This window comes from Hyla sarda, chromosome 1 (genome assembly GCF_029499605.1).
Source record: "Hyla sarda isolate aHylSar1 chromosome 1, aHylSar1.hap1, whole genome shotgun sequence".
NCBI classification, from domain to species: domain Eukaryota; kingdom Metazoa; phylum Chordata; class Amphibia; order Anura; family Hylidae; genus Hyla; species Hyla sarda.
In genome coordinates this window covers 495391018-495513592 of record NC_079189.1, presented here as the reverse complement: position 1 = coordinate 495513592, position 122575 = coordinate 495391018, and the positions used below count along the sequence as shown (strand labels likewise).

At 44.3% G+C, this 122575-nt stretch overlaps 2 protein-coding genes and 1 long non-coding RNA gene across 7 annotated transcripts; 1 reads left to right on the top strand and 2 right to left on the bottom strand.

Annotated features, from left to right (window-relative positions):
* Window positions 1-15840: 15840 nt before the first annotated feature.
* LOC130288475 (uncharacterized) lies at window positions 15841-20471 on the top strand. Its single transcript, XR_008847451.1, has 3 exons — window positions 15841-15923; window positions 17899-17951; window positions 20096-20471. It is a non-coding gene; the product is annotated as an uncharacterized LOC130288475 (long non-coding RNA).
* A 6154-nt stretch (window positions 20472-26625) lies between these two features.
* TICAM2 (TIR domain containing adaptor molecule 2) lies at window positions 26626-67310 on the bottom strand. Of its 4 annotated transcripts, none has more exons than XM_056537431.1 (3): window positions 52206-52267; window positions 32502-32562; window positions 26626-27626 (listed from the first exon to the last, which is right to left on the bottom strand). In XM_056537431.1, exon 3 carries the CDS (start codon window positions 27606-27608, stop codon window positions 26949-26951), a length of 660 nt encoding a protein of 219 aa, XP_056393406.1. In that variant the 5' UTR covers window positions 27609-27626; window positions 32502-32562; window positions 52206-52267; the 3' UTR covers window positions 26626-26948. The 4 variants fall into 4 exon arrangements, with proteins under 4 accessions (XP_056393406.1, XP_056393408.1, XP_056393407.1 ...); XM_056537433.1 differs by lacking the exon at window positions 52206-52267 and adding an exon at window positions 48906-48990; XM_056537432.1 differs by lacking the exons at window positions 32502-32562; window positions 52206-52267 and adding an exon at window positions 67222-67310.
* Window positions 67311-71492: 4182 nt separating this feature from the next.
* Window positions 71493-89097, bottom strand: TMED7 (transmembrane p24 trafficking protein 7). Of its 2 annotated transcripts, XR_008847450.1 has the most exons (5): window positions 88943-89097; window positions 86468-86681; window positions 77012-77257; window positions 72097-72746; window positions 71493-71979 (listed from the first exon to the last, which is right to left on the bottom strand). XR_008847450.1 is itself a non-coding variant. In XM_056537434.1 (4 exons), the coding sequence occupies exons 2-4, from the start codon at window positions 86636-86638 to the stop codon at window positions 72510-72512; spliced, it is 654 nt and encodes a 217-aa protein (XP_056393409.1). In that variant the 5' UTR covers window positions 86639-86681; window positions 88943-89097; the 3' UTR covers window positions 71493-72509. The 2 variants fall into 2 exon arrangements, 1 of the variants encoding a protein (XP_056393409.1); XM_056537434.1 differs by having other exon boundaries at window positions 71493-72746.
* Between the last annotated feature and the right edge of the window lie 33478 nt (window positions 89098-122575).

The window sequence follows — 122575 nt, the reverse complement described above, 5'->3', positions numbered from 1 at the left end:
GCGCTGTTCTTATTAAACTTAAAGGGGTACTCCGCACCCCTAGACATCTTATCCCCTATCCAAAGGATGCTGGGGACCCCTGGATCTCGGCTGCAGCACCCAACTGTACGGCTTCCACCTCACACCGGCAACGCTGAAGGCTTCGGATGCCAACCACAATGGCAGACGAGCTTGACGTCACGACTCCGCCCCGTGTGATGTCAAGCCCCACCCCCTCAATGCAAGTCTATGGGAGGGGGCGTGGCAGACCTCCCATAGACTTGCATTGAGGGGGCGGGCGTGACATCACACGGGGCGGAGTCGTGACGTCACGCTCATCCGCCATTGTGGTCGGGATCCGAAGCCTCCAGCGTTGACGGTGTAAGATGGAAGCCATACAGGGGGTTGCTGCAGCCGAGATCCCGGGGGTTCCCAGCAGCGGGACCTCGGCGATCTGACATCTTATCCCCTATCCTTTGGATAGGGGATAAGATGTCTAGGGGTGCGGAGTACCCCTTTAAGACTGCCGCTACACAATTGGGAGACGGCTGTGTCTCCACCAGCGAGCCCTCTGCATAGAGGATCCAGATTTGTTACATTCTAAAGTCAATTGATACAATTGCCACTAACTAACTTTGCACAAATCACTGCATTCTTTATTCAAGACATTTAGTATTTATTCTAACTGGTTACCAAATAATTATAATTATAATAAGGAAATAGCAAACCAAGACTATCAGAGAAATCACTGCATTTTTACAAATCGCTAAACCATTGTTCTTCATTCATATAGATGTGTGGACACTTATTTAAAGGATTATTTTATGTGTTTTAAAAGCCAAATTTTATTGTAATAACCCTTTTTATTTGCCATGATTTAAATTTTATTGTATTAACCATTGAACAACCATTTTGTGCTTCTGTTGATTCATAAGGGCCCTGTGATTTACAGTTTACAAGTATACTAACTTTATACATTATATACTGAAATAAACATACGTTATCCTAATATTCACGACTCTGAGCCCCAATTTCTGTATTCTATATCCTTGTAACCGCATGGAACCACAGAAAAATATATATTAGGTATAATTTTACCAAAAAATCCACTGCGTAGAAACGGAAGCCACTAAAAGTTAAAAAATATAATTATTTATTTAACCCCACAAATAAGTTTTTTTGTTTTGTCATTACAAAGTACAAAAAACAAGCCCTTATATGGGTCTGTAGGTACAAAATTGAAAGTGTTCAGATTTTTAGAAGGGAAGGAGGAAAAAATGAAAATTGTCCGGGTCCTTAAGGTCAAAATGGGCAAAGTACTTAAGGTTGCTACAGCAAGAGTGGTCCCGGTTAAGTGACAGTGGCGCCAGACATACAGGCAGGAACGGCAAGCTGACGCTATAGATAGTATAAGCCCAGCAAACAGAGCCTGATGAAGCTGAACTTACTTAGGCCTCTGTTCACACAATGTACTTTTCATGCGGAAAAGAAGAAGTGAACCAAGTACTGACCCCTGCGGTACCCCATTTGTAACTGTGACCAAACCAGTGTAACTTCATTGATACCTACCCTCTGCTTCCTATCACTGCTAACCTATTTACATAAATCCTCCCCTAGTCCTAGAATTCTTATTTTATGTACTAACCTCACAGTGGGGCAAAAAACTATTTAGTCAGCCACCAATTGTGCAGGTTCTCTTAAAAAGATGAGAGAGGCCTGTAATTTTAAGCATAGGTATACCTCGACTATGCGAGACATAATGAGAAAAAAAATCCATAAAATCACATGGTCTGATTTTTAAAGAATTCATTTGCAAATTAGGGTGGAAAACAAGTATTTGGTCAATAACAAAAGTTCATCTCAATACTTTGTTATATACCCTTTGTTGGCCATGACAGAGGTCAAATGTTTTCAGTAAGTCTTCACAAGGTTTTCACACACTGTTGCTGGTACTTTGGCCAATTCCTCCATGGAGATTTCCTCTAGAGCAGTGATGTTTTGGGGCTGTCGCTGGGCAACACAGACTTTTAACTCCCTCCAAAGGTTTTTTGTGGGGTTGAGATCTGGAGACTGGCTAGGCCACTCCAGGACCTTGCTCTCTAGCAAACTTCAGATGGGCCCGGACATGTACTAGCTTAAGCAGGGGACATGTCTGGCACTGCATGATTTGAGTCACTGCATGATTTGAGTCCCTGGTGGCGTAGTGAGTTACTGATGGTAGCCTTTGTTATTTTGGTCCCAGCTCTCTACAGATCATTCACTAGGGCCCCCCGTGTGGTTATGGGATTTTTGCTCACTGTTCGTGTGATCATTTTGACACCACAGTCTTGTATGTCTTTCATTTTCTAATAATTGCTCCCACAGTTGATTTCTTCACTCCATGCTGCTTGCTTATTGCAGATTCAGTATTCCCAGCCTGGTGCAGGTCTACAATTTTGTTTCTGGTGTCCTTCGCCAGCTCTTTGGTCTTGGCCATAGTGGAGTTTGAAGTGTGACTGTTTGAGGTTGTAGACAGGTATCTTTTATGCTGATAACAAGTTCAAACAGGTGCCATTAATACAGGTAATGAGTGGAGGACAGAGGAGACTCTTAAAGGGGTACTCCACTGGAAAAAAAATAATCAACTGGTGGCAGAAAGTTAAACAGATTTGTAAATTACTTCTATTTAAAAATCTTAACCCTTCCAGTACTTATCAGCTTCTGTATGTTCCAGAGGAATTTATTTTCTTTTTGTCTGACCACAGTGCTCTCTGCTGACACCTCTGTCCATTTTAGGAACTTTCTAGAGTAGGAATCAATCCCCATAGCAAATCTATCCTGCTCTGGACAGTTCCTAAAATGCACAAAGGTGTCAGAAGAGAGCACTGTGGTCAGACAGAAAGGAAATTCAAAAAGAAAAGAACTTCCTGTGGAGCATATAGCAGCTGATAAGTTGTGGAAGGATTAAGATTTTTAAATAGAAGTAACTTACAAATCTGATTAACTTTCTGGCACCAGTTGATAAAAATAAAAAAAATGTTTTCCAGGGGAGCACCCCTTCAGGACTCAGGTTTCTCAGTTTTTGCACTTTCGTTTTTTCCTCCTCACCACCAATTCTACTTTGTAATGACATCAGTCATTTTACCCCAAAATCTACGGGGAAACAGAAAAAATCATTGTGTGACAAAATTGAAGAAAAAACACAATTTTGTAAATTTTGGAAGCTTCCGCTTCTATGCAGTACATTCTTTGGTAAAAATGACACCTTTTCTTTATTCTGTACGTCCATACGATTAAAATGATACTCTACTTATATAGGTTTGATTTTGTTGTACTTCTGGAAAAAAATCACAACTACATGTACGAAAATGTATATGTTTAAAATTGTCATCTTCTGAAGTTTTTAGTGGTATCATTTTTGTATTGATCTGACTTTTTGATCGCTTTTTATTCATTTTTTCATTATATAAAAAGTGACCAAAAATACGCTATTTTGGACCTTGGAATTTTTTTACGCATACGCCATTGACAATGTAGTTTAACCCCTTAAGGACACAGGGTATTTCCGATTTAGCATTTTCATTTTCTCCTCATCACCTTCTAAAAATCATAACGCTTTAAATTTTGCACATAAAATTCCATATGATGGCTTATTTTTTGCGACATTAGTCATTTTACCAAAAAATCCACAGTGAAACGAAAAAAAAAATCATTGTGACACAAAATTGAAAACAAAACTCCATTTTGTACCTTTTGGTTGCTTCCGTTTCTACACAGTACATTTTTCGGTAAAAATGACACCTTCTCTTTATTTTGTAGGTCCATACAATTAAAATGATACCCTACTTACATAGGTTTGATTTTGTCGTACTTATGGAAACTACATGCAGGAACATTTTTACGTTTACATTTGTCATCTTCTGACCCCTATAACTTTTTATTTTTCCGCATAAAGGGGAGTATGAGGGCTCATTTTTTGCGCCGTAATCTGAAGTTTTTAGCGGTACAATTTTTGTATTGATTGGACTTATTTTTTCATGATATAAAAAGTGACCAAAAATACACTATTTTGGACTTTGGAATTTTTTTGCGCGTACGCCATTGACAGTGCGGTTTAATTAAGGATATATTTTTATAATTCGGACATTTCCACATATGTTCATGTTTATTTACACAGTTTTTTTTATGGGAAAAGGGGGGGGGGGTGATTCAAACTTTTTTTTAGGTAAGGGGGTAAATGACCTTTATTAACTTTTTTTTTTTCCACTTTTTTTTTGCAGTGTTATAGCTCCCAAAGGGAGCTATAACACTGCACACACTGATCTTTTACACTGAACCCTGCAAAGCCATAGCTTTGCATTGATCAGTGTTTTAGATGGTCGATTGCTCAAGCTTGTATCTCAGGCTTGGAGCAATCAATCGCCAATCGGACGCGACGGAGACAAGTGAGGGGACCTCCACTCGCGTGCTAGCTGATTGGGACATCACGATGGTCCCGATCAGCCCGACTGAGCTGCCGGGAAGCTTTCACTTTCACTTTAGACAAAGCGATCAAAGTTGTTAATAGGGTTAATAGCGCACGGCACATGTTAATGGGTTAATAGCGCGCTGCACTATGATCGGTGCTGCACGCTATTAGCCCAGGGTCCTGGCTATCATTGGCCGCCGGGACGTACCTGGTATGACGCCCTGCCCTCCTTAAGAGGTTAATTAATGATATATTTTTCTAATTCGGACATTTCCACAGGCGGCGATACTACATGTTTATAGGAGATACGTTCCAGACAGCAGCGGGTCCGATTCCCCATACGGCCCCCCCCCCCCCCCCCCCCCCCCGGTTCTTTGCTGAAATAGCACGTTTCAACCACCACATGACGTGGCGGATGACGCCCCCTTAAATACATCTCTATAGCAGAGCCGGAGACTGCTGAATATAGCTCTCCGGCTCTCCCATAGAGATGTATTGAGGGGGCGTGTCAGCTGCCGCGTCATGCGGTGGTTGGACACGTTCCCTTGTTGCTGACTGCCGGGGCCCCATACGGGAGATCGTGGGGGCCTCAGTGGTCGGACTACCCGTGATCTGAAACTTATCCCCTATCCATAGGATAGGGGGATAAGTTTTCACATCCCGGAGTACTCCTTTAAGGAAGCAGCAATTTTTCATTTTTGCATATTTTTTTTTTCATTCTTCTGCTTTAAATCTTCTACCTACAGACCCATATATGGGCTTGTTTTTGAATGTCACCAATTGTACTTTGCAATGACATCACTTATTTTAACACCAAATCTATGATGAAACAAATAAAAAATGATTAGTGGGGCAAAATTGAAAAAAAATGCCATTGTGGTGGCCCAGTACGGGAGATGTTACCCCCGTACCCTTGCTGCCCTGTGAGGCAGCCTCTTTCAGTGCCCCCAGGTCCCCTTGCACCTGTTTCCCCCCCTGTACATATGTTCTGCAGTGTACTGTTTTGTAAAATGTGTTGTATCTTTAAGAGTTATGTCATGTGATTGTTACCCAGGAGGTACCAGTGACCAGGTGATCCCAAGAGGGATCTATGGGCTCCCTTCTAATCTCCCCCATATAAGCCCCGGGTGGAGCTAGCCTCTCTTTCTCCTTGCTCTCTTTTCCTTACAAGTCTTTGCTGAGGCCCAGTGCAGTCGTGCCTAGTGTGTGTGTCCAGAGTGTTGGAGGCCTCAAAGTCAAGTCCTGCAGCCACCATCATTTCAAGTAAGCTAAAGTTACAGCTTTATGAGTCAAGTTAAGTGAGTCCCTGTCATCTGTCAAGTCAGCGTGGTTTGCATTTGTGGTGTCCCGGTACCGTACGTTGTACCGTACCTTGTGTGGTAAGTCCCCAAAGAGTTCCTGCGTACCGGTAGGATCCTCCTAGTGGGATAACCCCTTGTCACCTCTTCTTTCTTTAATTTTATGTGTTTGATGTATATAATTTGTATATAATTTATATATATGTATAGTACTTCCAGGACCTTAGGTCACATGACTACTAAGCCTACTGTTAGGTTAAGCTTAAAGGGGTACTCCAACCCTAGACATCTCATCCCCTATCCAAATGGGATAAGGAGTGTACGACCGCACTCGCCCCCTCTGCCTAAGTGGGTACTTGGGGACGAACCGGGGCTTATCAAGTTTATGCATGAGACTGTCCTCCCTGACCCTGGGAAGCCACTCCCACAAGTCCCTTCAGCACAAAGGGAGAGGGCCCACAGGGAGGCCGATATGGCTAAGCTTATGGAACAGCTCCAAGCTCGACATAGGGCACTCTATGCTCCTAAATCCATCCATCTGCCTTATGAACAGAGAGTCCGTCAACAGCAAAACACCAAGGACCTGGAGGCCCTCTACATTCGTATGTGGGACTACCCCCGAGAAGGGGAAATACCGTTAGAGCGCCGCCGCGCTATGGTGGCCAAATTTGACAAGGCCAGGGGATACGGTACTCTTCTTCATTGCAGGATGGGGAGTACCATCCTGGTGAACAAACGGGCCGTCCAAAGGGAGTATCTTCACAAAAAATACCACTCCCTGGCAGTTGGAGAGATTGTCGAATATACACCGGTCCAGAGCTTAAGGGGTGAGTGGGCTGCAGTGGTCACGAGGCCAAAGAACCCCACGCAGAACCCCTTCAAGTATTTTCCCTCCGATGACTAGGAGGCGGATCCACATGGACTGAGGCCGAAGAGGTCCATCCATATTTCCTCCAACAAAAGAGATTTCTTTCCACAACACCCGGATGTCTCCATGCCTTGTAATGTGCCCAGGCCTACTCCTACTGAGGAGGTTTGGCCTAAACTGCGGGCACCAACCACAGTGCCACGGCCTACTCCTACTGAGGAGGTTTGGCCGGACCAACCGGCACCAACGGGAACAGCAGCCATCAATTTTACGGTGAATGTAAACCCCACGGTGTCTCAGTCCACCCTATCTAATGTGGCTTGGGACACCTTCAAGGGGTCCTCATCTCATCCTGACTCCCAGAGGTGCAAGAGTGTCACCCAGAGAGGAGGTCGTGTCAGGAAGGCGTTTATGTAAAGTCTGACCTAATGTCTTCTGTTCAGCTTTGTCCCTCAAGACTGCAATGTTGAAGAAGCACCTAGCAGGACTATGCTAAGACAGTTCCAGTTACTTATGCAACCACCAAGCTTGTGCCTGGCCCTTGGCCAAGAGACTCCTGGTCATTAGGAGATTTGTAAATGTGTGCCCGGCTAAATGTGGTAGCCGTGTTTTATTGGACTCCTAGCACAGGTGTTAATCCTTGTGCGTCTGTTTATATGTACATAACTCAAAAGTAATATATTATTTTCTTACATTGCTCCTTTGCACTTCTATCAGGTGAATGCACCTGGAAATTGTTGTACTTGCTAATAAATGTGTGTCCAAAGTTTAAACCAATGTAAATGGTTGTTGTACAGGGATTTCAACTCTGTATAGGTGTACACAAAATTTTAAGGGTGTTGTAGTAGCTGTATTCAGGTGACTCTCTCAGCTCCACTGAGAGTAACCTTAACGTCACTCATCGCTAACACCTACTCAGGATAAACCACCCCTCAGATATCAAGACTGACTTCCAAATAATTTCATGTACACATAGTACATATCATCATTTCTTTAGTGTACTTACCTCATGCTCATTGCAGTACACAAATCTAATATCTCATACTCTAAACAAACTCTAAAAAAAAAACTTTAGGGACTGTCACATGTCATCACCCAGTCCATACCACTGTTTGTACACTAATTTGTTCTCTGTTCTCTCTACGTCTTCAGGATGCTCTTCCTGGCCTGAAGGAGCTCCTGTAAACCTAAGTGTGCACACGTATTCAATAAAGGTAACCAAGGTAAGGTTTACCTAAAAGGATTTCTAGGGATAAGTGTGTGTAGCCAATGGACCCTAGTAGCTTGGTATTGGTCAAACAGCCTCAGGCAAGCCAGTACATTATCAGTGTATGTAACAGGTAACTAATGTGGTATAAATAAACATATAATGTGAGATTTCTAATGTCTTAGCATGTAGTCGCTCTCAGTTTGTCATACATACTTATAACAGTTCTAGTCAGTCAGAAAAAAAGAAAAAGAAAGAAAGAAAAATAAAGTAAATAGATTCTAGGATCTTTTTACTACATTCTTTTTCATGAGTTTACCAGTACTTATGTCTGTACATTAAAGTTTAAGTAATCCTGTTGGTATAAAAAGGAAAAAAATAATACGTTTATTCAGAGCTTGCAGGGACATTTTCCTGCGCAAAGACTCTCTTATTGTGTATTAATACAGCCTGACAAAATTACATTTGGAAATGATGCCCAGGGCTGTTTCAGAACTTTCACTACTTCGTCCCTCTGCCTTAGGGGACGTTCGTCAAGCTCGACTTATCTCAAGTAATGCGGTTTGTGGTGTCCCGGTACCATACATTGTACCGTACCTTGCGTGGTAAGTGTAACGCCGAGCGCTCCGGGTCCCTCTCTTCCCCCGGAGTGCTCGCGGCATTCATCTCCTGTTTGCAGTGCCCCGGTGAGACTCGCTGACCGGGAGCGCTGCTCTGATTCCCCCGGCGGGGATGTGATCCGCGCAGGGGGACATGCCTGCCCGCGGGTTGCATCCCATTCTGTTCACCTGCCCCGTCCTCCGCCTTCTCAGTCCTGGCATGAGCGGTCCCGCTCTCTAGGGCGCGCGCGCCTGGTCTCTCAGATTTAAAGGGCCAGTGCACCATTAATTGGTGCCTGGCCCAATCTGTTCCAATCACTCCCTAAACACATATTTACACACTTCCCCTTCCTCTCCTTGCCAGATCTTGTTGCCCTTGTGCCCTGAGAAAGCGTTTAGTGTGTATCCCTAGCCTGTGTATCCAGACCCTTTGCTGTTGCCCCTGACTACGAACCTTGCCGCCTGCCTTGACCTTTTGCTACGTCTGACCTTGCCTTAGCCTTGTCCTTGTCCACCGCGCCAGTCTCAGCTGTCAGTAAGGTCGAGTCACTATCAGGGGATATGACCAGGGAGTTACCGCCACAGCAAATCCATCCCGCCTTGCGGCGGGCTCTGGTGAAAACCAGTAACTCCTTAGAACCGGTCCCCCGGTACGGCCCACGTCATCGCCTCACTGACACAGAGGATCCACTACCCGTATCCTCCCCGCATACCAGTCCGGATCCTGACAGTAGATCCGGCCATGGATTCCGCTGAGCTGCCGCTGCCAAGTCTCGCTGACCTCACCTCCGTGGTTGCCCAGCAGTCGCAGCAGATCGCCCAACAAGGACAACAGCTGTTGCAGTTGACCACCATGCTCCAGCAGATTCTGCCTCCACAGCGTCAACCATCTCCTCCGCCAGCTCCAGCTTCTCCACTGCGTGCTACCTCCAGAGTCCTGTCTCTTCCTGAGAAATTTGATGGGGACTCTAAGCTGTGCCGTGGGTTCCTGTCCCAATGTTCCCTGCACCTCGAGATGATGTCAGACCAGTTCCCCACAGAACGATCTAAGGTTGCTTTCGTGGTCAGTTTGTTATCTGGAAAGGCCTTGTCCTGGGCCACACCGCTTTGGGACCGCAACGATCCTGCCACTGCTTCCATCCAGTCCTTCTTCTCCGAAGTAAGCAGTGTCTTTGAGGAGCCAGCCCGGGCTTCCTCAGCCGAGACGGCTCTTCTGAATCTCGTTCAGGGGAGCTCTTCAGTGGGCGAATATGCCATACAGTTCCGACCCTCGCCTCTGAGCTCGCCTGGAACAATGAGGCCCTCTGTGCGACCTTCAAGAAAGGTTTATCCAGCCACATCAAAGATGTTCTGGCCGCACGAGACAGTCTGAACTTATCCAGTTGGCCACCTGCATTGATATGCGTTTCTCTGAAAGACGTCAGGAGAAAAGGATCTTGTTCGCACCAAGCGATTTCCTCGCTTGGCACCTCTCTTCCAGTGTCCTTTGCAATCTGTTCCTGTGCCTTCCGCCGAGGAGGCTATGCAAGTGGATCGGTCTCGCCTGACCCAACAAGAGAGGACTCGCCGCAGAAATGAAAATTTGTGCCTGTACTGTGCTAGTACCGAACATTTCCTAAAGGACTGCCCTATTCGTCCTCCGCGTCAGGGAAACGCATGCACCTAGTTAACGTGGAAGAGGCGTTGCTAGGTGTGAATTCTTCCTCTCCACGACTGACTGTACCTGTGCAGATTGCTCTACCCGCTAATACGAACACTTCCTTCTCCGCTGCGGCCTTTCTGGACTCAGGTTCTGCTGGAAATTTCATTGAAGCCTCTCTCATCAACAGATTCAATATTCCTGTTACCCGTCTCGTCAAACCTCTCTTCATTTCCATTGGAGTTCACCATCATGAAAATATTGAATTTTTTGTATTGCCCAACAGTACCTGAGAAATTCTTCTTGGCTTGCCATGGCTCCAGCATCACACACCTATCCTCGACTGGGCCACTGGGGACATTAAGAGTTGGGGACCTTCCTGCCTCAAGCGATGTCTCAAGTCGGTTCCTACCAGTCAAGTATCCATCGCTCCACCATTGCCAGGCCTTCAGGACTATTCTGACGTCAGGCCAGGCCTTCAGGACTATTCTGACGTCTTTTGTAAAAAGAAAGCAGAGGTCTTACCACCACATAGACCCTACGACTGCCCTATCGACTTGCTTCCTGGTACCACACCACCCTGTGGTAGGATTTACCCACTCTCCGCTCCAGAAACACAAGCCATGACTGAATACATTCAGGAAAACCTAAAAAGAGGTTTTATCCGGAAATCTTCTTCTACAGCCGGAGCTGGATTCTTCTTTGTTGCCAAAAAAGACGGATCTCTACGCCCCTGTATAGACTACTGCGGTCTTAATAAAATCACAGTGAAGAACCACTATCCTCTGCCACTCATCTCTGAACTCTTTGACCGACTGCGTGGAGCAAAAATTTTCACCATACTTGATCTAAGGGGCGCATATAACCTCATCCGTATTAGAGAAGGTGATGAATGGAAAACCACCTTCAACACTAGAGATGGACACTTTGAATACCTTGTCATGCCCTTTGGACTTTGACAAAGTCCTGAAAGACTGCAGGGGCATTGCAATGAGATTTTTCGGGACATGCTGTATTCCTGTGTGGTAGTCTATCTTGATGACATCCTAATTTTTTCCTTCAACCTAGAGGAACATCGTTTCCATGTCCGTCAAGTGCTTCAGCGCCTACGCAAAAATCATCTTTATGCCAAAATTGAGAAATGTCTTTTTGAGCGCAGCAGTCTACCCTTCCTGGGATACATAGTGCCCGGTCAAGGCCTTCAAATGGACCCTGACAAGCTATCTGCGGTAATAGATTGGCCACGCCCCACTGGTCTGCGGGCTATCCAACGATTTCTTGGATTTGCAAATTATTATCGTCAATTCATTCCCCCCCCACTTCTCCACCATCGTTGCTCCTATTGTAACATTGACCAAGAAAAATGCTAATCCGAAATCCTGGCCACCGCAGGCGGAGGAAGCCTTTTACCACCTCAAAGACGCCTTCACCTCTGCACCAGTCTTGTTCAGGCCAGATCCTCTGAAGCCCTTCTTCCTTGAGGTTGACGCCTCCTCAGTTGGAGCCGGAGCTGTCCTTCTTTAAAAAACCGCTAAGGGAAAAAACATCACTTGCGGATTTTTCTCCAAAACTTTTTCTCCTCCTGAAAAAAACTATTCTATAGGAGACTGTGAACTATTGGCCATTAAGTTGGCACTTGAGGAGTGGAGACATCTTCTGGAAGGATCCCTTCATCCCATCACCATCTACACAGACCACAAAAATTTGTCTTATCTTCAATCCGCCCAGTGGTTAAATCCTCGCCAGGCTAGATGGTCGTTATTTTTTGCCCGTTTCAATTTTCAAATTCATTTTCATCCTGCGGACAAGAATGTCAGGGCTGATGCCCTATCACGTTCCACCCATGCCTCAGAATCCAAAGCTCTTCCTCAGCACATCATACCTCCTGAGTGTCTGATCTTCTCTGCTCCTGCTTCTCTGGTGCCAATTCCACCGGGAAAAACTTATGTTCCTCAACGTCTTCGCCTCCAGACTCTCAAATGGGGTCATTCCTCCCACCTGGCTGGTCATACTGGAATCAAAAAGTCCATGCAATTAATTGCCAGACACTATTGGTGGTCTTCCCTGGAGAAAGATGTGACCGATTTCGTACAGGCCTGTACAGTGTGTGCACGTGACAAAACTCCACGCCAGAAGCCTGCTGGTCTTCTCCTTCCTCTGCCTGTGCCTGAACAGCCATGGTCCCATATAGCTATGGACTTTATCACTGACCTCCCTTCATCTTATGGCAACACTGTCATTTGGGTGGTCGTTGATCGCTTTTCCAAAATGGTTCATCTTGTCCCACTTCCGCGTCTTCCTTCTGCGCCACAATCTCTATTTTCGGGTCTTCCTCCAAATCTCCATTTTTTGTGGTGTACGGCCGTCATCCGCTTCCCCCCCTCCTCATTCCCACTTCATCTGGAGTTCCTGCCGTAGATGAATTGACACAGGACTTCTCCTCTATCTGGAAGGAAACTCGAAAGTCGCTCCTACTGGCCTCATCTCGCATGAAGAGACATGCTGATAAAAAGAGAATAATTCCTCCTGTCTTTGCCCCCATTGACAAAGTGTAGCTCTCTGCCAAATACATCCGTTTCCGTGTCCCTAGCTACAAGCTCGGTCCTCGGTACCTCGGGCCATTTAAAATCAAAAATCAATTCTGGCTCCTACAAGCTTCATCTTCTCCCTTCTCTTCGTATTCCCAACTCTTTCCATGTTTCTCTCCTTAAACCTCTCATACTTAACTGTTATTCTCCCAAGGTCACTGTTCCCGCTCCTGTTTCTGGCTCCACTGATGTCTTCTCTGTCAAGGAAATCCTCGCCTCCAAGGTCGTCCGAGGTAAAAGATTTTTTTTAATTGATTGGGAGAATTGTGGTCCTGAGGAGAGGTCCTGCGAGCCGGAGGCCAATATTTTGGACAAGGAGCTTATCCACAAATTCCTTGGTTCCAAAAAGAGGGGGAGACCTAAGGGGGGGGTACTGTAACGCTGAGCGCTCCGGATCCCTCTCCTCCCCCGGAGGGCTCGTGGCGTTCATCTCCTGTTTGCAGCGCCACGGTCAGACTTGCTGACCGGGAGCGCTGCTCTGATTCCCCCGGCGGGGATGCGATCCGCGCGGCGGGACGTGTCTGCCCGCGGGTGGCATCCCGTTCTGTTCACCTTCTCCGTCCTCCATCTGCTCAGTCCCGGCGCACGCGGTCCTGCTCTCTAGGGCACGCGCGCGCCGGGTCTCTCAGATTTAAACGTCCAGTGCACCATTAATTGGTGCCTGGCCCAATCTGTTCCAATCACTCCCTAAACACATATATACCCACTTCCCTTTCCTGTCCTCGCCGGATCTTGTTGCCCTTGTGCCCTGAGAAAGCGTTTAGTGTGTATCCCTAGCCTGTGTATCCAGACCCTTTGCTGTTGCCCCTGACTACGAACCTTGCTGCCTGCCTTGACCTTTTGCTACGCCTGACCTTGCCTTAGCCTTGTCCTTGTGTACCGCACCAGTCTCAGTTGTCAGTAAGGTCGAGTCACTATCTGGGATACGACCTGGGAGTTACCGCCGCAGCAAGTCCATCCCGCCGGGCTCTGGTGAAAACCAGTAACTCCTTAGAACCGGTCCCCCGGTACAGCCCATGTCATCGCCTCACTGACACAGAGGATCCACTACCCATATCCTCCCCGCATACCAGTCCGGATCCTGACATAAGTCCCCAAAGTCAGAGTTCCTGCATACCAGTAGGATCCTCCTAGTGGGATAACCCCTTGTCACCTATTTTTTCTTTAATTTTATGTGTTTGATGTATATAATTTGTATATAATTTATATATATATATATATATATATATATATATATATATATATATAGCAACAGAAGAATGCAGCAGCACACTGCCAGCACAAGGATATAGGTGCAACATGAATATGCAGTTAAAACATGGAGAGCTATACAGCTATGGTGTAATAGATGCAAATGTGAAACTATGAAATAATATATATATATATATATATATATATATATATATATACAAAAAAGGTGATGCTTTAGGAACAGACAAAACTTGAAATGGATCGCGGAAGGCGATTGTAAATCCCGACCTGGAATCATTTTAACACATTTAGCCATTTGTGTTAAAATGATTCCAGGTCGGGATTTACTAGTGTATAATCGCCTTCCGCGATCCATTTCAAGTTTTGTCTGTTCCTAAAGCATCACCTTTGCCATATCAATTTGATTGTGACCGGATAACTATATAAGGGACTTATAGCTTCAGAAACCATATGTGCCTACTGAGGAAAAGGCCGTTCTGATAAACCAGTGCCCTGAAAGGCTTCTAGGTTTCACAAAAAGTTTTTATACCGCATCACCGATATCCATTGAGCACGCACTTACCTGAGGACCCCATACCAACTTCAAATTGCAGCCAAAGATCTTCGCCAAGCCAGCCGTGCTATCCTGATCCAGCTTCCAGACAATCTTGCCGATTGCCTGTGGCGTCACACGCCATAGGACACCACGAGGTCTGCATCCAGAGGCCACCTAATACCATCTAACAGCGAGCATTTTGGGAGCGGCATCAATTCCAACTTGGTCTGTGGCAGGCAGACCGCAGCGGTAATGCACGCCAGCGTTGTATAGCATCCAAGCATTGCGGACCTCACTATCTGTCCATAGGCGACTACTGCTGAGGATATCAGGCTGGTAACTATACTCTTATTATACCATCTTTAATTTGCTACATCGGAGCCCTATCATTTAGCCATTTGTGTTAAAATGATTCCAGGTCGGGAATTACTAGTGTATAATCACTTCCGCGATCCATTTCAAGTTTTGTCTGTTCCTAAAGCATCACCTTTGCCATATCAATTTGATTGTGACCGGATAACTATATAAGGGACTTATAGCTTCAGAAACCATATGTGCCTACTGAGGAAAAGGCCGTTCTGATAAACCAGTGCCCTGAAAGGCTTCTAGGTTTCACAAAAAGTTTTTATACCGCATCACCGATATCCATTGAGCACGCACTTACCTGAGGACCCCATACCAACTTCAAATTGCAGCCAAAGATCTTCGCCAAGCCAGCCGTGCTATCCTGATCCAGCTTCCAGACAATCTTGCCGATTGCCTGTGGCGTCACACGCCATAGGACACCACGAGGTCTGCATCCAGAGGCCACCTAATACCATCTAACAGCGAGCATTTTGGGAGCGGCATCAATTCCAACTTGGTCTGTGGCAGGCAGACCGCAGCGGTAATGCACGCCAGCGTTGTATAGCATCCAAGCATTGCGGACCTCACTATCTGTCCATAGGCGACTACTGCTGAGGATATCAGGCTGGTAACTATACTCTTATTATACCATCTTTAATTTGCTACATCGGAGCCCTATCTTATCTACGGGACATTACAATACTGTCTGGACTATCAGATACTGGATTATCAAAAAATCCACTAATTTAACTTTCTATAGCAGTGCAAGTTATCAGTGTATAGTATTATGATATAACATATGCTCTTAGTATATTACCTCTGCACAAGGGCCCTGTGCTATGAGGTTTATTTGCAGTTATTGAATTTAAATAACATTTTATATAATTTTTTATCATATAATTGAAGCACGGTCTTAATTTATATTAATTCAGTTTTTTCATTCATGTATCAGGTACCTGATACTAGTCTTGAGGGGTTGTTTTTTTTATACATTTATTTTCCTAATTTATATATATGTATAGTACTTCCAGGACCTTAGGTCACATGACTACTAAGTCTACTGTTAGGTTAAGCTTAAGGACCTTTCAGGTCACGTGAGTGGGTCACATGATGTACCACAATGCTTTGTGAAAGGACTGACAGTTGGTGGGAGCAGAGCTCTGTGCATACCTTCAAGACCAATCTAGGCCTGAAGCCTGCTAAACCGTGAGTTCAACTAAACTCAATCCTAAATCTACGTGACTACTGAACCTATAACCAAACCCTAAATTCAGTGGAACAGCGTAAAGCAAGCCTCAGAGCTTATTCCCTAAAAGGTCCCAACCAACTGTGAGGAACTTAAAGTCTGATCCTCTGTAAAGACTGTTACTACTGTTAACCTACATAAAAGTTGCAGTAAAGTTATTTCCAGTTTACTAAACCTTCGGTTGTGGACAATCCTTTATTCCTCACTATCGTTCCTGGGATGGGTGGCGGTAGGATATATATATATATATATATACATATATTTTATATATATATATATATATATATATATATATATATATATATAGAGGAAGAACCTGCACCCTGGCATCACGACAGTTAAGGGTTAATCCAACACCCTTTCATCGCTGCACAGCTACACCCTTCCTACCCTACATCCCCACAAGCTCACCACACATTCAATTGTCCAGTCCTACAACAAGTCCCAGCAAGCCCTTACGGTCTCTGCATCACTGGTCACCTCCTTGGGTCCTGGCTGAACTGTATAGACCAGTGATGGCGAACCTTTTTGAGCCCGAGTGCCCAAACCCTAATGCATGCCAACTTTTGCCAGCACAGAAATTAAATCAGAATACTGAGGTTTAAGTTTAGATAAAACAACTTAGGTAGGCAGTATGTTCCCCCACATTAAGTTGCAGTTCCCCCACATTAGGTTGTAGTTCCCCCACATTAGGTAGGCAGTATATTCCCCCACATTAGGTAGGCAGTATAGTTCCCCCACATTAGGTAGGCAGTATAGTTCCCCCACATTAGGTTGTAGTTCCCCCACATTAGGTTGGCAGTATAGTTCCCCCACATTAGGTTGTAGTTCCCCCACATTAGGTTGGCAGTATTTTCCCCCACATTAGGTTGCAGTTCCCCCACATTAGGTTGTAGTTCCTCCACATTAGGTAGGCAGTATAGTTCCCCCATATTAGGTTGTAGTTCCCCCACATTAGGTTGGCAGTATAGTTCCCCCACATTAGGTTGTAGTTTCCCCACATTAGGTTGGCAGTATTTTCCCCCACATTAGGTTGCAGTTCCCCCACATTAGATTGTAGTTCCCCCACATTAGGTAGGCAGTATAGTTCCCCCACATTAGGTGGTAGTTCCCGCACATTAGGTTGGAAGTATGTCCCCCACATTAGGTTGTAGTCCCCCCTCATTAGGTGCAGTATAGTTCCCCCACAGACATACAGCATTCAAACATATACAGTGTATGGCTGGAGGCTGGATGTCTGTGTACTGCCTCACAGTGCTCCGTCCACTGCTCCTCCGTTCAGGGGCACGGTGTACTGTCCCGGGACCAGAGTCCTGATGTCCTGGTTTGCCCCGCCTGGCGCACTATGGCTGCGTGCCCACAGAGGGGGCTCGGTGTGCCATAGGTTTGCCATCACTTGTATAGACTTTACCAACTCTCTACCCTCAGTAAAGCTACCATTGTCACTAACTTGGAGTCGGAGTCTTTATTGCCCCCGTGCCTAGCCCAGGATACAGCATTATACCTTTGGGTGGTTTTAGACTAAACCACGCCCTGGCGTCACGAATACAAAGGGTTAATGCCATCTGCCCCTAGGGTAACAACATCTAACCTCATCACACCCCGCTACCACACCATTTAGCAACTTTTTGGGGGCTTCAAGTTCAACACAGTGCACTGTAGGTCCATACGATTAAATGATGCCCAATTTATATAGGTTATGGTTTATTTTACTACAATTTTTTGTACGAAAATTAGTATGCTCAAAATTGTCCTTTTCTGACTCCCAATAGCTCTTATATTTTTATTTACACAGGGATATATAAGGGCTCATTTTTTGCGCCGTGATCTGTAGTTTTTATTGGTACCAAACATGGGACATTTTGATTACATTTTATCATTTTTTTAGCACATAGCACAGCATTGATCAGTTTTATCGGTGCTCTTTTGCTCCAGGCTGCCATGGCTTCCTGGACCATAGGAGTGCTAATCGGATGGCGAGGAGCCAGGTAAGGGGCCTTTCGCCATTCTCCCAGCTGATCGGGAAGACTATTATGAGTTATTTTTACTTTCTGTGACAATGTTTCTCTCTGTTGTAATTTTGTCTAATTTTTGTTTTTGCGTTTTTTGTGCCTCCCCACTACCTTCTTGTTTCAGTAGTCTAAATGCTTTCCCAACTATTTTGGTTAACCACAGTGGTTTTCTCATATTTCTAACACACTTATTCCTACAGGGTATGTGTCATTCACAAAATCTATTCAGGATGCTCTTTAACCCCTTAAGGACACAGCCCATTTTGGCCTTAAAGGAGAACTCTAGTGAAAGTAAACTTATAAATAGCTAATTGCGGTGGGTCCAACCACTGGGACCACCCTGCGATCTCCGGGACGGGACCCGGGCTCTCTCAGTGAGAAGGGTGTGTTGTCTACTGGTAGACGGCACACCCTGCATTCATTTCTATGAGAGCGCCAATGATTCCTGAGTGCTGTACTCGGGTGTTTTCAGCACTCCCATAGAAATGAATGGAGATTTTTACTGAGCTCTGGGTCCCATCCTTGAAAAATAAGCTTATTCCCAATACACAGTATAGGAGATAAGTAACTGATCGCGGGGGGGTCCGAGCGCTTGGCCCCCCGCGATTTGTTACTTATCTCATACCAGATAGGGATAAGTTTATTTTTGATGAATTTCTCCTTTAGCAAAATGGCATTTTTGTTTTTTCCTCCTCACCAAGTCACCATCTAAGAGGCATAACTTTATCATTTTTTTTATACACATACCCACTTGTTTTTTTGTGGTGTGACCAATTGTACTTTATAATGGCACCTTTAATTTTACCATAAAATTAGTACACAACCAAAAAATATTATTTGTGTGGGGAAATAATATGTATTGTTTGTGTGATAAAAAAACAACCATGCAATTTTGCAAATTTGAAGGGTTTTGTTTTTACTCAGTGCACTTAATGGTAAAACTGACATGTTTTCCTTATTCTGTGATTCAATATGATTAAAACGATATTCACAGTTGAATGCTTTTATATTATTGTACAACTTTTAAAAAAACTTAAAGGGGTACTCCGCCGCACACATCTTATCCCCTATCCAAAGGATAGGGGAAAAGATGTTAGATCGCGGGGGTCCCCCCTGTGATCTCCGAGTCGGCAGCTGCGGTGTCCAGAACACGGAAGCTTGCAGCTTCTGCGTTTGGGACATCCTCCATGCCACACCCCCTCCATTCATGTCAAAGCGAGGGGGGCGTGGTGGCTAGTACAAAGCCGTCACGCCTCCTTCCATAGACTTGAATGATGGGGGCATGGCCAGTCATCGGGCACGGAGCGGAGTTCCCGAATGACAGGGGTGCTGTCCTTTGGATAGGGGATAAGATGTGTGCGGCGGAGTACCCCTTTAATTTTTTTTAAACAAAATTAGTATGTTTAAAATCGCTTTATTCTGACCCCCTTTAAAGGGGTTATCCAGGAATATATATATATATATCAACTGGCTCCAGAAAGTTAAACAGGTTTGTAATTTACTTCTATTAAAAAATCTTAATCCTTTCAGTACTTATGCGCTTCTGAATTTAAGGTTGTTCTTTTCTGTCTAAGTCCTCTCTTATGACACATGTCTCGGGAACCGCCCAGTTTAGAAGAGGTTTGCTATGGGTATTTGCTTCTAAACTGGGTGGTTCCCCAGACACGTGTGATCAGAGAGCACTTAGACAGAAAAGAACAACCTTAACTTCAGAAGCTCATAAGTACTGAAAGGATTAAGATTTTTTAATAGAAGTTATTTACAAATCTGTTTAACTGGAGCCAGTTGATATATATAAAAAAAGTTTTTTTCCTGGATAACCCCTTTAAAGCTCTGACAACCTAGACAACACCAAAGGCCTGGAAGTAAAGTGAACCTAGCCAAACCAGCACCCTTAAGGAGTATCATAGTCTATAGTCGAGCCATGGTTAAAAATCTAAATACAGGAGGTTAACCATTGGTAACATTCAAGAACAGAAAGGCCAGTTAAACTTTACCAGAAAACATAAAAAAATTGCCCAGTTCAAGAACAAGATTCTTTTACAGATGATGCCAAGATTAACTTTCATCCTTTATCTTTTCCATGTATTCATTTTTCCGTCACATATCCTTTCCAACAGTCATGATTTTGGTGGGACTCTCCTCCAATTCAGAAGAAAAAAAAGGTGACATTTATGCAAATTATATACAAAAGAGGCTGTTTTCAGGTGTTCACAAGGTGGGGCTTTAATGCCACTGTTTTGACAATGGCAATTATGCGCATGACCTGTCAAACATGACGTTATGGCATGCCCATGTATGGCTGCCAATGGAACCAGGTCACTGATGTTTGTTAATGATGTCATATTAAAAAAATGATAGAACACCGCTTCATAATACAGTCAATACAATACGATGGCTTAGTTAGTCATCTGGTTTCAATCTGATTCCTAAAGACAGAAAGCAGAAAAACTCACAAACAAACAGCAAATAAACAGCTGCCCACATTTAGGAGGATCTGTGAATGTTGTAACTACTGCTCGACTGGTTCTTTCCTTTTTTCTTCTTGTTGCTCTTCCCCGTTCCCCAGCAATTAATGCCATTAGTTTTGGCCCTGATATGCTATCTAGGGCAAAGTCATTGGGGGAGTCATTACTGCTCAGTTGTCAACAGGGAGAAAGCTCAAGTTCACACTCCATTGACAATAGAGCAATGGTGACCATAAAAATCTGTAGACTTATTGCGTAGACCATCACTGGGGCAGTCACTACAGCTCAAATGTCAATGGGGTTTGTACCTGAGCACTCTTTCCATTGAGAAGTGGTGACTACCCAGTTGACAGTCCATGGACTAATTACCATATTTATTATCAAAGCTAACAGCACAGATCACTGGGGAAGGTATAGTGGTGTCTACACATGGGCCCAGACTGCAGCGTCCTTTTTAAGATGCAGCGTTTCTCTGTCCTTCCGAGTATATGTCATAAAGCTCTCTTTCATATTAAGTGTATTATTCATAAGTTAAAGGTCGCTATAAGGCCATTCCACATACTGTTGAAGAGGGAAGCTGTACAATATTTTTAGCTGTCCAGAAATAGTCATAGGCTCCAGCTTGGGCTGGGTACACCTAGTGCAAGCCTGGTGAGCAAAGCAGAAAAACAAAACACTAACTGCCAAGCAACCAGATGAACATGAGCTGAATGTTTGGAACAGTGACAAACATAGCAGATTAACCAGGGTAGATATTGCCAAGATTCTACAGACATTGTAGGTTACAGTTTCAATAATGAACAAATAGGCAATGAAATTACACAGTTCTTATCTAATGCTATCATATTCAGTTCTGTTGTAAATTAATCACAAAGAAGAAATAAAAAGAGGAAGTCTGCCTGTTTATTTGTACAAATTTGCTTTACTAAGTTTTGAAAAGGGTTCTCAATTTTTAAAAAGTGATCAGCTGTAATTTTTGGGAAACCTAGCAGTAAGGTTCTAGTTCTCTGCTGTGCCTCTACAGGTAAAAAGGAACCTAACTAATTCATTTATTTTGGTGGTGATTTAGTAACATAGTTTTAGGTTGATCTTCATCGAGTTCAACCGAAAACTCTACTGTGTTGATCCAGAGGAAGGCAAAAAAAAACATGAGGCTGATGCCAATTGCCCCATGACAGAGGAAAAATTCCTTTCCAACTGCAATATGGCGATCAGAACAAGTCCCTGGATCAGAATAAATCCCTGGATACCTGCAGCTATTGGACATCACATGTGGTGATGTTTCACTCACATGTGAGGATCGTGATTTGGACTGGCCCCTCTAGTCTCAGAAGGTATCATTTCAAGTGCTGGCGAAAGTGGAGAATAGGGGAGCAGAAGAGACAACCTGGGCAACCACTTTAACCTTCTAGTGTGTAGTCATCAAATTTGGAGCTCCGGGGGATCAGGATAGTTAAGTATTGCTTCTTTTTTTTAACACACCCCCAGCAAAATATAAGATAAAATTCCCATTGCCAGACAACCCTTTTAATCAGGGGTCTCAAACTCAAATCATCTGGGGGCCACTGGAGGTAGCAGCTAGGTGAGGCTGGGCCGCATGTGCCCCTCACATATAATGCCCCCATCATGCTTCCCTCATCATACACCAGCAACACCCCCACCAGCAGTAGCACCCCCATCATCCACCAACAACACCCCCCCCCACCATTCCCCCTACCCCTTGTGGTAATAGAATGAGCTGACGGATGGTGGGGGTGCTACTGCTGGGGGGGGGGGGAAGCATTAGGTAGGCAGCAGTTTCCCCACACTAGGTAGCATAGATTCCCCACATTAGGTAGCAGCATGTACCCCACATTAGGTAGCAGCACATTCCCCACATTAGGTAGCATTGTGTAGGCCCCCCCCCCCCCCCCGACAGTCAGACACACACACAGACACACACACATAGACACACTTACCTGTCCAGCGCAGCGCTTCTCCTCTCCGGCGGGGGTCTGACAAGTGACGTCACTGACTCATCAGACTCGGCCGGCTGATTGGAGACGGGGGGGAGGGGGGGAAGGGGGTAGTGGAGTAAGTGAAGATAATGGGCTCTATTGGACGGGGCGGGGGAGGTTTTGATCGCAGATGCAGATAAAGACCGAGGGAAGGGGTGTGTGTACTGGTCGCAGCGCGGATGCAGATAAAGACCGGCCAGACACACAGACACACAGGGGAGCTAAATGCCTGAAGCAGGGCTAAATGCCTGAAGAAACCACCTGACCGATGCCCGGAACTGTATGTCCCGGGCGTCGGTCGATACAAAATTACACATCCCTGGTGCGGGCCTCAAAATTTCGTTCCACGGGCCAGGAGTTTGAGACCCCTGCTTTAAATCATGGCATAAATGTTAGTTGCTAAAATATGCTAATTTATATGGTAAGATGTGTCTCTATTTGCATAGAAGCAAGTATGGTCCAGACATGAGAACAAATACAAACTGCATTCTAGGTTCTAGGTTCACAAGGAATGAACTATTATTCTACAATAAACGCAGGAATAAAACACATACGGAACGTTTCTTTTTTTTCCGTCACTAATAGCCAAATGCACAGATTAATAGAGCTAGCGGGAAAAACTGGTTTATCCTGGAAAAATACTCTGATATATCTAAGACAGCTAAGAATTATCCCATCATAATAAAAAAAAAAAAAATAGGAGATTACATTAAGAAGAGAAAGAAAGATTATACTGATAGGAAACATGAAAATTGGCTAAATAATTTCCCAAAGGGAATAAAAAATGTGGTTATTGTTCATACTGTAAATATAATGCTTCTTCTAATATTTGCAATCTATGAGGAAAGATTTGATTACTTGTAGTTGCGATAGATTTTACAGAGGGAAGACGAAATGTCAATTATGTATAAGATTTTGCGGGCATCTTTTCTCCATAAAGACAGGCCATGGTTCATCCCGCTTTATAGCACATATACAAGAGCAACATAATGGAAATACTGATGGTCTCAAGTTCGTCAGCCTGGAAAGGGTTAACGTACCTAAAGGAGGCAGAGATCGTGATCGTTTGCTTCTGCGCAAGGAAGCTTTATGGATAATCCGCCAGCTGGACTTAACGATAGAGTGGATCTATCACCGTTTTTGTAATCTCTGCTATTTCTATGTTTTTAGATAGCTTATGGTACCGCTAATATTAATACACAGTTTTGACTAAGTTTTCACTTTTTTCATTTGCACATGCACCTGATCATGTGGATGCCATTTTATCCCATAAAACCATAGGTTGCAGTGACAAAAGCAGAGGCCGGAAGAAGTGCACCTGCACAAAATGACCGCTTGTAGCCTCTGAGCCTCCCATTATACTCCCTCATCTCCAAGCCGGTCTTCATATGCTGCAGCACAGACATCAGGATCATCTACCTTTATTCTTCACTTTTGGATTGCTTTTTGTCCCTAGCACCGTCGCACATTGCTAGCTCATTATTTGGATGGTAATTTTCTTTGACGTGCGTTGTTGCATATATGGTGCATTTAGGGTATTTTTTGTCAGGTGCCTCCCCTTTACTTTTTCTGTTTTATTTATGCATTGTAGGTTCTTCCTACATTCCAAAACCAGTCTGGTTGTTATTATTTAGCAATGAATGCATTGAAGTATTTCGAAAATTATATCTCAAGAACAATCTGTAACATGTCCAGGAAACAGCATAGAAAACATACAGTATGGGTAGCTAATTATACATTATTAGATATACATTATCAGATATTGTATGAAAATTAGGCCCTGAACAACCTGGTAATGTTATCTTGGATGGGTTCTGGGGTTGTTTTACTGAAAGCATTCATAACATGTCACAAGAACCTTGTGACTCTGCCTATTGCTGGGAGCAAGTGCCAGGGGTGCTAGTATACAGCTTTTCTTGTTTGGAGATCCATTTATGGAGGGTTAATTCAATTCTTAAATCCTATAGCCCACCTATTGGTGGGCCAAAAATACCCTAAATTTACCACAAACAATACTATTATGTCTCTATCAATAGTTATTATTTCTAAAATAAAGTGCTCATACCCACTTGCTAATTAGCAATGTTGAAGTCAGTATTTGGCTTAATTGTCCTTATTCCACATTATGTACTGATTAGTACTGCGGATGCAGTCTGTAGTTTATAACTTGGTGGGATATGCACTGTTTTAAAACTTCCTCTCTGTCCCCTCAACATGTTTCATCACGGCCCCGTGGCTTTGTCAAGAGGGGGCGGGCAGTAATTAGAATGCTAGTCTACTGCTTTATCACCTTCTCTCCACTCTACATATTTTCCCAAATTGGTAAGGTATAATAAAAGGCTGCTAAAACAGATATTTACACAAGTTTTTCTAGCTTTTTTAATTTAGTTTATAGAAGTTTAGGGTATAACCCGCACCCTCCCCTCAAAAAAAAAAAAAGGAAGTGCAAAAACGCCAAAGCATGTTCAAAAAACTGTCAGGGACCCAAAAAAGGAAAAATTAAAATGTGCTTAATATTCTGGTAAAATTTAAGAGAGTCTATACTTACCCTTCAGTCACTTCCACATTCAATGCCGCTTTTCTGGTCCTCCCTCTGGACCAGCCCTTGTTCACATGACTGCAGTGATGTATTTGTATGCCCACATCACCACCACTGCCAATCACTGGCCTCAGTTGTCTCGCTCTGTATACCACTGCTGAACAGAATTAGCAGCACTGAATGCTGTGGGGATTAAAGCATGAGCACAGCCTCTTTTTTTAAATGTTACCATGATCCGGAGTACTTAGCGAATTTCACAAGTTGGACAACCCCTTTAATATACCAGTATATTTGTATGTAGGTCAGGTACTATTTTGAACTGGTAGCAATGCTAGATTAGGATGAAATAAGTATAACACTGTTGGTAAAATATTAATCTTTATTACATTGAGTCTGGTTTATTTAAGAAAATCTAGTCTTGGCATATTGAAAGAAATAAATTCTTACTATTTCCCCTAAAATGTTGAAATAATGATTTTCCTTAGGCCCCATTCAAATAATGTTTTCATGGTACCTTGCTGTGATATGTCATGTTACTGGCAGAAAAGTATTCCGAGGTATACCAAGACATACCCACCCACTGACTTTAATAGGCTGGACATAGTCTACTAGTGATTACAGTCAGTCTGTTCCCTAAATGTTTTTTTTTTTTTAACCTTTTTTTGAATCTTGTAGACTATGTTTAGTGAATTAAGTCAGTAAGTATATTGCTGTATAGGTTGAGATAACTTTTTGACAGTATCCCATGTATGCCAGGAATGTACCCCGAAATAAGGCCTTACATATGTATAGTATGTCTGCATATACAGTACAGACCAAAAGTTTGGACACACCTTCTCATTCAAAGTTTTCTTTATTTTCATGACTATGAAAATTGTAGATTCACACTGAAGGCATCAAAACTATGAATTAACACATGTTGAATTATAGACATAACAAAAAAGTGTGAAAATATGTCATATTCTAGGTTCTAGCCACCTTTTGCTTTGATTACTGCTTTGCACACTCTTTGCATTCTCTTGATGAGCTTCAAGAGGTAGTCACCTGAAATGGTCTTCCAACAGTCTTGAAGGAGTTCCCAGAGATGCTTAGCACTTGTTGGTCCTTTTTGCCTTCACTCTGCGGTCCAGCTCACCCCCAAACCATCTCGATCGGGTTCAGGTCTGGTGACTGTGGAGGCCAGGTCATCTGGCGCAGCACCCCAACACACTCCTTCTTGGTCAAATAGCCCTTACACCACCTGGAGGTGTGTTTGGTGTCATTGTTCTGTTGAAAAATAAATGATGGTCCAACTAAACACAAACCGGATGGAATAGCATGCCGCTACAAGATGCTTTGGCTAGTCATGCTGGTTCAGTATGCCTTCAATTTTGAATAAATCCCCAACAGTGTCACCAGCAAAGCACCCCCACACCATCGCACCTCCTCCACACCAGCACACCTGTGAAGTGAAAACGATTTCAGGTGACTACCTCTTGAAGCTCAACAAGAGAATGCCAAGAGTGTGCAAAGCAGTAATCAAAGCAAAAGGTGGCTACTTTGAAGAATCTAGAATATGACATATTTTCAGTTGTTTCACACTTTTTTGTTATGTCCATAATTCCACATGTGTTAATTCATAGTTTTGATGCCTTCAATGTGAATGTACAATTTTCATAGTCATGAAAATAACGAGAAGGTGTGTCCAAACTTTTGGTCTGTACTGTACATCACACCATACACTTACGGCTCTGTTTACACTTATGATATGGCTTTAGTTTTTGTAGGAGCAATAATGAACATGATTAATTCATTATCTGTTTTGTTACCGATCCCAGTGGATTCTATAAACTTACTGTATAATGTCTCCATCAAAGTTTGAGGCTAGAAAAATAGTAGTAAGTCTCTAAGCATCACCTTAAAGACTAGTTTTAGAACAGGGTTGACATACTCCCATAATATCGAACTACTTATGTGGGTCTGGTTGTATTCAGTGGCTTTGATTTCCCATGCCTTCCTTCTCAGCCTTCCATATGTCATACTGCTTCTTATACAAGCTATCATGGAAGGTTTTCTTCACTTGCTTTGAGAACTCAGGATTCCTTTCTTCTAATGCATTAATGAGCTTTAGCGCAAATGGTGTTTTCTCTCTCGGAAGGTAATTGTCTTTTGGTCTCACAGGAATCACAGAGTTATATTTATGGCACATGTGAATGGAATTGATTAACGTTGCGTGGGACTGAAACTCACACCAGGTTTCTCTGAGAAAGTTTTCAGTCAGTAATAGTATAGTCCAAGCTGAACCATTAACGGCATTATCAAGGTTTTTAAGAATGTTTTGTCCTGCGGGCATTTCTGCGAATATTAAGCCTGGTTTGATATTAAATTTATCTTGTAACATGTCCTTTACTCGTATTGCCTCTAATTCATCGGTCTCTGCGTGTAAGATGACAAATTTATAAAATATATCCCCATCTTCAGTGTCATCGATCTCTTTGGTGGAAGTTGAATCGCCATCTAAAGGACAGTTCTCGCAAAATGAATTGGAGTCATTAGATTCTTCTGTGATGTCTAGCTTTTCATCATTGTTAATGTCTGATATCTGATTTCCACATTTGCTGATTCCCGTTGTGGCATACATTATCAGCATCGATATTGAAGTTCAACCCTGAAGGAAAAACAGAAGGCTGAATAGTATTCACGTGATGTTTTATTTGTAAATTGACAAAAACTTTGCTTTTATATATGCTTCTGTGCTATTTTAGCTAATTTAGTACAAAAAAATTGCCCTACACTGGATGCCAAGGTGGGGAAAGCCTTACAACTCTTGTAACAATGCTTGTTATTTTTGTATCGTTATTTAGTGTATTAAAAGTATGCCTGCATTATTAACTGCTTCTGCTAAATAACTCAGTAGTGCCATAGACAAAGAAGGCTATAAAAAGAGCTGCAGAAAGGAAGTGAATCAGAGTGTATCTTAGCTACTTGCCAGGGAAGTGTTCCCTCAATTGGGAAGAGAAAAGAAATAGGCTGGAGGCATAAAGTGATTCCCAAAGAAAGGTCTTGACCTTTTATTATTAAACATCTAAAAGATAAACATCAATGACCCGTGGTGATATGAGAAAATCCTTAGGTCTTAGACCATGAAAATTCATGGAACGCAAGAAAACCAAGATAAATCTTATGCCTATATTGCCATAGTCAGAGAGGCACATGTACCCAGTTAATTTGATAATACAAAATACATGTGAGAACTGTATTAACAATGGCACAGGTATAACCAAAATTATTCATAATAATCACAGTATAACAGCAACCCGATGCGTTTCCCCGCAAACATTAGTGGGGTTCTTCAGGAGTATGTATAAAGGGGATCAACAAAATATCCCAACAATTCTTGCTTCCAATCCCATAAAAGAAGATAGTAAAGAAATACTGGTCCACCAGGGACCACTCACTCAGATATTTTGTATTATGAAATTAGCTTGGTACATGTGCCTCCCTAACTATGACAATTTAGGTATAAGATTTCTCTTGGTTTTCTTGCATTCCATGACTTTGCATGGTCTATGACCTAAGGATTTTCTCATATCACCACAGGTCATTGATGTTCATCTTTTAGATGTTTATTAATAAAGGTTAAGTCTTAGGTGATAATTTTTTTCTGTCTGTGATGTAACAAAAGGACAGTAGCCATCAGAGCAGGGAGCTGCCAAACGTTAGAATGTTTATTACGCTTTCTTTTCTGAAGACCTTGCATCCAAACAGAGTGTCTCTACTAAGTGAAGAGACTGCCTAAAAGCTCAGGCTCAGCCTGTGTGTAATGAGACAGTTGTGGAGTGAAACAGACATACTGAAGAACATGTTGCTGTTCAATGTTGTTAGTTAATGACACCAGGAACTAGGATGCCATTCTGCAGAAGGTGTAGGTGTCATTTAGAAGCAGACATTTTACTGGGAGCCCTGTGCTAATGAGACCTAGCATTTATAAGGTTTCTGGAAGGCATTTTATTCAAAAGGTTGGTGCAACACTACAATATAAGCCTAGGTGGGGCAAACTATGGTAGTAGACAGCCCTCAGGAGACCTATAGCTAAAACGAACTTATCCTCTATCTTGAGAGTACTCTGGCATCTCCGGGGCTCCAAAAGAAATGAATGGAGCATGTGTGTCCATAATACACACTCCTCACTGAGAGACAGGGTCCCAATCTGGAGATCACAGGTAACAGCAATCGATTTAGCTACCTATCCCCGATGCCCCTTTAAGACCCTGGTAGGAGACCTTTAAAGAAAACAAAGTAGAGTTGGTGTTCGTCTATTTTAGGAGTACTTGAGAGACACTACTAGACATGTTGTAACACATGCGACTGTAACAAAGCTTTCACTCATATTTGCGAACAAAGAACTATAAAAATTATTTTTTTTTTTTCATTCCAAAAGGTTTTTATTTTGAAATATTTCAAAGAACAACACAATTATCATCATTGTGAAAGTAAACAGGGAGAAGCACAAGGAAAAGTACATAAAAGTAATGTACATCAACATCACTACATAATGACAGTAGTGCCCAATGTAAACACACTCAAAGAACATACAGGTAGAGAAGTAGTAACATATCTCAGAACTCTCAAACAGGTCCAGCTCTAGGCCCTAGAGGGCAATGAGGGCTGGACAACCAAACTTCCCATTGTCTCTGATATTTATGAACAGTGTTGTGTGCAAACACGAACGTTCTCTCATAGTCACAGGTAAGGTTTACTAAGTTGATAACTTCACACAGGGAAGGAATGCGGTCAGATTTCCATTGTCTAGCCAGCAACAACTTTGTAGACATGAACAGCTGATAAAGGGGCATTCGGACGTCAGGAGAGAACACATCTAAATCTATCAGTAATAGAGCCGTTTAAGGGTTCAGGGAGTGTTTAACCTGTGTCAGCCTTTCGACAAGCAACTCTATACCTCTCCACAAATGTTTAATTTTTGGACAACTCCAAAACAAATGAAAGAGACTTCCAACCTCTCCACAGTCTCTCCAGCACAAATTAGAACAGGACAGTGTTATTAAGTGTAGTCTTGATGGGGTAAAGTACCATCTGTAAATAGTTTTAGCGACCGTCTCTTGGTGGTTGGTGGCTCTAATGAAGGTGTGTTTGTAACTAAAGGTATTTGCCCACTGTGCTAAGGTGAATTCCCGGCCAATGTCCTTCTCCCATTTAACCATATAGTGTTGCTTAACAACAGTCCTCTTGTCGTGTAGTAAGTTGTAAAAAAAAGTGATTCCTCTCTCTGTGTGCGAGTCGCTATTCAAGTATCTACGACAGGTAGCAGGCATTTTGTGTGCAGCTGCAAAACTAGGGGTTACCAAACTCCTAATTTGTAGAGTTTTAAAGAATTCTTTATGCGGTAGATGGTAAATCTCACGCAGGTAGGGAAAGTTAACGTCGCACATAAGACTGATCAAGTCTTTAGCAGTGTATATACCATGTGTGCCCCATAATTTGAGATCCAGATCAGGAATAAGGTGTTCTATGTAGTCTAAAGGTAGGTCAGAGAGGGAGCAAGCTGTGTCAGATTTAAATGTTTTAAGGGCATACTTCCAGGCATTATCTGTGGACATAAGTGCTGTAATATGTGAGGTAGGCGGGTTGAGGTTCCGTGTCAGTAACAGTATGCAGGATTTGAGGGAGCAGGGGTGGGAGAAGGCAGTCTCCATATCAATCTACAACTTGTCTGGATTCAGGGACCACCAGTGTTGTGCTTGGTCTAGTAGGCTGGCAATGTAATAGTCTTCTACGTGGGGGAGGCCGAGGCCTCCTAGTCTGTGCGATGTCATCACATGTTTAGGAATCCTAGGTTTTCGTAAGGCCCACACAAATCGTGATACCTGTCGCTGCAACAAACAAAGATAGGACCTGGGGACAATTATGGGAATGGTACGGAATAGGTATAGTAGCTTTGGGAGTAGCATCATTTTAAACGCAGCTATACGGCCGAACCACGATGTGATGTTTTTGGAGTATTCAGTCATCGATGTGGAGAGTGTGCTAGCCATCGGTAAGAAATTAGCTTTAAAAAGATGGGAGGTGGGATTGGTAAGCTGTATACCCAGATAGGTGACTTTGTGTTCTTGCCAATCTAGGGGGTAGTTAGATTTGAGGGTATGGAGTGCATCAGCAGGTAAGTTAAAAGGTAAAAGTTGTAATTTGGAGGCATTTAATTTATAGTACGAGACAGAACTGAATGCAGCTATTACTTTAAATAGATTGGGCAAGGACGTTTCAACTTCTGATAGAGACAGCAGAACATCGTCTGCAAATAAAGCTAATTTGTGTTCGTGGGATCCGATATGGATACCCTTGATTTCTGGGTGAAGTCTAATCGCCTGGGCTAGGGGTTCAATAGATAGATTAAAAAGAAGGGGAGAGAAGGGGCAGCCCTGTCTCGTGCCGTTTGACAGGGTGAACTGGTCAGATAATACCCCATTCGTAAATACTCGAGCAGCAGGGTTGGAATAAAGAGCTTTGATCGCCTTGACAATGGGACCAGCGAATCCAAAGGCCTCAAGGGCTGAGAATGCGTACTGCCAGTTCACCCTGTCAAAGGCTTTTTCCGCGTCTAAGGTAAGGAATGCTGTGGGGAGTTTGCGGTGTTCTGAGTGTTGTAGCAAGGAGAGCACTCTTCTAGTGTTATCAGGAGCTTGCCTCCCATAGGTAAAGCCTACTTGATCTGCGTGTAGAAGCCGGGGCATCAAGGGGCCAAGACGGGAGGAAAGGATTTTGGCGTATATTTTTACGTCACCATTTAATAAGGATATGGGACGAAAGTGGGCCGCTTGACTAGTTGACTTTCCGGGTTTAGGGATGGTGGTGATTAATGCCGAGAGCATTTCTTGTGGGAAGCTACCTGACTCCATAGCACCCCCGAACACTCTCAACAAATGTGGCACAAATAGAGCGCCAAATTTAGAATAGTATTCATTAGGCAGACCATCAGGGCCTGGCCTTTTGTTGTTTGGGAGCGATGTAATCGCATCCAAAATTTCCTGAGGTGTGATCGGACGGTTCAGGGAGTCTAGGGCTGCTTCGGAAAGTTTTGGCAGGTTTAGGGGGGCCAAGAAGTCCTCAATTTGGGGAGCTGCCAGTTGAGTAACGTTGGTGTCTCTGTTAAGATTGTACAGTGCATCATAATAATCCCTAAAAGCATTCGCAATTGCTCTCGGTGCTAACTCCGTTCTGCCAGTAAACGGGTGGGTCATAGCAGGGATCCTCTGTTTAATATAAGCAGGTTTTAGTTTTTTAGCCAACAGAGCAGTGGTTTTGTTATCTTGGGAATAGTATTTCAATCTAGATTTTTTGAAGCTCTTTTCACACTGATAAAGCAATAGTTTGCGCAACTGGATTCGTTCTCTCAATAGGTCTGAGGCCGTCTCCGGTGAGGGTCTGCGCTTTTGGATGGCTTCCAAAGTGGCTATACGTGCTAATGCTTCATCAATGTGCAAAGTGCGTTGTTTTTTAAGATAGGCCCCTAGTTGGATAAATTTACCTCTTATGACCGCTTTGTGAGCTAGCCAGATTGTCGTAGAGTCCACATCAGGAGTGCAGTTCTGTTGGAAGTAATCAGAGAGGGTGTTAGCGAGCGTCTGTGAGTGTACGGAATGTGCAATAATATGAGTGTTTGCTCTCCATACAAAATCGCTATGCTTGGGCAGTTGGTCAGAGATAGTCAAAGAGACAGGAGCGTGGTCGCTCCATGTGATTTCCCCGATAGCAGTGGATTCAATCCTGTCTACAAGTGGCCTGCTAGTTAGGATCATGTCAATCCTAGAATACATTTGAAATCTCGGAGAGAAGTAGGAATAGTCTCGTTCTGTGGCATGCTGCAGTCTCCATACGTCAAAAAGGTTGTTGTCTCTTAATATGTCTGTCAGTGAGGGACGTCGCCTGACGGTGGGTTGGGAGAGATCAAGCATCTGGTCTGAGATTGTATTAAAGTCTCCACATATTAACAGTTCCTCCTTCTTGTGCTTATTGATTACTCGCAATACCTTCCTAAAAAATCTGATTTGGTAGGAGTTTGGAGCATACAAGTTGACAATGGTGTAATCAACTCCATCAATGGAGCAAATCAATATCAAATACCTGCTATTAGGATCAACAATCTGATCTGAGACATGGAAGTTAATATTATTACTAACTGCAATTAAAACGCCCCTCTTTTTTGACCGATAGGTGGAGTAAACTACGTGAGGGAATTTTCTGTGGTGGAGAGACGGAGTGTTAGTGGTCGATATAAAAATTCTTCTTGTTTGCATCAAAAAATATCGCTCAAATTCCAGCAGGCTGGTATACCCTTACAATCTCATCCCCAAGTGGGTGGGGCTAAAATACAATACTGGACACAACTCATTGACAAAAGCTGCATTGTTTCTGGACATAAAAGTGGATGCTTTTTCCTGATCTTGGAAACCCATTATGACTCCATAATATTCAACTACAAATCCTCTTTCTTGTGCTCTCTGATTTAATCACTAAGGAATGCAACCAATGTAGGGCTTAAAAACTAGAATTTTATATTGTCTCTACACATTCGAATAACCATAAGCTTTCAATTTTTACCCCATCATATGAGTTTCTGGCCTATGTCAAGGGAGTTGGCTTTTTGGCACCATAGCATATTTAATTTATAATACTTAATATTTATTTTTTATGGGCAGGTTTCGTAAACATAGTTACATTTAATAGTATAATATTTTTACCTGTTTCATGGATCACCATAAGTAATGCATTATCTTCATCATACAAGTTTTTACACTTATGGGAATACCATTATATATGTCATGTACATTTATTTCTAGTAAATTGCCTATATAATTTGGTCTGTGTGTGTGCAAAAGTGAAAAAAAAACTAGAAGGGCTTTATGTGTAAGCATTGAAGTAATGGTGGTTGGGGACTGTAATGGATTATTTTAGTACAAATGAGAACCTGGAAAAGGCTATTTTAATAATATTCAACAGGAGAGAAATTTCCTATAATAAAGTAAGGGAATTGGGTTTTGTGCAATTTTCTACTATATCTTTATTTATATAACTGGGTTGGGTATGCATTTAGTTGTAAGCGTACAGTGCTGGAGCCACAAGATAATGGATTTGTGTGGGTCACATAACTTCCTGACATAACATCACCAAGGGTCTATTTCCATGGTGCCTCAAATCCTAGTTTACTGCAAAACAGTGGCAAGATTCCACAATGTTGTCAGGATTCCATAGTAATCATAGCAATAAACTGCAAGCACTGTTTCTATCTTTGCAGATGACACCAAGCTCGGTACAGTCTATAGAAGACGTGCATAAGTTACAAGCTGACTTGGACACACAAAGTGTTTGGGCATTCACTTTGCAAATTCGGTTCATTGTGAATTTAATGAGGATACATGTAAAGTTATGCATCTGGGTATTAATAATCTGCATGCATCATATGCCCTAGAGGGAGTAGAACTAAATGAGTCACTTCTAGAGAAGGATCTGGATGTACTTAAACGGGCACTGTCATTAAAACTAAATTTTGCTATTGCACTCCCTATGGTAAATAAAAAATCTTTCTAATGTACTCTGTTTTAAAAAATGAAGTTTTCTATGTTTTATTTGTGTTTAAAAAAGCTGCCACTAGGTGTCGTCCTACTAATACAGAGCACATTTCCCCCTATGTCTCGCACAGACTTTGGACTCCTGCTGGCCTGGCAGAAGTCCAAAATCAGGAAATGCAGTCTGGAGTGCTGAGGGGTTTGTGTGTGTGCAGCCTTAGCCAATCATAGCTCATCTCACACTGAACTGCTCTGGGCTATGTGTAGCAGAGTGAGGGAGGAAGCTCTCCCCTGTATGGCTTCAGATGATGTCACGCCTGCTGGGGAAAACCCCTTCCCAGTCTGTGAATCTGACTGAGACTGAGCAGAAAATACAGAGCAATATTAAGGTAGAAAACTAAAAAATAATAAAAAATAAATAAAGGCAGGGGGTGGTTTATCATGATGGGGGCAGTGAACTGGGAGGATTATAAAATGTAATAAGATCATGACAGATACTCTTTAAAGATCATAGACTGCAGAACCGCATGCAATGTCAAGCAAGGATATTGTCTTGTATTAAAACAGACATGCACTTGCTGGACAGGGACATAATATTTTTACTTCATAAAGTATTGGTATGGCCTCAACTCGAATACACTGTTCAGTTTTGGCCACCAATTCATACAAAGGATGTCCTGGAACTGGAAAAGGTACAGAGACAACTAAACTAATAGGGGCATGGAACATCTTAGTTATCTGGAAAGATTGAAGAATTAAATTAGTTTAGTCTAGAGAAGAGACATTTAAGGGGATATGATCAACTTATGTAAGTATATAAATGTCCCATGCAAAAAAATATGGGGGAAAATGTTCCAGGTAGAACACCCTCAAAAGACTAGGGGCACTCACTCCACCTGGAGAAAAAAAAGGTAGTCTCCAAGGGGACAAGCCTTCTTTACCATAAGAACTGTGTATGGAACAGACTGCCTCAGGAACTGGTTACAGCTGAAACAGTTGGGAGCTTTGAAAAAGGCTTTGATTTATTCTTAAAGAGAAACTGACAGCTAGTTCACCCATTTAAACCCAATATACTAGGTTATAGTGCAGGTAGATAGCTGTATAAAGAGGGGTTACTCACATATTTAGGTGCAGTATTTCCTGAGTTATGCCTGTTTCTAATACCATAGCTATTGCACTTCTGTGCGCAATGGAGGCGGGGAGCCGACTCGCCGAGGCTCCCCTGCCTTCCCCTTTTTCACTATCTAGCCAGCCCCTCTTCCTGAAAATGCTAATATCTTCCCTTTCACATCCGTGATGTGAGAGACTACAGGAGGGGGCGCTCTGCTTCTCGCTGCCCTGCACTCTACTCTGAGAGAAGAGCGCTCATAACCCCCTCCGTGACATGAGAGTGAAGATATTAGAATATTCAGGTAAGGGGCAGCCCGGGCAGTGAATATGGAGGAGGCAGGGTCCTTCGCACAGGAGCGTAATAGCTACGGTTTTAGAAACAGGCACAACTCAGGAAATACTGCACCTAAATATGTAAGTAGCTCCTCTTTTTTTTCCAGCTATTCACGTGCACTATAACCCAGTGTATAGAATTTAGCATGGGTGAACTAGCTGTGAGTTTCTCTTTAAAACTAAATAACATGTAGAAATATAGTATCACATCCCCTACTTTTACCCACCATTACATTACTCCTCATACATCTTCTCCCCTTCTTGGTTGAGAATGATGGATTATTTTTTTTTAACTGTACAAACTATTTATGTGTACAAAAAATAAAATCCATAATGATTTTTGATATGTATTTCCAGAAAATACTGATTTTGCTGGATTCTGTGAATTACTTCCTGGTTAATTGTTTGTAAGTACTTTGCAATGCACGGTTGTTTTTGTTTTTAATGCATTTGTAACTATGGACATACCATTTGTCTGTACTTGCTGTGCTAAAACAATACACCCAAACCCTAACTACTGTATAGGTGGCACACCCCAGAGTTCATGTGCTTTCTTGGTGTGACATCTGACCCAAAATATTCTTAGGACATAAACCTTTTTATTTGAAAACCTATTGAGACTTTTCATTGTTTGAGGGAAAAGCTGAATTTTAATCCTTTTCCTTCAACCTCTGACGGCAATGTATGGAGCTAAAATTGCGATGCAAAGAGTGCATGCCTGCTAAAGCTGCAAGTCTCCCTATGGGGGAGATTCATCAAAACCTGGGCAGAGCAAAAGTTGTCCAGTTGCCCGTAGCAACCGATCAGATTGCTTTGCTGAGAAACGCATTGCATGATGGGTGAATAAACTTTTGGATCTTTCTACACGGCTTGTCCAGCGCCTTTATCCCGTTCCCCTGTCGGAGGTACTTCTTTTACATTTATTTTAAAGAGGCCTTTTCAAAAATGAAAGAAGCGATCTGATTGGTTGCCATGGGCAACTGGTCAATTTTTCCTCTGCACAGGTTTTGATGAATCTCCCCCTATGTGTTTACGGCCAGTCTCTTCTAATGCGGGCTGCAGGACTTCAGTACATAGACTATGACCTGTAGGTGTCACACCACGCCTCTCCATTCATGTCTATGGGAGGGGGCGTGACGGCCGTCACGCCCCCTCCCATAGACATGAATGGAGAGGGCGTGGCGTGACATCATGAGGGGGCATGGCGTGACGTCACGTCTCCAGTCCCGGAAACAAAGAGGTTTCCGAGCCTGGAGACACAGCCCCGCATAAAATGCGGGTGCTGATCCTTTGCATAGGGAATAAGATGTATTTGGCCGGAATACCCCTTTAAAGTTGAATCTAACAAATTGTGTTTTGCACTTTCCAAGTTTTTTATCCTATCATTATTCCTTCATGTCCACCTTGGTTCTGTAAAATATATTTTCCAGTGACCTTGAAACAGACTGTTCTCCTACTGATGAATACACTGGTTATGTAACAGTCAATAAATGTAAAAATATTTACAGTTCTCGAATATAATCTATACTTTATATGCTAATTAGAATGTTCAATTGACTCCTACTGCTTGATTAGTTGCGCCTGCTTGTAAACCTTACAATTATGTAATCTTGTGGTTACATAATATATCAGTTAAATAAAGTTGCTGTTTTTTGGCACTTGTATAGTACATTCCCACAGTATCTGTTTATGTATTATATAATAATTGCAATTACAATATTTCCATATTACATATGCAGAACATCCTATATTATTACCACAAAAAATGTTTTTTATCTTTAACCCCTTCAAGGGGTACTCTGCTGGAAAACATTTTTTATTTTCTGATGCTAGAAAGTTAAACAGATTTGTAAATTACTTCTAGTAATCCAGTACTTATCAGCTGCTTTATACTACAGAGGAAGTTCTTCTCTTTTTGAATTTCCTTTCTGTCTGACCACAGTGCTGGCACCTCTGTCCATGTCAGGATAGGGTTTGCTATGGGGATTTGCTCCTACTCTGGACAGTTCCTAAAATGGACAGAGGTGTCAGCAGAGAGCACTGTGGTCAGAAAGAAAAGAACTTCCTGAGGAGCATATAGCAACTGCTTTGTACTGGAAGGATTAATATTTTTAAATAGAAGTAATTTACAAATCTCCAATAATATAAATGTCACGATGCCGGCTGGCAGGAGGTGGATCCTCTGTGCCAGAGAGGGATTGGCGTGGACCGTGCTAGTGGACCGGTTCTAAGTCACTACTGGTTTTCACCAGAGCCCGCCGCAAAGCGGGATGGTCTTGCTGCGGCGGTAGTGACCAGGTCGTATCCACTAGCAACGGCTCAACCTCTCTGACTGCTGAAGATAGGCGCGGTACAAGGGAGTAGACAGAAGCAAGGTCGGACGTAGCAGAAGGTCGGGGCAGGCAGCAAGGATCGTAGTCAGGGGCAACGGCAGGAGGTCTGGAACACAGGCTAGGAACACACAAGGAAACGCTTTCACTGGCACAATGGCAACAAGATCCGGCGAGGGAGTGCAGGGGAAGTGAGGTATACATAGGGAGTGCACAGGTGAACACACTAATTAGAACCACTTGCGCCAATCAGCGGCGCAGTGGCCCTTTAAATCGCAGAGACCCGGCGCGCGCGCGCCCTAGGGAGCAGGGCCGCGCGCGCCGGGACAGGACCGACGGAGAGCGAGTCCGGTACGGGAGCCGGGGTGCGCATCGCGAGCGGGCGCCACCCGCATCGCGAATCGCATCCCGGCTGGAGGCGGTATCGCAGCGCACCGGGTCAGTGGATCTGACCGGAGCGCTGCAGTAGCGAGAGTGTAGCGAGCGCTCCGGGGAGGAGCGGGGACTCGGAGCGCTCGGCGTAACAGTACCCCCCCCCTTGGGTCTCCCCCTCTTCTTAGAGCCTGAGAACCTGAGGAGCAGACTTTTGTCTAGGATATTGTCCTCAGGTTCCCAGGATCTCTCTTCAGGACCACAACCCTCCCAATCGACCAAAAAAAAAGTTTTCCCTCTGACCTTCTTGGAGGCCAGTATCTCCTTTACGGAGAAGATGTCCGAGGAGCCGGAAACAGGAGTGGGAGAAACAAGTTTGGGAGAGAAACGGTTGATGATGAGTGGTTTAAGAAGAGAAACGTGAAAGGCATTAGGAATACGAAGAGAAGGAGGAAGAAGAAGTTTGTAAGAGACAGGATTAATCTGGCACAAAATTTTGAAAGGACCAAGATAGCGTGGTCCCAATTTGTAGCTAGGGACACGGAAGCGGACATATTTAGCGGAGAGCCATACCTTGTCTCCAGGAGAAAAAATGGGGGGAGCTCTTCTTTTCTTATCAGCAAACTTCTTGATGCGTGATGAAGCCTGTAAGAGAGAATTTTGGGTCTCTTTCCATATGGTGGAAAGATCACGAGATATTTCATCCACAGCGGGCAAACCAGAGGGCAAGGGAGTAGGGAGGGGAGGAAGAGGGTGACGGCCGTACACCACGAAAAATGGGGATTTGGAGGAAGATTCAGAGACTCTGAAGTTATACGAGAATTCGGCCCATGGTAGAAGATCTGCCCAGTCATCCTGGCGGGAGGAAACAAAATGCCGTAAATAATCACCCAGGACCTGGTTAATTCTTTCTACTTGCCCATTGGATTGAGGATGATAGGCAGAAGAAAAGTTTAATTTAATCTTGAGTTGTTTACAGAGAGCCCTCCAGAATTTTGACACGAATTGGACGCCTCTGTCCGAGACGATCTGCGTGGGCAACCCGTGAAGACGAAAAATGTGTACAAAAAATTGTTTTGCCAACTGAGGCGCTGAAGGGAGACCAGGAAGAGAGATGAAATGTGCCATCTTGGAGAATCGATCAACGACCACCCAAACAACAGTGTTGCCACGGGATGGGGGTAAGTCTGTAATAAAGTCCATACCAATCAGAGACCAAGGCTGTTCGGGGACAGGCAGAGGATGAAGAAGACCAGCGGGCTTCTGGCGAGGAGTCTTATCCCGGGCACAGACAGTGCAGGCTCGCACAAAATCCACAACATCCGTCTCCAGAGTCGGCCACCAATAGAAACGAGAGATGAGTTGCACGGATTTCTTGATGCCCGCATGACCTGCGAGATGGGAGGAGTGACCCCATTTGAGGATTCCGAGGCGTTGGCGTGGAGAGACGAAGGTCTTCCCTGGAGGAGTTTGCCTGATGGAGGCTGGAGAAGTGGAGATCAGGCAGTCAGGAGGAATGATGTGTTGCGGAGAGAGCTCTACTTCCGAGGCATCCGAGGAACGAGAGAGAGCATCGGCCCTAATGTTCTTATCGGCAGGCCGAAAGTGAATTTCAAAATTAAATCGGGCAAAGAACAGAGACCACCTGGCCTGGCGAGGATTCAGCCGTTGGGCAGACTGGAGATAGGAGAGGTTCTTGTGATCGGTGTAAATAATAACTGGAAATCTTGATCCCTCCAGCAGATGCCTCCATTCCTCAAGTGCTAATTTAATGGCTAGTAGCTCTCGATCCCCGATGGAGTAGTTCCTCTTCGCCGGAGAGAAGGTCCTAGAAAAAAACCCCACAAGTAACAGCATGCCCGGAAGAATTTTTTTGTAGAAGGACCGCTCCAGCTCCTACTGAGGAGGCATCAACCTCCAATAGGAAGGGTTTAGATGGGTCAGGTCTGGAGAGCCCGGGAGCCGAAGAAAAGGCAGACTTGAGCTGTTTAAAGGCGTCTTCCGCTTGAGGAGGCCATGACTTAGGATTGGCATTCTTTTTGGTTAAAGCCACGATAGGAGCCACAATGGTAGAAAAATGTGGAATAAATTGTCTGTAATAATTGGCGAACCCCAAAAAACGTTGGATAGCACGGAGTCCGGAGGGGCGTGGCCAATCTAAGACGGCAGAGAGTTTGTCTGGATCCATTTGTAGTCCCTGGCCAGAGACCAAGTATCCTAGGAAAGGAAGAGATTGACATTCAAACAGACATTTCTCCATTTTGGCATAAAGTTGATTGTCACGAAGTCTCTGAAGAACCATGCGGACATGCTGGCGGTGTTCTTCTAGGTTGGCAGAAAAAATCAGGATATCGTCCAGATACACAACAACACAGGAATATAAGAGATCACGAAAAATTTCATTAACAAAGTCTTGGAAGACGGCAGGGGCGTTGCACAGGCCAAAGGGCATGACCAGATACTCAAAGTGTCCATCTCTAGTGTTAAATGCCGTTTTCCATTCATCCCCCTCTCTGATGCGGATGAGATTATAAGCACCTCTTAAGTCCAGTTTGGTAAAGATGTGGGCACCTTGGAGGCGATCAAAGAGTTCAGAGATGAGAGGTAGGGGGTAGCGGTTCTTTACCGTGATTTTATTAAGACCGCGGTAGTCAATGCAAGGACGTAGGGAGCCATCTTTTTTGGACACAAAGAAAAATCCGGCTCCGGCAGGAGAGGAGGATTTGCGGATAAAGCCCTTTTTTAAATTTTCCTGGATGTACTCAGACATAGCAAGAGTCTCTGGGGCAGAGAGAGGATAAATTCTGCCCCGGGGTGGAGTAGTGCCCGGGAGGAGGTCAATAGGACAGTCATAAGGCCTGTGAGGAGGTAGAGTCTCAGCTTGTTTTTTGCAAAAAACATCCGCAAAGTCCATATAGGCCTTAGGGAGACCGGTTACAGGGGGAACCACAGGGTCACGGCAAGGAGAACTGGGAACCGGTTTAAGGCAGTCCTTGAAACAAGAGGAACCCCAACTCTTGATCTCCCCAGTGGACCAATCCAGGGTTGGGGAATGATGTTGAAGCCAGGGTAGTCCGAGGAGAATTTCGGAAGTGCAATTGGGGAGGACCAAAAACTCAATTTTCTCGTGATGAGGTCCGATGCACATTAGGAGGGGCTCCGTGCGGAAACGTATGGTACAGTCCAATCTTTCATTGTTAACACAATTGATGTAGAGGGGTCTGGCGAGACTGGTCACCGGGATGTTGAACCTGTTGATGAGAGAGGCCAAAATAAAATTTCCTGCAGATCCGGAATCCAAGAAGGCCATAGTAGAGAAGGAGAAGGTAGAGGCAGATATCCGCACAGGCACAGTAAGACGTGGAGAAGCAGAGTTGACATCAAGGACTGTCTCACCCTTGTGCGGAGTCAGCGTACGTCTTTCCAGGCGGGGAGGACGGATAGGACAATCCTTCAGGAAGTGTTCGGTACCGGCACAGTACAGGCAGAGATTCTCCATGCGGCGTTGTGTCCTCTCTTGAGGTGTCAGGCGAGACCGGTCGACCTGCATAGCCTCCACGGCGGGAGGCACAGGAACGGATTGCAGGGGACCAGAGGAGAGAGGAGCCGGGGAGAAAAAACGCCTCGTGCGAACAAAGTCCATATCCTGGCGGAGCTCCTGATGCCTTTCGGAAAAACGCATGTCAATGCGAGTGGCTAGATGAATGAGTTCATGTAGGTTAGCAGGGATTTCTCGTGCGGCCAGAACATCTTTAATGTTGCTGGATAGGCCTTTTTTAAAGGTCGCACAGAGGGCCTCATTATTCCAGGATAGTTCAGAAGCAAGAGTACGGAATTGTACGGCGTACTCGCCAACGGAAGAATTACCCTGGACCAGGTTCAACAGGGCAGTCTCAGCAGAAGAGGCTCGGGCAGGTTCCTCAAAGACACTTCGAATTTCCGAGAAGAAGGAGTGTACAGAGGCAGTGACGGGGTCATTGCGGTCCCGGAGCGGTGTGGCCCATGACAGAGCTTTTCCAGACAGAAGGCTGACTACGAAAGCCACCTTAGACCTTTCAGTAGGAAACTGGTCCGACATCATCTCCAAGTGCAGGGAACATTGAGAAAGAAAGCCACGGCAAAATTTAGAGTCCCCATCAAATTTATCCGGCAAGGATAGTCGTAGGCCTGAAGCGGCCACTCGCTGCGGAGGAGGTGCAGGAGCTGGGGGAGGAGATGATTGCTGAAGCTGTGGTAGTAGCTGCTGTAGCATCACGGTCAGTTGAGACAGCTGGTGGCCTTGTTGCGCTATCTGTTGTGACTGCTGGGCGACCACCGTGGTGAGGTCGGCGACAACTGGCAGAGGGACTTCAGCGGGATCCATGGCCGGATCTACTGTCACGATGCCGGCTGGCAGGAGGTGGATCCTCTGTGCCAGAGAGGGATTGGCGTGGACCGTGCTAGTGGACCGGTTCTAAGTCACTACTGGTTTTCACCAGAGCCCGCCGCAAAGCGGGATGGTCTTGCTGCGGCGGTAGTGACCAGGTCGTATCCACTAGCAACGGCTCAACCTCTCTGACTGCTGAAGATAGGCGCGGTACAAGGGAGTAGACAGAAGCAAGGTCGGACGTAGCAGAAGGTCGGGGCAGGCAGCAAGGATCGTAGTCAGGGGCAACGGCAGGAGGTCTGGAACACAGGCTAGGAACACACAAGGAAACGCTTTCACTGGCACAATGGCAACAAGATCCGGCGAGGGAGTGCAGGGGAAGTGAGGTATACATAGGGAGTGCACAGGTGAACACACTAATTAGAACCACTTGCGCCAATCAGCGGCGCAGTGGCCCTTTAAATCGCAGAGACCCGGCGCGCGCGCGCCCTAGGGAGCAGGGCCGCGCGCGCCGGGACAGGACCGACGGAGAGCGAGTCCGGTACGGGAGCCGGGGTGCGCATCGCGAGCGGGCGCCACCCGCATCGCGAATCGCATCCCGGCTGGAGGCGGTATCGCAGCGCACCGGGTCAGTGGATCTGACCGGAGCGCTGCAGTAGCGAGAGTGTAGCGAGCGCTCCGGGGAGGAGCGGGGACTCGGAGCGCTCGGCGTAACAGTACCCCCCCCCTTGGGTCTCCCCCTCTTCTTAGAGCCTGAGAACCTGAGGAGCAGACTTTTGTCTAGGATATTGTCCTCAGGTTCCCAGGATCTCTCTTCAGGACCACAACCCTCCCAATCGACCAAAAAAAAAGTTTTCCCTCTGACCTTCTTGGAGGCCAGTATCTCCTTTACGGAGAAGATGTCCGAGGAGCCGGAAACAGGAGTGGGAGAAACAAGTTTGGGAGAGAAACGGTTGATGATGAGTGGTTTAAGAAGAGAAACGTGAAAGGCATTAGGAATACGAAGAGAAGGAGGAAGAAGAAGTTTGTAAGAGACAGGATTAATCTGGCACAAAATTTTGAAAGGACCAAGATAGCGTGGTCCCAATTTGTAGCTAGGGACACGGAAGCGGACATATTTAGCGGAGAGCCATACCTTGTCTCCAGGAGAAAAAATGGGGGGAGCTCTTCTTTTCTTATCAGCAAACTTCTTGATGCGTGATGAAGCCTGTAAGAGAGAATTTTGGGTCTCTTTCCATATGGTGGAAAGATCACGAGATATTTCATCCACAGCGGGCAAACCAGAGGGCAAGGGAGTAGGGAGGGGAGGAAGAGGGTGACGGCCGTACACCACGAAAAATGGGGATTTGGAGGAAGATTCAGAGACTCTGAAGTTATACGAGAATTCGGCCCATGGTAGAAGATCTGCCCAGTCATCCTGGCGGGAGGAAACAAAATGCCGTAAATAATCACCCAGGACCTGGTTAATTCTTTCTACTTGCCCATTGGATTGAGGATGATAGGCAGAAGAAAAGTTTAATTTAATCTTGAGTTGTTTACAGAGAGCCCTCCAGAATTTTGACACGAATTGGACGCCTCTGTCCGAGACGATCTGCGTGGGCAACCCGTGAAGACGAAAAATGTGTACAAAAAATTGTTTTGCCAACTGAGGCGCTGAAGGGAGACCAGGAAGAGAGATGAAATGTGCCATCTTGGAGAATCGATCAACGACCACCCAAACAACAGTGTTGCCACGGGATGGGGGTAAGTCTGTAATAAAGTCCATACCAATCAGAGACCAAGGCTGTTCGGGGACAGGCAGAGGATGAAGAAGACCAGCGGGCTTCTGGCGAGGAGTCTTATCCCGGGCACAGACAGTGCAGGCTCGCACAAAATCCACAACATCCGTCTCCAGAGTCGGCCACCAATAGAAACGAGAGATGAGTTGCACGGATTTCTTGATGCCCGCATGACCTGCGAGATGGGAGGAGTGACCCCATTTGAGGATTCCGAGGCGTTGGCGTGGAGAGACGAAGGTCTTCCCTGGAGGAGTTTGCCTGATGGAGGCTGGAGAAGTGGAGATCAGGCAGTCAGGAGGAATGATGTGTTGCGGAGAGAGCTCTACTTCCGAGGCATCCGAGGAACGAGAGAGAGCATCGGCCCTAATGTTCTTATCGGCAGGCCGAAAGTGAATTTCAAAATTAAATCGGGCAAAGAACAGAGACCACCTGGCCTGGCGAGGATTCAGCCGTTGGGCAGACTGGAGATAGGAGAGGTTCTTGTGATCGGTGTAAATAATAACTGGAAATCTTGATCCCTCCAGCAGATGCCTCCATTCCTCAAGTGCTAATTTAATGGCTAGTAGCTCTCGATCCCCGATGGAGTAGTTCCTCTTCGCCGGAGAGAAGGTCCTAGAAAAAAACCCCACAAGTAACAGCATGCCCGGAAGAATTTTTTTGTAGAAGGACCGCTCCAGCTCCTACTGAGGAGGCATCAACCTCCAATAGGAAGGGTTTAGATGGGTCAGGTCTGGAGAGCACGGGAGCCGAAGAAAAGGCAGACTTGAGCTGTTTAAAGGCGTCTTCCGCTTGAGGAGGCCATGACTTAGGATTGGCATTCTTTTTGGTTAAAGCCACGATAGGAGCCACAATGGTAGAAAAATGTGGAATAAATTGTCTGTAATAATTGGCGAACCCCAAAAAACGTTGGATAGCACGGAGTCCGGAGGGGCGTGGCCAATCTAAGACGGCAGAGAGTTTGTCTGGATCCATTTGTAGTCCCTGGCCAGAGACCAAGTATCCTAGGAAAGGAAGAGATTGACATTCAAACAGACATTTCTCCATTTTGGCATAAAGTTGATTGTCACGAAGTCTCTGAAGAACCATGCGGACATGCTGGCGGTGTTCTTCTAGGTTGGCAGAAAAAATCAGGATATCGTCCAGATACACAACAACACAGGAATATAAGAGATCACGAAAAATTTCATTAACAAAGTCTTGGAAGACGGCAGGGGCGTTGCACAGGCCAAAGGGCATGACCAGATACTCAAAGTGTCCATCTCTAGTGTTAAATGCCGTTTTCCATTCATCCCCCTCTCTGATGCGGATGAGATTATAAGCACCTCTTAAGTCCAGTTTGGTAAAGATGTGGGCACCTTGGAGGCGATCAAAGAGTTCAGAGATGAGAGGTAGGGGGTAGCGGTTCTTTACCGTGATTTTATTAAGACCGCGGTAGTCAATGCAAGGACGTAGGGAGCCATCTTTTTTGGACACAAAGAAAAATCCGGCTCCGGCAGGAGAGGAGGATTTGCGGATAAAGCCCTTTTTTAAATTTTCCTGGATGTACTCAGACATAGCAAGAGTCTCTGGGGCAGAGAGAGGATAAATTCTGCCCCGGGGTGGAGTAGTGCCCGGGAGGAGGTCAATAGGACAGTCATAAGGCCTGTGAGGAGGTAGAGTCTCAGCTTGTTTTTTGCAAAAAACATCCGCAAAGTCCATATAGGCCTTAGGGAGACCGGTTACAGGGGGAACCACAGGGTCACGGCAAGGAGAACTGGGAACCGGTTTAAGGCAGTCCTTGAAACAAGAGGAACCCCAACTCTTGATCTCCCCAGTGGACCAATCCAGGGTTGGGGAATGATGTTGAAGCCAGGGTAGTCCGAGGAGAATTTCGGAAGTGCAATTGGGGAGGACCAAAAACTCAATTTTCTCGTGATGAGGTCCGATGCACATTAGGAGGGGCTCCGTGCGGAAACGTATGGTACAGTCCAATCTTTCATTGTTAACACAATTGATGTAGAGGGGTCTGGCGAGACTGGTCACCGGGATGTTGAACCTGTTGATGAGAGAGGCCAAAATAAAATTTCCTGCAGATCCGGAATCCAAGAAGGCCATAGTAGAGAAGGAGAAGGTAGAGGCAGATATCCGCACAGGCACAGTAAGACGTGGAGAAGCAGAGTTGACATCAAGGACTGTCTCACCCTTGTGCGGAGTCAGCGTACGTCTTTCCAGGCGGGGAGGACGGATAGGACAATCCTTCAGGAAGTGTTCGGTACCGGCACAGTACAGGCAGAGATTCTCCATGCGGCGTTGTGTCCTCTCTTGAGGTGTCAGGCGAGACCGGTCGACCTGCATAGCCTCCACGGCGGGAGGCACAGGAACGGATTGCAGGGGACCAGAGGAGAGAGGAGCCGGGGAGAAAAAACGCCTCGTGCGAACAAAGTCCATATCCTGGCGGAGCTCCTGATGCCTTTCGGAAAAACGCATGTCAATGCGAGTGGCTAGATGAATGAGTTCATGTAGGTTAGCAGGGATTTCTCGTGCGGCCAGAACATCTTTAATGTTGCTGGATAGGCCTTTTTTAAAGGTCGCACAGAGGGCCTCATTATTCCAGGATAGTTCAGAAGCAAGAGTACGGAATTGTACGGCGTACTCGCCAACGGAAGAATTACCCTGGACCAGGTTCAACAGGGCAGTCTCAGCAGAAGAGGCTCGGGCAGGTTCCTCAAAGACACTTCGAATTTCCGAGAAGAAGGAGTGTACAGAGGCAGTGACGGGGTCATTGCGGTCCCAGAGCGGTGTGGCCCATGACAGAGCTTTTCCAGACAGAAGGCTGACTACGAAAGCCACCTTAGACCTTTCAGTAGGAAACTGGTCCGACATCATCTCCAAGTGCAGGGAACATTGAGAAAGAAAGCCACGGCAAAATTTAGAGTCCCCATCAAATTTATCCGGCAAGGATAGTCGTAGGCCTGAAGCGGCCACTCGCTGCGGAGGAGGTGCAGGAGCTGGGGGAGGAGATGATTGCTGAAGCTGTGGTAGTAGCTGCTGTAGCATCACGGTCAGTTGAGACAGCTGGTGGCCTTGTTGCGCTATCTGTTGTGACTGCTGGGCGACCACCGTGGTGAGGTCGGCGACAACTGGCAGAGGGACTTCAGCGGGATCCATGGCCGGATCTACTGTCACGATGCCGGCTGGCAGGAGGTGGATCCTCTGTGCCAGAGAGGGATTGGCGTGGACCGTGCTAGTGGACCGGTTCTAAGTCACTACTGGTTTTCACCAGAGCCCGCCGCAAAGCGGGATGGTCTTGCTGCGGCGGTAGTGACCAGGTCGTATCCACTAGCAACGGCTCAACCTCTCTGACTGCTGAAGATAGGCGCGGTACAAGGGAGTAGACAGAAGCAAGGTCGGACGTAGCAGAAGGTCGGGGCAGGCAGCAAGGATCGTAGTCAGGGGCAACGGCAGGAGGTCTGGAACACAGGCTAGGAACACACAAGGAAACGCTTTCACTGGCACAATGGCAACAAGATCCGGCGAGGGAGTGCAGGGGAAGTGAGGTATACATAGGGAGTGCACAGGTGAACACACTAATTAGAACCACTTGCGCCAATCAGCGGCGCAGTGGCCCTTTAAATCGCAGAGACCCGGCGCGCGCGCGCCCTAGGGAGCGGGGCCGCGCGCGCCGGGACAGGACCGACGGAGAGCGAGTCAGGTACGGGAGCCGGGGTGCGCATCGCGAGCGGGCGCCACCCGCATCGCGAATCGCATCCCGGCTGGAGGCGGTATCGCAGCGCACCGGGTCAGTGGATCTGACCGGAGCGCTGCAGTAGCGAGAGTGTAGCGAGCGCTCCGGGGAGGAGCGGGGACCCGGAGCGCTCGGCGTAACAATAAAGTAGAAAAAAGATGGTGGCTATGGCACCTAACGGTCTATTAAAAAAATGCAATGAATAGAACTGTAAGAGGTCCCACAATTATCCAAGAAAATGTATAGTGGTAGTCTGTATACATGAAAAATGTCCTGCGTAACAGTGGTGCCTGGACAGAATAAATGCTGTTCAAAAAATACCAGTAATAAAGAAAAGGGGTCCGGCAACTCACAGTAAGACGCTAGCTGCTAATCGACACGAGGTCCGTCCATGGGGCAGGAGAAAGTGAGGGAAGCTCAGGACGCGATTAACCGGTTGATTTCGTGCACATGCACTTCATCCGGCCGGATGAAGTGCATGTGCACGAAATCAACCGGTTAATCGCCTCCTGAGCTTCCCTCACTTTCTCCTGCCCCATGGACGGACCTCGTGTCGATTAGCAGCTAGCGTCTTACTGTGAGTTGCCGGACCCCTTTTCTTTATTACTGGTGTAATTTACAAATCTGTTTAACCAGTTGATATAAAGAAAAAAAACATTTCCCACAGAGTACCCCTTTAAGGACATGGCCCAATTTGGCCTTAAAGGTGTACTGATGCAAAGGATAGGGTTAAGATGTTAGATCGCAAGGGTGCCACCGATGAGGACCCCCGTGATCTCCGGGCCGGCTTGCAGCTTGCGCGTTTGTGACATCACCTCCTCAATTCATGCACCTCCAAAATACATGAATTGAGGGGGCTTGGCGGCTGGTATCGCCAGTCATTGGGCATGGAGAGGAGTTCGCTCTGTGCCCCGAATGACAGGGGTGCCGCAACAGAGAAAGCGGGCGTCCCCAGCAGCGGCACCCCCTCGATTAGACATCTTATCCCCTATCCTTTGGATAGGGGTTAAGATGTTTTCAGCAGAGTACCCCTTTAAGGGGGAGGCCAATTTTCATTTTAGCATTTTTGTTTTTTCCTCCTCTCCTTTTAAAATCCATAACTCTTTTATTTTTTCACCTACAGACCCATATGAGGGCTTGTTTTTTGCCTGACCAATTGAACTTTATGATGACATCTTTCATTTTACCATAAGATGTTCCCAGAAACCCAAAAATGTATATTTGTGAAAATAAATTTATAAGAAAAATGATACATCATTTTTATTCCGTAGGTCAATATGATTAAAACAATATCCAATTTATATATTTTTACTATTGTTGTAATACTTTAAAAAAATGCTAACTTTTTTATAACAAAATTCATATGCAAATCGTCCTTTTCTGACCCCTAACTTTTTTATTTTTCTGTATATGGGGATGCATGAGGTAACATTTTTTGCGCCTTGATCGGTAGTTTTTATCTGTACCATTTTTGCTTTGATGGGACTTTTGATCCCTTTTTATAATTTTTTTTCTGATGTATGTGATTGAAAATAGCTGTTTACGTTTTTAATATGCGGGATCATAAACATTATATTTTAATAGTTTGGACATTTATGCATGTGGCGATACCAAGTATGTTATTTTTTAACATTATTTAATATCATTTTAGAAACTAAATTTTTACTTTTTAAGTCCCCATAGGAGACTTTTATATGCAATCGTTAGATTGCATTTACTGTAAAATGCTATGCCTATGGCACAGCATTATACAGTATAATTGGCTATCCACTGATCTAGCCTGGTTAAGCCAGGCTACATCAGTGAATCGGCGGCAGGAGGTAGGTAAGAGGGGAGGGTTTCTGTGAGCCCTTCTGAGTTACCAGAGATGTTTCACTTTCACTTTAGATGCTAAGGGTTAATGACCACAGAGTCTAAAGGGTTAATGACCAGCAGCAGCGGGATCGCCGCTGCCTGTCAGTGAGTGTCCGGCTACTGAAAGTAGCCGAAACTCACTGTTCTGAAGCAAGCGCAGCTCCTGCGCTCGCTTCAAAGCTGCTTAAAGGGGTACTCTGCCCCTAGCATCTTATCCCATATCCAAAGGATAGGGGATAAGATGTCAGATCACCGGGGTCCTGCTGCTGGGGACCCCCGGGATCTCCGCTGCGGCACCCCGCGATAATTACTGCACAGAGCAAATTCACTCTGTCCGTAATGTCGGGCAATACAGGGGTCAGAGCAGTGTGACATCACGGCTCAGCCCCTCGTGACGTCACGGCCTGCGCCCTCAATACAAGTCTATGGGAGGGGGCGTGGTGGCCCCTCCCATAGACTTGCATTAAGGGGGCGGGCCGTGATGTCACGATGCCCCGGCCCCTGTATCACCAGTCATTACGCACAGAGCGAGTGTGCTCTGTGCAGTAATGATAGCGAGGTGCCGCAGCGGAGATCCCTGGGGTCCCCAGCAGCGGGACCCCGGCGATCTGACATCTTATCCCCTATCCTTTGGATAGGGGATAAGATGTCTAGGGGTGGAGTACCCCTTTAAGGAGTCAGGGCATACAAGTAATGGACCTCAAGTACCAGGACGCAAGGGCATACCTGTACGACTTTTGTCCTTAACAGGTTAAAGGTGTTTTAGGGCAGACATTTGTGACTTATGTCACTTATGTCTATTTGGAATGTTGTGACTGCTGTGACCCCAACAATTACTAAAATTAAGTGGCAGAGAAACAAGCTACACTTTGCTTCTTGTTGTTGTCCTGTGTGGCTAAATTAGCAGATATATGGTACTGGCTGCAGAACAATGGGCCTGGACCTGTATTGGTATATTGCATCTGCAACTAGTGGCTATGAGTAGTGTCTCATGTAGACATCAGACACGATACAGTTGAAACTGAGCCTTTTTCAGGGGGACTGACTGATTATAGCAGACATCAGCGATCATGGACTCCCATGGGCTCATTGGACTCCCACAGTGCACTTGCAAGGGCTCGATGAGTGCATATGACTGATGGACAAACCTCCGGCGGCCATTTGCACTCAATGGACCCCCACAATTGCACTGCCGGGTAACCAATCTCCTTGTGCAGCCTGCATAGGCAGATAGTACTATACTCATAGAGGAAGATCACCATTAGTACTGATCAGCACTATATTATAATATAGTACTGAACAGTACATAGCAATCTAATGATATATTCTGATAGTCTCCAATGTGTAAAATAAATATTAACAAAATGTTTAGAAAAAGATATATAAAAACCCTTTCCCATATAAAAATAAAATTAAAAAAGCACAAATATTGTGTATCACTGCGTGCAGAAATGTCCAAAGTATTAAACTATGGCATAAACATAGAAAAAAAATACTAAACACCAGAATTGCTGATTTTGGTTAATATCAGAAATATCAGGAAAAAAAATGAATAAAAAGCGATCAAAAGGTCCCATCAAAACAGTACTGATAAAATGGGCCATAAATAAAACAGTATTTGAATGTCTACCATCGGCACATGCAAACAAATAAAAGTCACACATTTAGCTATACGTGTATATATGTTCATTTCTCTGTGCAAATGCCAGCAGGGGCTCCTTAAAAGTAATGCAATATGTATAAACAAGACTGTATTCCTACCACAATACAAGTAAGTCACATAGTCTTCCCTCACTCACCTCTTCTATTGTTCCCCGCTGATAAAGCAGTTTAGCTTGCTTATAGGAAGAGTGGTCTAACTCCTACATAACACACATTCACAGGAAGCCGGAAGAATATTTCAACTACCCACGTGTGAGGAAGTTTGTGTAGAAATAAGTGCAAACTTGGAACACTGACATTTTCACTTCACGCAACCACAAAGAGTAAATCCCCACTTAAAGATACAAAGTTTAGACTGCAATGTTAGCAAAGTGATCTGAAGTCTAATAAATAGTTTCTATTAATGTGGCCGGAGCTCAAATTACAGGAAATGTTTGGTTTTCTATTCATTAATTTCTCATAACAGCTACCTCTACACTCTACAATACTATTTCATTCCTGGACAACCATTGCAACGTCAACACAATTCTATGAAAAACTATAAGGAAGTTTGAAACCTCCAAAATATCAACCCAAGATAAGAGAAAATGAAGATTAATTTATTAATTTATTTTTGCATTTTTATTTTTTTTCCCTCCTCCCCTAATAGCTATATCGCTTTCGGTTTACCGCCTACTGACCCATATGAGGGCTTGTTTTTTTGCGCCACTTTGAAATGACATCACTAATTTTAACACAAAATCTACAGTAAAATCAAAAGAAATATTCTTTGCTTTAAAGAAAAAATTAAAAACACGCCATTTTGCTACTTTTGGGGGCTTCCGCTTCCACGAAGTGCACTTTTTGGGAAAAAAATGAATCTGTAGGTTCATATGATTAACCTCTTCAGGACATAGGGCGTATGGATACGCCCTGCATTCCGAGTCCTTAAGGACCGAGGGCGTATCCATACGCCCGTGGGAATTCCGGTTAGGGACCGGAGCCGGATGCCTGCTGAAATCGTACAGCAGGCATCCCGGCATATCGCCTAGGGGGGTCATTATGCACCCCCATGTCGGCGATGGCCGCAGATCGCTGGACAATTCAGTCCAGCGATCTGCGGCGATTCCGGGTCAATCGGGTCTCCAGTGACCCGATGACCCGGAATTACTGGCTGATCGGGGCCGTCTCTGACAGCCACGAACAGCCATAGCCTGCAGGGGTGAGGTGGCACTGGTGCCACCTCACGATCGCCCTGATTCGTCAGCCGGATTACCGACCGACCAATCAGGGCACCTGCTGCGGGTGTCACTCCCGCAACCCGCTCCGCCCCTCTTCCGGAGGACGTGAGCGCGTGCGGGACATGCACCCCGGGTGCTGGGGACCCCGATCCCCGGCATCAATGTTGGGATCGGGGCCCCAGGAGCAGCGGCGGCGGCGGCGACGACGACGAGGGACTGACTTTCCGGCGTGGATCATTGGAGGTGAGTGACAGCCTCCTGCTGTTGCTTAGCAGCAGCTCCCAGCATGCAAAAAGGGCATGCTGGGAGCTGTAGTTATGCAACAGCAGGAGGCAGACCACCACAACTCCCAGCATTCCCTTATGGGCATGCTGGGACTTATGGTTTTGCAACAGCTGGAGGCACATTTTTGTACCTTCAGCTGTTGTATAACTACAACTCCCAGCTTGCACAAACAGCTAAAGTGCATGCTGGGAGTTGTAGTGGTGCATCTGCTGGTTGCATAACTACAACTCCCAGCATGCCCGTTGGCTGTCGGTGACTGCTGAGAGTTGTAGTTTTGCAACAGCTGAAGGCACACTGGTTGTGAAACTTAGAGTTTTTTTTTTTTTTACCTAACTCAGTGTTTCATGACCGGTGTGCCTCCAGCTGTTGCAAACTCCAACTCTAAGCAGTCAATGTACACCATGCACCGTACATGCTGGGAGTTGTAGTTTTGCAACAGCTGGAGGCAAACTGGTTGTGAAACACTGAGTTAGGTCGCAAACTCAGTAATACATAACCAGTGTGCCTACAGCTGTTGCAAAACTAAAACTCTCAGCATGTACAGTCTGTCAGCGCATGCTGGGAGTTGTAGTTTTGCAACAGCTGGATGTCCCCCCTCCCCCCAATGTGAACGTACAGGGTACACTCACATGGGCGGAATTTTACAGCAAGTATCTGGCTGCAAGTTTGAGCTGCGGCAAATTTTCTGCGGCACCTCAAACTGCCAGCGAGAAACTACTGTGAACCCCCCGCCCAGGCGACTGTACCCTAAAAACACTACACTACACTAACACAAAATAAAATAAAAAGTAAAAAACACTACATATACACATACCCCTATACAACCCCCCTCCCCTCCCCAATAAAAATGAAAAACGTCTGGTACTCCACTGTTTCCAAAACGGAGCCTCCAGCTGTTGCAAAACAACAACTCCCAGTATTGCCAGATAGCCGTTGACTGTCCAGGCATGCTGGGAGTTTTGCAACAGCTGGAGGCACCCTGTTTGGGAATCATTGGCGTAGAAGGGTTAAAACGCTGACTGAATGTCATTTTGAATACTTTGGGGGGTGTAGTTTTTATAATGGGGTGATTTATGGGGTATTTCTAATATGAAGACCCTTCAAATCCACTTCAAACCTGAACTGGTCCCTGAAAAATACCGAGTCTGGTCCCTGAAAAATCGGAAAATTGCTGCTGAACTTTGAAGCCCTCTGGTGTCTTCCAAAAGTAAAAATACGTAAATTTTATGATGCAAACATAAAGTAGACATATTGTATATGTTCACCAAAAAAAAAAATGTATTCGTAATATCCATTTTCCTTACAAACAGAAAGCTTCAAAGTTAGAAAAATGCTAAATTTTCAAATTTTTCAGCAAATTTACGGATTTTTCACCAAGAAAGGATGCAAGTATCGACAAAAATTTACCACTATGTTAAAGTAGAATATGTCACGAAAAAACTATCTCGGAATCAGAATGATAACTAAAAGAATTCCAGAGTTATTAATGTTTAAAGTGACAGTGGTCAGATGTGCAAAAAATGCTCCGGTCCTTAAGGCCAAAATGGGCTTTGTCCTGAAGGGGTTAAAGTGATACCTAATGTATATGTTTTGTTTTATTTTACTACTAAAAAAAACAAACAAAAAAAACACCATAGAACTGCATTGATCGGTGTTCTCAGTGCTCCATTAGTACAAACTGCTCAGGCTGCCTACACTGTTGGAGCACCGATCAGACAGAGGAAAGCAGGTAAGGCCCTACTGTTGCCCTTTCAACTGACCAGCTCACTAAGCTATCCGGGATGAGGTTTTTCCAGTTTTAAACACCTTTGAGCACGATCTAAAGGGTTAAAGCTCAACATTGGCCCAATTGGCTCCTGAGTGCCCTTCATTTTCATTTTAATTGTACGGCGTGAAAACGAAACCTTCCAAAATTAGCAAGATTGCGTTTTTTTTTTAATTTCCCCACACAAATAGTATTTTTTTGTTTGCACCATACATTTTATGGTAAAGTGAGTGATGGCAGACAACTGGTCGTGCAAAAAACAAGCCCTCATACGAATCTGTGGATGAAAATATAAAAGAGTTATGATTTTTTCAAGGCGAGGAGGAAAAAATGAAAACGTAAAAATAAAATTGTCTGAGTCCTTAGCCCCTTAAGGACCAAGCCCATTTTCACCTTAAGGACCAGAGCGTTTTTTGCACATCTGACCACTGTCACTTTAAGCATTAATAACTCAGGGATGCTTTTACTTATGAATTTGATTCCGAGACTGTTTTTTCGTGACATATTCTACTTTAACATAGGAGTAAAATTTCAACGATACTTGCATCATTTCTTGGTGAAAAATTCCAAAATTTCATAAAAAATTTGAAAATTTAGCAATTTTCGAACTTTGAAACTCTCTGCTTGTAAGGAACATAGACATACCAAATAAATGATATACTGATTCACATACACAATATGTCTACTTTATATTTGCATCATAAAGTTGACATGATTTTACTTTTGGAAGACATCAGAGGACGTCAAAGTTCAGCAGCAATTTTCCAATTTTTCACAAAATTTTCTAAATCTGAATTTTTCAGGGACCAGTTCAGTTTTGAAGTGAATTTGAAGGGCCTTCTTATTAGAAATACCCCACAAATGACCCCATTATAAAAACTGCACCCCCCAAAGTATTCAAAATGACATTCAGTAAGTCTGTTAACCCTTTAGGTGTTTCACAGGAATAGTAGGAAAGTGAAGGAGAAAATTCAAAATCTTCATTTTTTACACTCGCATGTTCTTCTCCTGAGTACGTAAATACCCCATATGTGGCCCTACGAAATACGACAGGGCTCTGAAGTGAGAGAGCGCCATGCGCATTTGAGGACTAATTAAGGGATTTGCATAAGGACGGAACCGGATGCAAGAATGACACTTGCCTCCGATACCAAAAATACCCTATGGTAGTGTTTTCCAAACAGGGTGCCTCCAGCTGTTGCAAAACTTCCAGCATGCCTGGAAAGTCAATCGCTGTCCGGCAATACTGGGAGTTGTCTTGCAACAGGTGGAGGCTCCGTTTTGAAAACAGTGTCATACGAGAAATATTTTATTAGGGGGGGGGGGGAGGAGGTAACTGTGTAGGGGTATGTGTGTATGTAGCGTTTTACTTTTTATTTTGTGTAATGTAGTATAGTGTAGTGTTTTTAGGGTACACTCACATGACCGGGGTCTACAGCGAGCTTCCCGCTGGGAGTTTGAGCTTCGACAGAAAACTTGCTGCATCTCAAACTTGTAGCAAGAAGCTCGCTGTAGACCCCGGCCGTGTGAATGTACCCTGTACATTCACATGGGGGGGGGGGGGGGGGGCGCAAACCTCCAGCTGTTGCAAAACTACCACTACCAGCATGCCCTTTGGCTGTCCGTGCATGCTGGGGTTTGAAGTTATGCAACAGCTGGAGGCACACTGGTTGCAAAACACAGAGTTTGTTACTTAACTCAGTGTTTCGCAACCAGTGTGCCTCCAGCTGTTGCAAAACTACAACTCCCTGCATGTACGGTCTATCAGTGCATGCTGGGAGTTGTAGTTTGCAACAGCTGGAGGCACACTGGTTGTGAAACACTGTGTTGGGTAACAAACTTCACAACCAGTGTGCCTTCAGCCGTTGCAAAAACTACAACTCTCAGCATGCAGTGACAACTGAGGGCATGCTGGGACTTGTAGTTATGCAACAGCTGGAGGCATACTACTAGCATGCCCTTTGGCTGTCCGTGCATGCTGGGGGTTGTACTAATGCAACAGATGGAGGCACACTGGTTGCAAAACACTGAGTTTGTAACTTAACTCAGTGTTTCCCAAAAAGGGTGCCTCCAGCTGTTGAAAAACTACAACTCCCTGCATGCCCAGAACGCCGAAAGACATGTTGGGAGTTAGTTTTACAATATCTGGAGGGTCACAGTTTGGTGACCACTGTGCAGTGGTGTTCAAGCTGTAGCCCTCCAGATGTTGCAAAACTTCAACTCCAAACATGCCCAGACTGTCCAGGCATGCTTGGAGTTGTAGTTCTGCAACATCTGAAGGGCCACATGTTACAGAACTACAACTCCCAGCATGCCTGGACTGTCTGGGCATGCTGGGAGTTGTAGTTTTGCAACATCTGTAAGAGCACAGTTTGGACACCACTGCACAGTAGTCTCTAAACTGTGGGCCTCCAGATGTTGCAAAACTACAACTCCCAGCATGGCCAGAAAGCCTTTGGCTGTCTGGGCTTGCTGGGAGTTGTAGTTTGGCAACTCCTGGAACGCAGCAGTGAAGATCACTTACCGCTGATCTTCACTGCTGCGTCCGCCGCTGCCTCCGCCGTTTCTGCGCTGTCTGTCCGGATACCGCCACGGGTCCTGAAACGATCGCCGATCCAGGGACATGATCGCTGGTCTCGGGACCATCCGCCATCTTCCCCCCGCTCTGCCCCAACATACAGGGGCGGGCAGAGCGGGGATTTCACCTCTAATCTCCCGCCCCCCTCCTGCCATTGGTCGCTAGTCCTAACGACCAATGACAGGGGTTTAGGAGCGAGGGGGCAGCTGCCACCTCGCTCCTATCACTCAGGATAGATCGGAGCGGTCTCTGACTGCTCCGATCATCCCAATTTCCCGGGCGATCGGGTCACCAGAGACCCGATCAGCCCGGAACCCCGCAAGTCCTTGTCATTAGTCAGTGACTAACTGACTGACTAATGACAATGATCTGCAGCAGGGGACCAGTCTGATTGGTCCCCTGCTGCATAGTGTCATCGGTCAGCTGTCCAGAACAGCTGAGATGGCATTTCTATCACCATTCCAATGGACATGGTGATAGGAAATGTATTGGACGTGTATACACGTCCATTTGCGTTGTCACAGAAAAAATGGACGTGTATACACGTCCATTTGCGGGAAGGGGTTAAAGGGGTACTCCTGTGGAAAACTTTTTTTTTTTAAATCAACTGGTGCCAGAAAGTTAAACAGATTTGTAAATCACTTCTATTAAAAAATCTTAATCCTTCCAGTACTTTTTAGGGGCTATATACTAAAGAGAAATCCAAAAAGAAATGCATTTCCTGTGATGTCCTGACCACAGTGCTCTCTGCTGACCTCTGCTGTCCATTTTAGGAACTGGCCAGAGAAGAAGAAAATTCCCATAGCAAACATATGCTTCTTTGGACAGTTCCTAAAATGGACAGCAGAGGTCAGCAGAGAGCACTGTGGTCAGGACATCACAGGAAATGCATTCCTTTTTGGATTTCTCTGTAGTATACAGCCCCTAAAAAGTACTGGAAGGATTAAGATTTTTGAATAGAAGTGATTTACAAAAAAATAAAAAAGTTTTCCACGGGAGTACCCCTTTAAGGCCCATGGGCCTTTTTTTTTTTTTTTTAAATAAACTGGTGCCAGAAAGTTTAACAGATTTGCAAATTACTTCTATTAAAAAATCTTAATCCTTCCAGTATTCTTTTTTTTTTTTTGAACACAGAGCTCTCTGCTGACATCTCTGTCCATTTTAGGAACTGTCCAGAGCAGCATATGTTTACTATGGGGATTTTCTCCTACTCTTCGCAGTTCTTAAAATGGACAGAGATGTCAGCAGAGAGAACTGTGCTCATGATTCAGCAGAGAGTTCTGTGTTACAAAAAGAAAAGAATTTCCTCTGTAGTATTCAGCAGCTAATAAGTACTGGAAGGATTAAGATTTTTTAATAGAAGTAATTTACAAATCCGTTTAACTTTCTGGCACCAGTTGGTATAATAACAAAAAAAAAGTTTGCCACCGGAGTACCCCTTTAAATGGGCACTGTCAGATTCAAAAACATTTTATATCTTATACATCTTGGTAAAATATTAACCTTTCTAATAAACTTCATAAGAAAATTTTATTTCCTTTTTATAGAAATCATGGCTTACATAATCATGGCTTTGTCCAAGCTGAAGCACAGGCATGGACCAAGTCCACTAAGTGAGGGTGGGCTAGTACTCCTCTGTGCTCTCTCCTGTCTGATAGTACTCCTCTGTGCTCTCTCCTGTCTAATAGTACTCCTGTCAGGATCCGGGTACTGTGAGGATACTGGTGGTGGATCCTCTGTGTCAGTGGGGTGATGACGTGGGCCGTACCAGGGGAACGGAGTCTAAGGGGTTACTGGTTTTCACCAGAGCCCGCCGCAAAGCGGGATGGACTTGCTGCGGCAGGTAACCCCCAGGTCGTTCCACCCAATAGCGACGCAACCCCAACTGACGGCTGAGATAGGCGCGGTACAAGGGATTAGGCAAGAGCAAGGTCGGACGTAGCAGAAGGTCAGGGCAGGCAGCAAGGATCGTAGTCAGGGGCAACGGCAGAAGGTCTGGAACACTGGCTTGGGACATACAAGGAACCCTTTCACTGGCACAATGGCAACAAGATCCGGCGATGCTGGGAAGGGGAAGTGAGGTAATATAGGATAGGGCACAGGTGTATGCACTAATTGGGCCAGGCGCCAATCAGAGGCGCACTGGCCCTTTAAATCGCAGAGAGCCGGCGCGCCCGCCCTAGGGAGCGGGGCCGCGCGCACCGGGACTGAACAGACGGAGGACAGGTCGGGTAAGAAGACTGGGATGCGAACCGCGAGCGGACGCGTCCCGCATCGCGGGTCGCATCCCCGCCAGAGACACTAACGCAGCGCTCCTGGTCAGCGGGTCTGACCGGGGCGCTGCGACAAGGTAAACGCTGCGAGCGCTCCGGGGAGGAGCGGGGACCCGGAGCGCTCGGCGTAACAACTCCCCTGTGCTCTCTTCTTCCTGATAGTACTCCCCTGTGCTCTCTTCTGTCTGATAATACTCCTCTGTGCTCTCTCCTGTCTGATAGGACTCCTCTGTGTTCTCTCCTCTCTGATAGTACTCCCCTGTGCTCTCTCCTTCCTGATAGTACTCCTCTGTGCTCTCTCCTGTCTGATAGCACTCCCCTGTGCTCTCTCCTGTCTGATAGTACTCCTCTGTGCTCTCTCCTATCTGATAATACACCTTTGTGCTCTCTCCTGTCTGATAATACTCCTCTGTGTTCTCTCCTCTCTGAAAGCACTCCTCTGTGCTCTCTCCTGTCTGATAGTACTCCTCTGTGCTCTCTCCTGTCTGATAGTACACCTTTGTGCTCTCTCCTGTCTGATAATACTCCTCTGTGCTCTCTCCTGTCTGATAGGACTCCTCTGTGTTCTCTCCTCTCTGATAGTATTCCCCTGTGCTCTCTCCTGTCTGATAGTACTCCTCTGTGCTCTCTCCTGTCTGATAGTACTCCTATGTGCTCTCTCCTGTCTGATAGCACTCCTCTGTGCTCTCTCCTGTCTGATAGTACTCTCATGTGCTCTCTCCTGTCTGATAGTACACCCCTGTGCTCTCTCCTGTCTGATAGTACTCCTCTGTGCTCTCTTCTGTCTGATAGTACTCCTCTGTGCACTCTCCTGTCTGCTAGTACTCCTCTGTGCTCTCTCCTGTTTGATAGTACTCCTCTGTGCTCTCTCCTGCCGGTTAGGATTTTGGCCATGCCGGTGCTCCAGCTTGGACAAAACAATGATTTTATAAGCCATGATTTCTATAGTAACCACATATAGGTGGCAAATGGGATTCCACCTTCTAACACCAGGCTGTAGTGGATACACGCACTTCTTCAGATTAGGCGCTGCTGTATTTCTCTTTATATTTCCCTATACTGTTGGTGTCTGGATATTTTACTGATCTTGGCACCTACAGACAGATACAGCCAGGATCAGCACTTTCTCAGCTAGTTCAGGAGCATAGCAGTCAAGCTGAGATGTGATCCCATGGGTGGAGAAAGACAATTTCAGTGCTGTATTAAATGTACTGTACTAAGAATTAGATTTCTTCCCAAATCTTACATATTGCAATGTACCAATGCTTCCTCAGAATGTTCTTAATAGCTTGTGATGATGAGCTGTAGGTTGTAATAAAATTAAGGTTGTAATTCTTATTTGGCGGCTTCGAGGTCTTGGTGCGTGGCTTGAGACAGTCCTCTTGGGTCAAATTTTTTGTTTTTTCAAATGCATCGGAGGTTTTGGGTATTTTTTGGGAAAATGACAACTTCCTGAAAGGAATAATTCCAGCACACCCCATGGTCACCTTTAGAAGAGCACCATCCTTGAAAAACCTGTTGGCTCCCAAAGCTCCTCAGAAAACTGGGGAGCTACCAGTGCGTTAGGAATTGCTGCCTGTGCTGCAAAGAAATCGAACATGGGCGCCAGTCATTCCAATCCCAAACCTCAGGAGATACTTTGAGATAAAATACCAACTTACATGTGAGTCTGACCATGTAATCTATCTAATACAGTGCTGCTGTAGACTACAGTACATAGGCAGGGCCACCCAAAAACTCAGATGTAGATTCAATAAACATAGATTCAACGTGAAAACTGGTTTTCTTCTACATAGCCTGTCGAGGTATTGCAGTCAAGTCCACCAGGGGATCACAAAACCATTTACAGTCATCCCAATAGACACCATTCCGGAAAATAAGTCTTATCGGTTTGAGGTCCTAAAGTAATTAGAAGTCTTCTGGATCTACAAAGGCAATTCTTTACAGCCACTCGGTTTGAACGAAATTTCAGAAACTATACTGGTTTGAAGTCATGCCTCAATACTGCCCTGACATAACGTTTATGGTAAATACTCCACATTTTCCCTCTGAACTAAGTTCATCCATCCTCAAAAATAACGTTCCAGATATATAACACACCATTACCTCAAGTCATAACTGTTAAATATGGAATATTAATCTCATGCCACTCCTCTGTTCATCTATGGAATATATAATCTTCTATGTAACCATAAAAACGTTATCTTATGTAATATATATGGACCCCTCCCCCAAAAAATACAAAATTACAATATCAGCCACACCACCACAATAATACTAAACCAACTTATAGCCATTTTTATCTGCCGTTCATTCTATCACACTGATATATGTAGTTGTATATGTTATCACCTGCATAATTTATATCTACCTATCTATACCAATATATAGATCATAGAAGGATTCATAAATACCATCATATTATGTAACCAGCTCGCAATTCCAGTTTTGTTTCCTGAATCGCCTTCCCACCGGATTAGCGGAGCTAAGACCGGACGAGCTGAGGCTGCAGGCTCCATATCTTAATCTAGATGTCTTCTGAGGTGTTGTGCTCTGAGCGCAACACTATCTGGTAAGTGGTTTTCCATCTACCTCCTGCACATTATTGTGGCGTACTTCACCAGGGGAACGTATTGCTCTTTTCTTCTCTTTCTCTGCTACAAATCTTACATATTGGCCAAGATTTATCAATCTGTCCGAGACAAAAATGTGCGTGATTTTTGTCTGAGCCAGACAGCAGCCAATCACAGCTTAGCTCTCATTTCCCAAAATAAGCTGTGATTGGTTGCGATTTGTCAAAAATCAGGCAAATCTCATCTCATATCTGTTTAATTCCAGTTAGTTCCATTAGTTCTTGTCTTAAGTTCCTTGTCTGTTTGTTGTTCCCTGTAAATGTTTGGCATTTGGAAGTCATTGAGCCTTGCCAAATGTGTATCTCTGTTAAAGGGGTACTCCACTGGAAAACCTTTTTTAAATCAACTGATGAAGAAAGTTAAACAGATTTGTAAATTACTTCTATTAAAAAATCTTAATCCTTCTAGTACTTATAGGCTTCTGTATGATCCACAGGAAGTTCTTTTCTATTTGAATTTCCTTTCTGTCTGACCACAGTGCTCTCTGCTGACACCTCTGTCCATGTCAGGAACTGTCCAGAGCAGGATAGGTTTGCTATGGGGATTTTCTCCTACAGTGGACAGTTCCTAAAATGGGCAGAGGTGTCAGTAGAGAGAACTAGGGTCAGACATAAAGGAAATTCAAAACGAAAAGGACTTCCTGTGGATCATACAGAAGCATATAAGTACTAGAAGGATTAAGATTTTTTAATAGAAGTAATTTTACAAATCTGTTTAACTCTCTGGCACCAGTTGATTAAAAATAATAATAATAATAATGTTTTCCAGCAGAGTACCCCTTTAAGTTTTTTGTGTTTTGTTGAGTCTTAGTGCCTTCTTCAGGGTTCTTTTGCATTTTTTACTCTACGGCCAGTGCAGGGATATTACTAACTCAGTTTTCTTCTCAGTTAAGGTTAGGGAAAATTAGTTAGATCCTTTCAGTGTTGTCTTTCTTTGTTGTATTCTATTTAATTTCTAGCTGTTGTTTTTTTCTCTCCAGTTTCATTGATCTAATGGTAAGTTCCCATTTTGTTCTTGTTGCTTATTGATATATGCTTGTATGATTTTACATGCTACTGCTTGTTGGTCATCCTATTGTTTCCTATTACTAGTCTTGGGTAATCTGAATAGTGGTAACTATTGTTAGGACATCAAAAGGCGACTGCTGTAGGTGAAGCCAAGTTCTGCCGTCTGGTGATCAGTAACCATTGCTACAAATGATAAGTGTCATTTAAAGACCATTTCCAGCAATGAGGCTCTTAATAGTATAAAAAAAAAAAAAAGTGTCCTGTCCACAGATCCTCCCACCATGTTAGGACAAACCAGCACTGATCTCCTATAATTTGGTTTTATAGCTGGTCGTTATAACCATGTAATTATCACGTTGAGAGGGACACTGGTCACAAAATCCTTACAATAAGCATAGCCTTTGAATAGGTCTTCATTACAATGACTTCATAGTTGGAGCATGAAAGCCAAGCGTTTAGAGGTGAGGGGGACAGAATGCGTGTCCACTGTATGTGGGTGTGTAGAGAATGTCGCTAAATCTCTAATATACCATGAAAGTCATCTGTTCTTTCATAATAACAGTCTAGGAAAGTTACTGGTTCATACAGCCGTTTTGTTAATAACTTGACTGTACTGCCACCTCTAGGTACACAACAGATACTGCAGTTAGAATAAAGCTAAGGTTTCACACCCCTCTATTAGGGCAGGTATTGTTGTCCATGAGGCAAAGACAGAAAATTAGGGCAAGCTCTATTAGACTCCATATACAGAAGCTTTCTTCCATAGACTTTTATAGAAGATAATCCTCAGTACTCCACAATTAGAGTATATATTTTTTTTCAATGCATTCATTTCATACAAGTAAATTAAAGATCTGCAATTGTGACCGCTACATCCGATCCAAGTGAAGACAGATGTTTTTGCCCATCCAGGAACTTTTTCAAGTAAACTCAGGATGTAAAATGAACATAAGTGTACATGAGAAGGGATTTAATACAATCCCTTACAGCAAATTTGTCTCAGTTCCTCACTGTGGTGTCTTCCATGTACAGCGTAAAGGGGTACTCTGCTGCTCAGCGTTTGGAACAAACTGTTCCGAACGCTGGAGTCAGGAGATTGTGACGTCATAGCCCTGCCTCCTCATAATGTCACACCCGCCCCCTCAATGCAAGTCTATGGGAGGGGGCGTTTTACGCCCCCTCCCATAGACTTGCATTGAGGGGGCGGGGCTATGACATCACGAGCTCCCGTTGCCGGATTCAGCATTTGGAACAGTTTGTTTCAAACGCTGAGCAGCGTAGTACCCTCTTAAGTTTATGGCATTGCATCTCCATAAGGCCCAGATTTACCACTATAAGGGTGCGTTCAAACGCTAACACTAGCAGCGGGTTTCCTGCATCGGGAATCCTGCTGCGAGTTACGCTACCATTGATTTAAATGGGTCCACAGACAGTCCGCAATAGTTTCAGATTTGCGGACTGTCTACGGACCCATTCAAATGAATGGTAGCATAACTCGCAGTGGGTTTCCCGCAGCGGGAAACCCGCTGCTAGTAATAGCGTGTGAACGCACCCTTAGACCTGGTTTCCAAACAGGTTTTTTTCTGGAATTTTGGTGAAAACTGCCCCTGCAGTTTTTGAGCCAAAGCCATAAGTGGACCCATTAAGAAGGAGAAGTATAAGTCCTTCCTTTATATTTCCCATTCCTTTTAAATACACTTCTGGATGTGGTTAAAAAACTGCAGTGGTAGATTCCAAACGATGTCAGAAAAAACGTGTTGAACCTAGCCTTATTCTAGTGTAATTTGAAGCAAAAAAAAACTGTATTACATTACACAGCATTTATTATGAAGGGATATGAGGTCAGATATAAGGTGGGGATATGAGGTTACATATGCGCATGAGTAAGGGGGTGTTCCCTTGAATTGTTGCGTCCAGACTTAAATGGCCATGTCTGTAACACCTCCCAGCATGTATCATTGAAAACAATATACTACTCTATGAAAATATTGAAGAAAGAAAAGGAAAAACTAATTATTTTAACAAATGTCTAAACTGTGAGTGAAAGTTACTTACATAAAACCGCACTTGTCTGAATTCTATGCTATAAGCTACTTTACAAATTCCTCTTGTTCTAAATAATGGAGTAAGGAGAGTGATAGAACTCTGTCTAAAAGGGGACTCTGCGTTTAAAACTTTAGCACACAATTTCTTGTCTGTAGAGTTGTCATTGCACTTTTGACTGTGGCACCAGCTGGACATAACATATTGAGCATATTGGGCACCCAAATGACATCTGTAACAAATCAACAGGTGTGGACCCGCTGTTCCATCTACCTGTTTGAGTTTGGGCAAACTTGGGAGCAGAATCTATGTATTGCCCTGGATTTCTGTGGCTGGGAAAATACCAGGATGCTACCACAAGAGTACTTCTGATTAGATGGCAACTGGCCTGGCTGGCCGGACATTCCCGACACCAAGCACCAGGAATACAGGCAGAAGGGGTGAGCTGATGCTGTAGGTGGTAGTAGTATGGCACAGGAGAGTACAATTTAGCAGAGCTGAGTAGGTGCTATAGCTGAGCTAAGGCTGTAGAAAAGCAAAGCTGAGGTCAGATGAAACCAGGCAGTGCAGGAAGACAACGGGGACCACCATTCCAGCTAAATCTGCACTGAAAAAAAAACCAAGTGGGGCAAGTTTTAATCTGAGCCCTGCCTTAAGTACAAACAGCAGTTAATGAAACATGAAGAACCATTAAAGGGTTACACCCTAAACACTATATAGGTATCTATGCTGAGTCACCAGGTGTGTCTGGAGGAGATGGAGCAGTCATAATGAACTAACCACTTCAGAGTTTAGATCTTACTCTTCACATACAACCATATGGATCACACAGCTACAATTTCCTTTCCTCTGTGGTATTTTAATCAGCTCCTATTAACATATAATAGGATCCTATTGATTCCTACAAAATGACCATCATTTTGCCTATGCAGACATAGGGGGAATTTATCAACAGATTTAGAGCCCACCTTACAACGTGGTACACTGAAGTGTGATTTCAAAACAAAGTGTACTAGCCCAAAATTTATCATGTCATTCAACCATTTCAATTTGTTGCACATACACAATACCACCGCACAAAAGAGAGAAATCATTCAGGTACACCACCTTAATAAATGTCCCCCATAGCCTTAGTGATGGCCAAACATATTGGGTCACACACACCTTAATAACTGAATATTTCATTCGGCTCCATTGCCGCAGGGGTATAAAATCAGCCCCTACCAATGTCATCTGCCTTTACAAACATTTGTAATAGAACGGGTCCTTCTAAAGAGCTCTCTGAATTCCAGCTTGGTCCTGTAATAGGATGCCACTGCTGCTACAAGTCCGTTTCAGAAATGTCTTACCTCCTTGATTCCACGCTCAACTGTGTGTGGTAAAAAGCAGAAGCATTTGGGGGAGATTTATCAAAACCTGTCCAGAGGAAGAGTTGCTGAGTTGCCCATACCAACCAGATTGCTTCAGTTTTCAGAGGCCTTTTAAAAAAATGAAAGAAGCGATATGATTGGTTGCCATGGTCAACTCAGCAACTTTTCCTCGGGTCAGGTTTTGATAAATCTCCCCCTTAGGACCCACAACTACAGAGAGCAGTGTAAGGGCTGGTTCACATCACGTTTTCTCCCATACAGGAGCGCACATGGCAGGGGAGAGCTAAAACCTTGCGCTCCCGTATGTAATTAATTTCAATGAGCCGGCCAGAGTGAAACGTTCGGTCGGCCGGCTCATTGAAACTAATTACATATGGGAGCACATACGGTCACATACGGGAGTGCAAGGTTTTAGCTCCCCCCTGCCGTATGCGCTCCCGTATGGGAGAAAACGTGATGTGAACCAAGCCTTATACAAAACAGCGCAGCCAAGTGCAATAGTGCATAAACGTCACTAACACTCTGCTGGCATTAAAGGGGTACAAAGGATAGGGGATAAGATGCCTGATCGCGGGGGTCCCACCGTTGGAGCCCTCGGCAATCTTTCATGCAGCACCCCGCTATCATCAGCCTCCAGAGCGAACATCATTCCTGGTATGATGAATCAAGGTCACGGGGCCGGAGAATCCTGACATCACGCTCCGCTCCCTCAATGCAAGCCTATGGCAGGGGTTTGTTACAGCTGTCACGCCCCCTCCCATAGGCTTTCATTGAGGGGGCAGCGCATAACATCACATGGGGGTGGAGCCGTGACATCACGATGCTCCAAGCCCCATGATTCATCAGACCCAGAGCGATGTTCACTCCGGAGGCTGATAATAGCAGGGTGCTGCATGAAAGGTGGCGGGGGTCCTCAGCGATCAGGTTTCTTATACCCTATCAAGATGTCTTAGGGCCAGAGTACCCCTTTAAACCAGCACAAAAACTATACCTCAAGGGAGCGTCAGCTTCAGCCAAGCCTTACAACAACAAGCACAATGCGAAGTGTTGGATGGAGAGGTGGACTTTGGAATAATGGAAACATGTTCTCTGTCAGTCTGATGGACAGTCTAGTTTGGTGAATGCCAGGAGAACCTTATCTACCTGGCTGCATTGTGCTAACTGTAAAGTGTTGGTGGATAATTCTATGGAGTTAGACTAGACCTTAGTTCCAGTAAAGGGAAATACTAACGCTTCAGCATTCCTAAAACATTTTAGACAATTGTATGGGGAAGGCCCTTTTCTGTTTCAGCATAACAGTGCCTCAGTACACAAAGCAGGGTCCATAAAGATGTGGTTGGAAGAGTTTGTTGTGGAAGGACTTGACTGACCTGCACAAAGCATTGACCTCTACGCCACTGAACACCTTTGGGATGCCCTAGAACACCGATCGTGAACCGAGCCCTCTCACAACCTGAGCATCTGACCTCACAAATGCTGCTCTTCTGGATTTTTTTTTTTTTACTTTTAAAAAGGAAAACTCATCTTGCTCACCCACACTAAACCCAATAGACTAGATTTTAGTGTGGGTGAACAGGATTTAAACGAGGGATCATTTACTTAGTTTCGCCAACTGTCCGAGATATCTTGTTCTTAAGTTCCGGGATTTCTAATAAGAATAAGAGCACTGAAGGTGTCTCTCCTGCCGGCTGGCTGCCTCTAGCTCTCATAGTAAGGCTCCTAAGCCCGCCTCACCACTATGCGTATGCATTGAATTCAACAAAATGTCTTTGTGACCCACATCACGTGATTGCAGCACTCTTTCTGAAGAAGACAGCCTTCAGCTGTCCGGGCATGCTGGGAGTTGTAGTTTTGCAACACCTGGAGGGCCACAGTTTGGAAACCACTGCTCCAGAGGACAGGCTGCCCATACATTTGCCCAGAAAACCAATTTAGTCTCTGCCCTATCTGCTCTGTTTAGGCCACCAAGAATATCGTAAACACCAATAAAGTAACACAAGACGGCATAGTATTGTTTTTACCACTCATTTTATTTATTCCCTCAGATGGTAGTTTCAAAATTTGCCTGGCAATACCAGCCATTACACAGATTACCCCCACCCCCTTTCTATTCCAAGCGTCAAGCTGCAGCAGTCCACAGCACTAAAGAGATTTTTTTCCTCCATCAATAACTAAAGATAAAATTATGTCTACATATTTCAGTCACAAAAAAAAAAAAAAAAAAAAAAAAACCCCAGCTGCACTGTATGGAATGCTTCCTCTTTCCGGCTACAATTTTAATCCAAAGCAAACTAATGTCGGCCTAGTGCTCGCTTAACTTTTTATTTACCGTTTCATAAAAAATATCTTCTTCTTAAATATCAAAAGACGTATCTTCCAGTCTTTATAAATTTGGATAAATACCTGGAGAAATTGCACGAAATTTCTTAGTTAAACTTATTTCAGATTTAAGGGCTACATGACGTTCTTAGGCTTCCATGCAACTTCCGAGGTGTATGGTGCTGCAATACAGGAGTCAGTAAGGCCCTGTCAAACATTATATATTTATTATTTCCAATTTTGGGTTTCATCAGGTCCTAACATTGCCCAACAGAGACATATATAAAAGCAGAAGCAAGGAGAAATACAGTGGAATTTATGGGACTCTGTTCAACTAGCATTAACATATAGCTTTTAGGCTTTGTACACACACAGTATATTGAGCCTTATTTTGACCTTCCTAAAAGTAAATTTTTCCAGGAAAAAAGTATCTCTAAAGGAGTACTCTGGAATAGGGTTTTTTCCCATTCTGCTGGTTATAAAAAAACAAACCGACTTAACTCCCCCAGTGCTTCTGTTGTCCCGCTGCAGACCCTGATGCAATTCTCTTCCTGGTACCCTGAAGACAGTTTGTCAGAAAGAAGACCGATGCTGGGACTCAATAAGTCACATTGCCGCCCAGCCAATCACTGGCCGTGACAGGACAGAGTGACATATTGACCACGGCGAACCAGGAAAATTATCACACCAGGTCAACAGATGGGAAGTGGAAATGGGAAGGTTGCTTTAGTTCTTCTTTTAACCAGGGCTGTGGAGTCAGACGAAATTTTGGGTACCTGTAGTCGGCAAACAATGAACTGACTCCGAATCCTACTAAATTTAGATTGGAATAAAAAAATAGCAAGTTTAAATGTCCCATTTCTCAAAAAGTTATAATTAATGACTTCTCTACTGTAAGAATAAAGACCAATGCATGCAGTGCCTCACATAACCCCAAACAAACACATTAAGTGACTGTGAAGAAGCATGCTTTTCATGTGCTTCACTATATGGCACGCAACGCACAATTAGGAGCGGCAATACTTATACTTTCCATAGTGTTGTATTCTGCTGTTACAGGGAACCCATGGGTAACCTAGCCTCTCACTGATAAGGGATTAAGTAAATATGTTTTTTGCAGGACTAGAGACACTTGTATAAGTGAAGGGAATGGAGGGTCAATAGTTCAAGACTGAAGCTGTAAACCATTGGAAAAACTGCTGCCATTCAGCTAAGGTTATAAAAACTTGTAAACTCCGATTGTTAGTTTAAACTTTAAACATGACTATGGGATTCTACTAGGGAAATCATGTTTTATAATAAATGCCCCTTCCTGGATCCTCCCACTGCCTTATCTTCAGCAGCAGATCAGCACACAGAAGGCAGCAGCTTCTGCCCAACTACCTCTCTCTGCTAGAAGAGCTTAGAAGAACTTGGTGGAACAGCTTCTTGGATTCAACTGCAAGTGTTTATGAATACATTTGCATATTAATACAGAGGAGTGTTGGAAGTACAAAAAACTGGAGTCGGAACATTTATCTACCAACTCCACAGCCCTGCTTTTAACTATCGGTTTTGTGCGATTTGGAATCTTTTTTTTGTTTTGCTTTTTAAAGCAAAATTTAGCATTTAGCAATTTTTTTTTTTACCATTTGTTTCATGTTTTGACCTTTTTTTTAGCATTTTTTTTTTTTTTGCTACAGCAAATTCCTTTATGCAACTTGCAAACCCGTCTTTTTTTGGTACATACGGTAAATAACCCAAAAAAATATAAATAAAAATATTTAAAAAAATAATTTTATTGGCCCAAAAGATGACAGACGCTTAAAATTAAGTGTGATATTTATGGACATAAAAGTAAAATTAATGTGAACAGAGGTTTTATTACTAAATTGGATGGTTTATTAATAAAAAAAAAAAAAAGTGAGGTGCAAAACAGATGCATCAATATACTGGGTGTGCACATCGTTTTATTGTTAACAATCGACATAATAGTTGACAGTCAACCTAAAAGTCCAATTTTTACAGATTATGTAGTTGGGCAAATAAAAATGATATTTACAATGATGAAAATGATGATCTCCATAGAAAATCTTTGTCATCGTTTTAAATATATCTAGGCTTATGATCTCCTCTTCCCAACATCCTGATAATGACAAATATAGGAATGCCTATCCAATCAGAAAAAAAAAAAAAAAAAAAAAAGTGAGAGAGTGGTGAGCCTCCGTTATATATAAGCAAAGGAACAACTTCCGTTAAACTGCAACACACGTTCTTCTAGAAATACAAAATCAATAAAAAAAAAAAAAAAAGCATTTTGGCTGTATACCAACTGTAAATGAATGCAGATAATTTATACCCCCCATAGCTAGACCAAAAAAGCTAAACTAGAAATGTACACATAGTATGACCTAGCTCAGTGTTTCCCAACCAGGGTGCCTCCAGCTGTTGCAAAACTACAACTCCCAGCATGCCCGGACAGCCAACGGCTGTCCGGGCATGCTGGGATTTGTAGTTTTGCAACAGCTGGAGGCACCCTGGTTGGGAAACACTGACCTAGCCAATGTTTTTAGGCTCTTTACAATAGCTGCACGCTGAACACCAATGGCGGTGCGCTGGTGGATCTACTAAAAAAGGCCTTTGCTTTGAAAAAAAAAAATTATAATAATCCCAAGTGGACAGAACATCTTTCTGGGGATAATATATTAACATTACAGATGAATGTGCAACATCCAAATCCCCTATGAAACAAAGTCCCTCCAACAGTTAAAAAGAAAGTAGTGTTTTAACACTTATTTTTTTTATATCTTTCCAGGGGATGGCTATGTTGGGAGTTTAAAAGGTAAAACCTAGCTTTAGCAATATATACAGTCTTTTCCTTAGTGGTATCAGGAAAAGGAAAACCCCCCAAAAATCTGCAGTTGGGACAACAGTGTGTAAGGAAAGAAAACCATCCGTATGATTCTGGGTTATGATCCAACGCGTGTTGTGGTTGTTCTTTTATCGGAGAAGAAGCTTTTAAGGAGGAACACCTGTCCAATGCTTACGACTAAGAGAATAACAGCCTCCCCTACGGACCAATAGGCTACTCTGGTGTTCAGATCCTCTGCCCTGCTGCGGCCTTGCGCCTCCCTTAAGCGGAAGTGCGTCTGGTAGTCGATGACTGACTTTAGAGCTTCGTGGATTGAAACGCAAGCAGATTCCATCTGTATAATATAGAAGTCATCAGAAAGAGAAGGAAAGAAAAAAAAAAAAAAAAGGGAAAAAATAATTAATGCAAAACATTTAAAGTATCTGGGAGATTAAACTTTTTTATTTCAACTAGCTCCAGAAAGTTAAAAACAGATTTGTACATTACTTATATAAAAAAAACAAATATTAATCCTTCCAATAGTTATCAACTGCTGAAGTTGAGTTGTTCATTTCTGTCTGGCAATAGTGCTCTCTGCTGACATCTCTGCTTGTCTCAGGAACTGCACAGAGTAGAAGAGGTTTGCTACGGGGATTTGCTTCTACTCTGGACAGTTTTTTGGTGATAATACAGGGCTTTTATTGGGAAATGGGCATATTTTTTTTTTTTTTTATTTTATTTTTTTTTTACACTTCATACTTTTATTGAAGAAGAACTTATTTTATAGGTTATACTATGCGCAAAAAGCCTGTGCGATCCAGCCTCAGGTCATGATCTGAACTCCTGCTGCCATAGCAACCAACGGCGACCCGCGATCGTATCGCGGCGCCGCTGTTTGTGAAAAGGGGGAGCGCGCTACCCCTGTCAACACCATAGATGCAGTGATCAGGATTGATCTACGGGCTTAATGCTGCCTGCGGCAGTGCCGGAGATCACTATGACGTATACATATGTCCCTTTGTGCGAACGTGTCGGGTGCTGGGATGTATGCATATGAAAACCTGTCCAGAGGAAAAGTTGCTCATAGCAACCAGTCAGATCGCTTCTTTCCTTTTTTGAAAAGGCCTCGTAAAAATGTAAGAAGCGATCTGATTGGTTGCTATGGGCAACTCAGCAACTTTTCCTCTGGACAGGTCTTGATAAATCTCCCCCACTGGGTATATGGATATTAGGTATGTGACTGCTATTTATAGGACCACCTTTATGTCAGAGACAAATATGAAAAGTTTTGATCAGCTGGGGTCTGACTGTTCAGACCCTGTCTGATGAGTAGAATTGGCCGGAAAAAGCAAAAGCACGAAATTTCTTTTAAATGATTTGTCATGCTTACAGTTCATGTTAAATTAATGACAAATGCCACTATGGTCCAGCTCTTAGCTAGGCACGGTAGGGCATATTATGTATGTCTCTTATGCTATTTTTGAGGAACATGGGGGGAGATGACCAGTTGCCCATAGCAACCAGATTGCTTATTTTCAGAGGGGTTTGTAAAAATTAAAGAAGCAATCTGATTGGCTGCTATGGGAAACTGCACAGGTTTTGACAAATCACGCCAATGGTGTCTTGTACTGACCCCTCTGTATGGATTTTAAAATAAGGTTAAACTGAAGATTTTATAGCACTGAGTGTTTGTTGGCTGTGGACTTCACAATGGGGAGTGCTGGTTGTGCGCCGCATCCAGGTGACCTGTATTTTATTTGCTTATTTAAAGGGGTACTCCACTGGAAAAATTATATATATATATTTTTTTTATAACAACTGGTGCCAGAAAGTTAAACAGATTTGTAAATAACTTCTATTGATAAATCTTAATCCTTCCAGTATTTATCAGCTGCTGTCATGATCCACAGGAAGTTCTTTTCATTTTGAATTTCTTTTCTGAGTGACCACAGTGCTCTATGGACAGTTCCTAAAATGGACAGAGGTGTCAGCAGAGCAGGAAAGGTTTGCTATGGGGATTTGTGCCTACTCTGGACAGTTCCTAAAATGGACAGAGATGTCAGCAGAAAGCACTGTGGTCAGACAGAAAGGAAATTCAAAAAGAAGAAAAACATCCTGTGGATCATAACAGCAGCTGATAAGTACTGGAAGGATTACGATTTTTTTTAATAGAAGTTATTTACAAATCTGTTTAACTTTCGGGCACCAGATAACTTAAAAAGAAAAGGTTTTCCAGTGGAGTACCCCTTTAAAACAGCTTTTCAGCTGATCAGATATGGGTTACTTCGAAATTCCAATAAGTGTATATTCACATGTACAGTATCCTGTGCGGGATTAAAGCTGTGTCCAGTCATTAAGTTCACATTGAACTCTACAGCATAAAATCTGCAGCTTCAAATCCTGCACATCAAATATGTACAGTATACTGTACGTGTGAATACACCCTGCGGGTACGTTCAAACATCCAGGATGTGCTACATATTTTAAGCAGCTGATTTTACTATTCATTAAAGTCAGTTAAACATGCAGCACATCCTGTACGTGTGAACGTACCCCAAGGGTCTATTCACACGTACAGTATTCTGTGCAGATTTGATGCGCAGGATTTCAAGCTGTGTTCAGTTCACATTGAAATCTGCAGCAGAAAATCCTGCGCATAAAATCTGCACAGAATACTGTATATGTGAATAGACCATAAAGGGGTTATTCAAGTATACAACTTCGCTCCATTTAATTCAATGGAACTAAGGTGCAATATCACAGACAACCTGACAACAAGTGTGGTGCTTTTTTATTTTTTAAAGAAATCAGCTGGTTTTTCAATCCTGAATGACCCTTTTAAGGCCAGAGCTCCATTGTGTTTTAACATGCATAATCATTGGAAATGCATGTTAAAGCGGTTATCCAGGAAAAAAACTTTATATATAATCAACTGGCTCCAGAAAGTTAAACAGATTTGTAAATTACTACTATATAAAAAAAATAAAAAATAAAATAAAATTTTTATCCTTTCAGTACTTATGAGCTGCTGAAGTTGAGTTGTTCTTTTCTGTCTAAGTGCTCTCTGATGACACCTGTCTCGGGAACAGTCCAGAGTAGAAGCAAATCCCCATAGCAAACCTCTTCTACTCTGTGCAGTTCCCAAGACAAGCAGAGATGTCAGCAGAGAGCACTGTTGCCAGACAGAAAATAACTCCACTTCAGCAGCTGATAATTATTGGAAGGATTAAGATTTTTTTTAATAGAAGAAATTTACAGATCTGTTTAACTTTCTGGAGCCAGTTGATATGAAAAAAAAATAAAAAAAAGAAAAAAAGGTTTTTACTGGAATACCCCTTTAACCTGTACTGCAATATGAAAAAATTAATGACACTGTATTGCATTTTTGAAAGCCTTCCTTCAAGTGCCAAACAGACCGCTTATCATACTGAATGAGATTACAGCGGAATACATTGCAAGCGATATGTTGCTAGGAGCCCTGGGCTTATATTAATGCCATGAAACCTCTATGGGAACAGCTAGTTGTGCACAACTGCCCTCTCTGATCCAATCTGTTAGCAGGACATATCTAGTAGGCATTTCTGACCTGTCTTCTGCCTTGTTATCCTGGTCTCTTACACAGGTAAATAATATTCTAGGCCAGTGTTTCCTAACCAGGGTGCCTCCAGCTGTTGCAAAACTACAACTCCCAGCATGCCCGGACAGCCAACGGCTGTCCGGGCATGCTGGGAGTTGTAGTTTTGAAACAGCTGGAGGCACCCTGGTTAGGAAACACTGTGCTAGGTACTAAAAGCTAACAATTGCCATTACAAAGCTAGTCACTGACCCCTAATACCTATACATTTACAGTGTCCTACAGTTACTTTAAACAGCTATATAACTGTATATCCTATTTGTGTTGTGAAACCTGTATGGCAATCACTATCGGCACCAGTGTGGCTGTGATTACTGAGCTGCACCTAGAATCTGCTACCAGTGCAAAAGACCAAGATAACACAGGAAAAGCCAAATAGTCAATTAGAAAATTTCACCAAATCCCTTTTGCTCAATGGTGAATTTATTCTGATCTACTGATTGAAAACAGGTTATTAAAGGGGAACTCCGACCCTAGACTTCTTATCCCGTATCCAAAAGGATAGGGGATAAGATGTCTGATCGCGGGCCCCGGCCACTGGGGACCCCCACGTTCTCAGTAGCTGCACCCCGCCGTCATCACAGCACAGAGGAAAATCTCTGTGCGTGATGGTGGGGCGATATAGGGGCCGGAGCTCCGTGATGTCACAGCTCTGGCCCCTCCTGACTTCACGCCCTGCCCCCTTAATCTAAGTCTATCCCCACAGACTTGTATTGAGGTGGCGGGACGTGACGGCACGAGGGGCCAGAGCTGTGACATCACGGAGCTCCGGCCCCTATATCACCCCACCATCACGCACAGAGATTTTCCTATGTGCTGTGATGACGGAGGTGTACAGCTACTGAGAACGCGGGGGTCCCCAGCGGCCGGACCCCCACAATCTGACATCTTAACCCCTATCCTTTTGGATACAGGATAAGTTGCCTAGGGACAGAGTACCCCTTTAAAAGGTAACAGTTACGGCTGTTCCAGCTCACAGTTCTGACCTGTGTCAGGGCGGTGGCCCGGTTCTCACTGGGGAAGAGCGGTGGGTCTTCACCAACTTGGAAGTCAAAGTAGACAGTCTTGTGTGTGAAAGTGGAGAACTCGTTGCTAAAGCAGAACTTGTATGTTCCGTTGCGAGAGGCTGTAAATGTAAAACTGTCGTATTGTTTCTTCATCTCTTTGTACAGAACAATCCCATCTGGGTCTTCAAGCCGGCAATCCACATCATAATGTCCACCAGTGATGACCTGTAGAGGACGACAATGGCAGAATACACTTTTGCTTAATAGGTCAACCACTGGTTTATTATCATTGGAAACTATAGTGAGAACTCCAGAAGCTGCGGACATGTGGTTTTTCAGACTGAATGATTGTAAGAACATAACACCCTAACGCTATGTTCACACAGGGGAATGTCCATGCAAACATTTCCCTGAATGCGGAGTGCCGGCATGTTATAGGATTGCTGAAGAATGCACTGTCTCATAGATTGCAATGCATTCCGTGCATTGTCCGCAGAAAGAATGGACATGTCTATACTTTCTGCCAACACTGGAATTTTAATTTCTTCACTAGATGTTTCCAGTGCGGAAATTCTGTTATGTGAACAGCGCAGCAGAGTCTGAAATCTGCTGCGGAGGAATCTCCCTGGTGAATTCCATCGTGTGAACATAGCCCAACAGCATCACCAACAAGTTACTAGGAAATCTTTAAAACACAAAGCACGCCTTTCTTATTCCTATATCTCAATTTAAGTGTCTTCCTATAAACTGTGGCTGCAAACAAAAATCATACTGCAAACAGACTGTAATGGGAGACATATGCATCTGTATCCAATAGGCCATTATGACATGTTTTAACATAATATATAGGTTGAACTGATGCCATAGTAGTTTACTGGGGACGGTTGCCACTGTATGCCATCCATTATCCAAGGATACATCATAAAAAGCTTTCCTGCTCATGACATTTAAATACAATTAAGGAATAATCTTACTGTGAGCAGAAGGACAGTAATTTAGTATTTTAATTTACAAAATAAAAGAATCATAAATAATAACCTGTAGTTTATGTCTAGGTCCTGCTGCAACTGTTGCCAAGCAGCAAACTGCTACATTGCAGCACCGCAGTACATTCTGTAGCGGCACAGCACCGCAGTACATTCTGTAGCGGCACAGCACCGCAGTACATTCTGTAGCGGCACAGCACCGCAGTACATTCTGTAGCGGCACAGCACCGCAGTACATTCTGTAGCGGCACAGCACCGCAGTACATTCTGTAGCGGCACAGCACCGCAGTACATTCTGTAGCGGCACAGCACCGCAGTACATTCTGTAGCGGCACAGCACCGCAGTACATTCTGTAGCGGCACAGCACCGCAGTACATTCTGTAGCGGCACAGCACCGCAGTACATTCTGTAGCGGCACAGCACCGCAGTACATTCTGTAGCGGCACAGCACCGCAGTACATTCTGTAGCGGGACAGCACCGCAGTACATTCTGTAGCGGCACAGCACCGCAGTACATTCTGTAGCGGCACAGCACCGCAGTACATTCTGTAGCGGCACAGCACCGCAGTACATTCTGTAGCGGCACAGCACCGCAGTACATTCTGTAGCGGCACAGCACCGCAGTACATTCTGTAGCGGCACAGCACCGCAGTACATTCTGTAGCGGCACAGCACCGCAGTACATTCTGTAGCGGCACAGCACCGCAGTACATTCTGTAGCGGCACAGCACCGCAGTACATTCTGTAGCGGCACAGCACCGCAGTACATTCCTTAGCAGCATATTTCAGGAACGGCAAAACTACACAAACAATATGAAAAGCATTAAGCCTTTCAAAAAAGGTGCCATTATTATGACTAATGTATGTTGACCCACTGGGCTGGTCATTGGTACTTGTGATATGTTAATGGCCGATAACAGGAAGTATTGTGTAAGAGCACTTACATATGCAACTGGCAATAGAAGCAGCACAAAAGTGCACCTACCAAATACAGGCAGTGTGCAAAGGCACTGCAGACCTCACTATCCCCGGCACTATATACATTCTGTAGCGGCACAGCACCGCAGTACATTCTGTAGCGGCACAGCACCGCAGTACATTCTGTAGCGGCACAGCACCGCAGTACATTCTGTAGCGGCACAGCACCGCAGTACATTCTGTAGCGGCACAGCACCGCAGTACATTCTGTAGCGGCACAGCACCGCAGTACATTCTGTAGCGGCACAGCACCGCAGTACATTCTGTAGCGGGACAGCACCGCAGTACATTCTGTAGCGGGACAGCACCGCAGTACATTCTGTAGCGGGACAGCACCGCAGTACATTCTGTAGCGGGACAGCACCGCAGTACATTCTGTAGCGGGACAGCACCGCAGTACATTCTGTAGCGGCACAGCACCGCAGTACATTCTGTAGCGGCACAGCACCGCAGTACATTCTGTAGCGGCACAGCACCGCAGTACATTCTGTAGCGGCACAGCACCGCAGTACATTCTGTAGCGGCACAGCACCGCAGTACATTCTGTAGCGGCACAGCACCGCAGTACATTCTGTAGCGGCACAGCACCGCAGTACATTCCTTAGCAGCATATTTCAGGAACGGCAAAACTACACAAACAATATGAAAAGCATTAAGCCTTTCAAAAAAGGTGCCATTATTATGACTAATGTATGTTGACCCACTGGGCTGGTCATTGGTACTTGTGATATGTTAATGGCCGATAACAGGAAGTATTGTGTAAGAGCACTTACATATGCAACTGGCAATAGAAGCAGCACAAAAGTGCACCTACCAAATACAGGCAGTGTGCAAAGGCACTGCAGGAATAAGTACTACATATGAAGGCTTAACATGCACAATAATACACTGCTCAAATAAAGGGAACAATAAGACAATACATACTAGATCTAAATGAATGAACTCATTGTATGAAATACTTTAATCTTTACATAGTTGAATGTGCTGACAACAAAATCACACAAAAATTATCAATGGAAATCAAATTTATCAACCCATGGAGGTCTGGATATGGAGTCACACTCAAAATCAAAGTGGAAAACCACACTACAGACTGATCCAACTTTGATGTAATGTCCTTAAAACAAGTCAAAATGAGACTCAGTAGTGTGTGTGGCCTCCACGTGCCTGTATGACCTCCCTACAATGCCTGGGCATGCTCCTGATGAGGTGGTGGATGGTCTCCTGAGGGATGACCTCCCAGACCTGGAATAAAACATCCGCCAACTCCTGGACAGTCTGTGGTGCAATGTGGCTTTGGTGGATGGAGCGAGACATGATGTCCCAGATGTGCTCAATCGGATTCAGGTCTGGGGATCGGGCGGGCCAGTCCATAGCATCAATGCCTTCCTCCTGCAGAAACTGCTGACAAACTCCAGCCACATGAGGTCTAGCATTGTCTTGCATTAGGAGGAACCCAGGGCCAACCGCACCAGCATATGGTCTCACAAGGGGTCTGAGGATCTCATCTCGGTACCTAATGGCAGTCAGGCTACCTCTGACAAGCACATGGAGGGCTGTGTGGCCCCCCCCAAAGGAATGTCACCACACACCATTACTGACCCACCGCCAAACCAGTCATGCTGGAGGATGTTGCAGGCAGCAGATTGTTCTCCACGGCATCTCCAGACTCTATCACGTCTCTCACATGTGCTCAGTGTGAACCTGCTTTCATCTGTGAAGAGCACAGGGTGCCAGTGGTGAATTTGCCAATCTTTGTATTCTCTGGCAAATGCCAAACATCCTGAACTGTGTTTGGCTGTAAGCACAACCCCATCTGTGGACTTCAGGCCCTCATACCACCCTCATGGAGTCTGTTTCTGACCATTTGAGTGGACACATGCACATTTGTGGCCTGCTGGAGGTCATTTTGCAGGGCCCTGGCAGTGCTCCTCCTTGCACAAAGGCAGAGGTGGCGGTCCTGCTGCTGGGTTGTTGCCCTCCCACGGCCTCCTTTACATCTCCTGATGTACTGGCCTGTATCCTCGTAGCACCTCCATGCTCTGGACACTATGCTGACGGACACATCAAACCTTCTTGCCACAGCTCACATTGATGAGCCATCCTGGATGAGCGGAACTACCTGAGCCACTTGTGTGGGTTGTAGACTCCGTCTCATGCTACCACTAGAGTGAAATCTAAAAGACAGCGATTCCCAACCAGCGTGTATCCAGCTGTTGCAAAACTACAACTCCCAGCATGCCTGGACAGCTAAAGCCTGGAGGAACACTGTTTGGGAAACCTTGTCTTTAAGACAACATAAAATGTATTTAGACATTCCGCAGACAGCTACATAGACAGCGATGCATTTCAGAGCAGATTCTGCAGAAAGAATTGACATGTCAATTCTTTCTGCAGAGGCTGGAATCGGAATTTCCACATCGAAAATCCCGCCGCGTGCACATTGCAGCAGAATTCCATTTAAAACAATGGGACTCTGCTGCAATAGAATTCCCAAACTAAATAATTCTGCCAAATTCCGCTGTGTGAACAAGGCCTTAGTTTTTACAGGATCCTGTTAATGTTAAATACAATGCAGTTGCACTACTGGTACATGGAGACATAAAAAGCCAAATCGCTATCATTCTAGCAAGTCCCTACAGCCAATAAAACATTATACAAAAGGCAAACTAATGACTAATGCGAGTAGATAATAATTGAAGAGGTTTGGATTAGAGCGGAGAAACAAGTCTGACAGGTCGGCATTACACTTCTCAGTCAGAAGCACTTTGCCAAACGCCAGCTCATCTACTATACAGCACACAACCAGTTCATCACTCAACAAATGACAGGCTCCAGATTATATATGTGTGTGCTGGCCCCACTCTTCAGTTTGGAAAAAAAAATTCCAAAACACTGTTTGTATTGGCTCTAAAGGACTAATGAAGAGAAAATTGAAAAAGAAAGTGGAAATTGATCAGGAATAGCCAGAATTTGATGCTTTTCCTCTATGGTTCAGCAGGCACAAGCACAGTGTATGCTGGATGACCCTACATATCGCAGCCTCATCTCTTTCTGAAGCGTTTTACGTGGGACTTGGCAGAAGAAGTGAGATGAACTGGGTTCACGTTTGACGGGAGACCAAACCGAGCTAAAGAGCATAGTGCTAGGTATATAGTGCCGGGGATAGTGCTAGGTATATAGTGCCGGGGATAGTGCTAGGTATATAGTGCCGGGGATAGTGCTAGGTATATAGTGCCGGGGATAGTGCTAGGTATATAGTGCCGGGGATAGTGCTAGGTATATAGTGCCGGGGATAGTGCTAGGTATATAGTGCCGGGGATAGTGCTAGGTATATAGTGCCGGGGATAGTGCTAGGTATATAGTGCCGGGGATAGTGCTAGGTATATAGTGCCGGGGATAGTGCTAGGTATATAGTGCCGGGGATAGTGCTAGGTATATAGTGCCGGGGATAGTGCTAGGTATATAGTGCCGGGGATAGTGCTAGGTATATAGTGCCGGGGATAGTGCTAGGTATATAGTGCCGGGGATAGTGCTAGGTATATAGTGCCGGGGATAGTGCTAGGTATATAGTGCCGGGGATAGTGCTAGGTATATAGTGCCGGGGATAGTGCTAGGTATATAGTGCCGGGGATAGTGCTAGGTATATAGTGCCGGGGATAGTGCTAGGTAATAGTCTTTTTTTCTATTTGTTCTCATCTCAAGCAGAATATTACATTTTGCAAACTGCCAGGTAACTTCAAAGCAAGTTGTCACAATGTCCAACCAAAGTTCTGTATACAGTCCAATGGGTAATCTGCATGAGCAGTTGCCCATAGCAACCAGATTGCTTCTCTTATTTATTTATTTTTAAAAAGCTATCTGATTGGTTGCTATATGCAACTCAACCTCTTTTCCTCTTTAGCGCTGTTGATTCCCCCCCCCCCATGTAAACAAAATAGTGCAGACAGATGTGGAGCAGTTACCATGACAACCACACATTTCTTTTGTCAGTACAGTACTAGTATTCATAGAAGAGGTGCAGATTGTTTAGCTTGAAGTAAAGCACAAAGTTTCTGATGGCTATGCTTTTAACCAGAAATGCACAACCTTGTTTGCTAGAAGGGTCACATGGTAAGAATTGGCCGATCACTCGGGGCCCCCGGAAAATTGCTCACCGGTAATGTTTCCCGAGCCATGACAGCACCACATGAGAGGGGGCCAGGAAACCGGAGGATAAAAGGAACCACCCTCCTCTCCAGCCTCAGTGAATTTCCTAGGCCAGAAGAGCCTTCTTTAGATTAGTACAGACATTAATAAATATCCTAAAAGGAGTGATCACCTCCCAAGTGCAGAAAAACTAAACACCAGAAGACAAGGGTGGGAATGCCCTGGTGCTGTCATGGCTTGGGGAAACAACATTACCGGTGAGTAATTACCGGCATTCCCCTTCGCCATGACAGCACCACCTGAGAGAATAACAGATAAACCTAGGGTGGGCCAACAGATTGTAAGACTTTACATCCCTACAGCAAGAGAACAGGAGCTGCGCACATTCACCCTGTAGTGTGTGGTGAAGACCAGCTACCGGCCCAACAGACCTGATCTGCTGATCTTTCTGCCCAAGAAGATGCTACAGATCTAGTAGAGCAGGCCCTAAGCCCTATCGGAGGGTCTAACCCTAAAGTTATATAGGCTAAAGTAATGGCCTGTCTTATCCACCTTGCCAATGTGTTACTACTTGCTCTAAATTCTTTATTCTTCCCTGTGAACTGAACAAATAAAGCAGAAGATTTCCTAAAATCTTTAGTTCTATCCAAATATTGAATAACACATCTTCTAATACCTAACGACTGAAAAGTCCTCTCTATCATTGGATGGTTTGTCACAAAAGGAGGGCAAGACTATATTTTGAGACACATGAAAGTGCGAAACTACTTTAGGCAAGTAAGCCGAGTCTGGAATAAATACAATACTATCCTCTAATATTTTAGCATATGGTTCTACAGAAGATAGAGCAGCTAGGTCTCCTACCTGAGGTCACAGCTACCAATAAACTTGTCTTAAAGGGGTATTCCAGGCAAAAACTTTTTTTTATATATCAAGTGGCTCCGGAAAGTTAAACAGATTTGTAAATTACTTCTATTAAAAAAATCTTAATCCTTCCAATAGTTATTAGCTTCTGAAGTTGAGTTGCTGCTTTCTGATGACTCATGTCCCGGGAGCTGTCCAGCTCCTATGGGGATATTTTCCCATCATGCACAGCTCCCGTGACGTGACATCATCATTGAGCAGTTAGCTTCTGAAGTTTTCTGTCTAACTGCTCAATGATGATGTCACGTCACGGGAGCTGTGCATGATGGGAAAATATCCCCATAGGAGCTGGACAGCTCCCGGGACATGAGTCATCAGAAAGCAGCAACTCAACTTCAGAATCTAATAACTATTGGAAGGATTAAGATTTTTTAATAGAAGTAATTTACAAATCTGTTTAACTTTCCGGAGCCAGTTGATATATAAAAAAAAGTTTTTGCCTGGAATACCCCTTTAAGCACAATTTTTTTTTTTTTAGAGAAATAAAAAAGCCTTGAGCACCAGGGACAGATCCTGATGAGGGACTCTAGGATACCTGTGGATAGACACTCTTTACAGCCTGAAAAAAAATCTTACAATCCAGGGATGGTCTGCAACTTTATCATTATAAAGGGCACCCAACGCAGAGCCGGGTACTTTTAAAGGTTAATAGCTTTAATCCTTTATCCAGCCCTGCTTGGAGGAAATCTAATATTCTAGCGATATTGGGAGGGCTGTAAGGTGAAAAAAGGTTGATTAAGAAATAATAAAAAGACCTTCCAAATTCTAAAATAAATTCTATATGCAGTAATTTTTCCGCCACGATGTCCCGTCACTATATAACGTTCGTAATGAATTACCGGCATATACGGGTGCAAACGGGCAGTTACAAAACCCCATAGGCTGCAATGGGATTTAGTCGCGGCCGTCAGGGGTTTTGTAACGGCCGGTTTTCCCCGATATAGTGACGAAACTTCCTAAACGGAACAATAATATAGTGTGAAAGGAGCCTAAGTCTCTTATATGAGCCCCCCCCCCCCATCCCCTGGGGCTGGCATCTGTGTTCAAAATTTTGGGATTTTCCAACAGCCAATCTAGACCTTTTGACTAGAAGTTTTCTTGTATTAGCCACCACTGTAGTGATTCTCGTGCTACTTGGGACAGAGATTCAGTCCTTCACTGAACCATCCCAACAGGCTAGTAGATTTGTTTGAAGGGGACGGGCATGGAAGTGAGCCCAAGGAACTGCCTGGATAGCTGCCATGAAGAGCCCTAGAAGGGACATTCCCTTTCTTATGGACACTGACCGACAATTGAGTATTTCTTTAACAACTGTTTGAATTTTTAGGATTTTTTCATCTGGTAAAAAAGTCTTTTGATGTTCTGAATCTAGCCTCAGCTGACTCCCGACGGGGATCCTCCTTGGAAGAACTCATAATGGCTCCGGTTCACTGCCGAGAAGAAAAGCTGGCTGTGCTACCGCCTGGAGACCGCTCTCAGGTATGGAAGCTTCCTAAATACTACTATCAGGCCACCTCCAAACCGCTACCCAGCGTCTGACGTCACTTCCGGGGATTCCGGTCCCATGATCGCCCCGCTTAGCAGTGCGGGGCTCTGTAATACCTCTGGCCACACTGGAAGCACGCTGAGGTTTGCCTGGATCCACGCTGCCAGAGTCCTCTGCTCCTTGCTCCTGCACTTACGAGCGACACGCCGGCATCAGTGCTCCCCATCTTCAGACACACAGTGCTCCCCATCTTCCACTTCCCAAACTAGGGAAGAATTTAGGGACTACAGCAGTGGTCTTCAACCTGTGGACCTCCAGATGTTGCAAAACTACAACTCCCAACATGCCCGGACAGCCAACGGCTGTCCGGGAATGCTGGGAGTTGCAGTTTTGCACCATCTGGAGGTCCGCAGGTTGGAGACCACTGGACTACAGGATACCCCAAAAACTATAGGGATTTGCACCACTGCCCTCAGCCTCTTCATCCACCCGAGACAGGACTCCGGCTCGTTCAGGCTCCCACAGGGACAGGAATCACACTGAGGTTGGAGAGGAGGGTTCTTCTTTTTATCCTCAGGTTTCCTGTCCTTGTGGGTGGAGTCCCCCTCAGGTGGTGCTGTCATGGCGATGGGGAAACAACTCATTTGGCCAAAGGAAGCTGTGGTCAGCTATGCTGATGTTACAAAGGAAAGTAGAATTCTAAGGTGACCATTTAGATCAGTGTTCTTCAACTGTTGCAAAACTACAACTCCCAGAATGCCCAGACAGCCAAAGGCTGTCCAGGCATGCTGGGAGTTGTAGTTTTGCAACAGCTGGAGACACACTGTTTGCAAAACACTGGTTTAGATGAATGGCCATCCATGATCTACAACAAGAAACAGGTTAAAAATAAACTATGGGGCGATATTTACCTGGAATTCTAGCGTACACTTGGTTCCCTGAGTGATGTCTTCATAGAAGCACTGCTTGGCATTATCGGGCAGCTCAAAGGTAATTTCGGAGGCAGTGGCACAACCAAGAATTAGCAGGAATAGTGACAGTAGGGACCCCACCCTGGAGCCATTCACCAGACAGCGTAGCATCTTCACGGTATTACGGGCCACAGCCAACAGAAACAATCACCTCCTATGAGAACCAAGAAAATGTAATAGACAAGACAGAAGATTAATAATGCCCCCCATGTCAGGAAAATATTCATACATTTATGCACTGTACAGGGATGTGGAATTCCTATCGCCCGATGCCCGGGACATGCTCATTTCTGCCCCGTATCCAGTAAAACCGTAGTGTGGTGTAGCACTAGGTGGAAAGCCTTGTGGGGATGTAGGTTAGTAGGGGTGTTGCGGTTCTATATGATAAAGGGCGCTGTTAACCCTTGTCACTCGTGACGCCAGGGTGAGGGTTAAACTCTGTAGTGATGCTGGGCCTATCGCCACCCTTCCCAAGAGCGATAGGTGAGTAAATTAAATGGATTGTCCACAGCAGTGCTGAACTTAAAACTTGCAGGAATCTTTACTGAAGATTTTCTGTACATGCAGTAACGGTAACAGTCCAGATAACAGAGTCTTCACAAACAGCACAGCAGTGATTGACAGATGCTAAAGACCGGAAAGTTCCCTTTAGATTAGGAGGATTGTACTTGCATAGATCCACAGGATTTAGGGGTTAGATTAGGTCCAGAGGTCTTGTAGATAGCAGGGAATTGTATGAACTATTCGTCTCTAGCGCAGGCCTAAGTTGCAAGGCTTTGGGCCTAGTAATTTGTCTTGTAAGCTGCGGAGGTCCTACCTCGTCCAAAGTCAGCAACCCAAGAGAGCGATAAGATGGCGCAGCTCCCTTATATGGGCAGGGGCTGGCCGTTTTGGATTGGTCCAATCAGCTGTCACTCACTGTTACAATGGATTGTGGGGGATCACATGTCCAAAACCACCAAAGGCCCTTTAGCAAAAACAATAAGAGTTCTGCATCCCGGTCACAGGACCCGCAGGTCCTGCGACCCTAAAACAGTGAGTAATACCATATACATTTATTCAGATAGATAATATTTACAAATATTAAGTGACTAAGGGGTGACTAGGTTAAATGAGGAAAGCGAACCCCGACAGTCCTAGGGACTCAAACTTTGGGGACTAATTACCAAGGCACAGTATGAAATACGGTGCCGGGACACCACAGTAGTATACTAATGTTTTAGGTCCTGTCACAAAACCAGTTACATGGTAGAAATGAGCCAACCGGAGTCAATGTTTGACTCCTGTCGGCTCATTAAAGTGAATGGATTTCAGCGCCGGTCCGGCTGGGGTACGGGAGCGCCCGATTTCCCCTCCCCCAGTCGGATCCGGTAACCGTAGGCTGCAATCATGGTGTGAATGCAGCCTTACTATTATAAATGTGGCCTAAAGCTAACCATACATCAGATTCTGAGTACAGTAACCAACTAAACCACTTCGAGCCCTCTTAAATAAGCCAAAAGCAGCACTATACGTGCGCCAATCTCAGTTTGGCACTTGTTTATAGAGGCCATATACAGCCCAATTTCGGTTATTTCCAATACAACACAGTAAAAAATAAATAAAAAATGCATGTGAACCACAGCGCCATTTAGTACTGTGCCTAAGGGTCCGTTCACACGCAGATTTGCTGACGTTTCTCATATAGCAGATGCAGCTCCATTCAGATGTACGGCGCAGAAACTTCTGCAACGTACAAAACACGGATGGAGTCCTGCATAGATGAGACGCAACGATGACTATTCGGGTGACAGATTCTATTATCCAGCAATTATCTATTACGAGGAAGGAGAAGAAAAGAAATGTAAATCCTAACCACAGATCTCACTGTGGAGGGGCTAGATGTCAATCAAATCAGACGTCACATGACAAGAAAATAAACCTTATACTAGGGAGCTGCGCAAAAGTCAGAGACAAGTAAAGCGAGGAGCTGTGATATGCAGGACCTAGAGGAAGGGCCTATGGCAGTGATCTCCAAATTATGGACCTCCAGCTGTTGCAAAACTACAACTTCCAGCATGCCCGGACAGCCGTTGGCTGTCCGGGCATGCTGGGAGTTGTAGTTTTGCAACAGCTGGAGGTCAACAGTTAGGAAACCACTGGACTAGGGACTATCAGGACTTGAGCACACCACTGGGGGGGGTCCCTTTAAGGATCAGCTGATCTTGCTTAGTAACTAATAATTGGGAGCAATAGATTGCACTTCAGTGAATAGAAGCCGCATCAGAGGCTCCTGGGAGGACAATGGCCCCGTCCACTATGTATCCCGGATATCACCGGCACCTGTCACCGGGCCCCGGCCTGTGTCCTCCTCCAGCACTGCCGCACATCACACCCCCCGGTATTGTCACCACTCGACCCCCGGCTCCCACTTACCCCGGCCGTATCCCGGATGTAGGTGACGGGCAGCTCCTGCAAGCGTGGCAGATGCGGAGGAGGAGGATCGGGGCGAAGGAACCTTCAGAGCGGAAACCGGTAACTGCTGCCCCGGAAACAATAGCGCAATGTCTACGTGTATGTCAGGGAGGAGGAGGCGGGGCCTGTGTGCGGCTCCATGGCGGGGAGTGGACGGCACCTGCTGTCGTGTTGTCATATACTGTAGGATAATGGTGGTTATTGTTAGGTGCTAACTGATCTGTGGAGATGAAGGGGCCTTCTATACGCAGTGTATTTGTGACTGAGGATTCAGCTGCCCTGGTTACCCCATAACAATCCCAGCTACAAGCCCCCCTACCTACAGTTACAGCTGCCCTGATACCCCCAATGATAATGCCAGCTACAAGACCCCTTACTTACAGTGACGGCTGCCCTGATACCCCCAATGATAATGCCAGCTACAAGACCCCTTACTTACAGTGACGGCTGCCCTGATACCCCCAATGATAATGCCAGCTACAAGACCCCTTACTTACAGTGACGGCTGCCCTGATACCCCCAATGATAATGCCAGCTACAAGACCCCTTACTTACAGTGACGGCTGCCCTGATACCCCCAATGATAATGCCAGCTACAAGACCCCTTACTTACAGTGACGGCTGCCCTGATACCCCCAATGATAATGCCAGCTACAAGACCCCTTACTTACAGTGACGGCTGCCCTGATACCCCCAATGATAATGCCAGCTACAAGACCCCTTACTTACAGTGACGGCTGCCCTGATACCCCCAATGATAATGCCAGCTACAAGACCCCCTACTTACAGTGACGGCTGCCCTGATACCCCCAATGATAATACCAGCTACAAGAGCCCCCATCCCGCTACCATAACCTTACAGTTACAGCTGCCCTGGTACCTCCAGAACAATGCCAGCTAAGAGGACCCCCCCACTTACAGTGACATCTGGTACCTCCATAACAATGCCAGCTACAAGACCCTCCTACTTACAGTGACCTTTGATACCCCCAATGACAATGCCAGCTACAAGAGCCCCAATCCCGCTACCATCACCTTACAACCTTACAGTTACAGCTGCCCTGGTTCCTCCAGAACAATGCCAGCTACAAGACCCTTTCCCCCTACTTACAGTGACATCTGTCCTGGTACCTCCATAACATTACCAGCTACAAGACCCCCCTACTTACAGTGATGGCTGCCCTGATACCCCCAATGACAATGCCAGCTACAAGAGCCCCCATCGCGCTACCATCACCTTACAACCTTACAGTTACAGCTGCCCTGATACCCCCAATGACAATACCAGCTACAAGAGCCCCCATCCCGCAACCATCATCTTACAACCTTACAGTTACAGCTGCCCTGATACCTCTATAACAATGCCAGCTACAAGACCCCCCCCCCCCACTTACAGTGACATCTGGTACCTCCATAACAATGCCAGCTACAAGACCCTCCTACTTACAATGATGGCTGGCCTGATACCCCCAATGACAATGCCAGCTACAAGAGCACCCATCCCGCTACCATCACCTTACAACCTTACAGTTACAGCTGCCCTGGTACCTCCAGAACAATGCCAGCTACAAGACCCTTTCCCCCTACTTACACTGACATCTTTCCTGGTACCTCCATAACAATGCCAGCTACAAGACCCCTCCCCCTACTTACAGTGACATCTGTCCTGGTACCTCCATAACAATGCCAGCTACAAGACCCCCCTACTTACAGTGACGGCTGCCCTGATACCCCCAATGACAATACCAGCTAGAAGAGCCCCCATCCTGCTGCCATCATCTTACAACCTTACAGTTACAGCTGCCCTGGTACCTCCATAACAATGCCAGCTACAAGATCCCCCCCCCCCCCACTTACAGTGACATCTGTCCTGGTACCTCCGGAACAATGCCAGCTACAAGATCCCCTCCTTACAGCAACATCTGTCCAATACCCATATAACAATGGCAGCTACATGACCCCCTCCTTAAAGTGACATATGCCCTAGTACCACCAACACAACGCCAGCTACTTATAATAATAGCTGCCCTGGTACCTCAATACCAATCCCAGCTATAAGACACCTTCCTTACAGTGACAGCTGCCCTGATACCTCCAATGACAATGCCAGCTACAAGAGCCCCCATACCGCTACCATCACCTTACAACCTTACAGTTAACTGGTACCTCCATAACAACGCCAGCTACAAGACCCCCCCCCCCACTTACAGTGACATCTGTCCTGGTACCTCCATAACAATGCCAGCTACAAGACCCCTCCTTACAGTGACATCTGTCCAATACTCCTATATCAATGGCAGCTACATGTCCCCCTCCATAGAGCGACATATGCCCTAGAACCCCCCCCCCCCCAAAAAAAAAAAACAACACCAGCTACAAGACACCCTACTTATAACAGCTGCCCTGGTACCTCAATACCAATGCCAGGTACAAGACACCTTCCTTACAGTGACAGCTGCCCTGATACCTCCAAAACAATGTCAGATAGAAGACCCCCCCTCCTTACAGTGACAGCTGCCCTGGTACCTCTAGAACAATGCCAACTACCAGATCCCCTCCTTCCAGTGACAGCTGCCATGGTACCTCCATAACAGTGGCAGCTACAAGACCCCCCTCCTCCTTACAGTGACAGATGTCATGGCACCAGCATAACAATGCCAGCTACAAGGACTGCCACGTGACCTATGCAAATGTAATTAAGCAGTGTGCACAGTGCAGCAGAACCGGGTGTGAGGTGCAGAACTGCACCCCATGCAATTTTGCGTTGGCCCCTAAGCTTTCTGGAGATTTCCGAACATAAAGCGAAGGGAGGGGGAAGGCAGAGCTGTGCAGGAGGCAGTTCTGCACCTCCCTCTGCCCTGTACACAGTACCCTGCTCGCCCCTCCCTCAGGAGGAGGATGTAGATTCTCACAGCCCTGCTCCTGGATATAGATTTTGACAGCTGTGAAAATCTACATCCAGGGGCCTGTGCAAGCGGCGCTATGGGAATCCCTCTCCTCCTGAGGGAGGTGCATGAAAAGTTACGTCCAGGAGCCGGGCTGTGAGAATCCCTCTCCTCCTGAGGGAGGTGCAGAGTTGCATCCTGCACAGCTATGGCTTCCACCTCCCCTCGCTGTATGTTCGGAAATCTCTAGACAGCTGAGGGGAGGGGTGGACACAAATTGCATAGGACGCAAGTCTGCACTTCACACCGGCCATATGGTTGGAGCGGAGTATGTCAGACACCTGTAGTTGCCCATGGGAAACAAGAAAACTTTTTGAGACCTTGAGGACTTGGCCTTAATTTTAGAGAGTCTCTTTGTTATATCGGCCCCATGCATGTCCAACTCTACCCTTTCGATGCCCAATACCCTACAACCATTTGGGCTGTCTGGATGGGTTTCTCTGAAGTGTTTGTGGATAGGTTTTAACTTTAACTATATTCAAGTGTTCTGATTGTAAGCAGGGAAACCAGGGAAATGCACACACAGACTACAAAGTGGGCTTGAGCCCCTGCCCTTCATGTGCTGTTTTTTTTTAAAGATAATTATATGGGCGTTTTAATAAATTATGTTAATGCTGAGCCATAACAGGGGCCTGCCGATCCTGAATTGCCCTGTGCATTGTGACGATCCGTCTTGGGGATTAGCTCTGGGACCGTCCTGGTCACTTGCCACGGGTCACGTTTTCTCTCAATAAACCCGCAGACAATGGTTATTCATGCAAGTCTGGCACCTTGCCAGCTTTATTTAGACAGGTTGCAGAAGAAAAACAAACATAAACAGGAACAAAATAAAATCCTAGACCGTCTGGTCACTGACTACACATATCAGCATGCCCTGTCTATCAACTGGTGAGCTTCCCTCATCCAGTTAAAACCCGTGCCACCTGCAACCTGTTTTACTACCAGTTCACACCCGAACTTGAACCACTCGCAGCGCCTTCTGCGTGTTACCTTAACAGGGCCCGTGTGTCTCCCCCTCTAACAGCCAGCATACTGTTTCCAAGGGAGAGCCCCAACTATTCTGTTTCCTTTCCTTTTAAACACACTTTCCCTTCCTGATACCTCATTAATCAGGCCACAGGTGGAGCATTCTTCAGAGTTAGCAAGGGAAATGCACCCTTTCCTTGCCACACTGCCACATATCCCCCCCCCCCTCTGCTCAGACCACCGGGAAGGAGCACTTGTATTCAAAAGGCAGAGTCCAACTGCCTTTCCTTTCTCTTGGACATCTTTTGTCCCACAGCCTCTGAAGTCCTTGACTTTTTTCTTCCGGACTTTTACCAGCCACTCACATTTTCTCTGCTTACACTGGAGCTTAGCGGACTTCATCCTTTCACTGTCAAGTAATTCTGTCAGGTCCCTGACAATATCTTCCAAAAACAGCAATTGTTTCCTCAACTGTTCATTGTCCGCCAGCACAGCCACCTGCTCGTAGAGTTGTGCTCCCAGCAAAACCAAGGCAGCTACGTGGGACCTTCTGCGCGTTTCGTTCTGCGCTTCCAGGCTCTCTTTTAAGATCTTCATGTCATCTTCCAGCTTTATATATTTCAGCTGCTCACTCTTGAGCTTTGCAGAGATAATCTTCTCACTGTCCAGCAACTGTTGCTTGGTCTTCTCTAACTCATTGATAAATGTTCCACTCTCACCAATCTGTTCAGATAGATCTGAGATCTCCTGTTGCAAGTTCTTGTTTTCATGTTTCAGAGTCTCAACTTGTTCCAGGGCCTCCTCATACTGCTCATGGAGCAAGTCATTGTCATGACGAGCAGATTGAAGAGCATATGCAAGGGCATTCTTCGCCTTGACTTCCTCCTCAAGTTGTCTCTTAGCTTTAGAGACACTCTCTAGATTGCTGGCAAGAGCCTCAACTTCCATCTTCATTTCATTCTTCTCTTTTTCTATTTTTTCCATGGCTACCAGCCTAGCCTTGTGATCACTCTGCAGAGCCTGATATTAACCATGTAGAAGACTCACTTCTTCCTGGAATGACATCTGCTTGGCCAGACTCTGCACTTCACTTTCCTTGCTGGTCACAAGACCCTGAGAGCGGGACAGTTCATCCTGCAGAGCCATGAACTCACTTCTGTGGTGCTCCATGACTTTTTCCAGCTGAAGCCTCGCTTCTTGCTCTTTCTTAAAGTCAGCAAACGATTTGTCCCTCTCCTCTGTCAAGCGATGTAGCTCTTTTTCTTTCTCCATCAACTTCACAGAAACCATCTGCAGGGATTCTTCCAGATTCTGGATCTGCTCCAGTTTTTTCCCAAGGCCTCCTCGTCTTTTCCGAGACCTTTTACTGACAGTGGTCTTCTCACTCTCGCTGTTAGACCTTGAGACATCCTCTGGTCCTCTGTCAGACACTCGACCCAGCTCTTCTCCATCTCTAGAGGAAGTCTCCCCCTCTTTCGGGGTTGCGGCCACTTGTGCCTCATTATTATCATCAACAACAGGTGCCACCGACACCTGGCACTCTTCCTCTCCCACCATGTTGGCAACTCTGGAGACTCTTGCTAAACACTCCTGTCGGACCGGCAATCCCTTGGCGGTAAGTTCGTTGCCCCTAGCAACAGCTTCAATGGCTCTTGGCACCAGCGAGTCAGGGCGATTCCCGAACAGTTCCTCTGAACTGTCTCGCGGCTTCTTGGCAGACTTTTCTTTTGTCTTGTCACAGTCTCTCCACGGCCTGGCAAAAACGACTAGGGCTCCTGGGTCTGCAACAATATCTGGTCCAGTGGTTCGATCTTCCTGGTTACGACCTCTCTCTGGTCCAGACGCCACATCTCCTTCACTTGGGACTCTGTCTGTGACCGTAAGCGCAGCCCCCAGCTCCACTGGTACTCTCTTCCGGAGTTTTGTTTTTTTCGCAGCCATCTCCGTAGCTTCTATTCCGGTCACCTCTTTGACTTGACTCGTGGACTGTTCTTCAGCTCCCCTAGTGGTCTGGCACACTCCAACCTGACATATACCTAGGGTCTGCTGACACTCCCCGTCCTCATCCTCTACTGAGTTACTGTCCCCTGCTATGTGGTGAAAACCAAGTGTTGTGAGCCTATCAGGTGTTCCTGCTCTAGTCACCTGACTATCTTCCCACAACTGTTGAAAAAAATGGAAAATCCTTCCCCAGCACTACTTCATGCTCTAAGGTAGGCTCTATTGCAACCTTGTGACTTATGGTACCATAGGGAGTAGAAATACACACATGAACTGTTTTATAACCCCAAATACCGGCTTGTATAGACACTACAGCAGGGTCTGGCTTTCTGCCGCTGGTCTTTACCAGACTTATTACACATTTTGGATCTAAGACAAACCATCTTTTTACCTTCTATTTCCAGCTCACACAGGTTTTCTTTTGTCCTGCGAGAGGTGGCAACAGTGCTCTTTACATCAGAACACATTAACATAAGTGTTTCAAGAAAAACATTATCATTCTGCATGGGTTCACAATATACAGCACCATTCACACAGTCCAGTAGAGACCCCCCAGTCCTCACTACTTCCGGAACCTTTGGGTGCACTCTCAGCATCCCACAGCTGCCAGAAATACGGAAAGTCTCTGCCCAGTACAATTTCCACTGTAAGTTCCGAACATACCTCCATCATATGGCTTACTGTCCCAAAACATGTATCAAAGGTAATTTGAACAGTCTTACCGGGCTCCGGCTGGGACTTCATAAAGATATTATTTCCGTCATAATCCGAGATACAGTCTGGCAACAATCCAAGTCCACCCACAGTGGGATTCCGCCCACCAACAACTCAAGGGACCTTGGCTTCATCCTGGCGACCACCGGTTGTGGCCCACGTCGGTTGCCCCCAGCAACGGCCTGCCGATGTCCTTTTTCCAGGAAAAAAAAAATCTCGATCAGTTGCCCCTAGCAACGCTCCTCCACAGACACCATCCTGTGCTTGAACTCCTCTGCTGGGCTCCTCCGACTTGCAATCTGCAGGGGGTTGCACCTAGCAAGGGCTCCTCTCCAACTCGCCAGTTGGTTGCCCTTGGTAACGGGTTGTCCTTAGCAACGGCGTGCCCGCATCCTCCACCAAAATGGTATGATCCATCTTGGGCATTAGCTCTGGGACCATCCTGGTCACTTGCCACGGGACACGTTTTCTCTCAATAAACCCGCAGACAAAGGTTATTCATGCAAGTCTGGCACCTTGCCAGCTTTATTTAGACAGGTTGCAGGGGAAAAACAAACAAACAGGAACAAAATAAAATCCTAGACCGTCTGGTCACTGACTACACATATCAGCATGCCCTGTCTATCAACTGGTGAGCTTCCCTCATCCAGTTAAAACCCATGCCTCCTGCAACCTGTTTTACTACCAGTTCACGCCCTAACTTGGACCACTCGCAGCGCCTTCTGCGTGTTACCTTAACAGGGCCCGTGTGTCTCCCCCTCTAACAGCCAGCATACTGTTTCCAAGGGAGAGCCCCAACTATTCTGTTTCCTTTCCTTTTAAACACACTTCCCCTTCCTGATACCTCATTAATCAGGCCACAGGTGGAGCATTCTTCAGAGTTAGCAAGGGAAATACACCCTTTCCTTGCCACACTGCCACAGCATGTAAGTTCATGTGAAGTCATGCCAATATAAATCTATCCACACAGGCAAGTTGCATAATAAAGTCCAAATGAGCTGAGATTAGGAGCACTCTCTTAAAGGGAGTGCTCCTAATCTCAGTTTATTACCTGTATAAAAGACACCTATCCACAGAAGCAATCAATCAGATTCCAGGCTCACCACCAGAAGACAGAAGCCTACCTGCTGATAGAATACAAGAGTAAATCTGGTCCTATATGTGAAACAAATAGAAACGCTTGTAGGAATGTAGCTAGATTGTATCCTTATCACTAAATATGAGCCTGTATATTGTGTCTCACTTGTTCAGACCAGTTAATCTGTAATCTATTGCAATGCCACTGACTATTGTCTGATCCCTGTATGCTGCAGGAACCAATAATCCGGGGGATATGTATGAGACTATGAACGTGCTACAGTTCTGTCAATTGAAAATGTAGCTCAATCTTCAGAAGTTTAAAAAAAATAATTTTTAAAGTAAATATTTTTTTTTTGTAAACTGCATCAAACTGGTAAAAAAAAAGTGGTGCAGCATACATAGTCCAGAATTTTTTTTGTTGTTTGCACAATGTGCGCTGATTTTTTTTTTTTTTTTTATAGGAAGTGGCCTTTGGCTTAAGGCACCTTTCACACTGACGGTATGCTCCGGCAAATTCGGCCGTCAAACTCCCTCTTTTTATATATTTTTTTTGCATTTTGCCTGCCGTAAAAAAATAAAAAGCCAGAAGTTTTCCAGTTTTTCACAAAAAATGCTGCATGTGTCAACAAAAATGCACCAATAATATAAAATACAATATGTCACGAAAAACTATCTCAGAATCACTCCGCTCAGAAAAAGTGTTCTAAAGTTATTACCATTTAACCCCTTAACGACGCAGGACGTATATCGGGTCTGTCCCGGCGGCTATAAACGGCCGGGACCCGCAACTAATACAGGACATCACCGATCGCGGTGATGCCCTGTATTAACCCTTCAGACGCGGTGATCAAAGTTGACTGCCACGTCTGAATTGAAAGTGAAAGTAACCCGACAGCTCAGTCGGGCTGTTCAGGACTGCCGCGATGGGAGCTATAACACTGCAAAAAAAAAGTGAAAAAAGGTGTTAATAAATGTGATTTAACCCTTTCCCTAATAAAAGTCTGAATCCCCCCCCTTTTCCCATTAAAAAAAACAGTCTAAATAAAAATAAACATGTGGTATCACCACGTGCGTAAATGTCCAAACTATAAAAATATATTGTTAATTAAACCGCACGGTTTAAAGTTTTTTAAACATTTCAGAGAGAAAAAAAAGACTAGAAAAGACAATGAATGACAGACGCAGCTGTCTCAACAACAAATCAAAGTATGCAATACAAATTTGTTATGGGGTGCACTCTGGAGTATTACAGACAGAAGTAGAACAAAAGTAGAGTGTACATACAGAAGTGTCGGGAAGTACACGTTAGTGTATGCCAGTCAAAAGAGCAACAAACCTTAAAGGGGTACTCAGGTGGTCAACGTGTTTTTCTGTTTTTGACTTACCCTATTTGTTTTGTTTAATTTTTATTCTTGTTGTTTAGGCTACTCTATTTCCGTTCTTTCTTGTCTTTTTATCCCCCACTTTGTTTTCCTAGCTTTGCTTCTATTTCCTGTTTCTTGCTGTGCTGAAAACTACAAATCCCAGCATGCCACATGCCTTGCTGGTTTGGGGCGGCTCCTTTTTTCTTTGTTTGTTTGTTCCGCCCTTTACCCATCCTACTATTTTCCCGCGTCAGCCCCCTTATACACAGCACACTAATATAAATCAGCCTTGGTTGGGATACACTGTCATACACACAAAAGGGACTACAACTCCCAGCATGTGTCATTCAGGAGTCCCCCCCCCCCTCCCCCTTCACATATAGGGGGAGCTTTATCAAAACCTGGGTAGAGGAAAATGTGCCCAGTTGCCCATAGCAACCAATCAGCTTTCTGCTTTAATTTTTATGAAGGCCTGTGAAAAATGAAAGAAGCAATCTGATTGGTTGCTATGGGCAACTGGGCAAGTTTTCCTCTGCACAGGTTTTGATAAATCTCCCCCATAGAGATCATTCCCAGTATGAGATTTATTCCCCTGCAGTCCATACATCCCCAGCCCGTGCACCTTCTCATCCTCCCCTTCAGATAACACTTATCTTCTCTGTGAGGTCCTTCTCCTGTGCAGACCTGCGTCCTTACAATACAGAGCAGGGGGGAGGGGAGGTGAGGAGCTGTGTACTCAGCTGGATGAGATGAGGGGGCGTGGCTTATTCCTCTCATGCAGACAGAGGAAAAAAAAAAAGCTGTGACATCTTGTCCACAACAGACTCAGAACTGTGGACAACAGTAAAAGAAAATCCTCTGAACTACAGAACTTCCTGCCCAACAAACAGGTAAGAAAAACACACACATGCTGCCAAAACATATAACACATGTATATCGCAAAAAAAATTAACTTACAAAGAAGATGCCATATAGTCAAAAAAAATTAACCACCGGAGTACCCCTTTAAACCAAACAGAACAGAACAAGAATTCCTGCCATATCTGACAAGTTTACTTAGTAGCAACTATAAACCATGAGTAGGAAGAACTACAGTTAGAAACCTTACGCTTAGGATGAGTAAGTGTGTGCCTAACCTTTGCTCAATAACAATAATAGGTATGGTGTACAAGTCTAAGAAAATAGTCACTTTTTATACCATTAAAAAATGATTAAAAAGCAATCAAAAAGTCCGATCAAAACAAAAATGGTACCGATAAAAACTTCAGATCACGGCGGAAAAAATTAGCCCTCAAACCGCCCCGTACGCAGAAAAAGAAAAAAGTTATAGGGGTCAGAAGATGACATTTTTAAACGTATAAATTTTCCTGCATGTAGTTATGATTTTTCCAGAAGTGCGACATAATCAAACCTAAATAAGTAGGGTATCATTTTAACCGTATGGACCTACAGAATAATGATAAGGTGTCGTTTTTACCAAAATATGCACTGCGTAGAAACGGAAGCCCCCAAAAGATACAAAGTGGCTTTGTTTCTTCGATTTTGTCTCACAATGATTTATTTTCCGTTTTGCCATGGATTTTTGTGTAAAATGACTAATGTCACTGCAAAGTTGAATTGGTGGCGTAAAAAATAAGCCATAATATTGATTTTTAGGAGGAAAATTGAAAGGGTTATGATTTTTAAAAGGTAAGGAGGAAAAAACGAAAATGCAAAAACTGAAAAACACTAAGTCCTTAAGGGGTTAAAGAGATACATGTCAAATAAAATAAAATAAAAAAAAGAGCCTGGTCATTAAGATACAAAAATGGGTCCGTCCGCCTTTATGATGTGTATTTGGGATACCTATTACTTGTCTCTCACGTTTTACCCTGTATACTTTGTGTATTATGTGATGTATCCTTTCGCTTCCGCTTTGGGAGGCGGTGCCCTTCTTTTCTGATGTACTTTGCTGATGTGCTGCCCATCTGTTTGTTTTTGTTTGGTTCAATAAAATACTTTGAATATGAAAAAAAAAATGGGTCCGTCCTTAACCACTTAGGGACCTGTACGCCCGTGGGAATTCGGTCCCCACCGCTCACCGGGTGGGGACCGGCCCGGGATGCCTGCTGAAATCATTGTTGTTGCCTAGCAGGGCTACAGTTTGGAGACCATTATACAGTGGTCTCTAAACTGTAGCCCTCCAGATGTTGCAAAACTACAACTCCCAGCAAGCCCAGACAGCTTTTTGCTGTTTGGGCATGCTGGGATTTGCAGTTTTGCAACAGCTGGAGGGCTACAGTTTGGAGATCACTGTGCAGTGGTCTCTAAACTGTAGCCCTCCAGATGTTGCAAAACTACAACTCCCAGCAAGCCCAGACAGCTTTATGCTGTTTGGGCATGCTGGGATTTGCAGTATTGCAACAGCTGGAGGGCTACAGTTTGGACATCACTGTGCAGTGGTCTCCAAAATGTGGCCCTTCAGATCTTGCAAAACTACAACTCCCAGTATGCACGAACAGCAAACTGCTGTCTTGGCATGCTGTGAGTTGTAGTTGCGTACCTCCAGCTGTTGCATAACTACATCTCCCAGCATGCCCTTTGGCGATCAGTACATGCTGGGAGTTATAGTTTTGCAACAGCAGGAGGCACACTGGTTGGAAAATACTGAGTTAGGTAACAGAACCTAACTGAAGATTTTCCAACCAGTGTGCCTCCAGCTGTTGCAAAAGTGCAACTCCCAGCATGCATGGAGGTTTGCCCCCCCCCCCCATGTGAATGTACAGGGTACATTCACATGGGCGGGTTTACAGTGAGTTTGCTGCTTTAAGTTTGAGCTGTGGCAAATTTTCCGCCGAAGCGCAAACTCCTAGGGGGAAACTCACCGTAAACCCGCCCGTGTGAATGTCCCCTAAAAACACTACGATAACACATAATACTGTCCGCCCCCCCAATAAAAATGAAAACAGAGCCTCTAGTTGTTGTAAAACAACGACTCCCAGCATTTACGGACAACCACTGACTGTCCAAGCATGCTGAGAGTTTAGCAACAGCTGGAGGCACCCTGTTTGGGAATCACTGGCGTAGAATACCCCTATGTCCATCCCTATGCAATCCCTAATTTAGTCCTCAAATGCGCATGGTGCTCTCTCATTTCGGAGCCCTGTCGTATTTCAAGGAAACCATTAAGGGCCACATATGGGGTATTTCCGTACTCGGGAGCAATTGCACTACAAATTTTGGGCAGCTTTTTCTCCTTTTTCCCCTTCTGAAAAAGTAAAGTTGGGGTCTACACCAGCCTGTTACTGTAAAAAAATTAAAAAAATTGCACTAACATGCTGGTGTTGCCCCATACTTTTTATTTTCACAAGAGGTAAAAGGAAAAAAGACCCCCAAAATTTGTAACGCAATTTTTCCTGAGTATGAAATACCCCATATGTGGGCGTAAAATGCTCTTCGGGTGCACAACAAGGCTCAGAAGTGAGAAAGCACTGTACATTTGAGGCCTAAATTGGTGATTTGCACAGGGGTGGCTGATTTAAAAGTGGTTTTGACATAAATGCAAAAAAATAAATACCCACGTGTGACCCCATTTAGGAAACTACACCCTTCACGGAACGTAACAAGGTGTATAGTGAGCCTTAACACCCCAAAGGTGTTTGACGAATTTTCGTTAAATTTCGATGGGAAAATGAAAAAAAACATTTTTTTTAACTAAAATGCTGGTGTTACCCAAAATGTTTCTTTTTCACAAGGGGTAATAGGAAAAGAGCCCCCAAAAATTTGTAGCCCCATTTCTTCTGAGTAAGACCATACCCCATATGTGGATGTAAAGTGCTCTGCTGGCGCACTACAATGCTCAGAAGAGAAGGAGCACCATTGGGCTTTTGGAGAGAAATTTTGTCCGGAATTGAAGGCCAGATGTGTTTACAAAGCTCCCATAGTGCCAGAACAATAGACCCCCCCATGTGACCCAATTTTGGAAACCACACCGCTCACGTAATGTAATAAGGGGTACAGTGGGCATTTACGCCCCACAGGTGTCTGACTGATTTTTGTAACAATGGTCCGTGAAAATGAAAAATTTTCATTTTCATTTGCACAGCCCAGTGTTCCAAAAATCTGTCAAACGCCAGTGGGGTATAAATGCTCACTGCACCCCTTATAAAATTCTGGGAGGGGTGCAGTTTCCATAATGGGGTCACATGGGGGGGGGGGGTCCACTGTTCTGACATTATGGGGGCTTTGTAAATGCACAAGACCCCCGACTTCCATTCCAAACTAATTTTCTCTCCAAAAGCTCAATGGCGCTCCTTTCCTTCTGAGCATTGTTGTTCGCCCGCAGAGCAATTTACATCCACATATTTGATATTTCCATACTCAGAAGAAATGGGGTTACACATTTTGGGGGGCATTTTCTCATATTACCCCTTGTAAAAATTTAACATTTGAGGAAAAAACTGCGTCAAACACCTGTGGGGTGTTAAGGCTCACTGTACCCCTTGTTACATTCCTTGAGGAGTGTAGTTTCCAAAATAGTATGCCATGTGTGTTTTTTTTTTTTTTTTTGCTGTTCTGGCACCATAGGGGCTTCCTAAATGCAACATGCCCCCCAAAAACCATTTCAGCAAAATTTGCTCTCCAAAAGCCATATGTGACTTCTCTTTTGAGCATTGTAGTTCGCCTGCAGAGCATTTTATGTCCTAACATGGGGTATTTCCATACTCAGAAGAGATGGGGTTACACATTTTAGGGGGCATTTTCTCCCATTACTGCACTATAGTGAAAAAAAAATTTTCATTTACACATCCGAATTTAATGAAAAGTCGTCAAACACCTGTGGGGTGTTAAGGCTCACTGGACCCCTTGTTACGTGCCTTGAGTGGTGTCATTTCCAAAATAGTATGCCAGATGTTTTTTTTTTTTTTTTTTTGCTGTTATGGCACCAGGGCTTCCTAAATGGGACATGCCCCCTGAAAACCATTTCAGCAAAATTCACTCTCCAAAATCCCATTGTCGCTCCTTCCCTTCTGAGCCCTCTACTGCACCGGCCGAACACTTTACATACACATATGAAGGGAAGGAGCGACAATGTGATTTTGGAGAGAGAGTTTTTAGGAAGCCCCTATGGTGTCAGAAAAAAAAAAACACATGGCATACTATTTTGGAAACTACACCCCTCAAGGAATGTAACAAGGGGTACAGTGAGCCGTAACACCCCACAGGTGTTTGACAAATTTCTGCTAAAGTTGGACATGAAAATGAAAAATTCGATTTTTTTCATTGGAATGCTGGTGTTACCCCAAATTTTTCATTTTCACAAGGGGTAATAGGAGAAAAAGACTCCCAACATTTGTAACCCCATTTCTTCTGAGTATGCAAATACCCCATATGTGGATTTAAAGTGCTCTGCGGGCGAACTACATTGCTCAGAAGAGAAGGAGCGCCATTGAGCTTTTGGAGAGAGAATTTGTTTGGAATTGAAGTTGGGGGCCATGTGCGTTTACACGGACCACTGTTCCAAAAATCTGTCAGACACTTGTGGGGTTTAAATGCTCATTGCACCCCTTATTAAATTCTGTGAGGGGTGTAGTTTCCAAAATAGGGTTACATGTGGGGGGGTCCACTGTTCTGGCACTATGGGGGCTTTGTAAACACACATGGCCTTCAATTTCGGACACATTTTCTCTCCAAACGCCCAATGGTGCTCCTTCTCTTCTGAGCATTATAGTGCACCCGCAGAGCACTTTATATCCACATATGGGGTATGTTCTTACTCAGAAGAAATGGGGCTACAAATTTTGGGGGTCTTTTTTCCTATTCTCCCTTGTGAAAATAAAAAATGTAGGGTAACACCAGCATTTTAGTGACATTTTTTTTTCACATCCAACTTTAACGAAAATTCGTCAAACACCTGTGGAGTGTTAAGGCTCACTATACCCCTTGTTACATTCCGTGAGGGGTGTAGTTTCCAAAATAGGGTCACATGTGAGTATTTAAAGGGGTATTCCAGGAAAAAACTTTTTTTTTTTATATATCAACTGGCTCCAGAAAGTTAAACAGATTTGTAAATTACTTCTATTAAAAAATCTTAATCCTTTCAATAATTATCAGCTGCTGAAGTTGAGTTGTTTTCTGTCTGGCAACAGTGCTCTCTACTGACATCTCTGCTCATCTCAGGAACTGCACAGAGTAGAAGAGGTTTGCTATGGGGATTTTCTTCTAAACTGGGCGGTTCCCGAGACACGTGTCATCAGAGAGCACTTAGACAGAAAAGAACAACTCAACTTCATCAGCTCATAAGTACTGAAAGGATTAAGATTTTTTTTATAGAAGTCATTTACAAATCTGTTTAACTTTCTTGAACTCGTTGATATATATAAAAAAAAATGTTTTTACCTGGATAACCCCTTTAATTTATAAAGTAGAAGAAAATTTATTGACAACGGGATCCATCATATCACAACACAGACAATGGCTCTTATTGCACGGTGAGCAACCAACATAAATAGATACTAAGGAAGAGTTATCGATATTTTTTAACCTATTCGGAGCTATCAAATTTTGAAGATTTCTGGATCTTCTTTAAGTATAATCTATCTTATAGAAGATCCAGAAATCTTCAAAATTTGATAGCTCCGAATAGGTTAAAAAATATCGATAATGATAACTCTTCCTTAGTGTCTATTTATGTTGGTTGCTCACCGTGCAATAAGAGCCATTGTCTGTGTTGTGATATGATGGATCCCTTTGTCAATAAATTTTCTTCTACTTATACTAAAAAATCCTTTTTTATAAATCAAGTTTTAAATTGTTACACTCAGTATGCTATATATTTGCTGTCTTGCAGTTGCAAGTTGCAGTACGTCGGACGTACCATCCAGACTGTACGCTCTCGCATGTCCAAACACCGTTCCAATATTAGAAATCAGTTCACACTACACGGCGTTTCACGGCACTTCACCACAACTCATAATGACGATATGTCCTCGCTACTTCGGGTTATTCTTGAGACTATCCCAGTAGATAAACTTAACCGTTTCCAATATTTAATTAACCGAGAATCCTACTGGATATTTACACTTTCGACGTTAATACCGCACGTTCTGAATGAGACCATAGAGAATGCTCGTTAATACCTTTCGGACTGTTCTCTATTTTCTCATTCTCTCTCGTTTTTTCTACAATCCTTTTTTTCATATTCCCCTTTTTTCTATATTCCATTTTTCCTCTTATCATTTTATTTTATAATTCATAATTTTTTCTTTTGTTGCATCTTTTGTCTGCTCTTTTACAAATAATATATTCATATGCTACCATAGCTATCACATATCATCATTTTAATACATGGTGTCATTTTATATATATATATATACATAATTTCAATATATTTCATATATTGTGTTATTTTTTCACATATAATACATTTTTATTCTTTATTTGTTTTCTTTTTATAAATTGTTGAATAATTGTATTATTATTTGACATATTATTATGCATTTGTAGGTTTGTTTTATTGCTGTCTGTTGATTTTATATATGTTCACAACCCTATTGTATTTTGTCTGTCGACTCTATATATGTTTACAACCTTATTGTATTTTCTAAAGCAATTCTCTAGTTTTCATGGCCCACGGAGTGTCAATCCTCTGATGTGGCTAATTGCTGCTAATGTAAATTTACCACTCTGATGTTTCCATTAATGCCTGATGAAGCTGTCGTAGCAGTGAAACGCGTTGCATTCTTGGAAAATAAAATACCCTTGCTTTTACTTACCTGTTGTTACCTGTGTCCTGCGCCACATGGAACTGGTGTTTCTATTGAAGCCATCCTTCTCTACAACTTGATGTATTGCTGATGGTTCATAACCACTATATTTCCCCCCTTGTCAGCCTTTTTTAAGATTAAATTGTTATTGTTTTGCAATTCTTTAAGGAATGCACCCCTTGTTACATTTCTTGAGGGGTGTAGTTTCCAAAATAGGGTCACATATAGGGGGTCCACTGTTCTGGCACCATGGGGGAGCTGTAGTTGTAGCTGTCAGTGCATGCTGGGAGCTGTAGTTTGCAACAGCTGGAGGCTCCGTTTTGGAAACACTGAGTTAGGTAACAAACTCAGTATTTTGCAACCAGTGTGCCTTCAGCTGTAGCAAAAACTACAACCCCCAGCATGCACGGACAGCTGAAGGACATGCAGGGACTTGTGGTTATGCAACCGCTAGAGGCATACTACTAACACTCCAAGCATGTCCTTTGGCTGCCCATGCCCGGCGGGGACCTGAATTCCCACGGGCGTTCAGGTGCACCCTGGGTTCTTAAGTCCCAGGACGTCAGAGCGTACCTGTACGCCCTGGGTCCTTATCGGGTTAATGAATCAGCCTATTTTAACCTGAATTACCAAGCCCCACTTTTCAAATCTGACATGTGTCTCTTTAAGTGGTAATAAAACTTTGAATGCTTTTATTAAGTGAAGCTATTACATTTTGTATTTTATACATTTTTGTTAATAAATGCAGCAGTTTTTGTGAAAAAATTCTTTTTTTTTTAAATGAAATAAAAGAGATGACCAGCCTTCAACTAGTCATGCTAGCTGCATAGTCCCAGGCCAACATACCCCCTACCCCCAAAAAAAGCCAGACCCTTCAAAAAATGTCGGGTGTGCACCAAGCAAGGGAGACGGAAAGAAACTAGTTATCAGTGCGACACGGGCCCTGAGAAACCCACTCTCTGTATCAAGGATTGTTTCAGATTGTACCATACGTCCCTTGATTATTAATTAATTACTTTTCATATCCTCATTATTCATCCCTTTTCCTCCATCATCCAATTGATAATTTTATCTCATATCCCTTTTCAGTTACTCATTCACCCTCTATATGTATACCGTGAGGTAAAACCTCACAAATCTACAAAAGAACCTTCTCATTATTCCTCTACATGTATACCGTGAGGTAAAGTCTCACAAATCTACAAAAGAACCTTCTCATTATCCCTTTAGGCTGCTTTCACACTATAAAAATGTATCCGTTACAAACGTCCGTTAGAAAAGCCCTGGTAAATGGCCGTTAAAGAATACCATTAAAGTCTATGGGATTTTTTGATTATCCTTTATGACCCGTTATAGTCCGTCATGAATAATGGCCGTTAGTTGTGACGGAAGAAATAACGGCACATGCACTAATTTTTCTTCCGTCACAAGAAACGGGTAAATTAACGGCCGTTATTTTTAACATTGAAGTCTATGGCTGACGGATGAGCCTTTATGTCATCCGTTTGCACACAGTTTATTATATCCTTTATTACTTCTGAGCATGCTCAGAAGAGGTGACATCAGCAGACTCCTGCAGTGCTGAGGGTGGTCTACTACTCCCATCATGGAACAGACTTGTTTCCATGATGGGAGTAGTAATTCCCTGGCTGCGGGAGTCTGCAGACAGCTGGGGAGGCTAGATTAGTGTTTGTATTACAACCCCCATCATGGAACAGAGTCTGTTCCATGATGGAGGTTGTAGTACAGGGGCTGAGGGATTGATCGCACCGGTTTTCACTTCTGAGACACGATGCCATCAAAAGTTATTAAGCAGGGGAGCGGGCGGCATGCTCCGCAACCCTGCGATGTATCAGTGCGTTTTAACTTTCATTTTTTAATCCCCCGCGGGGAGCCCTGATCGGCCATTCAGGGCTGCCCGCGGGGGATTCAAAAATAATGCGTTTGTGAGAAAAAAGGAAATTTTTTCAACTGACATTATAAAAATTCCTGCCAAAAAAATATGGCGTTAAAATACTCACTATACCCCCTGGTATAGTGAGTATACCTATATGGGGTCTAGTTTTTAAAATGGTGTCATTCGGGGGGGGGGGGGGTCCTGTGTTCTACCACCTCTCAGTTGCTGCAAACCTTGACTAGCACATACAAATAACATGTACTTTTCAAATCTTCAAAATTTTCAAAATGTCAAGTAAATTTGTTAGGCCTCCAATACAACCAAAATGTGAATTATTAAAAAAAAAAAAAAGAAGCTGACAAAATATAGTAGACATATGAAATTATAATTTTTTATAGGAAAAATGCACAGTATGTATAAATATATGCACCCTATTAGCATCAAAACAACAAAAAATCTTCTTTTTTTGAAAATTTCACTATTTCTTGCGTTGTAAATAAAAAAATACAAAGGATATCGAATAATTTTACTATTTACATGTAGTACAACTTGTGACAAAAAAAACAATGTCAGAATTATTTTCATTGGCAAAACATTACCAGAGTTATTCTCTAATAAAGTCAGACATCCCAGATTTGAAAAAACAGGCCGGGTCTTTGAGGGGCGTACAGGCTTAATTAGCTTGGTCCTTAAGGTGTTAAATTCGTGGGCGTTGATAAAGTAATTGCTTCAGAAAGAGGGGGAGATCTTAAGATATTACTACAGAGGGAATGTCGCTGGATTTTTGAGTTCGATACGGTCTCCCCTAGGGTTTTAAATGAGCAACTACACTTTGGTTGTTTTTTGTAATTTTTGATACACGGAGCACGACACCAAGGTGGCTTAGCTAGGCAGTTAGGGAAGCTGTGGTCAACTACTAGGAGATAATAATCACCTCATATATATATATATATATATATATATATATATATATATATGGTGAACTAGTCCTTTAATAGGAGGTTCCAGAGCGGGACTGCCCTTTTTAGAGCGGCCACCCTGCCTTTGATTTAGGACCACGAAATAGGGTCTACTAGGACTACAGTCAGGAATCCCTAGTCCCCTGCCAATCTTCCCCCATCATCTAAATAGGACCTTGTCCAATTATGGCGCGGCCTCGTGTTCTCACATTCACTACTTAATTTTGCTCTTTTTATTATATTCCTGCGATTCTGGTTGAATAGCAACTTGCACCCTGACCTGCTTGGATGCCTATAACTGCCTAATACTAACCTCAATACCCTTTTACTATATGTTTCTTGTTGGGGTATGTGATCTTATTTGATTTTGCTACCCCACTCTTGCTCTGATTGATGCACGTCTGTCCCGTTTATAAATACCAGCCAGTCAAGTGTATACCTTCATTCTATACAGTTTCATTCATTCAATTATCTTGTCGTTCAGATCCTGACTGCGCATGTCAGAGCGTCATAGTTTATCGTGCCTCCTTTGCTGTGTCACATTGGGGGCGTGATCATGTGCTACAAGATCCCGCTCGCCGGAGCGGAAATTAGGTCAGACGCCGGAACCTCGTTATACCCAGTGAGAGAGCCGGACAACTCTGGCTCCCTGCATATTTGCAGGTGTCTCCTCGTGGCTCAGAACTACGAACCGTGATTAAAATAGACCTTTCATTGCACAGCTCTATTAGTTTCCTTCCACAGGCCCAGGTTCTGAATACTTTTTTGTTTCTGTATTCATTTTAGAGGTGAAGCTGGACAAATTTCACTTCATGGGCACATAAATGTTGGTATGACCATTAGGGAGAGGACTTTTCCCCCACACGCATCGGCATTGGAGTCTACTCTGCATTATTTTTCCTTACAGGAACTGTAGGGATAGTCTCTTTCCTAGGTCCTACTGGTCACCACCTAATTTAAAATTGTAATACTGTACCTATTGGTCCTAAATTTGTTGCACTTACCCCCCTAATGACACCACTCCTACACTCAGTGGCAGAAACGCGTTGGAGGTAGTTGTTCTGACACTAAAGGGGTATTGTGGGTTTATCACCACCTGGTACCCTGAAGTGTTGCACCGCTAGGCTGGCTGGGCCCTGCAGAGCCCAGTGTGTGCCTGGTTCTGTAAATATTTGGACCCTTGTTGTATTATATTTTGAGTTAATTAATTGCACCTGAGCACATTATTCTATCATTTTAAATATATTGAGTAAAAGTAATGTTTTATGTTATTAACATCCTGAGTGCATTGGCTCCCTTTCTTGCTTTTGATTAGTTGTTGGATGTTATCTGAATCTTTGGGGATTTGCGGAGTACCCTTTACAATATACTCACATACATTAGTTAGATTTTTACACTTTACCTATTTATTAAAAAAACATTTTTATTTTTTACTTTTTACCTGCCATTCTATACTGTAGTACATCTGTATTGCAGCATAGTATAACTGTTAGTAAACACATACAGTTCGCCTGTGAGACCCAACCTATGGCTGGACCTCTCAGGCTTCTGTACTTGCCAGACAGAAGGTAAAAGAAGCGTGGCACAGCAGCATTGAGACAGAATATCAATCTGATATCACAATTTCATAGGCAATATGGCACTTTGGTGTTGAAATACACACTGTGACAAGAAAACATGCAGTTTGGCAGCATAGTTTATGGGAAATGCTAATGAAACACCTCTACATGAAGATTACAAAGAAATGGATCTTAGCGCAGTATGAGCGATGCACTTTTTTGTTTTTATTTTGTTTGTTAGATATGGATACACACCTGCCACTCTGATGTTTACGTTGCTGTTGTGTTACTGAGACTTCGGACATTCGTATGTTTACATGTACAAGATCTGCTGCGTATTTTTCTGCATATTTGCTGATGATGATTTTGATACCCATTGACATGGGTGGATTTAATTGTGAGATACCAGTATGTTTCCCACGTGAGTTTGAATCGGGTTGGGCTCTCCACAGCAGATTTTCGGCAGTGGAATTTCTGGTGCAGAAAATCCGCGGCAGATCATATTGAGAGCCCACCCGATTCAAACTCACAACAGGAAACAGGCTGCTATCTAACCACCACTGATAATATAATATTCTAGTGATAACAAACTGGACTATAATACAGAAGTTCTACTACAGAAGAAATAGCTCTTACAAGCTATTTCTTCTTTGGTATAACTTATCAACACTAGATGGCGCCAATGTATAATGAAGCCATTAAAAGCCAGCTTTACAATCTATGGAGAGAGAAAATGAAGGCTTTCTTGGCCGCATTGCTTGGTGGATTCTGGATTATTCCCAACTGGGGGATGCCGGGAGCCACTGCCTGTTTATGTATTTATTTTTTTCAAATAATTGAATTTCCCTCCTTGGCGGAAGTGTCAGCATCATGTGCTACTAAATGCTTCGACCAGAAAGGATCCAGCACACGGACACTGACGTGGGACGCTTCCCGGCAGCTCGTGTACAGTACAGTGCCTGAGCCGACAGCTCACAGGGAAGGGTTGAGGAGTGGGGATTTTTTATGAAAACGGCAATGAAGGGCAGGAGCCGGGCTATGAATGGAAGCAGGGGTGCAGTGGGGGTGAATGGAGGCAGGGGCGGGGGGGGGGGTGAATGGAGGCAGGGTGTGTGTAAATGGAAGCAGGGGGTGTGTGAATGGAAGCAGGGGCAAGGGGGGTGTGAATGGAAGCAGGGGCAAGGGGGGTGAATTGAGGCAGGGGCAGAGGGGGTTAATGAAAACAGGGGCAGGGGGGTTAATGGAAGCAGGGGCAGGGGGTGTGTGAATGTGTGGTGTCCCGGTACCGTATTTCATACTGTAAGTTTGTAGAGGTCCCCATAGTCAGAGTCCCTAGGAACGTCGGGGTCCCTCTTCTATAGTTATCCCCTTGTCACCCCTTAATTAGTTAATATTTTATATAGGAATTCATATAAATATAAGTATAAATATGTATATATTCAAATTCCTACCTGTTCAGCGTAGCAGGACCTGTGGGTCACGTGATTAGGTTTAGAACTCTATGGTTTTGCTACAGGACCTTTGGTGGTTCTCATGACGTGTTCACCCACAATGCAATGTAACGGTGAGTGACAGTTATTGACCAATCCAAAACGGCCAGCCTCTGCCCATATAAGGGAGCTGCGCCATCTTTATCGCTCTCTTGGGTTGCTGATTCTGGATGAGGTAGGACCTCCGCAGCTTACAAGACAATTTACTAGGCCAAAGCCTTGCGGCCTCGGCCTCTAACATAGCGGTTATACTAAGCAATTTCCCGCTACTCACCGCAAGATCACTGGACCTCAACGCACCCTTAAATCCAGGGGATCTATGCTACAAAATCTCTGAGAAGCTAAATTGAGCTTATCTGATCCCAACCAACTGTCAATCACTGCTCAGCTATATCTGTAGAGACCCTGTTATCTGGACTGTTACTATTGCTGCATGTACAGAAATTCTTCAGTAAAAGTTCCTGCAAGTTTTCAGTTAACAGTGGTTGTGGACAATCCTTTATTTCTGAATCACCTATTGCTCTTGGGAAGGGTGGCAATAGGCCTATCAAGATTACAGTATTTAACCCTAACCCTGGCGTCACGAGTGACAAGGGTTAACAGCGCCCTTTATTATCCCGAACAGCAACACCCTAACTACCCTACACCCCACAAGGCTTTATCCCCCAACGCTACCACAAATTGAAGCAGTGGCAGGGGGTTAATGGAAGCAGGGGCAGGGTGTGTGTGAATGGAAGCAGGGGCAAGGGGGGTGAATTGGGGCAGGGGGGTGAATTGAGGCAGGGGGGTGAATGGAAGCAGGGGCCGGGGGGGGGGGGGGGTTAATGGAAGCAGGGGCGGGGGGGGGGGTGAATTGAGGCAGGGGCAGGGTGTGTGAATGGAGGCAGGGGGGTGAATTGAGGCTGGGGCAGGGGGGGTGAATGGAAGCAGTGGCGGGGGGGGGGGGGTGAATGGAAGCAGGGGGGTGAATTGAAGCAGGGACAGGGGGGTAAATAGGGGCGGGGGGTGAATGGAAGCAGGGGCAGGGGGTTGAATTGAAGCAGGGACAGGGGGTAAATAGGGGCGGGGGTGGGTGAATGGAAGCAGGGACAGGGGGGTAAATGGGGGCAGGGGGGGTGAATGGAAGCAGGGGCAGGGGGGTGAATTGAAGCAGGGACAGGGGGTTAAATAGGGGTAGGGGGTGAATTAAAGCAGGGACAGGGGGGTAAATGGGGTGGATGGGTGGCTGCAGGGTGAATGGAAGCAATAGCCAGGGTGGGCGGCAGGGGGGTAAATGGAAGAAGTGGCAGGGTGGATGGTGGTGAATGGAATTAGTGGCTGGGGAATGGGGGGGTGAATAGAAGCAGGGGAGGTGAATGGGGGCAGGGTGGGGGTTAATAGAAGCAGGGGCAGTGGGGGTGAATGGAAGCAGGGGCAGGCGGGTGAATGGAAGTGGGGGTTAATAGAAGCAGGAGCGGGAGGTGAGGGGAAGCAGGGGTGGGTTGTGAATGGAAGCAGTGGCAGGGGGGATGGTTGGATGGTGAATGGAAGCAGGGGTGGGTGGTTGGGTGGCTGCAGGGTGAATGGAAGCAGTGGAAGGGGGGATGGGGGTGAATGGAAGTAGGGGTGGGGGTGAATGGAAGTAGGGGTGGGGGTGAATGGAAGTAGGGGTTAATGGAAGCAATACCAGAGGGGGGGGGGTGAATAAGGCAATTTTGCTGGGGGGCAGGAGACTGGAAGCAATGTGAGTGGCTGAAAGCAATGTGGGTGGGTGGCTGAAAACAATGTGGGTGAAGGCCTTTTGGGTGGGAGGCTGAAGGCAAAACGTGTGAGTGGTTGGGTGGCTGGCTGGGAGTCTGGAGGCAATAGGGAACTATGGAGGCAATAGTGGTGGGGGGAATGGAAGTCTGGAGGCAATAGGGGTGGGTGAGAGGCTGGAGGCATTTGAAAGAGGTAGGAGGTATTTGTGTGTGTGAGGCTGCTGGAGGCATTGTGTGTACGAGGCTGCTGGAGGCATTGTGTGTGTGGTTGCTGAGGGCACTGTGTGTGTGTGAGAGGATGCTGGAGGCATTGTGTGTGTGTGTGTGTGTGGTTGCTGAGGGCACTGTGTGTGTTTGAGAGGCTGCTGGAGGCATTGTGTGTATGCGTGTGAGGCTGCTGGAGGCATTGTGTGTGTGTGAGACTGGAGGTATTTGTGGAAAAAAGATAGGTGGAGATTTACAAAAAACTTTCCAGAGGAAAAGTTGCTGAGTTGCCCATAGCAACCAATCAGATTGCTGCTTTCATTTTTCAGAGGCCTTTTCAAAAATCTATGGGCAACTCAGCAACTTTTCCTCTGGACAGGTTTTGATAAATCTCCTCCATAATACTGGAAAAGTTTGGAGCCTAATATGTTTTTTGCAGGTTCTACGGTAAATAGTTGTGGTTTGAAGAAGCCATCATGACGGCCCGGGCAAGATGGAGAAGTGTACTGTGGCAGGCCTAGGTGCAGGGGCTCGGCGGGTCCGACGTCCTCTTCATGGCACTGGGGAATGGAGCTGAAGGATCATATGCAAATGTCTTCACTCTCACATCACTAGGAGAGCCTCAGAGAGCAGAGCTTTCATCTCTGACAGGCTCTCACATCCGAGTGTCATGAGAGTGAATACATTTGCATATTCATCATGGGGACAGGATGGGCAATGAATATTGAGGAGGCAGGGGAGCTCCGCTAGGCAGCTCCCTGCCTCCATTGTGCAGAGCAGCACAATTGCAATGAACAATATATTGCCAAAACTCTACAACTTATACACAGATTAAAGTAAGAGATGACTCTTTTTAAAGATGTTTACCCACACTATAACCCAGTATATTGGGTTTAGTGTGGTGAACAGGTTGTTAGTTGCTCGTTAACAAAAAAGCCTATATCTTGAGTTATATCAATGATGACCCATCCTCAGGTTAACTTGAGAGGGCAACACTGCATAACTTACACCACAGTACAGCAATAGAAAGTACAAGCATGTGTATACGTTGAAGAGGCCGCAGGACTGCGATCCCTCTAAAAAGCTGACTGGTGGTGGTGCCAATAGGATAGGCCATCAATTTTTAAAGCCCAGATTTTCCTTTGAACTCATTTTGATAAGGCTTCACTGATGTACATTAGTCTTATTTTTTTTTTACCTTCACTTTAATCTATTCATATATGACAGCTCAAGGTAGGATAAAGGTGGACTTATAAGTGATGATGTTAGAAAATGTCCTAAGGTTCATTGACCCATAAAAGTTATTCTATAAATAGGCACATATAGCATTGATGAAACTGTTGATGTTCAAATTGTTAAGTAAGATTTTAGAACATTTTTATATATTATCACCAATATTTTGAACTATCTTATTATACACTTTATCAGTCATAACATCAATGCCACCCAGCTAGTATCATCAGACTGGTAGCTCTGACCCAGTTGTCTAAACCAGTGGTTCTCAACCTTTTTGGCGATTGTACCCCAAAGGCTGAAAGTATGTCCTCGGGTACCCCTCGCGCGTAAATCTGTGTGGGACTTATGCGCAAGGGGTACCTGCGGACAAAAGGTGTGTGCTTACCTTTATACTAATGCGATACTTAATCCCCTTGTGCCATTATTCCCCCCTCCATCTTTATCCCCTTGTGCCATTATTATCCAATATGGCAAAAGGGAATCAGAGGGAGGGGGGGGGATAATCATTACCCCCCCCTCCATCTTAATTCCCCTGTGCCATAACTCCCTCCCTCCCTCTGATCCCCTTTTGCCATTATTCCTCTCTCCCCCTCCATCTTAATGCCCATGTGCCATTATTTCTCTCCCCCCACAAATCCCCCCTCCGATCCTCCTGGGCTAATATATATATATATATATATATATATATATATATATATATATATATATAAATATAAATATCCCTCCCTCCCTCCCATACACTTAGTTTTTACTTTTTTTTACATTACCCGGCTTGTTCGGGTACAGTTCCCGGAGTCCCGTTTGGCGCCGCACAGAAGGGTGACGTCCTCCTGCGCTGTGTGGCACCTCTGCGCGATGTCAGGGGACGTCATAAATCTCCCCAGCAACCACGCAGCTCCCCTAAAGCAGCTGCGGCCACGATACTTTACAGAGAGCTGCTGCAGCCATTCCCTGCAATGCGCTGACAAATACTGTCCAATGCATGGCCGGTATTTGTCAGCGCATTGCGTACCCCCGCACAACTGGTGGCGTACCCCTAGGGGTAAGCAAACCACTGGTTGAGAACCCCCTGTCTAAACCATAAAATTTGGCCCATGTAAAAGTAATTTCCTTATGTTTAGCCATTTTTCTTGCTTCCAACATATCAGCTTCAAGAACTGACTGTTCACCTGTTGTTGTTCCGTTTCTTGACAGGTGTGTTTGGTAAAGGGATCATCAAGACATATTACCCCGCTGATCTGACATTGTGGAGAGACTGGGTGTCTCAGAGTCTGTAGCATCTGTCTGGTCCCAGTGAGTATTGTAGGTGGCTACCATAAATCAGAATAAGATTTATTCACTGTACTTTATTGGGGCTCTACAGTATATGGATACCTTGGCAGCTGTCATGCCCAAGGTGCAGTCGTGTCTTTTAAAGTGATTTGGTTATGTTTAAGTTGCAATACTTCCTGACTTCCTTCCAGATGGTATTTGAGGTGTCAGGACAGGCTTTATCTGCTTACTCTTTACTGTATGCTGTATTTCGAATTTATTTGGAATATTTGAGGACTTGATGACTTCCTTCTGGAAATGTCATAGCACTGTGCATTGAGGATGAGTTAGCTTGTGGTAACTGCCCAACTTCTTTGGATGATCTTATTTCTCTTTCCAACTGGATAGACACCAGATTATGAGCAAGGCTATGGGAAACTGAACGTATCTGCTAAGTGACTACGAAGACCATAGAAATAATCTGCACCAGATTCTCATGATGAGCTCATGCAGGTATAAAGAGTCTAGCTCTCAGGGGAGGAATGACAGGGAATTATGTCTGTACTGTGGGGATAACAAAGATTTTCTGATGAATTCCTGTGCATAGGCTTAGTGGGAGAAGGTACCCTAGTCAGAAGTAACTCCTCTCAACATGTCACCCTACAGCCACTTTAGCTGTTATTGGAAACTGCTTCTCTGCTCAAATCTTGCTAGACAATGCATACTAAACCTGTTACATGGCTTAGTAAAAGAGTCTTGTAGTCTCGCCACTATACATCATTTTTGTTAGTGGTGGGGTTCTGAGGTTACCACTTCCTCACTGCTCCTTTGTGCTTTATGTCCATCTCGTATCCAGCAGTCCTCTTCTCTGGCGGCATCTTTGGCTTCAGAAAGATGCACTAGTCATCAACTGGACAACTGGAACTCTGGTAAGGTTATGTAGTGGGGAAAACACTGATTCTCCTATCACCCTGTCATTTGCCCACCTCACACCACGTCGAATCACCTGGATAGAAGTGCTTTACCAAGGCCATACGATAATGTTGCTGGTCATTTCATTTCAAGTTGGGTGGTCATCTTGGTGTGCTCAAGTCCTTTTATTTAATATCATTCTATTACTAATAACCTCTTGCATCACTCCTGTTCTCAAGAACTTTTGGGGGCTTTGTTTAAAGGGGTTCTCCACCATAAGGTGATTTTAGTACATACCTGTCAGACAGTAATGGACATGCTTAGGAAGGATCTGCGATTGTCTTGGGGCTAAATGGCTATGTTGTGAGATTACCATAATACTGTGGATAGCTTTTATTGAACTGGTATTTCCTGTTTGACTTTTCTTTTTTTGACTACAAATCCCTCAATTACATTTTCCTCCCTCCCACACATCAGCCACCCCACCCATTGAAACATAAATGAGCTGCATCCATCAAAAGACCTGTGGTTTTCAATCAGGGTGCCTACAGCTGTTGCATTAGTTGCAGTTGATCTCTTTCCCACCAAGTGATCACTCCACCCATTGAAGCAGACAGGCTCCCTGTCATCAGTTGACTAGTGAGTCAGGTCTCGGCCGCATTGCAACCTGGGAAAAATCTGAGACAACAGTCATTTTGTATGCTGGTAAAAATAAATGTTGGGGTGAAAATCACATAAGAATTGTGAGAAAACCATCACACACAGATACAGACACTATATTATGAACTACACTAACTTTACAGCCCCTGTAGCATAGTCAAACAAAAAAAAATTCCTGGAATACCCCTTTTAATTTGTGAAAAAATAAGATTTCTAATGAAAACTTGCCTTATTTTCTTTGAAGTCACATCACTATAGACTTTATAGCATAGTTACCCAGATGTTCTGATTGTACAGTCGTCTGTGTAGCAGGAGATTGCTTCTCCAATAGGACACATTTAATTCTATTACCAGGTATTTCTACTGAAGTCTGTTGTGCCATCTTACAGTATGTATTAGAGGGGTATTCCGGCTTTAGACATTTTATCCCCTATCCAAAGATGTCTGCCGCTGGCACCCCCCGTGATCTCCCTGCAGCACCCGCATTATGTTTGGAGCTGCATCTCTAGGCTTGGAAACTGGAAGTGATGTAACGCCCAGCCCCCTCGTGACGTCATGTCACGCCCCCTCCATTCATGTCTATGAGAGGGGGCGTAACGTCCGTTACACTCACTCCCATAGACATGAAGGGAGGGGGAGTGACGTGACGTCACGAGGGGGGCGTGGTGTTACGTCACATCTCCAGTCCCGAAAACTTCCGGTTACTTTTAAATCCACTTTTGTCATTGGCTAAACACAACTGAATGAAAAACTGGCACAAGAAGTGAAATACTGTGTGTGAACCCCCTCTAACTTTTTTTTATTTTTATTGAAAAGTAAGTAAAGACAAATGCAGTGTATTCATAGACCATCATTACAGGTGACAGAGAAACGATAACCATAACAAGATCTTTACAGAGTGACAGTTGCCATAGTACATAGACAGTGAAAACATAACAGGCAGAAAAAAACTGAACAATGAATGCAAACCAGAACATTAGCAAACGCCTTTGCAATGTTGGTATATAGAGTCAGGATGACCTATCAGAGACAGCGCTGCCCCCCCCTCCACCACAGATATAAGGTAAAGTCAGGATGACCTATGAGAGACAGAGCGCTGCCGTCCCATAGATATAAGGTAGAGTCAGGACAACCTATCAGAGACATGGCGCTAAGCCCCTTTAACTTCAATTGAAATGAAATCCGTGCAGGACACACGATAATATAGAACATCGGCGCTTCTCCTACAAAGTAAAAAGAGCCTATGCAAAATTAAATGCAAACAGCTTTATTCAAGGGTTCAACACATACAGGCGTTTCAGGCCCGTACCGGGCTCTTTGTCAGTCAAGATAGAACACACAATGACATGATAGGGATTAAAATAGAATGGCTGACAATTATTTCCGGGTCCTAGGACCCGGACATGTAACTAATTGTCAGCCATGCTAATTTTATCATGTGTCCTGCACGGATTTCCTTTGGATTTTCACTGACCGACTTGCTGCTGTAATGTCCGAGAGAACCGAGAGGCTGCAGACCCAGGTTTTTGTTTACACTGTTTAGATGTTGTGCTCTGAGTAGAACATAATTTGGTAAGGAGCCACCTGTTGCCATTATACTACTCTTTAGCAACCAAAAGAAAGAAGGAAGACAGGGGTCACTCACGATTCTTCTCTTATCCAGACTTTATTAGAGGTTTTACAGCAGCAGGGACGCAAGGTAGATGTTACGTAATGTCAGACCAGTACTGAACGGGAGCCATGATGGTGATAGCTATTTCGTGCCACTCCCGGTGCTTCTCCAGACAACGCCTTTCTAGTGACTTTGAACAGGTAAAATACCTACTGATCAGGTATGTCACTGAAAAAGTTTAAACTCTTGCATGCTTGAAAAAGAATACAATACATACAATGTGAACTGTCTCTAAATGCAGCAACAACAATTCTAACTAGAGGGCAAACGGTAAACTATCATATAAAGGGACTCATGTCTAAACGGTCATTTAGGCCGAAATTACCTTGAGCCTTAGTTTAATAATACATTTGCCCTCTCACTGTAAAAGAACTTTCCTCCTGTCGATTCCTCTTTTGAACTCAAATTTCTTGAGGCCCATAATTTATTTCGCGTTACCATTATGTTCTTCTTTTATATGTTCGATTAGTCTCGGGGACCCTTTTTTTGTTCTTATCAAATTAACACGTTCCCTGAACCTTACATTCATGGCCCTAATTGTGCATCCTATGTAAAATCATTTGCATTTGCAAACTATCGCATATATTACATAGTTACTTCTACAGCACATATTGTCTTTAAAGCATACTACCTCTCCTCCTAAATTAACGGATTTATCTGTGCAGAGGTAGGAGCACCAGTTGCAGGTTCCGCACCTATAATTTCCTGGGCTCAAACTTTTTCCTAGCCATGTCTCAATTAATAATCTTAATTTCAGATCTTCGGCTTGTGTTTTAGAATCACACTCTCTACTATTTATTCTTTTAAGCCTTAAGGACTGACCATAAGGGACCGCTGTTTTTGTATGGGTGGGGTGGTAACTGTTGAAGTGTAAAAGAGCATTACAGGCTGTGGGTTTACGGTATCCCTTAATAACTTGATTGTCTTCTTCTAATGTCACCAAAACATCTAAAAATTCAAGACTGTTTGGACCCACTTTCCAAGTGAATTTTAAATTCATATTATTCACCCTGTTTAACTGTGTCACAAATTCAATGCAGGTTTTTTCTGTGTCAGACCACACCATAAAGATGTCGTCGACAAAACGTCGATAGCAGGCATTGTGTTTCAGAAATGGATTATCAGAGGAAAAAATTAATCTCTAGTTTCTGCGTCTCTAGTTTCGGAAACATCCGGGTTTCCGGGACTGGGGACATGACGTCACGCCACGCACCCTCCATTCATGTCTATAGAATGCTGGTGCTACAGAGAGATTGCGGGGGGGGGGGGGGGGGGGGGGTCTCAGCAGCAGGCCCTGCGATCAGACACTTTATCCCCTAAAGTCTGGAGTACCACTTTAAGATCTTTTAAATAACTTCCAAAGAACACAAAGACAATATGCTAATTGTTTCAATGATTGAAAGAAAAACATTCACCAATTAAATTTTTGATATGTATTTCTCTATGAAAATGAAGACGGCAATGGAAGCTATTGGTATCAACCTTGTGATAATGTATAGCCAGACATTATTTGTTAGCTAGATACATGTCATAAATTAATTTTATGCTATAGGGAAGGGATAAGCAAGGTAAATTGCTAAATAATTTTAAATAGTAATAAAAACTAATTATAGCACTAGCACAAGAAAGTCTATGGAACCATAGTAACATAATGTATGTAACCCCTTGTATGCACTTGAGTTTGCTCTACAACCAACCTAAATGTTCTGTTGAAGAACTATTTTAAACACGCTCTGATGAAGCTGTCACCCATTCTGCTGATCAATGTTGGCGTCCGTTGTCCGGCTGCACATGTTGTAAGTTTTCTGCATGTTAACAAAGATATTGGTCCACTGTACTGGTGAGTGCTGCCATCTTCTTCTCTCTGGATGCTATTTTAAACACTTTGGGAAGATTTACTCTTGCTGGTGCTTCATAAGACAGTCTTATGTAAAAATCTACCACAAAACTTACCGACAAGCACATATAAAGCCACCCGTAGGCCTGTTGTAAAAATCTAACTCAACCTGTTTGCAGGTGTAAAAGGCCTCAAATCCCCCTGCCCCCCCCCCCCCCCCCCCAAAAAAAAAAAATTATAATGATAATAAAATATTTTTGTATATTTATTATGCATTTTTTAGAAAAAGAAATGCAAATAATTAAAATGATTGGAGAAACTAAATTAAATGAGCATGTAGTATGTATAGTCTTTTTAGCAATGAATGGGCATCTGTGAACTTCAGTAAGCTGACATATGTTGACATATTGACATATGTCAGACAACACCTGTTGGTTTTCAGTTGATATGACATAACCTAAAGTTCATTGACTCAGCCAGAACTGTATCAGTAAACTCAGGACTTGGTTGTCTTAATATTTTATATATATATATATATATATATATATATATATATATATATATATATGAAACGTGAGAGAGAGAGAGATGCATGCCATTGCAATGAGTAAAACACAGAACATTTGTTTTGTTCATTGAGGTTTGTGGGCATTTGTTTATGCAATAAGGCATTTTTAGTTGGGTTGAGGTCTGGACTTTTGGCAATTGCAACACCTTGATTTTTTTTTTCTCGTTAGCCATTCTATTTACCGCTATGCTTGGGATAATGTACAAGTTTTGGCCACACTTTATTTTTCTTTTTTATCAACTTTTTATCAAATATGGTCAGAACACATTGATAAGAATGAATTCATCACACCAAGTAATACACTTTAGATGGCCTTACATTTGACTTTATAATACTCTGGTATACAGAAGAGTTAATGGTAAACTCAGTGACTGCTAAGTGACCAGGTCTTGTGGCTGGAAAAAAATAGCCCAAATCATCACCCCTCTACCACCGTGCATGACCGTTTGTACTTATATGCAGCTGTGCATTATGGCCAAACAGTTCCACTTTAGTCTTGTCTGTCCAAAGTCCATTGATCCAGAAGTCTTGTGCCTTCCTTAGATACTTTGCAGGTTCGCATCATAAGAAATTATTAATAATTAATCTGCCAGAGAAGTCATTATTAGCTGACTGGCACAGCCCTGGCATCCGGGTGTTAACAATGTACAGAATCTGGAAGCCTCAGTTTCATATATTGTGTACTGAATGCACTGCATTAATGCAGCACAACTTCCATTCACTTCAATGGAAGCTGCAGTGCAGTGACCTGGCACCACCTCTACACCGTATATGAGGCTTCTGGCTCCTGTACAC

Excerpts from the sequence above, each read along its gene's own strand:
- TICAM2 (XM_056537432.1), bottom strand. The coding sequence starts at position 27,608 with ATGCTGATAATGTATGCCACAACGGGAATCAGCAAATGTGGAAATCAG.
- TMED7 (XM_056537434.1), bottom strand. The coding sequence starts at position 86,638 with ATGCTACGCTGTCTGGTGAATGGCTCCAGGGTGGGGTCCCTACTGTCA. Across the intron at positions 77,258-86,467 it reads AGTGTACGCTAGAATTCCAG|GTCATCACTGGTGGACATTA; the intron begins GTAAATATCGCC and ends CGTCCTCTACAG. Across the intron at positions 72,747-77,011 it reads GGGCCACCGCCCTGACACAG|ATGGAATCTGCTTGCGTTTC; the intron begins GTCAGAACTGTG and ends TATATTATACAG.